Raw genomic sequence first — 143407 nt, 5'->3', positions numbered from 1 at the left:
TGCCATAACATCACATGGCCTCCACTTGGCTCCACGCAATTGTAAACACACATGCAAATTTGGGTATTTGGTTATAAGGTGGTTGATCTAGAATATGCTTCCACGAAATTTTTTAAATTGTTGTTGAAATGAAAACACAAAATTTAGAAATTCTTGTAGAGAACTGGAGGGCACCTTCTACGATGTGGAGTTAATGATTTTAATCAATTGTTCTTTCTAGAGTGTCTCTGTTTGGCATCACTTGCCGCTGAAAGTGCAGGGATCCAACTAGAAGTAAAAACTTGAGCAAATGGACATTGTCTTGGACTACTTACAGGCTTAAGAAGTCAAACAACTTATTCTGCTCTACTAATCATAGGATATTAAGACAGTTGTAGTCATGCCAACTATGCCCCACAGTTGGAAACTATAATGATCAGCTCAAAGCTCCATCTCTGGCACAGAGCATGTGACCTGCTGCCGCTGTAAGTAATGAACTTTGCCATGAAGTTGCTGATTATATTAGTATCTGTATACCTCTAAGACACTGATTTTTTGAAGAATTTCAAAGTCAGGATGTAAAATGCTCCCTCTTATGGATCTTCTAATCAACATGAGCAAGTATCTTTTTCCCCCCTCGTCCCCTTGGAAATAATGATGCTTTGTATGGTAGGGTGATAGAATTTTTTTTTTTTTTAAAGCAAAAGAACAAGATGAAAGAAACCTACTAAAAGATAAAGGAATTTATAGAGAAATTAAATATCTTAAATAAGTGCTTAAAATGAAGACAGCACAAAGGCTTTTTACATTTCTGACTGAAAGTTTGAAAGGGAACTTGGATGAAACTTGCATCTCAGTTCCTGGCTGCAAATTCAGTCTGGTGGTGGGGTCCTGCACTCAGTTCAGCTATCTGCCCCACATCACCTGAAATCCATGGCCTCAATCTCATGTCTGCTCTGACTAGTATACTCTTTCAGGTGTCAAACCAAGCTGGCTTTTAAAAACATACCTGGAAGTATTAGGCTCTTATTAGATCCTCAGTTGAAGACGTGAGTTTATTGACAGAAGACACCCTGTCACCTTATCTCCTGGCTCCTTTTCCCTGCCCAGTGTGCTGTAGCTCCTTCCTGGTTTTGTGGACTGGTTAATGAGATTTTATATAAAGCTCAACTTAATTGTACAGTATTTATAATTTTCCAGCAAGCTAGAGTGCCCTCTTGTGGGAATATCCAGTAGTTATCCAGGTACTACCAACTATCTGAATTCATGAGTCCACATTTCCCAGGTGTGGTAAGCTGAACATGCTCCCTCACTGTATTTTATTTTTATTCAGCTCATCTTCTTCATGGGTGTCATGGCCATAGGTAAACGGGAAGGTGTAGAAATATGGTAGGCGGTAGCCAGTGATATAAGAATATATTTTCCAAAACAATATTGATTTTCTTTCTTTCTTTTTCTTTTTAAATATAGTGGTGTTAGAAGGTGAGGAAAGTACAGAGTAAGTCAGAATGAAGGTCCCAAGTTCAAGGAATTACTAGATGTCTTTAACTCTACTCACCAAAGAAACATTTATGTGGGTTGTCAAATGCCTCATTGAGGATCTATATCCTTCCTGGAATGAGTAAGCACTCATGGATTTACTGTCACTTGACTATCAGTTGTTTGCATCTCATCAGAACAGAGCTGAGAGCTCTAGCCTAAGAAGGATGATGAATTTTCGTCTAAAATATAGCTATTATAAGATAGATTGAGGATTGATAATAGCTTAAATGCATAGTTTTCCTACTACTTCAAGGCATACATCTTGAAAAACTTTTTATTTGGAAGAACTTCAAACATACACAAAATAGTATATGAGAGGAGTATAATCCCCTGCTTTTACCTATCAGACAGCATCAACAATTACCAACTCATTACTAATCTTATTTCCTTCAAACCTCTTTCCTCCCTCTCCAATTATTTAGAAGTAAATTCCAGGCATTGTACCCTCCCATCCATAAATATTTCAGAGGGTATTTCTAAGAGATAAGAACTCCTCTTTAAAAATATTACCCCAATATCATCATGTAAAAAATAACAATTATTCCTCAATATCATAAAAGATCAAGGTAGTGTTCAAATTTCCCTCATTGTCTCTCATTTTAAAAAGACCTGATTGCTTTAGTTTTAGGTTTACAATAGTACCGAGAAAAAGGTACAGAGATTTTCCACATACCCCCTGCTCTCTCTCACACATGCATAGCCTCCTCCATTATCAACATCCCTCACCAGAATAGTACTTTATTTTATTTATTTTTATTATTATTATTATATATATTTTTTTTTTACCAAGGATGAACCTACATTGACACACCATAATCACCCGAAGTCCATAGTTTACCTTAGGGTTCAGTCTTGGTGTACATTCAATGGGTTTGGGCAAATGTATAATAACATATATCCATCATTAAAATATCACACAGGAATATTTTCACTGCCCTAAAAATCCTCTGTGTTCTGCCTATTCATACACCACTCCCTGCCCCCCTGGCCCGACAACCACTGATCTTTTCATTGCCTCCCTAGTTTTGGCTTTTCCAGAATGTCATATAGTGTGAGTCATACAGTATGCAACCTTCTCAGATTGGCTTCTTTCCTAATAATATGGATTTAGGGCTCTTTCATGTCTTTTCATTGGTTGGTATCTCATTTCTTTTTTAGTGCTGAATAATATTCTATTGTCTGGAGATACCACAGTTTATCCATTCACCTACAGAAGGACATCTTGGTTGCTTCCAAATTTGGGCAGTTATGAATAAAGCTGCTATAAACATCCGTATATGGGTTCTGTGTGGAGATGAGTTTTCAACTCCTTTACTTAAATACCAAGAAGTGTGATTGCTGGATCATATAGGAAGGGTATGTTTAGTTTTGTAAGAAACTGCCAAACAGTCTTCCAAAGTGACTGTAATATTTTGCATTCCCATCAACAATGTATGAGAGTTTCTGTTGCTCCACATTCTCATCAGCATTTGGTCTTGTCAGGGTCCCAGATTTTGGCCCTTCTAATGGTTGTATAATGGTATCTCATTGTTCTAATTTGCATTTCCCTGATGACATATGATCTGGAGCACGTTTTCATATGCTTACTGGCCACCTGTATAACTTCTTTGTTTAAAGATTTTATTTATTTATTTGAGAGAGAGCACGAGCAGGGGGAGAGGCAGAGAGGCAAGCCGACACCCTGCTGAATGGGGACCCTGACCTGTGGCCCCATCCCAGGACCCTGAGATCATGACCTGAGCCAAAGGCAGATAGATGCTTAACCGGCTGACCCACCCAGGTGCTCCTGTTTATCTTCTTTAGTGAGGTGTCTGTTAAGATCTTTGACCCATTTGTTACATTGCTTGTTCATTTTCTTACTGTTGAGTTATCATCTCTTTTAATCTATGAGTTCTCTTTCTCTCCCTCTCTCATTTTGTCTTTCCCTTCAATATATTTTTGTTCAAGAAACAGAGTCACTTGTCTACAGTTTCGATGATAAGGATTTTTCTGAATGTATCATTTTGGTGTTGTATAGGAGTTAGAGCAGTCTGTCCCTGTATTTCCTTTAAATGAGTAGTTAGATCTAGAAACTTGATCAGATTCAGTTCGATTTTTTGTTTGGCAAGGACACTTTACAGGCAGTGAGGCTGTCTTCCACCAGGAGGCGCACATGTTCTCTTTGGGACATAAGGAGCTTTTTTTTTTTTTTTTGTAAGTAGGCTCCATGTCCAAATGTAGAATTTGAACTCACGACCCTGAAATTGAGAGTCCCATGCTCTACCCACTGAGACGTGAGCAGCTTTTGGTGATCACTGTATTGATTCATTAACAAAATAATGGTTGCAGAATAGTGATATTCTACTTCAGCCATCCCTTCTTTTTTTACTGTTTTTATGCTTCTTTGATTAAATTTTCCTTCACCAACTATCTTGTTACTCGAAGATGCAATTTATATAGAGATGCCAGAAAAATGCTTGTTTTTTTCCCCTTCACTTAATAGTTTTCAAAATAATGAGTTGGTTCCCTAACACCATCCAAAAATGACCAATGAGTTTTTTTTAAATCATTATGAACTCATGTATGTGAATCTCTTTTTTTTTCAGATTTTATTTATTTATTTGAGAGAGAGTGGGAGAGAGCATGAACAGTGGGGAGGGGCAGAGGGAGAGGGAAAAGCAGACTCCCTGCCAAGCAGGGAGCCATATGCGGGGCTCAATCCCAGGATTCTGGAGCCGAAGGCAGACTCTCAACCGACTGAACCACCCAGGCACCCCTATTCGGTATTTTGAATCTATTTGTGAATCTATTTGATATTTTTCATTCCACTGAAGTCATTATATTTATTGATGCTCAAATTCTTTTATCTTTGACCAAAGGAAGTCTATTTAAGTTGGCTTCTGAATCCTTTTGACATGAGCCTGTCTTTAGAAATTTACCTGCTTCCTACTAAGACAAGATGTTCCTGGTTTCTTTTACATTTCTTCACTCAGACCTGGGATTAGCTATTTCTCTAAGGCAATTGTTCTCAAAGTGTGATCGGGGGATCCCTGGGAGTCCCTGTGATGCATTCATGGGGTCTGTGAGGCCAAAATGATTTTCATACTAATACTAAGATGCTATTTCCCCTTTTTAATTTGCAGTCTCTCACAAATGTATATAGAGTTTCCCAAGGGCTACCTGGTGTAGGATATTATGACTAAATGTAGAAGAGGTTTTAAAAAATATGCTGTCATTTATTAGGCCAGATGTTAAAGAGATTTACAAAACCGTAAAACAATGGCACTCTTCTCATTAAATAATTTTTGTTAATGGATATTTTGTTATTTTAAAATCTCTTTTAATTTATAATGCAGTAAACATCAATAGGTATAACCCATACACACAAAAGCTCCTTGGGGTCCTCAACAGTTTTTAAGAGTTTTTATTTATTTTTTATTTTATTTTTAAAAGATTTTATTTATTTGACAGAGAGAGACACAGCAAGAGAGGGAGAAGCAGGCTTCCCGTGGAGCGGGGAGTCCAATGTGGGGCTCCATGTGGGGCTCCATGTGGGGCTCGATCCCAGGACCCTGGGATCATGACCTGAACCGAAGGCAGAGGCTTAATGACTGAGCCACCCAGCAGCCACAGTTTTTAAGAGTTTGAAGAAATTTGAGAAGCAAAATGTTTGAGAACTGCTGTTCCCAGGAGTCTTGGCTTCTTCTAATGGAAAATGGTATTTAGAAGTCACAATCTAAGAGCTAGAGATGTTCATGGTTACTGGATTGGCAATTATTTTTAGGCCATTTCAATGGGCAGAGCTAAGATAAAATGATAAATATATTTAAAGATAAAATACATCATGAGTTTTTACTGAGTCTTTTGATTCAAATTCAGAACTTCAGAGTTTTTACTTAAACTCATACAATTTACATTTGTATCTTTCTCCCATTACAAAAATTCCAGCATAAATGCTTATTTTCAGTGTCAGATTAATATTACCACCATTTCCAACAATATAATTACCTAAAACAGTTTAAAAAAATTTCTTTTGGCAGTTTCCTTTGTCTTCGAGGTATCTCTTTCTATATAGATGAACAATAATTTGATGGATTAAACTTACTTGAAATGGTGTGTGGGGGGTTATGCCACTTAGCAGATCAGTTAGATTCATGTGTTTTTACTTTTGATTTTTAGAGGAGATTTTGTAAACTTAATTTTGTTTTATAATAATATAAAATGTTTACATGGTTCTAGAGTAAAATCTGTTACACAGGATATATTCAGAGATGCCTAGCTTCTATCCCTGTTTCCTCTTATTCCCTCCCCCCCCCCCCCCGTTGGTAACATTTTAAAACAAAGCAATAGTTTCCCTCCTTTTATTTTTAAAATTTAAGCAAACGTGTATATATTTAGTATTACTACCACTCTTCTCTTTTTGGATAAAAGGTAGCATACTATATGCACTTCATTTGGTTTTTTTTCACTTAACAATATAGAGATCATTCCACGGTTGTAATATAGAGCACTTCATTGCGTTATTGTACCATAATTTATTCAACCAGTCCACTATTGAGGAATTTGGGGCTAATTTCCAGTTTTTTTTATTGTACGGCAGTGAATACTCATGCACATTCTTTTCATATTTTTAGCACTACATCTTTTGGATATAATCCTCGACGTGGGATTGCTGGGTCACAAAGCATGAATGTGTCCAATTCTGTTAGCTATTAAGCTACTCTTTTAGCCTCCGCAGTACAGATGAAGGAACAGACTGAGACTGCCCAAGGTCACTTTATCAGTCACTGACACAGCTGGGATTTAAACTTGGAAGTAACGTTCTCCACACTCTCTAGGTCATGGGAAGACGAGTACCCAGGCGGGAGAGGGAGGTGAAGAATTTGCATTGGACATCACATTCATTGGATCACATATTCTCATCCTTCCAGGTCCCAGAACACCACTCCAACCCTCTGCCCTCTCCGGTTTTCTTCTTTCCGTCCCTTTCCCCCGCTTCTCCCACAACTAAAACGCGGCCCCACCCGCTCCCGGCTAATCTGGGCGGATGAAGACTGCGCAAGCCCAGCCTTAACGCGGCGATTGCAGCCGGTGCGGAGGCAGGACCTGAATGACGTCCTAACGGCGCGCCGCTCCCGGGCGTCCTCGCAAGGTCGCCTCGGAAGCGGGGAGCGCGCGTAAGTGACAAGACCCTGATCAGGGACGCGCCGTGTCCGGCCTTGGTACCAGCGGCAGCATGTCGGGGTACACGCCAGACGAGAAACTGCGGCTGCAGCAGCTCCAACAGCTGAGAAGGCGATGGCTAAAAGACCAGGAGCTGAGCTCCCGGGAGCCGGTGCTGCCCCCGCAGCGGGTATGGCCTATGGAGAGATTCTGGAATCACTTTTTGCGGGACCAGACCCCGTGGAAGAACGTGGTGAGTGACGGGCCTCCCTCGCCCTGATGCCCACACCCCGTCACAACCCCCGGCGTGGATGCTGGATGCCTGCTAATTGTAGTCACACCAAGGACTGACATCACTGGGCCTGCAAGTCCCGGTAGTTCCCTGAGGGAGAACCGGGTTCAGCCGAGACTTAGGTTTAGAAGGGACGCTATCTTGTCCCAAGAGAGCTCTGGAGTTCAGGAACAAGTATGGCTTTGGGAGAGTCTACCCTGTTGCTGTCAGGTGTGATGAGAAGGAGGCGAATCTTTGCTTAGGTTTTACAGAATGATAGAAAGATTCACTTGAGTGAAAAATCTGTGATTTTAGTATTTAAGGACACCTGTCTGCTTTTTTAAGGTTGAGGTTACAGAGAATAACACTACACCCACCTACCGTAAGACACGGGGAGTCTCTGATTGGTTGTACAGCCCCATGTGATCACCATGAAAAAGATAGGGTCTTGCTGCTTTCCGTAATGAGTTATATTCAAGAGCCACCTTTCTGAACTACCACAATGTTCTTTTAACACAGTTTAGTTTAAAAGTGCATTTCTAGACTTTACACTACAGAAAATCACTCATTTATTGAATATTATTAAGATCACCCTTTATTTTCAGGGTCTCTGGACATTTTCTTGAGGTCATTAAATTACATCAATTTAACTGATGAACACTATATCTCAGAATTGTTTTCAATAAGCTATGACATTGGCTAATAATAATCGTAATAATACTATTAAGTAACACTTGAGTACTTATTTTCTGCCTGGCATTTTGCTGAGGGTTTGACATGTGTTACTTTATTTAATTCTTTACTTCTGTAAGGTAGAAACTACTCCTAATCCTTAGTTTAAATGTGTGGAAAATGAGACCTACAAAAATTGAGTGATTTATCCGTGGTCACAGAGCTAGGAATTGAAGGAGTTCACACTGAGATCCAAGTGTACCTACTTTCTGACTGTGCTACCAAGTCTTGTGCAAAATTTTCTGAGAAAGTGGTATTGGATACTTATTTAAAGTGGTAAAATTACACTCTAATTCAACCCTAGTCTCACCTTTTGTATCCCTGACATTACTTGTTGATTTTGGCAGCTTCTGGTTGAAAGTTGACATCCCAGCCATCAGCCAGTGATGTAAGGAAGTAAATAAGTATTTTAGTCTGTTGTTCCTTACTTTGAGTTAATTTTTCTTCCATAATCATATATACTATAACACCTAGAATCTAGTTATCGTTGGTAAGATGGTTGTATTTCATTCAGATTGGCTGCCACGGAAAAGTTCCATTTTCATTTCTATTTTGCCTTTCTCTTTTAAAATAGTGTGCTTTGGGGCGCCTGGGTGTCTCAGTCGTTAAGCGTCTGCCTTCGGCTCAGGTCATGATCCCAGGGTCCTGGGATTGAGCCCCACATCGGGCTCCCTGCTCGGCTGGAAGCCTGCTTCTCCCTCTCCCACTTCCCCTGCTTGTGTTCCCTCTCTCACTGTGTCTCTCTGTCAAATAAAATCTTAAAAAAATAAATAAAATAAAATAATGTGCCTGAAAGCATCTCAAAGTAATCTTGGAACACCCCTATCCCAGTATGTAAAACATTCTTTTTCGAGCTTTGGAGAGCTCAAGGTTGTCTGCCTTATACCTAGATATTGATTGTGGGTATTGAAATTGATAAATTAGGGGGTTGACTGTTCCTGAAAAATTTTGTAGGTTTGATTATGCTAATTAAATTGATTAAAATTATTCTTTCATTATTTATGCCATGTTTATCTTTAGTAAACTTAAAATAAGGATATTTTTAGAAGTCTTTAAAATATTTATATATATCTATGAATACCTTACTGTAGCTTTGCAAAATGTTACTTGTCTTAAACCTCGTTTGCTCTGAACTCAAGATGTTATTTATTTATTTGACGGAGAGAGACACAGCGAGAGAGGGAACACAAACAGGGGGAGCAGGAGAGGGAGAAGCAGACTCCCTGCCGAACAGGGAGCCCGATGCAGGGCTCAGTCCCAGAACCCTGGGATCATGACCTGAGCCGAAGACAGATGCTTAACCCAGGTGCCACAGGTCCTATGTTTAATAAAAATATTTGAATGGGTGGGATTAGTTAAAGACTGTAAGGAAGTATGTAGCAGGTAGACATTTTAAAATAATCATGACATTATTATATCATTGATGCTTTTTTTTCTGCCACAAACATAAAAAAAAAGGGATATCTTGTTTATGTTTCTTTCCCCCCAGATTTATAAGGCATACCGACACAGTATCTTTGCTTTTACTCATGTACTTATACCTGCCTGGATTATTCATTATTATATCAAATATCACGTGAATGTAAGTATGTTTTAAGTATGTATTTTTCAGAATTTATTTTTAATATTGTACAAAATTATTTCCTATGTGGGCATGCCTTACCCTGCGTTATTTAGTAGAAATAATCTGCCACTTATAACTGATTTTGAAGTACTTTGAATAAAGTAGTCAAGGAAAAGATTTAATGAAACTTAAGTAAAGTGCAGTTTTTCATTAATCTTTATATTAGTTGATTACAACTTGAAATACATTTTCTCCTAAAAACAATGTTTAAATGATCAGAATGAAGTTGACCTAATAATACTAGTGTAAACTTGGGGTTCTAAATAGGAATGGAGCAAAGAATTTCTGCTCCTTTCTTTGAGTGGAGATACAAGATAAATTCAAATTAGACAAAGGTTGTCTTTGTCATCATCCCATTTCCCTTTCCTTCATTCTGTCTGATTTTTCACCATTTTCTTTCTTTAGAATCCAGGATGTCCAAAAGCTTGAACTTTGTCATGGAAAGATCTTGCGTGTGGTGATTGAACTGAGGCAGTTGCCATATTTTAAAGCCAAGGGATAGTCTGGTGTTGGATCGAAGGCAATATGAGGAAGGAGTGCATTTGAGGGAATGGTATAGAAGGGAGAACAGTGGCAGCTGCCCAGCATGGAGTGTCATAACCCAAACAGATGGAAGAGGGCATTCTGGTACCCAGGGAGGATATTAGGTCTCAGGGAGAGGGGGACGTTGGGGTGGAGGGGAGTTGGTGAGTATACCTGTGTGGAGAACAGCAGTGGTAGTAACCTGGTGTAGAATATTGGAACCTGAGCAAGGGGAGGAGGACATCCGCAAGAAGGGTGGTTTGGGGCAATGATGGAGGTGGCTATCTATAGTAAGATACCAGGACCTGAATGAGGTGAGGTTATTTATACTGGCGTGTGATGGTAGTGACAGGAGATTGGTTACATATAGGAAGACTGATCAAGTAAGTACATGTATCGATGATAGCAGAACCCAGAATTCTCATTGTCAGAAAAGAGAGTTGCACACATGGAAAGAGAAAACCTTGTGGTACTGGAATGGAATTGGAATTATTGGTATGAACTCATGGTTTTTAATATGTATTGATACAGAATTCTATATAGATGTAAATGTGGATAGTCTACGTCTGTCCACCGACAGACCTGGGAGCAGTGCCACTGCATGGTAATTAGCATATCTAGCAGCCTAGTCTTACCCAATTCTCCACTGAAAGGATCCAGAGCTCTCTGGAGAAATGGCCAGTTCTAGGGCTGGAGCTGGGAAAGTACATGATGAGCTTATTGTGCCAGAAAGTAAAGAAGTGTTCAAAGAATGTTGGAGATCTACCAAAAGGACACAGTTAGCTTGAGAGGACTCCCCCGGGACAATTTAAGCATCAAAATAACTAGTGATAGTTATAGATTATAGCCAACTGAATAAAATGCAAATCCACAAGTCCATATGGATATAAACAATTAATAAATGGTTAGAAGAGACAGCGCTTTTTTGTACAACGGATTGCTAAATAATAGACAAGGACTGATAAAATTAGAAAAACTACCACTTGAGAATCATCAAAGTAAGATTTTTTTTAGTCAAGGAATATCAAAAGTTGCTAAAATTAATCTCAAAATACCGAACTTCGCATACTTACTTGATACAAAGGGAAAAGCAGTAATTGTAGTGGAGAAACCTGGTAGACACCATCAAGAAATCTAAATTAACATAAAATACATACTTAAATACATACCAATAATGGGACAAACAAATTGTGTACTACTTGATAGGTACAGTAAGAAAACAGCATCAATTTTGCGTTATTCCCTTCCAAAAATGCATAACCTGAATCTAATCATAAGGAAGCATAAGACAAACCAAACAAGGGACTTTTCTGCATAGTAAATGGCTTGTTACCTTCAGAAGTGTCAAGATCATGAAAGTTAAGGAATGACTGAAAATTTGTTCTAGATTGAAGAGGACTTAAAGAGGCATGTCAACTAAATGTAATTCTTGATTAATGGCATTATCTGTTTAGTTAAAAGAACAAAGATGGCATTGGCATTCAGAATTTTAGAGCCTACACAATGAGGAACAAGTCATGTAAGGGGATTTTCTGAGAATTCCAGACAATTATTGAGACACTTGGTAACATTTGAATGGGTTCTTTAGCTAGAAGGTAGTAATGTATCAGTAATGAAACAGATCAATTTCCTGATCTTGATGGCTGTATTGTGATTATTTTAAGAATATTGTTCTTGTTTGTAGGAAATACTAAAGTAATAAACCAGTCTGCATTTTCCTGAAGTGATTCAGTAAAAAAATTATTTTTATAATTCTTGCAACTTTTTGTAAGTTTAAAATTATTTCAAGATAAAACAAAAGTTAGGGACTCCCCAAACAAATTGTAGATAATCCAATTGAGGTTTGCTTTCTGTTAGCTTGTTGAAAGGAGTGTGAAATAAATAATTGGTGTTTTCAGAAAATTCCCTTTAACATAACTTGTTCTTTCTTTATTGCATGGTCTTTTTAAAATTCTGGCTGCTGACATCATTTTTGTTCTTCACTAAGCAGATTATGTTTGTTCATCAATAAATTATGGAGTGGCTAGTATGTCATCTTCCTTTATTGCTCTGGAAAGAATACGCAAGATAAAATTCCTGGAGTTTGTAGTAAAGTTGGAAGATGGGTATGATTTGGAGTTTGTAGTAAAGTTGGAAGATGCTTATGATTTGGGTAAGAGTATGGAGGAGAAAAGTTATTCCAGCTAGGAGGAAAGGTAAGGAGTCAGTAATGTTCATGTCATATCTACCCAAGACTGAGGAGGTGACTGGAATTGCAGGTCTGTTGGCCCAGTGGGCTGGGACCATTTAATGGAAGGTCTTGAAAGCTAGGCAGAGGAGGTTGAACCTTATCTGTTAGGCAATGGAAAGCTTTCCATTTTTCAGTAGGTGAGTGAGTTGATAAAAGTGCTGTATTTAGGAAAACATAAACATTCATATGATGGGGTAATTGGAGGGAGTAAAGTACTGACATCAGGTAGGTAGATCAGCTAGAGGCTGTTGGAGTTTAGTAGATGTTAGCTGATGAGAATCTGGTTAGGATGAAGGTAGCAGGAATGGAAAAGAAAAGTGAAGACAGAAGACATTAAGGAAGACATAGCTCAAGTTGGGGATGAAACCAAAATTCAGAGGTATTTATGACTAAAATTTCTAGCCTTGGAAGTTGTAAGTAGGGTTTTGGAAAGGTCAATTTGTGTAGGAGCGTGTGCTGTCAACATGTTTTGGGGATGTCCAAGTGGACATGGCTTGTCTTATGTGTTAGAAATATGAAATTAGTGGAGGCTAGTAGGAATTAGAATTGAAGTGTAGTGTTTTCATTTCATAAACAAACAAAATCTTTCTGCAACCATTAAAAGGGGCTAATAATTTATATGTCTAAGGGTCAGAGTATAGTGTGTTTCTCTTGTTGATAGGCTTAAACCAAATTTTATATTTATGTTCACCTGCGAGTCCACAGGCCATTTCATATCATCATATGTCTGTTATTTTTTTACTGTCTTAACATGCAAGACTCTAGAGGAGAAAAATATATTACTACTGTCAGTGCAAGTTTTTTTAACAGCCAAGAGTGGTTTTTACATGCAGAAAGAACTGTTCACAGTTACCTGGAATATAAATTTAAATTCATTTTGTTAGTTTCAATTTTAAAAACCTCCTTTTTTCCTAATTCTTTATATTCAGTTTTAAAATTCTGTTAAACTACTTACACATCTAGTAAAATATGAACAGTCTCCTTTGTTCTTATTATCTTTGGATTAATTCAAGTTGAACTCTCTGAAAACAATTGCACTTACAAACATAATCATATTCTCTCATGTTTTAAGCTGCATTTATACATTTTATATTTATATGTTGAATTTTATTTTTAAGTATTTATAGGGCAAATTAATGACCCTAAGAAGCAAAATCTTTTTAAACTTAAAATCACAAGCCTAAATCAATTATGCATTGTAACTAGAATCCTAAAACTAATCTTTTAGAACCTCTAATAGCCAGATTGATTACCTTAAACATCACAAATGCTCTAAATAACAATATATGGATCATCCCAGTGTTTTAAGAACTTATTAAATTTGACATTTATGTATTCTCTACGTTTAATCTTTGTTATATCTGTATTTAACTAAATTTTTCTAGGATTGAAAAGACACTTACCTTCTAAGAGAAGCAGATTTAATAAGGTGCAGTTACTGGTTTGACAATTCAAGACTTTAATATAGTTGTTTATCTGAGGAAGTCATACTTCCAGGTGATTTTTCCTAAGCCACAGTTGGATGTAATTAAAGGTTTGTGTCAATAGAGGTTCCAAAACCTCTCCCTTATTTTTTCTCTGGTTTTGGGTAGGTCTGCATCCTCATTAATGTTGTAGCCAGTTTGCTTCAGCTAACACCTTTACTGACCAATTGAATTTTACAGTCTTTCTAAGGACATTTCAGTGTCTTCTTGCCATTGGTCCCAGTCCTGAGAGACATTTTAATGTATTTACATTGTATTCTGGCTCTATCTCCTGCTTTTGGCTCCAGTTCGTGTCTTACAGAATGCCAATCTCTCTCTTTCTCTCTTTTTTTTTTTTTTTAAAGAGGATGGGGCTCCTGGAGGGGGCACAGCAGCCCTGCCCCATACCTCGCCTTGGGCCTCTCTCCCACCTTGCCAATCTCTTTTAATAAAATTTTGTTCATTTGGTATCTTGTGCAGATGTATATGCTTAATAAATACATTTATTTAACAAACATTTTTAGCACCTCTTGTGTGCAAGGCACTGTTCTAAACACAGGGATATAGCAGTAAGCAAAGCAGATTGAGTCTCTGCTCTCATGAGGTGTTTATTTTAGTCTTGGAGACTGGCAGTAAATGAAGAGGCATGTAGTGTTACAGGAAGTGATAATCTATGGAAGGGAAACTAAACAGGGTAAAAGACTAGGTCTCTCTGGAGAAGGGCTGTTTGAAGAGAAACATAAATGAAATGATGATATGGATCAAGCAGATATCTATAAGAGCATTTCAGGTAGAGGAACCATTACATATAAGGGCCCTGAGGCCCAAGCTGGCCCAACTGATTAGACTAATAGTGAAGGAACCACTGTGGCTACAATAGAGAGAGGGAAAGAGAGAAGATCAGAGAGGTGGCCAAGGGCCAGATTGTGTAGGGTCTTAGAGATCATAGCAAGGACTTTGGCCTTTGCTCTTAAGAGTTATGAAACTTTGAGTAGAGGAGTGGTCCATGTTAAAAGAATCACTCACCTCTGCTGTGTGGAGAATAGACTAAGAAGGCATGTGTGGATGCCAGGACACTAACAGGTAAAAAAAAAAAAAAAAAAAAAAAAAAAAGGATAGAAGCTTGAACAAGGGTAGTAATACTAGGTGGTGAGAAACGGTTGGATTCATGATACAATCTCAAGAAGGAACAACAGGATCTGCTGAGGAATCAAGGTTTTTGGCCTTTGTAACTAGGAGAATGAAAGTGCCATTTGCTACAGTAGGGAACCATTTGGGGCTGGGGGATGTTATAAGTTGGACCTGGTTAAGTTTGAGGTGACTAGTAGAGATAGCCAAGTAAAGATCTTGAGTTAAATGTTTCAGTCTGGAATTTGGTGAAAGTTTGGGGCTTAGTTAAAAATTTGGGATATGATCTATTTTATTTTAGAAGAAACTCTAAAACCATAATTAACAGAGCATTACTTTTATTGCAGGCAAAACCATATGCCATTGTTGAAAGGAAGCCCAGAATATTCCCAGTAAGTCTTAATATATGTGATTTTTCTTTTATTAGTTTTCTCCCTCCTTTACCTCCCTAAGTGATCATTATAGTGCTCCTTTCTCCTCACTGTCATTGTAAGTGCGTTTTGTATATTCTTATAAAAAAATTAGGAAATTTTGTGAGGCAGCAGCTACAGTTGAAAATGGGAGGTGGGCATACTTCTTTTGAAGCTGGCTGTAAAACTTGTATAACCTTTGTAGTCCTAAAGTGAATTGAAGAAACCATCAGTTTTTCACTGGTACCCTGTTTCATCTAGGGTCAAGGACTTAGGGCACTAGCCTGAGCAGACACTTGAGCATAGTAACAGCAACTGAATTCCTGTTATTAATTCCAAACTGCCATTTCTTATGGCAGTTTGACCTTAACCTCTCCACCTGTGAATTTAAAATCCTGTTAATGTGTTCTTTAAGTTTTGTAGTGTGACTATGTAAGCTATTATCCTAATTTAAAATTGAGTCTTTAGAGCATTAAAAGATTACTTAGTCATCAGTTGGTATTTTTACTGGTTTTGTAAGGTTATTGTTTAAAGCATAGCAAAATGCAGATTATGTTCTTGTCCTATTTCTAGTCATAGATAATGAACTACCATCAATCTCTAAGTTCTGTAATTTTAAAAAACAGAACTCAGTGTTGGTTCTTGCTTCAATCAAATGACATAGTCACAATAATCCATAATCGTCTGCAACAGAAGGGAATTTAAGGGTGAACCACCAAAATTAACTAATCCTTCAGTTGAAACTCAGCTTTAGGAAAGAGGAGATTTCTTCTGTTATTTTGTTGTGTATAATTAATGTGTGTCAGGGCCTACGTAGTCTCAGAATAGGAAATTATGTTACTGGTTTCACCAGCTGGGTAATTTATTTAATCTTCCATTGACATATTTGTTTATCACTTTATTTTGCCATTGCTGTTCAAAGGAAAAGAAGGGTGAGGCTCTCTTTAGAAGACCATGGTGATTCCATAACATTTCGCCTAGTTCTGTATTTTATTTTACTTTTTTGCCATTGTGGTTCTGTTTCTGTGACATTGACCCTTTAAGAAGCTTCCCCTATGAGGACCTGAAGAATGCTCATTTGTACATATATTAGAAGAGGATAGGCAGTAACAAACCCTCAGGCCTCAGTGGCTTAACAAAACAAAGGTCTGTTTCTTATTGACATCATAGACTGATATAAATCAGGCATTCTCCACAATCTTACAGTTACACCATCTGGAATATGAGGCTTCCAAAGATCATGTTAAGAGAAAGAGGGGGATGGACATCTCAGGAGGATTTTAAGGTCTAAGCTTGGAACTAGCTTACATCACTTCTTTTCAGATCCTGTTGGCCAGAACTCATTATCATTGTCCCACATATCTATGTGCTTTTTTATATTTCCCAGCCTACCATGCCTGGAGTCTGTGCCACAGTCCATCCTTCTAATTACCAGATAGCTCTTTGCTTCCTTCTCCCAACACATATAACACAGTTCCTTCCCTAGGGATAAATCCCAGAGTCCCATCCTTCACTGCAACCAGCCCCAAATGTAGGACCTCCAGATATTGTACAGTAGTGTGGCTGCTGTACAATGATGTGACTTCTCTTGGGATCTGAGGATCAGTGAATTAAGAAGGCCAGTTAACTGCATGCCTTGTCTCCCCCAAACCACCCCCAAACACACCCATTGCTCAGTGGTGGAATTCAGTTATTAGTTCTTGGCAATTCTTAAATCCCAGTGGTCAGATATAAAGATTCCTAACCCCCGTGTGCAGTAAGCGACCTGCATGGGCACTGATTTTGTTTTCTGGAATACCTTTGTTCATTGTTCTTCCTGGCCCCTGGCTTTGTCCACAGTTTTTGGGTTTTTTTGTTTTTGTTCTTTTCCATTTTCAACCTAGACCACTTCTAAAATGGGTATGGGAAGCATGCCCTTCTTAGGGTTGTATAGCCTTTAAAATTTGCCTCCTTCTCATAGGTTGAGTGCCAGAGGTTGTTTTTTATTTTTTTAATTTTTATTTTTTTAAAAAGATTTTATTTATTTTTTGAGAGAGAGAGAGACACAGTGAGAGAGGGAAAACAAGCAGGGGGAGTGGGAGAGGGAGAAGCAGGCTTCCCACCGAGCAAGGAGCCTGACGCGGGGCTCGATCCCAGGACCCTGGGATCGTGACCTGAGCCAGAGGCAGACGCTTAATGACTGAGCCACCTGGGTGCCCGAGTGCCAGAGGTTGTTTTAAGCTCAGACATTCACAGGCTTTTGTTGCATATATGTTTGGTTTCTTTGACCATCTATTTTCCACAACAGTTGGTAGTTAGGAAAGAAAAATACTTGATGGGAGTCTTTTTGCTTCTAGTCAGCCCCATATGCATCTATGCTTTGTGTAGTTACCAGGTTCCCTCATTTCTTTGTACTCAAGCAACTGCCTCTAACTCCGTGGCAGTTAGGTGAAAGACATTAGAAAAACTGGCTCAAGATAAGTCTGATCTTTGCCATGGGACAGAGTCCCTCTGAGTTTTATTGGGCTTCTGTATCTCAGGATCTCTTCGTTGTTAACTCTTAGTATTTAGAGAACCAGAAGCAACGTGATTTTCCAATACTGTAAGGTCCTGCATTTTTTTATTCTTTCCATTTTTATTTCTCCTCTTAAATCAGCCTCTTCCTACCTGAGCTTATGTTTCTTAAAGTACATTCCCAAGGCAGCTAGTAGTAGTCAAACAGATACTACAATTTTTTTTCAGCTACTTCTCCTAGAACCTCAATGCATTAGACACTGTTTCCAAGTTACTACTGCCCCATCTTTTAGCCTCCAATGCCAGTTACCTTGTCTCCACTGTTAAGCCAGTGCCATTGGTTCGATTTTTATTACAGCAGCATTAGTACCACTTTATAGAGTACTAATTGCTATGTTACGGTAATGCCAACTGAGTAACGAATTACCCCCCAAATGTATAATGGCTTAAACATAATAAAAGCTTATTTCTTCATCAGATAATAGTCCTGAACACTATTGGGGTCAGGGAATGGCAAGTGTGGGGATGGGGATAATTCTACTTTACCCAGTCATTCATGGACTGTTAGGCTCACAAAATCTGCTATCTTAAACACAAAGATGAAACTAAAGCTAAGTAATTTGCCTAAAATAATAACAGCTTCTTAGTGAAGGTTCTAGGATTCTCACCTCTTGGTTCTGGCTCCAAAGCCCATGCCCTTTCTACCACACATATTGTATCTAGGTTTGAAAAGATAACCTAAATCAGCTACCCAAAGTTTGCATTCTGTCTCTCACATCTGAGCCAAGTGGTAAACGTTGCCTAACACATTCAGTTGCTGGGAGTACATTACCTCTTGATATTGGACTGAAGATGTTTCCCTGTAACTTTTTTTAGGGCCTTTCCTATTTCTTGGGGCCATGCAAAATAAACATTATCTTTTTATCACTTTATGAAAACCACTTTCATGCCCTTTCTGGACATTTTGTTTGAGTGAAACTTCCCCTTATACTTCCTTCACTTATACCTTTAGATTCTGAATATTGCTCATCTTTAGACAGCTTCTACTTTGTCTAAGTCCCTTTCAAAATGTGAATGCCAGAACTGAACTAGATTTTCCATGTGAGATCTGATCAAGTGGAACTATCATCATTGCAGACAGAGATTCTTCTACTAATGCATCTTTGTTTTTTTAGGGTGATACAATTCTGGAGACTGGAGAAGTAATTCCACCAATGAAAGAATTTCCTGATCAACATCATTGAAGATTACTTTAAAATTTCAAAGGCGTATGAGGCCAACTTTGTTGCTGTATTACTGTATTTACTGAATATATTTTCTGGAAAAGTAACTTTAATAAAGTTTACTTTGAGATATGTGTTGTCTGTTTCTTCACAAATATTGTACAATTTGCAACTCTTTGAATTATTTAACAGTAAGTAAAAATTGGATAAGCTAAAGAAATATGAGTGATCACCTTTTTCTGGCCATTCTTAACTTGAAAAACAGGATAGAAAAGTAGTCACGTGGTAGTTTTTTTCCTTACACAGTATACTTAATCTAATCTTATGTGAAAGTATGCAACAGAATGAAATGTTGCAATAAGCAAATATAAGAACAGCAATTCCACACACTTTTAGAGAAGACTGAGGCATTTTAAGAGGTTATTTAGAAACTCTAGGTTGAAAAGCATGTCATTCCACCTATGATCCAGTACTCACATGTTGTCAGATCTAGGTTGATTTGTTTTATATAAGAATGTAGAAGACACACCTCTGTGAAAATTAGCAGATTAGTAGCTATTATAAAGGACTGCAAAAATAAATTTGAGAAACTTTGCATAATGGATTTTACTTTAAATCTAGACACGTGCCAGATAAGCATCAGGTAAAGAACTGTGTGCACAGAATTAAATCCAGAGAAACTACAAATTTTCATTCATCCCCGAGATTTCTGTCTGGGTATTCCTTGCTTAGCTGTCGTCGTGCGGCCACTGTTGATGCATAGATGACATATCCCCAGGAGAGCAACACGATTGAGAGGAGCAACTAAAAAAAAGCAAGAGGGGAAATTAAAAAAAAAAATTACTGTAAGTGATACTTCCCTCCCTCCCCTCGCCCCAACAGGCTGCCGCGTACGTTGCTTAGGTGGGAATTACAGTGAAAAACTCGAATAAATGGGGTTCCGGAGGCGAGTACTCCCAGCCGCCCTTACGTAAGAAGCGGAAGAGCGTGTCTTCCAGGAAGAGGCGGAGTCGAGGTGAGAGAGTGAAAGCCTTAATACAGGAATGGATTTTGGAGTTTCTGGCCGCTGAAGAAATAGGGGGCCTTCCGCCTGCGGGCCTACGGAGTCGACACCGTGGAGCCTCGCCAGACCAGGGACCTACCACTGAATAAATCCAATCCAGGGTGCGGCGACTCACTGGCTTCATGGTAAGTTGGCGGCGGCGGCCCGCGGTAACGAAGGGAAACTGCAGGCCCTAGAGTAACCTCCGGGGCGGCGGCTGCCGAGCGGCGGCAGCCATCTTTCAGCCGGGCACAAGCGCCCGCCCCTTGCCTCCGGGAGCATTTCCCATCAGCCGGGCCGGCCTCTTCCGCCCGGAGCCGGGGGCGGGCTCACGTGATACGGGGGCCTAGCTTGCGGTGGAGAGAGGGGATGAGATAAAGGAGAAAACATGTTAAAAACGACCTTTTTTGCTACTTAGATGGGCGTGCCTTGCGATCCGGTCTTCTTTCAGTTGCAGTGCGGTAGTCACGCAAGATGTACCGTCGTAAGCATTTAAAAATTTATTTGAAAAAATCTTCATTTTAAATATTACACGGGCTTCTAACGCTGGAGGGATTAACGTTTCCTCCCGCATTTGTTTCCACATAATACAGAGAGACGTTCGTATAGTCATCGACTTAAACAGGTACCACCCACTTTTATATAACAGCGACGAATCGTTGTGGGAGTGCCTGTTAATTGAGCCCTTCCCAGAAACAAGTCTTTGAGAACGCAGTTGCTTGTGGATGTAAATGGTACTTCTAAGAAGAAATAACGTAGCACGAATTACTTGGCCTAATGTACCTGCCAATCAACAAGTGTGTTTTGAGCGTTTATGATGTGCTTAGAACGGTAGCACGTATCAGATAATAAGCCAGAGACAGCATTTTGTACGTGGGCGGTTTCTACCTAGTTTAGCTGTAGAATGTTTGGGACGCTCCCGTCTGAGGCCTGTGGGTAGGGTGGAGCAATGGGCTGCTTTAGGCTCAGACGTTGTCACTATACATCTCAGATATCACCTAAAGAGGTTTTTAATCCAGATTCCGGGGAATGGGGAAGGGGAAAAGTATTCCTTTGAGAGAAAAATGTCTGTCTTGGGAAGATTTTAAGGCCCTGTTCTCTTAGGTAATCCCTGTTTATCCCTAGACTGGAGTAGATTTCTTTATGAAGACTGGGTAGGACACTGGTTGGGCTCTGGCTTTGGATTCCATTCGAATCCCCGTGTTATGAGCTAGCTGTGCAACCGGAGGCGGTCACTTCACCTTCAAATAACTCATTTCTTCATACACTAAAGATAATTTTAGTAACTTCTCGCAGAGTTTGGTGAGGTTTAAATGAGACCAACCTAGTTATCGTGTTTTCCGCGTAATTTAGGAGCGAACATGAAGTATTACGCCTGTAACCCCCAGCAACTACTGGTAACAAGAATGATAGTGATGGCAGTGATTTGTGCCCGAGAGGGTCTCTCGTAGTTCTTCTTCCAGGAATGGAGGGGACGGTGGGGGAAGGGCGCGGCGGGCTTGGCCGAGCACTCTAGGCTCCGCCCTCAGTGCCGGCGGCCTTCTGCCGCGCATGCGTTACGCACGCGGGTGTTGTGTTTTGACGCGCGGGGGGCTGCGGAGTGGGTCTCGCTTTCTGCTGCCGTCCCCCAAGCTGCCATTGGTGATGAGCGCTTTACGTCACAGGGGTCGCAGCAGCCGCCAGGGTCTCCGCTGTCTCGCGAGGAGGGTGAAGCGCCCCCGCCTGCTCCCGCTCCTGAAGGCCGGCGGAGAAGTCGCCGGGTACGCCTTCGCGGATCCTGCCGTCACCGACCTAGCTTTCTGGGCCGCCGGGAGCTTGGCACAAGCGCCCCGGCCGGGACTGCGCCGGTATCCTCCGAGGTGGGTGAGATCCCGAACAATGGGGCGCCGGGGTCGGAAGGGCTGGGTGGGCTGGCACTCCCGGCCTGGAATAAGGCCCAGGGACCTGGGACCTGCGGTCTGGGCCTCAGGGGCCGTCTGGGCCTCGGCGGGGCGGGGCCCCCAGCGGGCGGGCCGGCGGCTCCGGTGGCGCACCTGTGGATTTGTGCGGGTGGGCGGGGGAGGGTTGCGTTTCCTAGAACCTTTCCCGAGGGGCACGAGCGTAGCGGTGTACTGGAAAGAGCTTGGTCTCTGGGAGGAAAAAAAAAAAAAAAAAACCCATAAAACAAAACGTTCGTGTCTCATTCGTGGCATCGCCTCTCTCAGAGGTGTGCCAGAGGTTAGGTTAGGTGCCCTAATCTCACTGTCTGCCTGTCCAATGGGAGTAGCAGTGTTTTAGTTGGTTCTGATTATGTAATGCACGTGGGGCTTATCTGCGATCTTGGCCGGTGGCCGTTCTTGACCCAAGGAAGCCAGTATCACCGTGACTCTTAGAGTTGTCTATGCTGTGTTACTCGTTGTGGGCTGGGCTCACTTGCCTGTGGTTTCTCCATCCATCCAGTTCAGCTTTCCTCGTGGGCTGCTGATTCCTAGACTGGAAGGGGGCAGTACTGAGATGGAGCAAACAGTGTTTTAAGAGCAAAAGTGAACAGAATTTTTGATAGGTAATTTTCAAGAATATTAAGTTAAATTAAGAGTTACCCGACATTTAAGTTAATGGTGAGGGTTGGGTTCTTTTTGTTTTATTTTGTTTTAAGTCAATGAAATTCAAAGCTGTAGTCAGCCAAAAACAATCAAGGCTTAGCTGGAATGAGTGGCTTTAGCAAGGAATGGCTCCCAAGCAGTTCTTTTTATGGTTGGAGTTGGAATTAATATTTATAGGATCTGGTTAATAGATCCTGTAAGATCTGTATGATCTTTAGGAACTGGTGATTAAATTGCAGTAATTTAATGTTCTCAAAGGTCATGAGAGATAGGACCCAGATTATTTTTAATACTTGAAGTTTATTCTAGTTCATCTACTTGCGAACCCTTTTTAGCCACTTTGCCTGGATATATTAAATACAGTAATAACATTAAAAGAATTGTTATAGGCTGTCAACTTTCTGGGTCTTTATAATCAGTTATAGGTGATGGAAAGGACTAAAATTAACTTTATTTTCAGATAACATGGGGAAACAGTATTAAATTCTTACTGCATGCTAATCGCTGTGCTAAGAATTTACATAGACTATATGCCTTCACACAACCACCTTTTCAGGTGGGAACTGGTACTTAACCCAATTTAGAATTGAGAAAATTTAATTTGAGAAATTAAATGATTTCCTCCAGATCGGACCATTGATAAGTGGTTTTTGATTTTCAACCCTGGCTCTGCATTAGAATAAATGTCACTTCCCTGTATGTAATCAACACCATTTTTAAATGTCCAGTCTATAATTTAGACTCCAGCCTCTTGATTCTTTACTCCCTCTCATCCTTTTCCCTAGGTAAGTATGATCGTTAATTATCTGAAATTCCCCCAAAACGTGACGGGAAGGATTCTTATCTCTGTTAAAGCCAGTAGATTTGAAAATTTTGGGAAGGTTTGGCTTAATCATTGTATCTTAAAGATAGAGTAAACTTTATTTATAATTTGGGAGGTGGTTAAGGAAATAGGATCAGAAGAATTGATTTCATCTTTATGCCTATGGAGAAATTAACTTAAAGTCCCAATTCCTAGAGTGTTAAGATAGAGAAACCTTTATTGCAGGCTTCTAGAACCTGAGCACTAAATCCACCATCAGGTCCACCTCTACTATCTAAACCCAGAATTTATAAACCTACGAATCTTAATCTGTCTCCTAGCCATTCTTATTTTATGTCTTAATCTGTATTTTTAAAACAGCTTTGTTGAGATATAATTTATATTCCATCTGTAAAGTTCACCAGTGTAAAGTATATAATCCAGTGGGTTTTAGTATATTTAAAGAGTTGTGCAACTATAATTGAACATTTTCTTCATTCCAGAAATAAACTTTGTAATCCCTCTCCCTCTCCCAGCAACCACCAATCTGTTTCCAGTGTTAGATTTGCCTATTCTAGACATTTTCATCATATAACATGTGGTCTTTGTGACTTTTTTTTTTCCATTTAGCCTAATGAAAAGTTTCATCCTTAATGTAGCATGTATCAGTGTTTCATCCTTTTTTATTGCCCAGTAATATTCCATTGTATGGATATACCACATTTTATTTATCTTTTCATCAGTTGTTAGGATTGTTTACATTTTTGAGCTCTTACAACAAATGCTGCTGTGAATATTCACGTGTAAGTTTTTATGTGGGACAAGTTTTTCATTTCTTTTGGATAGGTGTTGATTTCTTGAGTCATATGGTAATGCTACTTCATTTGTATCTCAGCAAATATTTGAGCAAATTTTTTTAAAATGTAATCTCCATACCCAGTGTGGGGCTTGAACTCATGACCCTGAGATCAAGAGTCAGTCACGAGCTCTACTGACTGAGCCAGCCTGATGCCCCATTAGCAAATGCTTTAATTTTAGCATTAGTGATGCTTTTGAAGGAGTAAATCTCTTATTTGATGATGTACATTCATTGCTGTTGTTTGATGTTTCTGATGAATACCATTCTTTATATCTAAAGATACTACTGTGAGAAATACAACTCTATTCTTTTTATCTATTATGGATGACATTACTGATCATTCTTTAGCTTTATGCTGTGCTGTCAAAGTGGTTAACAGGCTTATAAAACTAGGGAAGGGAAGACTAAGATTCCTTTTTTTTTTTTTTAAGATTTTATTTATTTGGGAGAGAGCAAGAGTAGTGCACGAGCAGAGGGAGAGGGAGAAGCAGACTCCTTGCTGAGCAGGGAACCTGATGTGAGGCTCGATGCAGGGCTCGATCCCAAGACCATGGGATTATGACCTGAGCCGAAGGCAGATGCTTAACTGAACTCAGGTGCCCATAAGATTCCATTTTTTTAAAAAAATTCTTAGTTGAGATTTTGTTTTATTTGAACTTCAAGTTTACTACCTACTAATTTCCTTTAATAAAGTTCATTCAGGGTTATAATTTTTATGTGAAATGTTCAGTAAGCACTAAAATTCTGTATTTCCAAGACAAATTGAGATACAATGTATTAACTTTAAATTCACCAGTCTTTTGAAAAAGTCTAAAAATTCCTTTATTATATAGAGGGGCAAACTGAAATCTAGATCTAATTGGATGTTTCCAGTTTATAGAGTTAGTTTTAGGGGAAACCTCTTCTTCAATCCAGGTTCTCCGATAACCTATCCAGTTTCCTCTCCATTCTTCCTTCCCCTAATGTACAGACTGTGATCCTAAAAATTTTTATTTTTAGGCTTTTTTTTTTTTTCCATCAGAGGGAGAATAAAAGTGTTAGAAGTAGGGGGAAATGCTGAGAAATTTATGTAATATTAGGGTTTAAATATATTAACAATTAGTATTGTATATAGTTCAGTATATTAATAAAAGCAGTTTATAATTATATGCTGTTTAAGAACAGTGGTGATTTCTGTATTTCTAGTCTAGAAAATGGAAGACTAGAAACACTTGGATGCCTGAAGAAGCATTCGTTCAGCATTAACTGATTTCCAGTTAAGTTATGTCTCTGAGAAAGTTAGGATGCCCTAGATGAGCTAAGTTTAATATGAAAACCATGATGAAATAGTTAACATTTCACAGTCATGAATTTTTGTTGTGGATTTTGTTTTTGTTAGAGTTCGGTATGGCCAGCGTTTAGAAAGTTATAATTCTATTATTTGACTAACCTGATAGCAGTTGACCACTGATGGAACTTCCTGTGATAGAAGAGGAGGAGACAGATGAATAATAGGCCCAGGAAACATAAAGGAAGAAGCAAATACTTAATATATACTCAGTGATTAGTATAGAATGCAGCTAAAGAGTGATTTTATAAGATAAGGCCACAAATGTGATGCACACCAAATTTCAGCTCTGGCAAATTATTTTGAAAGTTATGGGTCAACATAAACTGATAAATTTAAAGAAAACAAAACTAATCGTTAACATCTTAGCAATCCTTTTAGGAAAAAATAAGGGAAGGGCCCTGGAAGCATTATTTCAAGAAACTTTGTGGCTGATTTTGGATTTAAATAAAAAAGCTAAGCAAGGCTTTTTAGGGATGCTGTTAAGGAATCAGTGAGGAATTGAATATGGTAGTGTAACAGTAGTATAGTAATAATAACAGCAGCTAACATGTACACAGTAGTTGCTAGGAGTTAGGAACTATCTTTGAATGCTTTTACAATTATTTAATTTAGTCTTCACTAAAAGATAATTTTTTTGTGTGTGAAAGAATCTTCCACTAAAAACTAACTAAACTAAACTAAAACAGAATTTGTTTAAACGGGTGAACTTTTTGGTACGCAAATTATCTCACTACAGTTATTTTTAAAGGTGCATATACAGTGCTTTCCACAAATAAAACAAGTCAATAGTCTATATTTTTCAGGGTATATGTATGAAAGATCAAAACCATACATAGAAATAACACCTGCTGAGGACTGTGGTGTTTTGGGTTTTTGTTTTCTAGAGAAGGATAGGAGGACATTTAAAAAAAATTGGAATAACCATGAGAAAATGTTAAGTTGTTAAATCTGAGTGGTGGATACATGGGTAGTTGGTGGATTTTCTTTTCTCAGTTATTTTCAGTTAAATATTTCTCCATTAAATTCTCTTTTAAAAGAATAGAATGCTACAGAATATTTGAGAGCTTACTATGTACCAGGCACCTTTTCTAAGGGCTTTTTATATCTTCATAAACCCTGTGATGCAGGTTCTGTTATTGCTGATGTGCATAGTCACACTGCTGGTATAGAACCAGGATTCAAACCCAGGAAATATCTAACTTTAGAGTTTGTGTTTTAAGTACTGTATTACTGTGCTACACTGCCCCTTCGTATTACAAGGATAATGAGCTACTCAACTATTTTCACCAAAGTATGTTTCACAGTCATTATTTGCACTTTTTTTTTTTTCAGATTTATTATTTTTTTATCCGGTTACTGATGTATTTTTTTCCCTTTTACAGATAATGGCATCAGCTGCTAAGGAATTTAAAATGGACAACTTTTCACCTAAAGCTGGTACTAGCAAATTGCAACAGACAGTACCAGCTGATGCATCTCCTGATTCTAAGTGTCCTATATGTTTGGATAGATTTGATAACGTGTCTTACTTAGATCGCTGTTTACATAAGTTTTGTTTTCGCTGTGTACAGGAGTGGTCAAAAAACAAAGCTGAATGTCCACTATGTAAACAGCCCTTTGATTCTATTTTCCATTCTGTGAGGGCAGAAGATGACTTCAAGGAGTATGTCCTAAGGCCTTCATATAATGGTTCCTTTGCAACCCCTGATGTTCCACGATTTCGCTATCGTACAACTATGACAAGGGATCGAAGTGCTTCTGTTTATTCACCTAATAATACCATGAATAGAAGAACAACAACTCCACCAGATAGTGGAGTACTATTTGAAGGGTTAGGCATTTCAACAAGACCTAGAAATGGTGAAATTCCTCAACTTATGAGACAGATTGCAATTAGGAGGCCAACTACTGCAGATGAAAGATCTTTGCGGAAAATTCAAGAACAGGACATTATTAATTTTAGGCGAACTCTGTACCGTGCCGGTGCCCGTGTTAGAAATATTGAAGATGGTGGTCGCTGCAGGGATATTTCAGCTGAATTTTTCCGTAGAAATCCAGCTTGCCTTCACAGATTAGTCCCCTGGTTAAAACGTGAACTTACAGTTCTTTTTGGAGCTCATGGATCTTTAGTGAATATCGTCCAGCACATCATCATGAGTAATGTTACTCGCTATGACTTGGAGAGTCGGGAATTTGTGTCTGACTTAAGACCGTTTCTCCTTAATCGGACTGAGCATTTTATACATGAATTTATCAGTTTTGCTCGATCTCCTTTTAACATGGCAGCTTTTGACCAGCATGCTAATTATGATTGCCCTGCTCCTTCATATGAAGAAGGTAGCCATTCTGATTCTTCAGTCATAACAATATCTCCTGATGAAGCTGAGACCCAAGAGTTGGATATCAATGTAACCACTGTTAGTCAGGCACCATGGGATGATGAAACTCCAGGGCCATCTTACTCAAGCTCAGAGCAGGTGCACGCTGCTATGTCTTCCCTTTTAAATACTTCTGATAGTTCAGATGAAGAACTTGGAACAGGAAGAGCCACATCTCAGATACAAGGAGTACAAACTAATGAAGACCTAAATAATGACAGTGATTCTTCTTCAGATAATTGTGTCATTGTTGGGTTTGTTAAACCACTAGCTGAGAGGACCCCAGAACTTGTTGAACTGTCCTCTGATTCTGAGGAGTTAGGCTCTTATGAGAAAATGGAGACTGTGAAGACACAAGAACAGTCTTACAGTTCTGATGATAGTGATGTTAGTAGATGTTCATCTCCACGCTCTGTCCTTGGAAAGGATGAGCAAATGAATAAAGGTCATTGCGGTTCTGGTAAAAGAATCAAGTCAAAAAAGGAAGAGAAACATTCTTCGTCCTTGTCATCTCCCAGAGACCTGAGCTCATCTATCAGAGGAGACAGAGTATATTCCCCATATAACCGCAGACACAGGAGGAGGGGAAGATCAAGAAGTTCAGATTCCCGTTCCCAGAGTAGAAGTGGGCATGATCAGAAGAATCGTAGAAAGCATCATGGAAAGAAAAGGATGAAAAGCAAAAGATCCAGAAGCAGGGAGAGTAGCAGACCTAGAGGTAGAAGAGACAAGAAGAGATCTAGAACTAGAGATAGCAGTTGGTCAAGAAGAAGCCAAACTCTCTCTCTCAGTAGTGAAAGTACCAGCAGATCAAGATCTCGTAGCAGTGATCATGGTAAAAGAAGATCACGGAGCAGAAATAGAGATCGTTATTATTTAAGAAATAATTATGGAAGCAGATATAAGTGGGAGTATACTTACTATAGTAGAAACAAGGACAGGGATGGCTATGAATCATCTTACAGGAGGAGGACTCTGTCCAGAGCTCATTATTCCAGACAATCTTCAAGTCCAGAATTTAGAATTCAGTCCTTTTCTGAAAGAACAAATGCTAGGAAGAAAAATAATCACAGCGAAAGAAAGTATTACTACTATGAAAGGCACAGATCAAGGAGCCTATCCAGTAATAGATCAAAGACTGCATCTACAGGCCCTGACTGGGTAAGAAATGAAAAGCCCGGAGGGAAACGAAAATACAAGACACGGCATTTGGAGGGTACTAATGAAGTGGCTCAACCTTCTCGTGAATTTGCTTCTAAAGTAAAGGAAAGTCATTACCAAAAATCCTCATCAAAATTGGATGGCAACCACAAAAATGAGAGCGACAGCTTCTCAGACAGCCGATCATCAGACAGAGAGACAAAACACAAGAGGAAGAAAAGGAGGACCCGGAGCCTCAGTGTAGAGATAGTTTATGAAGGGAAAGCTACTGATACAACTAGACATCATAAAAAGAAAAAGAAGAAGCACAAGAAGAAACATAAGAAACACCATGGGGACAATCTTTCACGTTCGCCAGTTGTAATTACCATTGATAGTGATAGTGATAAGGATTCAGAAGTAAAGGAGGATACAGAATGTGACAATAGTGGTCCTCAGGACTCTCTACAAAATGAGTTTTTGCCTCCTCCCTTGGAACCATTTGAAGCTAAAGAGGTAGTTACAATAGAAGATGAATTTGGCATCCTGGACAAGGAGTGTAGTATTACCACACTTAATAACAACTTGAATAATGCCAACAAAACTATGGATAATATTCCACCCCAGGCAGCTTCAGTTGAACAAACTCTTGATGTAAGAGAAGAGAGTACTTTTGCCTCCGATTTGGAGAATCAGCCCAGTAATGTCTCTTTTCAAACTGAGTCATCAAGGCAATTGCCATCTCCACGGACATCATTAATGTCAGTGTCTCTTGGTAGAGACCATGATACGTCTTAAAACTGCCAAAGCATCTCTTTGAGAATTCTGATGGTATTAAAAAAAAAGAAAAAAGACCAGTGTCATCTACTGCAGTCTATTTAAAGATGACTTTTGGTGAAAACTCTTTTCCCTCTTAAAAATATTTTAAGTGATTTTTTTTGTGTGTGTTATAAATTTGTAAAAATCATTATTCAAAAAGTATGTATGTCCTACCCTCAGAGATATGCACTTTTAAGTGAGGAAAATGATACTGCTAGCAGTTTATTTAAAACTTGGGATCCTTTTTAAATAAAAAAATATAAATTTTAGAAGTTATTTCATAAAGCCATATGGTATTGACATATTTTTAAAGTAGTCAATGAGTATTTTTGAATTTTTTTTTGAGAGTTATTCTGGAAATGTGTTATAAGCTAGGAGAATCCCTTTGGACAGTCTTTATTTTTCTTCTTAAAAATTTGTATGATTCAAAACCATTTCTTCAGGTTAAATTGAGGCATTTTAATCTGCACAGTTTATCTTGACATCTACCAAAAGAAAAATTTAAATATTTCCTTTATATTCTTGTTTATCTGGACTGCCAGTGAAACAAATGTGTATTCAACAAAATAAAAAATAAAATAGTAACACTTTAAAACAAGAATCCAGAAATTTTCCTATGCAGTATTGCCTTTAAAAGAAAAACTATTTTAGAGGAGCTAAAATCTTGAAAATAGTTCAGGATATACTTGTGAATACTAAATTGCAGGTGATCTGCATTTAACTGCACAGCTTTAATTTAGTTCTTTAATCTGATTATGAGGAATATCTGTCTTCAACAAAATGCAGCTATGTAGTGTTTAGCTTACTAAAAACAAAAAACCCTTGCCAAACTTCTTTTACATTGGTAGTTCTTGTACACAAAGTGGTTATGTTTATGTTTCATCCTGTTTTAGAGATGACAAAGTGCTTTCCATCTAGCCTAAAGTAAGATTGCCAGGGGAGAACAGAACTTGGATTAAGTCTAATTCAGCCTTCAGTTTGCCTTGCTACCATATTCATTCGTTGTTCGACAGAAGTTGGAATGCCTGCAGTGTGACAGGTTCTATACTATGTGTTTAGGATTTCAGTGATAGAACAAAGCAGATCTTCTCGCCTTCATGGGACATAGATAAATATTACAAACCATAAATTCTCTGAAGAGAAAGTATAATTTCCTATAAGAACATACAATGGGGGCCTAGTCTCATGTGGAAGTAATGGCTGAATTGAAATTCAGAAAACAAGTAGATGTTAGCTAGGAGTAGAGGTGTTCTTAGCAAAGGAAAAGATGTCGAAAGATCCAAAAGCAGAAGAGTAGCCTAGCATAGTCCAAGAACTAAAAGAAGGCAAAGTTAACCAAAAGGCAAAGAGTGTGGGACCAAGCTTTGTAGGTCGTGTTTGTATTTGTCCTCATGACAGTAGGAAACTTTTAAAATGAAAAATGACAATCTAAATTGATATCAGCAATTTTTAGTAAGCTCAGACACAAATTACGGGAAGGCTATAGTTAGTTGATCAAGGAATGTACTTTGAAATTATGACATGATTCTGTTTTTTCTTAAGTTTAAAAAACAATGCTCTTTCATTTTCTGATTTTCCATGGTATTTTTAGTTAAACATTTAGTGAAAACCTATCTTAATGTTTTCAGTTGAACCCATGAAACTCATCTTAATACAGGCACCATCACATCAATCTCTTAGGTGTTCAGGCCAAAAATTTCCCAGTCTTTGATTCTCCTCCTTCAGCCCTCTCATTGAATCCCCAGATCCTGGTCACTAGATATTTCTAATGTGTTTCTAATGTGTCTGTACCATCCAATCCAAGCAGCCATGAGCTCTCACCTGTGCTCTTATAATGGGTCTGCCTGCATCCACTGTTGCTCTACACCTACCTGTTTGCCTCCAACCATTCTTGATGTAGCGTTCAAAAGATACTTTAAAAAAATTTTTTGTCTTTTCATTCCCCTATTTAAAATCCTTCAGTAACTTTCTGTTTTTAGGATACTTAATAAAAGCAAACAAAAATCCAGCATAATATGGTTTACATACCTCTGCCTAATCAGGTTCTGGTTCATCTTCAGCTTTTCTCTCACCTCACTTGTGCTCTGGCCATCCTAACCTGCTTCAGGTCTATGGAGGTGCTGCTCCCTGCTAGTGCAGAGCCTTCATATGTGGATTTGTCTTCTGCTGGGAACTGAATTCCATCCTAGCTAAAGGAGGTTTCTGGTAAAGTGTGCCCCTCTTCCACTATTTCCCCTCAATTACTTGCTCCCTTAATAATCCTGGACTCCTTCTGTAGTAAATTGATTATTAAATGTTCTCTCACCAGTCTGCAGTTCTTTGGCAACTGCATGTATGTGTACTGGTAAATCCCTTCTGTTTTCTTTCACATAACAAGTGCTTGAAGCACATACTGGATGGATGACCAGGTGGTAGGGATTTTAAAAATTGGCCAAGACCTGCTTTCTGCTTTCAGAGGGCTCCACTCTCTGTCAGCTTTTAGCCTGATACTGTTCTGTTCATCTGAATTCAGTGTCTATAAGACATTTTATCTTACCTCAGGTTTTGTGTTTTTGTGACTTTTGCAACTTTTTTTTTTAGAATATAGTATTTTTTTTAAAGATTTTATTTATTTGAGAGAGAGAATGTTGCCAATATCCAAACCAGATAAACTCAGGATAAAGAGAAGTCTGCTTTGTCCCCTGAATTGATGGTTCTTGGAACAAACAGATCCTCAGCAGCTGTTCCCTTTCCTTCGGACTCTAACCTCATCCTTAGGCAGCTTATCTTTTTTTTTTTCCCTTAAATCACATGAGCTCAATTTAATGGTTTGGTGTCAAAAGGGAAAAATTAAAAATTCATACACAAAATGTTATTCTATTTGAGAATAAGGATATTTCCTAACACCCCACTTCAGAAGTTATAAAAGTAGCCTCACAAAATCAGGGGCAACTTTATGTTTTTTGGAGATTCTCACTGGTGTTGATGATTTACCTTTATTTCACTGCCTGGAAGGTGAAAGGACTGGTGGGGACAGAATTGAATTTTTTTTTTAAGATTTTATTTATTTGAGAGAGAGAGTGAGATAGCATGAGAGGGGAGAGGGTCAGAGGGAGAAGCAGACTCCCTGCTGAGCAGGGAGCCCAATGTGGGACTCAATCCCGGGGTTCCAGGATCATGACCTGAGCCGAAGGCAGTCGCTTAACCAACTGAGCCACCCAGGCGCCCTGCAACTTTTTTGTTAAAGGAAATGCAGCCAAGCATTTTCACTTGCTCCTTCATGAATCCTCAGATTGACGAGGGGAAACTTTTTACTTTCACTTCCCATTCTCAGGAAGCTCTGTGGGAGCTCCAAGGGCCTCCCCAACCCATTTAATGTGTAATAATGATGGGCTGTGTGTATAAAGGGGCAACAACTTACTCAAGGTAAGCTGATGGCCCATTCTTACTGGGAGTTCTTCCATCATGAATAATTGCAATCCTCTGCTAGTGGGTATGGATGCCATGAGCCAGTCAGCACATCCCTAGACTCAGAAAATTTTTCAGAAAGTTCTTTAGGATACCAGAAACCATGTGTAACCTCGTTTGGGTTGTCGCCAGCCCTGGTGTTCCCACCAATGGGGGCAGGGGATGGGAAGTAGAGGAGAAGCGTTCCTCTTCACAAACCAGATTTCATCAGAATTTTGAGCATGGGTCCATTTCTAATATTAAGTTCATAAAACTATGTGCAATTGAAAGTTAACATTATATTACTATAATGTGCTATCACTGAGACCAGAACTTAGTACCCCCTTACTTGGAAGGGGTAAGTTCCAAGATCCTCCCAGTGAATGCCTGCAACTAGATAGTACCCAGCCCTGTCGTATTTTCCGTACATAGATAACTATGATACAAAGTTTAACTTATAAATTAGGCACAATAAGAGATTAACAATAAGAATTGGACAGTTATAACAATATGCCGTAATAAAAGTTACGTGAATGTGGTCTCAAAATAACTTGTACTCTTCTTGTGATGTAAGATGGTAGTATGCCTACATAATGAGGTGAATGACCTAGGCATTGTAGCATTTGGCTACTATTGATTGACCTCAAGAGGCTTCAAAAGGCTTCCGAATCATAGTTGACTGCAGATAACTGAAACATGAGAAGCAAAACGGCAGATGGGGGCAGGGGGCACTACTATATAGACCTGTCCAGGGATTGATGCCTTTAGAAAAACCTACATGGGAAGCTAAATCATGATCATTGTGTATGTTGCCTACTCTCAAATGGTTCAGAAAAAAATTTACATATGTAGATGGAGACAGTGATAAAGTGAATTGTGGCAAAATGTTGAAAGTTGAGGGTAAAAATGAAGTCTATTTTTGTAGTTTCTCTAAGTTTGAAATTTCAAAACAAGCTAATAAAATTGCCTCTGTGGGCCTGCAAGGTTACCTGATGTGTCAATCAGTTTTCAGTTATGTATACTCAGCAAAAGGAAAAAAAGTCACAAAGGCAAACATGCAGTAATTATTAAAGCCACTTTGTGAGAAAGAGCCAGAGTCACTAGAGAGGTGTTCTCATCCCATTTATAAGGCCTGGCCTGTTGAGATCTTAACCTGAGATACACAGTTACAACTGCTCTTGGTTCCATGCTCAGAAGCAAGCTTGTGAGGGGTATAAAATCAAAGGAGAGTTTTTTTCTTAAATTTAGGATGGAGGGAAGACAAGCTTTCTGGGAAGGAGACCTTGGAGCAGGAAAAGTTGAAGGCAAAGGAGAGTGGTAATGGATGCAGCAGGGTTCCTGAATGGCAAAGCAAAGAACACAGGTAAGTGAATTGGTAATGGATAGAAGCAGAGGCAAATCTTACTCTCAAGTGGCAGAAGAAGTTAATGCCCGAAGAAACGTGAGTAGGTACATCTGAGATGAGGTGGTTCACGCTGTAAAGCTTGTCTTTTCTCCATGAAATAGGAAGCAGTGCCAACTTCTGAGAAAGGTGGGTCATAAGTAAGATTGGGCTTGAGGAGAGGAATGAGAAAATGGCCACTGAGGGGCATGGAGAGAGGGTTAGCTAAGAATTACTGATGAGTGCTGAGGCCTGAGGCTTCCCCTTAAGACATGGCATATTGTATGGGTAACCAAGATTTGTGATTTTGTCCTGGTAGCATTCAGCACTATGGGAGTAGAAGCAGAAACTAATGGACATTTAGTATGTGTTCAGTATTTATACAGTGAATGAATACATGGATGGCTTACGGTTGGAGTTCTGCTGAATGTGACTAGTGAAACAACAGGGGCAAGGGAAATTGAGATACTGGTGAGTATGGTTGAATTGATGCATTCTGGTATCTGGGCTGTGTAGGGAAGGAGGTGAAGCTATGAGGTGACCATTATACTTAAAGAACAGGGAGATACCAAAGCATTTGTTTTCCAGTGAGGTTCAAGTAGGTATAGTGCAGGTAGGTGTAAGAAGACTGAAGAAATACTTTAAAGAGTGTAATTCTAGGCATGATTGGAAGTAAGTAGAATGGGTAGAGGTGGAGGTGAAGGTGATTGGAATTGATAGTGATCAGTGAGGCTGGAAGTGTACATGGAAGATGCTGTGGGTGATGGCAGCAGATAAAGGATGGAGAAGAAAAGGGTATTTTGGCTATTCATGGGTATTACAACTGTGCTTGTGTTCCACTGGAGCGGCTGGCACATGTACAGAGGCGGTAATAAAAACTTGGTAAAGAATTGATTATTTTGTCATTCTGAGTTTTTAGTCAATGCCTGGACCACTTAGGTATTAGAAAACCACACAGTAGGACCATTTCAGAAAGTACAGTAAGATCGGTTGTTACAGTGTCATGAAAATTAGGAAATTCTTACTTTACCTGCAAAGATATTGGGGGATGGTAAATCCACTGGATCTGTGCCTGAGAAAAGCAAGAGGTAAGGGAAGTCCAGTTAGGCCAAGGTCTGAGTCGATACATTTATCCCCATAGAAGCTGCAGCTGTGATGTTTGCCACAACATTAGATGATGGACTTTTATATAGACACGAGGGGGCAGAATTAGGTATCTAGTATTTGCCTGGAGTCAGCTGCTTCTCTGACCATCTGCAGTTTAGATAGGTAAACAGTTCTCTCCTAGGGAAAAGGGTATCTCTGTGCTTTTCTGTCTGTAAAATTCATTTATTCATCAAACACCAAGTACATGTGGCTCAAGTCTGTGCTAAATGCTAGGGGTATAACAATGAATTGGGTAGGAACCAACAGGAATTCTAAAGAAGGTGGGAATGGAACGATGAGATTTGTTCTTAAACAGTAATGTAGAAGAAAGTTTGGAGTGGGAAAGCCTCGGTGAGACTGCTTAAGAAGCTCTGCAGTAGCTCAAGCCAGAAATCAGAAGGGCCTGCAGAAGAATAGGGATCCAGTGAAGAGGCTGGATTCAGTAAATTTCTGTGGTAGAGTAGACACAGTTTGGGTACCATGTAGAGGAGGTTGGGCTGTAAGGAAGAGGGAAAAGTCTGGTATGAGATTTTTCTTAACCCCATGTGCGAGTTAGATGCCTGGTGATAATATCCAAGGTAGGAAATAGAGGAACAGGGATAGTTTGGGGAGGACAGTGAGTTCAGGTTGAGAGAGAGCTGCCTACAGCTGCACTGTCCAACGTAGTAGCTACCAAGCACACGTGGATATTACTTGAAATGTGGCTAGTAAAACTGAGGAACTGAAGTTTAAATTTTGTTTAAGGGGCTTATGGCTGCCATATTGGCCAATACTGGTAGAGAGCATTTCTATCATCACAGAAAATTCTGTTGGACAGCATGGAGGACATCTAGGGAGATGAATTCCAGTGGGTAGCTGGAAATGGGAGTATGAATCTTGGAGGAGAGATTGGGACTAGGGAGGTGATTTGGAAGTCACTGGGAAACTAGGAAGTGCTAGTGAGGTTGTAGAAGTGGATGAGCTCTCCCAGAGAGTAGAAGAGTAGAACAAGAAGAGCAGGCGGAAGTGAAGATTGTAGAGAAACAAGATTAAGGAGGCTGGCAAAAGAAGGAAAGCTTTCGAAGGAGACCAAGAAGTGTTCCCTCTAGTCCCATACTCTTTCTTGCCTTTTCAGTTTTATGTTCTATCTACTAAATATCAAATGCAGTGCCCTGCATGCAGTAGGACATAAACAGAATTTCTAAGAGGTTAATGTTCATTTTAAATTCTTGGAGCATGTCACTGTTACCTTCATGTGGTCATTGAATCAGGGAATTCTGCTCTGGGTGAAGCAGATTAGGCTACCTACAAGAATATCTAATACCATTTTTAGAATACAGGATCAGGAAGTAGAATCTTTTGACCCTACCCTATCAATTACCCTCCTCCTCTATACTTTCCTTCATGCTCAGCTGTGATTTTCCAGATTATGTTTAAATCACTCCCTTGCAGTACCCTACAACTCTCTTGCCCTTATGTCTCTCCTTGTTCACTTAGTTTAGGGGTCAGCAGCCTTTTCCTGCAAAGGCCATATAGTAAGTATTTTAGGCTTTATGGGCCATATGTAGTCTCTGTTGTATAGTCGTTTTTTTGTTTGTTTTTGCCACACTTTAAAAATGTTAAAACAATTTTTAGCTTTGGCCTGTTTAAAAATAAGTCACATGCCAGATTCCGCAGCAATAGTTGGCCTAGCATGACCTCAGTCTGGATCGACCCAACTCTTCAGTTGTGCCTCCATGCATCCTGCTGAGTGTTTTTGAAGGAAATTAGTAACTGCAGATTGGTGTCACCATGGAAACATAATCCCCAGCCTCAACTTCATACAATATGTTAGTGGAATATTTCCTTTAGTGTTCTTGCTCATTGGTGTGATGGGTCTATTTCATACCTTTTTCCTCCTCAAACCTCCCACTTGTCTCTACCACATGCTTTCCATATTGGCAGGGCAGTTCTGGCCAGTGCCAGAACGTAAACATACATAAACCCTATTTACCAAAAAGTTACCTTTGTAGCAAAGGTGTAAATATTGGGAAAAGTGAGGAATTGTAATTTTTGCATTCAACGTACCATAGTGTCCATCTTCACCCCATCAGTGGATGAAGCTCTCTTCCTCTAGGCCTTTAGTTCTCACACTTTTGCATGCATCAGTATCACTTGGAAGGCTTGTTAAAACCGATTGCTGAGGCCTACACCCACAGTTTCTGATTCAGAACATCTAGGATGCCAAGAATTTGCTTTTCTAACAAGTTTCCAGGTGTTTCTGATGCGATCGGCCTACAAACCAGAGTTTGAGAACCACTGTTCTAGGACATTCCTTCCACATGTGCTCAGGATTTCACTTACCCCCCACTTTAGTAGGAATGTTGATTTTTAAATTATCCTCCCTTTTCCTTTATCTCATGCTTTTTAGTTACTTTGGTACTTAGAACGAGGTCTGTGGACCAGAAACATCAGTATCACCAATGTCAGCTTGTAAGAAATGCAGTCTCAGACCTACGAGGTCAGAATCTGTATTTTAATAAGACCTGTGTGGGCATTCATGTTTGGGAAGCACTGCCTGTGGATCATTCTTATCAGCAGGCAGGCAAGCAAGCATGTTCTTGATTTCCTCCTCCAAGCCTGCCCATCTTCCAGTGTCCTGTGTTAGTGGATGGCACCACCATTCATGCAGCTGCTGAGGCTAAACAGGAATTCTCCTTGACTTCTCAGATGACCTACATCCAGTTCATCACCACATTGTGATTTTAGGATTATATATCCTGCAACTTTACCACTTCCACAGCTTTGATCTTGATCCAAGATGCCATCATCTCTCACTTGGACTAGTGCTGGTACCAGCTTCTTACCTGGTTACTTGGCTTCTACCCTGTCCGCCAGCAGCTTGTTTTCTTCCAGTCAACCACAGTGATCCTTTAAAAACAGATCTTATATTCCCTTTCAAAATCCTACCATGGTTCCCCATATTTAAAATCAAAACCAAAGCCGAAGTCCTTTTTGTGGTCTGCCAGGCTGCATGTGAACTGCCTTGGCCACCTCTCTCTCTCTTTCCCCCAGCCCACTTCACTCTAGCGAGATCGCTCACCTCCTTTTTCTTTTGCAGGCCTGATTCACTCCTGTTTTTTTGTGCTTTTTCTTTTTTTCTCTTGCATTTTGCTTGCTTGTTTAGTACAATGCTCTTCACCCAAATGACGTTCTCTCTCACTTCCTTTAGGTCTTCCCTGATTTAGCTCATCTTATATAAGTAACCCTCATTACTCTATTCCCTTATCTTGCTTTATTTCTCCTTCCTGAACTTACTGTTACTTACTTTCTTGCCTGTCTTCCACACTAGGATATAATAAGCTGTAAACCTGTCTTCTCCATTTTAGTCATGGTGCTGCTGTCTCCTTGTTGCTCAAACCAGACACCTGGAATGTAGCCTTGATATTTTTTTTTTCTTTCTTCCTTTCCACTGCCATTCACTCAGTTCTCTATATCTGAAACATTTCATTTCTTATTCTCCACCGCCACTGTCTTATCTGTGCTTTCGTCATCTCTTACTTGAGTCACCGCTCATCGATCTACTTGTTCTGCATAGGAGCCAGAGAGAAAGTCTTTAAATTAAAAAAAAAAAAATCATCAAATTATGTTACTCCTTGCTTAAAATCCTGCAATGTGTTTCTTTATTCCTTGCCTTACAAGGCCCTCTTTACCAATTCAGCAGCCCTGTCTGCCATTTATCCCTTGTTCAAGAAGGGATATCTCTTGTTCACGTTTTTTCATTTGTGCTTTCTGTCCCCCTGCATGGAATCCCTCTCTTCTTACTTTTTTGGTTTTTGTTTTTTTAAAAGATTTTATTTAGTTATTTGACAGAGACACAGCGAGAGAGGGAACACAAGCAGGAGTGGGAGAGGGAGAAGCAGGCTTCCTACTGAGCAGGGAGCCTGATGCAGCTCTGTCCCAGGACCCTGAGATCATAACGACTGAGCCACCCAGGCACCCCTCTTCTTTTTTCAATAGCTCATTCCTTCTCATTCCTAAGGACTCAGCTGAAATGTGACCGACCCAGAGAGATATGCCCTTACCACCATATTGAAATAGTTTTTTCCAACGTCCATTATTTTGTCACATGACTCCATTTGCTTTCTTTGTGTCATTTCACGTTTGCTTGAAAGACACTTTTCAGAAAATGAAATGTAAGTCAGACTGGGAAGAGATATTTAGAATACGTATATTTGACAGTGGGCTCATATCCAGAATAAATAACTTGTAAATCCGTAATACAAAGAAAACTCAATCAGGCAAAAGATGGGAACAATACCTCACTAAAGAAGATAGATGAATGAATGCAATAAATACATGCAAATGTGCTCACATCATTAACCGTTTGAGGAGTTAAAACCACAATGAAACACCATTTCACACTGACCAAAATGGCAAATTGACCAATGTGTATCTACTGGAGCTCTTACTCTACCAGTGGGGATGCAAAACTGTACATCTATTTTGGAAAACGGGGGGCAGGCTTCTGTGACGTTAAACATGCACTTACCATAGGACCTACACGACCAGGAGGAAGCAGTTACACCCACACACATTTTTCAAAACTCATGGAATTACACACTTAAAATCTGCATTTTATTGAGTCCAAACTTTCCTGATATAAAAGCAAAATGAAAAAAACGGCCTCTCTGGGTGAGCGAACGCCCACAGGTTGGCAAACCAGGCAGCCAGAGGACGCGAAAGCTCGGAAAAATGCGGTCAGGGAGGCGGGGACCTGCGGCAGTCCAGCTGCTGTGGCATGCCCCGGCAGGATGCTAGTTGCAGTTTCGATTTCCTGTCTGCTCTTGAGGTTCCCGGGCGGCTCCGCCCCTCAGCACTGGATCTGGGTCCTCTTGTCGGAAGATCCGTGGAAGCCCGCCGCCGCCAGGCTTTCAAGGGAGTGGGACGCGGGCGAGGCGGGGACCTCACCCGGAGCCAAGCCGCCAGCATGTCGGCCGAGGATCGGCGGAATCTGCACGCCTTCCGGGACTATGTCACGAAGACTCTGGACCCTACCTACATCCTGAGCTACATGGCCCCCTGGTTTAAGGACGGTGAGTGGTCCCCAGTGACGCCTGCCCCTTGGAGCAAGGAAACAACTCGGGACTTCATTTTCCCTGCCTTTTAATCCAGCGCTAAGTAGCCCGCTAGAAACGCGGGTGTTGAGGCAAGATCCTCACAACATTTTAAGACTGGAGATTGCCAGGAGAATTTGAGGAGACTTTGGAGGTCCAGATGGAGAAACAGTCCCAGAGAAGTGAAATGACTTGTGTAGGATTGCACATCTATTTAAGTTCAAAGCTGGGGAAACAAACCATTGTCCATTTCATTTATTTTCTCTAATGGTTATGTGTCCGGTGTCTTCGGCTTTGTACTGACAGAGATTCAGGAGTAAGATATAGGCCTTTTTTTTTTTTGGCTCTTCTTTCTTTCTTTCTTTCTCTCTCTTTCTTTCTTTCTCTTTCTTTCTTTCTTTCTTTCTTTCTTTCTTTCTTTCTTTCTTTCTTTCTTTCTTTCTTTCTTTCTTTCTTTCTTTTTCTTTCTTTCTTCCTTCCTTCCTTCCTTCCTTCCTTCCTTCCTTCCTTCCTTCCTTCTTCTTTCTTTCTTCCTTCCTTCCTTCCTTCCTCTTTCTTCCTTCCTTCCTTCCTTCCTTTCTTTCTTTCTTTCTTAAGATTTTATTTATTTATTTGACAGAGAGAGACACAGCAAGAGAGGGAACACAAGCAGAGGGAGTAGGAGAGGGAGAAGCAGGCTTCCCGCTGAGCAGGGAACCCGATGCGGGGCTCGATCCCAGGACCCTGGGATCTTGACCTGAGCTGAAGGCAGATGCTTAACCATCTGAGCCACCCAGGCGCCCCTTGGCTCTTCTTTAAAATACTTTGCAGTGGGCAAAGATTTTGGGGGCAGGATACTGGTGAGGACAGATGTACATAAATGATTACAAAATGCTGTCAGAGCTACAAGGTAATTGACAGTTAACTCTTGCCAGGTCTTATTTGCACTTAAGAATAACAAGCTTGAGAGGGCAAGACTGTCTGGACTGAATGGCTGCAGGCTTCACTTCCGGTGTTTCTGTCTAGCTTGTGAGACACCTGATGGATGAATGCCACTTTGTAAATTTGAATCCAGGTGCACTATGCTGGAGATGCACAGAGGCTTTGAGGAAAGAGGAAAAGGGAGGTGGTGCCTCGAAGGAGTTGAAATGAGAGAGGGCATCTGGCAACTCCTTTTCAGGTCCAAGTGCCTAAATATCTTTCCTGATGTGAAGCAGTTTTGGGAAATTGTGTGAAAGCAGACAGGTAATTTGAGTGCTCATTGCTCTGCAAAAACCACAGGTTGTGGAGTGAGGAGTGAAAGAATACCACCAACAAAAGTGGGCTTCTGCTTTCTATCTGTGCTCAGAGAGAGGTAACTAACATCCTTATGACCACAGAGTAGCTTGGGCCCCAGAAGAGTGTAAGCCCCTTCGGGACATCTTTTAGAAATCTTGTCATAAACGAAACACTAAAAACTGGTGTGAATCCCATTCTTTCTTGCACTCATGTGTTGATTCAAGCAACTCATATGTGTTAGGCATTGTGTTAGCATTGGACAGAATTGACACATATAACTACACATATAATCTAATAAGAAGTGTCCTATTAGGAACTGAGAAATCCATGGTGAGTGTGATAGAAATGGCCCGTATTAGAGGTCAGAGTGCATATGTGAAGGCAGGTTACTAAATAAACCATAGATGACAAAACGGAAGTGCTCTGCCAGAAAACTATAGTGTGCTATGGGAGCGCAAATGTGGCATACTTTTTAATATATATATTAGTTTTAATTTGTAGTTATAATGCAATCACAATAAAAATACCAAAAGATAAATAGAGACAGCAAGCTGAAGAACACTATATGTAATACTGTCTTATTTCTGAATGTTAAAGACACCATAGAGGTTTTATTTCTAGCTCCTTCTCAGAGGAAGCTGTTGTCATTTAGTTGGCTTAAATCTTTCCTGTTCATTTCTTTATACTTTATCATGTGCACATGTATCCATAAACTTTTTTCTTCCCATCTTTTTCTGTTTTCTGTTAGATTGATAAAGTTTCTCCATCGCCCAATTTTTTCTTGGATGCTTTGGAATCTCTGGATTCTATTAGTTAACCTTAATTGTGGCAAGTATATTCTGTCAGTCAGGATTCAGTCAGGGAGCTGAGACATGAGTGTTATGGCTGGATATAAACATTTTGACTCATTTTTTTGCCCTTATAAGTGGGAGCTTCTCCACACTCTCCTTATGCCCATACATTCCCCCATGCACACACAAGTATACCAATATGTTTAAATCACACCAGCAATATCCAATATGTCTTTTACCATAATCCTGCTTTCCACATTTTGGATATTGTGCACTAGTTGAATCTTGGGGAAGGAGAATCGAAGCCATGTTTCTTCTGGAGAGCTTGCATGGTGACTAGGGTACTGCAGGGCTTTGCTTATTCATGTATTATCTAGGATGTTTGAAGGTAGACCAGATTGTGGGCTACAAATTTTTGGTAGTATCCCTTTGGAGTCAAAAGCTAACCCTTATCCTGGAGGGGCCCTGGGTAGTATTCTGGAAGGGAGCAGAATTCTGAGTATTTATCCATTCCTTCAGTAACATTCTCTGGACACATGCATAAGCCAGGCACTTTGTTGATGATTAGAATGCAAAGATGAAGACAAAAATGAATACAACATGTCCATGATCACAGTCAATGGGAAAAGGTAGACTCTCACACAGTTAACTATATACTATGCAGTGTCAGTGCTCTAGTCAGAGGCATGTAAAAAGACCAAGAAAGCACAGAAAAGAGATCAAGAAATTCCATCTTGGGAAGCTGAGGACGGCATCACAGAGTGGCCAGCATGGCAAAGGTAATACTGACAGCCAAAAATAGAATTTTCCCTGCACTGGACTCCCAGTGCTTTTGAGGAAAGTAGCACTACTTAGAAGCAGTTATTGGGGCCAGGTAGCAGCAGGATGGGCCTGACCATGTGCAGAGTAAAGCTAAACTGCCCCTGATACAGCAAGACAGTTTAACTGGGAAGGGCTCAGCTGTGCATGGGATATATCTGGACCTCCATGTGGAGTGTCATTAATGGCTGGTAGCATGTCTAAGGAAAGAACAAACAGCAGGGAGGCCTGGGAGTAACAACCCAGCTCTAAGGATGGGGTTTAGGAACAGGATTAACTCTCTTAAAGGAATAGAGTTAAATTGTGTGCCCAGAAAAGTTGGGATAGGTGATAAGATAGGTTGCTATTATGGGTTGAATTGTGTCCTCCCCCAAAAAGATATGTTGAAGTCCTAAGCCCCAGGACCTCAGAATGTGACCTTATTTGGAAATAGGATCTTTATAGAGGTAATTTGTTAAGATGAGATCATACTGGAATAGGGTGGGATCCTAATCAATGTGATTGGTGTCTTTATAAGAAGTAGTCATGAGAAGACACAGAGAGACAAAGGGAATGTCATGTGAAGACAAAGGCAGAGATCATAGTGATGCCGCCACAAGACAGACAGACAGAGGAGAAAATAATGTGAAGAAAGAGGCAAAGATTTGTTGTGGCCACAAATCAAGGCCAATGGCCACTAGGAGCTATAAGGGTTGTATTGTCCCTTAGAGCCTTCAAAGGAAGTGTAGCCCTGCCAACATCTTGATTTCAGACTTCTGGTCTCTAGAACTGTGAGAGAATAAGTTTCTATTGTTTTAAGGCCACCAGTTAGTGCTAATTTGTTACTGCAGCCACAGAAAACTAATATAGATAGCTCAAATAAAAGAAAAAAAACCCAGAAGTGTTGGCAAGGATGTGTGGAAATCAAAATCCTCATTAATTGCTGGTGGGAATGTAAAATGGTGCAGCTCCTCTGGACAGCAGTTTGATAATTCCTTACAGTGTTAAATGGAGTTACCATATGACCCAGCAATCTCACAGTTAGGCATAAGTTCAAGAGAAGTGAATACATATGTCCACATAAACACTTGTACATAACTGTTCATAGCATTGCTATTCATAATAGCCCAAATGTGGAAACAACCTAAATGCTCATTAACTAATGACTAGATAGATAACATGTAGTGTACCCATACAATGGAGTATTACTCAGCAATAAAAAAGGAATGAATGCTCTAAGCTACAACATGGATGAACCTTGCAAACATTATGCTAAGTGAAAGAACCCAGTTACAAAGACCACATATTGTATGATTTCATTCAGATGAAATGTCCAAAGTAGGCAAATCTGTAGAGACCCAAGTGGATTAATGGTTGCCTGGGTTTAAGGGGAAGGGAGACAGGAGTGACTGCTAAGGGCTACAAGATTTCTTTTTACAGTAATGACAGTGTACTAAAATTAGATAGTGGTGATAGATCCACAACTCTAGAAACCATTGGGTTTTACACATTAAAATGATTAATTTTATTGTTCCCAAGACAGAGACCGTGGCAGAGAAGGAAGCTATCCCTTCCTTTCTTCATTCATTCAGTATACCTTTGTCGAGTGTCTATTTTGTGCTAGAAGGTCCTCTTCTAATCTCTGAGGATACAACGGTTAACCAGACAACTGGCTTATTCCTTGGAATTTACATTCCACTGACAATAAGGGGGGAAAAGGGAACACTATCAAATGTCAGGTCATGTGTAGGCAACCATTTGATCATCACCGCCCCAGACATGGAGATAGTGTACAAAGTCGTGTGACCACCAACAGTTTGGTGGATAGCATTCTGCTCCCTGGCCTCATGTTCTGTTTAACTCCTCTTGCTTTTTCTTTTCTCCCATATTTCGTACTGTCTAAGCAAAAACCTGGAAAGAGGACCACGAAAGCATCTTTTTTATTTCTAACTCTGCTTTCTGAGTCTGGTGTAATTAAGGATGCCATGGAGTAGTCCTATCCTCACACTTGTGTAGTCCTGCAATTAATTCAGACTTTTGAAGAAGGGAGTATCCAGATGTTGGAGGAAGGCTTTGTTCCTCCACCTAATTCAGTGTTACGGTGGTTTCTCCTTTGTTATGGGGATACTTTTTCACACATCATTAAGAGACTCCCTTTTTAAAGGATTGCTGTGGAGTATGTTCCCAGACTCCACACCAAACTAGGAGAAGTTTCTAGAGAGGATGGGAGGTGGGAGGGAAGGTCGGTTGATGAAGAATGGGCATCATCTGCCTGAATAAAGAATTTGCTGCTTTCTTGCAGTTCCTTCCATTGCTGGGATTTGTTACAGTCGCCATCCCCGTTTGAGAAAATCTGACAACCCTTTTCAGGTTTTTCTTCCAGTGATTAGTGGTTGTGCAGTTTGATGAGCCACTCTTGCTTCTGTTTGTAGATGAGGTACAGCATATACAGGCTGAGAAAAACAACAAGGGCACAATGGAGGCTGCCTCACTTTTTCTTAAGTTCCTATTGGAGCTCCAGGAAGAAGGCTGGTTCCGTGGCTTTTTGGATGCCCTTGTTCATGCAGGTTAGTTCATTCTTCTTACTCATGAATCAGAGGATGTTATTTGACTGTTTCAGAATGCTGTAAAAGTGAAATGCTATTAATTTTGAGCTATCCTCATGTGTCTCATGTCTCTTAATTGGATGCAACGTAAAGATTATTTTCAGTCACATAATATAATTGCCTACCTGAAATAGCCAAAGGAATCTGCAGAGAGATTATTGGGAGAGTTTAACAAGTTCATTGGATATAAGATTAGTATACAAAAATTAGTTGCATTTCTGCACCATACCCAAAAATAAACTCAGAATGGATTAAAAAACTTTAAGACCAGAAGCCATAAAGTTCCTAGAAGAAAACATAGGCAGTAATACCTTTGACATCAGTCATAGAAACATTTTTCTAGATTTATCTCCTTTGGCAAGGGAAATAAAACCAAAATTAAACTATTGGAACTACACCAAATAAAAAGCTTTTGCCCAGCAAAGGAAACCATCAATAAAACAAACAACCTGCTGAATGGGAGAAAATATTTGCAAATGACATATCCAGTAAGGGGTTAATATCCAAAATACATAAAGAACTTCTGCAATTCAACACCAAAAAATCAAACGATCTGGTTAAAAAATGGGCAGAAGACATGAACAGACATTTCTCCTAAGAAGACATACAGATGGCCAACAGACACACAGAAAGATGCTCAACGTCACTAATCATCAGGAAAATGCAAATCAGAACCACAATGAGATACTGAGATATCACAGTGATATAACACCTCACACCTGTCAGAATGGCCAACACGAACTAATACGTGTTGGTGAGGATGTGGAGAAAAAAGAAGGCTCGTGCACTGTTGGTGGAAATGCAAACTGCTACAGCCACTGTGGAAAACAGTATGGAGGTTCCCCAAATATTAAAAATAGAATTACCATATGATCCACTATTGGGTATTTACCCAAAGAGAACGAAAATACTAATTCAACGGGATGCAGGCGCCTCTATGTTTATTGCAATATTATTTACAATAGCCAAGATATGGAAGCAACCCCAATGTCCATCCATAAATGAATGAATAAAGAGGTGGTATACATACAATGGAATACTACTCAGCTGTAAAAAAAGAACGAAATCTTGCCATTTGCAACAACATGGATGGCTCTAGGGGGTATAATGCTAAGTGAAATAAATCAGTCAGAGAAAGATAAAGACCATTATGATTTCACTTATATGGGGAATTTAAGAAACAAAGTGAACAAAATAAAAAAGAGACAAATTAAAAATAGACTCCTAGATATAGGGAACAAACTGGTGGTTGCCAGAAGGGAAGTAGGTAGGGAGGTGGGTGAAACAGATAAAGGGAATCAAGAGTACGTTTATCAAAATAAGCACTGAGCAATGTATGGAATTGTTCAAGCATTATGTTGCACGCCTGAAACTAATACAACACTGTATGTTAATTATACTGTAATAAAAATAAAGCACAAAAACTAGCTGCATTTCTAGCCACTGGAAGTAAATAGAAAATGTAGTCCAAAAGGAATACCACTTAGAATAGTTACAAAAGTTGTAATATATTTAGGAAAAATGTAGCAAACAATGTGTAAAGTCCAAATGGAGAAAATGATAAAATGTTATTGAAAGATATTAAAGAAGTCCTATCTAAGTGGAGATAGATACCCACACACAGGGAAAGACTTGATGCCATAAAAATCTGCTCTTTCAACACTGATTTCTGTATTCAATACAATTTTAATAATCCTACATGCTTTTTCATGTGCTTGACAAATTTCTAAATGATTTTAAAATGTAAGTGGAAGAATTATGATCCAAGAATAGTCAGGACATTCCTAAAGAAGAAGACTTAAGTAGGCTGGGGTTTCCCCCTCTAAATAGCAAAATCTATGCTAGGCATTGAGACAGCATAACGTTGGTTCTGGCATCGACCAACTGACCAATGAAATAGAATGGAGAGCCTTCAATTAAACTCATATATTTATGAAAACCTGATATATTTGAGATCACTGGGAAAGGAGGATCATTAGGAACAGAGGGGCTTTTAATAAATTGCAGTGGGCCATTATAAACAGGATAATGTTAAAAACCAAACAAACCCTGAATTACATATCCATGTAAAATAAATTTGTTTTCCTTAGCTCATTCCATTCACACATACGCACAAAATCAATTCATAAGAATTAAAGACTTAATTCTAAAAGGCAAAATTTTAACAATTTTAGAAAAGAATATAGAATAATATCTTATGACCTTGGCGTATGGCAGGGTTTCTGAAACAAACATTAAAGCATTATCCATAAAAGACAAATTGATATATTTGATGACATTAAAATTAAAAACATCTGTTTGTCAAACACAAAGTGAAAAAAACAAGGCACAAACTGGGAGAGGATCTTTGCAAAATATGTAATCACCAAAAAGATTAATATCTATAATATATTAAAAAGGCTTTAAAATCTTTTCAAAAAAGAAAACATCTACAGGGCAAAAGTGTGAACTGACGTTATAAAGAATAGGGAGTAAGAAAGGTTGATAAACATATGAAAAGATTCTCAGCCCAAATGGCAATTAGGGGATTGTGAATTAGGAACTCAATGAGATAGCATTTTATTAACTACTAGATAGCAAAACTTAGGAAGTCCAACAATGCTAAGGCTTGAAGAGGATATTTAATCATGGGAAATCTTAAGTGTCACTATACAGAGTGTGAATCAATACAATTATTTTGAAAAACAATTTGGCATCATCTAATATAGTTTAACTCTCTTGTATCCCCCTGTCCAACAGTTTCACTCTTTTTTTTATTATGTTAATCACCATACAGTACATCATTAGTTTTTGATGTAGTGTTCCATGATTCATTGTTTGTGCATAACACCCAGTGCTCCACGCAGAACGTGCCCTCCTCAATACCCATCACCAGGCTAACCCATCCCTCCACCCCCTCCCCTCTAGAACCCTCAGTTTGTTTCTCAGAGTCCATAGTCTCTCATGGTTCGTCTCCCCCTCCGATTCCCCCCCTTCGTTCTTCCCCTCCTGCTACCTTCTTTTTTTTTTTTTTTTTAACATATAATGTATTATTTGTTTCAGAGCCACAGGTCTGTGATTCATCAGTCTTGCACAATTCACAGCGCTCACCATAGCACATACCCTCCCCAATGTCTATCACCCAGCCACCCCATTGTTCCCACCCCCCACCACTCCAGCAACCCTCAGTTTCCAACAGTTTCACTCTTAAGCATGTGCCCTAGAAAAACTCTTGCACATATATTGCAGCGTACACATACAAGAATGTTCATAGAATAATTGTCATAACAAAAGCAAGCAACCAACCAAACAAAACTGGAAGCGACCCAGTGTCCTTCAAAAAGAAAATGGATGATAAAATTCTGTAATAGTCACATGATGGGTCCACTGTACTGCAGTGAAAATGTATGAACGCAGCTACAGATGGCAACACAGCTGAAGCTTTGAAATGTAATATTAAACTTTCTAAAAAGCAGAGAAAATTACATTCAGTAGGATGTAATTATGAAGTTCCAAACAAGCCAAACTAAACATGTATTTTTTTAAAGCCTTTATTATTTTTAAAAAATGTTTAGATGCTTTGTTTATTTGAAAGAGGGAGAGTGCACATATGCACATAAACAGGGGGAAGGGGCAGGGGCAGAGGGAGAAGCAGGCTCCCCACTGAGCAGGGAGCCCCATGTGGGACTCAATCCCAGGACCCCGGGATCATGACCTGAGCAGAAGGCAGATGCTTTCTAAGATGGTAGTCTCTTTAAAGGGAGGTGAAAAGGTGGGGGTAAAGAAGGCACACTCCCACAAAAGTATTGGGAAATTGTAGTTAAGTTGGGTAGTGGCTTCCCATGTGTTCATTTTTTTTTTTTAAGATTTTATTTATTTATTTGACAGAGAGATAGCAAGAGCAGGAACACAAGCAGGGGCAGTGGGAAAGGGAGAAGCAGGCTCCCCGCCGAGCAGGGAGCCCGATGTGGGGCTCCATCCCAGGACCCTGGGATCATGACCTGAGCCGAAGGCAGACGCTTAACGACTGAGCTACCCAGGCGCTCCCATGTGTTCATTTTGTTGTTAGGCTCTTTATAGCCAAATGAGAAGAATGTGGGCTGTATAGTCAGACAAATCTGGTGATTTTATTTGAGAAACTTAGATTGAAGCATTCTTGAATTATTATAGTTGGAAATAATTTTTTTTCTCCTCATATTTCCCATTATACTTAATATTCTTTTCTGGGAGTAATGTAGAAGTTTAATTTCCTAAGGGGCAGAAATTAAGACTTACATTTCCTTTTACCCACTTTGCTACTTTGCACTGGGAAGATAATAATTTCATGATGATTTGACTCACTGGAAGATAAGTCAGAGGTTCTAGGTGAAGTCCATGGGGCACTTGGAAGGAAAGTTTTATACTAAGACCAAATGTAAGACTTCACATTATCCTAAGCGCTTTTTCCTAAGAGATGATAAACTTTGTTAGAGGACCTAAAATGTTGGGTGCCTATAATAAATATTGAGTTTTCTTTTTGAAAGATCATTAATTACTGAGGTGATTTACAGATATCTTCTGAGTTCTCTTACTATACGTTCAAACATGATTCCTATGATAACAATCTTAAAATATCTTTTAGTTGGTTTCATAAAAGCCCCCGTTTTCTTCTTTCTTTCCAGGTTATTCTGGACTTTATGAAGCCATTGAAACTTGGGATTTCCAAAAAATTGAAAGTCTAGAGGAATATAGAGTGCTTTTAAAGCGTTTACAACCAGAATTTAAAACCACGGTTAATCCAAAAGATATCCTTCCTAAAATATCTGAATGTTTAATTAGTCAGGAATGTGAAGAAATTATACAGGTAATTTAATTAATTTATTTAGCAAAATTAAGTATAATTAATTTAATATAAAATGCTAAATTGGGGGGAGGTAATTTGAACATGGGAAATGTCTTCTATTTTCTCCACTGATTTAGACCTGAGAAAGATCATTGAAATCCACAAAAGTCCTTAAATCTAAGGCATAATTACCTAGAATAGTATTTTTAGTTGTGAATTGAGTAATTTTTAATGTCACGAGTTTTTTTCAGGTTTGCCCTATTTTCAGTTAAAATTATTGTTACTTTTGTGAATAATGTTTTATGCAAATTTTAAGTTGAACACTTTAGCAAATAAAAAGAACAAAAGCTATAGACTCTCATGGTTGAGCATTCAGGCTCTGCACACAAATTTTGTTAGAATCCTAGTTCAGCCATTTACTAGTAGTATGATCTTAGGCAGGTTAGTTTCTCTAAACCTGTTTCTTCATGTAAAATGGAAATAATAATAGTACCTTATTAACATGATATTTTTAGAGGGATTAAATGAGATAATATATGTAAAGTGGTTACATATGCCTGGCACATAATAACAAGTGCTCAATAATTTTTAGTTATGATGAATAATAAAAACCACATAGGTCCCATTATCCTGAATATTTTTGTTAATATTTTGTTAATATTTTGTTACATTCTTCCAAATATCTCTCCATGCCAATATATCCATATTATGAATGGTTGTCAAATGGATTGTTTCCTAATATTGCTGAGGATGATACATATAAGGTCTCAGAGGATGTGAAAACACCTGGCTTGACATAGCAATGCCATGTGTAAAGACAAAGGAAAGGGTGTCTTAAAAGACAGTGTTGGATGGGGCAAAAATGGTCATGAATAAGACCCATTGAACCATAGTATACAATTATTTTAAATCAGTGCTTGAATTGATATTTCTTCAATAAAAACTCATAAAAGGAAGACTTTTAAAATGATTGATTGATCAACTGCAGTTGTCTTGCTTAGGTTTGTTCCAACAAGGGGCTGATGGCAGGTGCGGAGAAAATGGTTGAATGCCTTCTCAGATCAGACAAGGAAAACTGGCCCAAAACTTTGAAACTTGCTTTGGAGATAGACGAGAACAAGTTCAGTCAACTGTGGATTGTGGACAAAGGTAGGATATTCCAGGGAAGAGCTCTGAAATGTTGGGAGGGTCTGAAAACATGTTCTACCTTTCTCATAGTTCTACTTAGGGCCTCTTTCATTCCTACCTGTCCTTCACTCACTGTTAGAGACATTTTGCCCTTCAGAGACCCATGGCCCCATCTCTAGTGAGAGGGCAGTATGAAACTGAGTTCTGGGAAGCAAGTGGCTACTTGCCTACAGAAGTAATTCGGTTGTGTGTAACCCCTAAAATGGACCAGGGCAAACTGTTCTCATCCAGAATTAGCCCATCTGGTCCAAAGGATTTGGGGAAGGCAGAATCTGAGCTCACTCTCTGGGTTTGGATTATCAGAGAAATAGCTTTAAAATTCTAGAGTGAAAGGTTCAAACTCCAGGACTTGCCCCCTTTTCAGAGTAGAATCATAATAGACATAGCCTACTTCTCTTGCCTGAACCATCGGGAACTAAGCCAGAGCAGGATTGAAAAAGGAATATCTGTGCCATCATGTGATTTCCTGAAGCTAACCTCTGCTCAGAGCATTGTTTTAAAGTCTGAGTTTGGTAAACTAACTGCATGGTCTTCACTTGTCCTAGGCTTCTTTACATCACAAGTTGTTCTAGAAAATGTCTATATAAATACCCATCTGATTTCCTGGGTTAAGTCAGGAATGGAAGCCATAAATGTCTGCTAAGTGGTGCTTCTCTTCTTTACTGAGTGTGAGAATCACCTGGGGATTTTGTTAAAATGCAGATTCTGACTTAGTAGGGACACAGCCTGCATTTCTAACAAGCTCTGGAAGTTGCTGGCCCATGTGCCACACTTGAATAATAAAGTCCTAAATGACATTGAAGTTCAGACTCCAAATTGAGACATCACACTCAAAAAGATTCTTTTCATTGTTTTAGAAGGTGAAGGGAGTGGTTGTGAGAAATCTTAATGGAGTTGAAAATTTTAGGATTATGACCTCTTTGTAGGACTTGTGCTGTTGAGACAATCATCAGATTAGATCAAGATTCTAAGATGTTTTTTGGTCTCATACAGATGCAAAAAATGCTGAACCGAAAGTTCTTGAGGATGATGAAATAGAAACTTCTGACATACAGATTTTCTATAAGGAAGAACCAGAATGCCAGAATCTTAGTCAGAACTCATCTCCACCTTCAGGTACCCAGCACTGTTCTTTTCCATAATGGTATTCTTTGGGTATTTTGTGTGGGGACATGGCCTGCAGTGCCTGAAGTCATAGTGTTATGAAAGGGTTTTAAAGGAAATGTAAGAAAAGGTCATTTATCTTTTTTAAAGAAAAGATAATTTATATTAAAATAGATACTTTTTCTATAATTAAAACATATTATTCTCTCTCTTCCAAAGCTATCATCATCAGCCTCTTTTATTTTCTTTTGTCACTAAGAACATATGTGCATGTCTACATTGAAAATGCACATAGGGTCCTCCCAGAAACTTAGTGTCTATGAAATCTAAAATCAGCTCTGCTCTCTAAAGAAACACTAATATTTATGAGTCACTTGCTCACTTTCCTTTTACTATCCCAGGGCTGCAGTGTAAGTTGATGAAGTTTGTGCACTGCACAAATGTACCCAGCTGAGTTTGAGTGAGGACCGAGATCCTGCCTGTGCTATTTGCCAAACAGTGGGCTGTATCCTTCCAGAGGGTCTCCTTTTTCTAATTTCACACAAAGGCACTGTATAACTTAGTTATAAGGCCCACCTTGTCTTTCTAGAAGCATGTTTTCATGAGGGGACCAGAAAGTTTCATAATGAGCCACAGTAAAAAGTTTTTTACAAAAGAACATCAGGGAAGACATTCTGATTAATACTGGGTAGTGTGCGAAGAAAGGTGTGATTTGGGGATAACACCACAAGAAGATTTACAGATTACTTCTGCGACCAAATGATACAAGTTTTCTTGTCATTTCAGAGTAAAATTACTGAATGTAAATTGCTTTAAACTTTTCTGACATGTAAGGGACTTTAGTGAGCTCACTTAACCTTTTAGAGATGTTCCTGTTCTTTAAAATAGTTTGGAGTCAATAGATGACTTCTAAGGTCTTTTCTAGCAGTAACATTCTATATGCTTATCTGTTGTGGAAAAACAGCCTCTGGTTATTTTTTGAAACTTCTGGTCCTATTGAGAGAAGATACCATGGGAGAGCCTGCAGAATTATAAAGCATGGTTGCTCTTCAATAAGAGATTGTTCTGGGAATTCATTGTTTATAGTTTGTTGCTTCTCAGAGATCTAGGAGGGATTTGTTGTTTTGTTCCATATAGCATTTCCTTTTAACCAGTGGCCATCTGTCTTGCCCTGAATTAGGCCATCCTTGCTTTAGTTTCTCCTTACTAAACTTCCAAGGTTATTTAAGAAAGAAATCTTTGTGGCTTTTTCAAAGGATTCTTGCCATTGGGACTTTGTCACTGAGGGAGAATTTTGTTCTTCACATCAGTGCTGAGGCTGGAATGGTTAACAAGAGTCAAGGATTCTAAATTTTCTTAAATGAGGCCCTTTTTTTTGCTAAAGTCAGAATTCCTGTCTACTTGATGACAGATAGCTCTTTTCTTGATTCCTCAGAGCTGTAACTACTTGGTAATTTTGTTCCTTTTGTATTACATAAGCCTCTCCTACTTGCACCCCACTGAAGCCAAGAAATTACCAACTAGAGCTGGCTTTCCCTGCTAAGGAAGGAAAAAACACAATAATATGTGCTCCTACTGGTAAGTTGATTGTCACTACTTACATGGTTTGTTTCTGTGTTTGTTTCCTTTTTTTTCTTGTATTGAACACTGGGACAAAATGGGCAAGTTTCCATTTTTTCCTTGTTCCATATATCTTTTGAGAAAACTTTCCCATTAATATAGTCTCCAGGTATTTTAAGGAACCTGAGGAGGGAAAGAAAAATGCCCTGTTTTATCTTGCTTTATGCCTTGACTATTTTATTTGCATGTTACCTAGGAAGTAACTTGATATTTTTCTGTCCTGGTATAAATTCTGTCGACATTCCTAGTTTATTAGTTGGTGCAGTGGTTTTAGGGGAGCCAAAAATAATTACCTTTCTATAGAAATATTTTAGTATAATATCAATTACATGTTTTCTTTTTCTTTGTATGTTAAAAGGTTGTGGAAAAACCCTTGTTTCCCTTCTTATATGTGAACATCATCTTAAAAAATTTCCACAAGGACAAAAGGGGAAAGTTGTCTTTTTTGCTAATCAACTCCCAGTGTATGAACAGCAGAAATCCGTGTTCTCCAAATATTTTGAAAAACTTGGGTAGGTATAACAGTTGGTTCCATTTCTTTTTCTCTAGCTTCATGTAACTGGTGTGTATTCAGCTTAGCTTAATTTTGGAAAGCTAGGATTCAAAAATTTATAATAGATATAGCTTTTATATAATCTAGATGTAATTAATTTTTCATGGATGCAAGTCTGTTTTGTTAGGTATGCTTGAAATACTAAACTCCTTTGGTTAGCTCTTGCAGAGTAAGTAAATGACTTGAGATCAATTTTACATTTAAATGACACATTTAACTTTTTAATGATTTATAACTTCTTTAATATTACTCTTTCCTTTAAGTACTATTTTCTTTCTTAAGACTTGAAGGAATTAACATACTCTGCTAGCAGTTATAGCTGGCTTGCAGTTATTGACCATTTACTATGTGTATGGTGCTAAGCACTTGTCTCCCATATATTCCTTTTGGAGTTAGGGAGACCTTAACCAGTTAAGAGTTAAGTTCTCAGTTGCTCTGACCTAGTGTTTCATGTCTTTATGGTTCCTCATTCACATCATGGTTGGTAATAGGGAATTTCTGTCATTTCCCAGGTACAAAGTTGCAGGTGTTTCTGGAGCAACATCTGAGAATATCTTAGTGGAACAGATTGTTGAGAACAATGACATCATCATTTTCACTCCACAGATTCTTGTGAATAACCTTAGAAATGGGACTCTTCCATCACTCTCTGTCTTTACTTTGATGATATTTGATGAATGTCACAACACCAGTAAACACCATCCTTACAATATGATCATGTTTAATTATCTAGATCAGAAACTTGGAGGATCTTCAGACCTACTGCCTCAGGTATCTCCAGAGTCAGGTGGATTCCTCAGAAGAGCTATAACCTTCTTAAATCCTATTTACTTACTCTACTGACCACACTGAGGATGTTCTTTTCCGGTCCTAAGTCCATATTGTATAGGTTCATTGATTAATTTTTATTTGTTCATTCACTTATTCACTTAACAAATATGCATTAGGTGCCCCCCTGTGTTATCCACTGTGCTAGGCACTGGGGATACAAATATAAAAAGACATAAACCTCAAACAGTTGAAGTTTCATGGGGAGCCAGACATGTAAGAATTATGTCATAATATATGGTGATGGCACACTATGGAGACGGGTACAAGGCGTAGTCAGAACAGAAGTGAAAACTCGTAAGTGTGCTGTGAAAGTAAGCCAAAACCCAACAGAAGTTAGGTAAAAACTAACAAGAATGTACAAGGTAGATAACTGGGTGGTTTTCAGGGACCGCTACTGTGTGTCCAGAGGCACAGAGGTATGAGAGAACATGGTGTGCCCGAGAGTCCTGAAGGTCTTCCATAGCATTTGAGTGTAGAATGTGAAGTGGTAAATAGCAGTAGGTGAGGCAGAGTGGGATAGAGGGAATGGTCGATAGAACAAGATGCTAGGAGAGACCAGAGGGTATGGGATAAGTAGGCAGGAATTTGCATTAGTAGAGGAGAGCAGATGGGACACCAGTTTTGGTGTCATCAGAGGTGAGGGTGTGAGAAGAGTCAAGACAGAGAGTAGTTCTTAGATGGGGACAGGAAAGGTAGGGAATCCCTGGCATTTAATCTCTCTCTTCTCTTATGTGCAGGAGAGGAAGATAGATTATTTGCTGAGAATAATCAAGATAGGAATGGGGGATGGAGCTCAAGATACATGGAGAGAATTTGAAATGAGAGAACTAAGGAATATATAGAAGAATTTCTTGGTTACATTAAGGATCCAGATGAGGTTGGAAACCATGAATTTATGGTATACCAATATCACAGTACCTAAAGTTCTCTAGCCCTACTAACTACCTGTTTAGGAAGCATAGGTTAGAAGAAATGCAGTATGGTACCCATAGACAAAATTCAGTAGCAGTCACATTTCTTACAGCTTCTTCTTCTAGAAAAAAAATTGGTGGTTGATTAGATTCCTTGCTAATGAGTCAATTATTCAGTTTACTGAATGGCTATTCAAGTAAGACATAAATTATTAGGTGACCATTAAGCTAATTTTTTTTTTTTACAAATGTTATCTTACTGAATTCACACACCTACCATTTTAAATAGCTATTGTTTCCCAACTTTAAAGAGAGCTGAAGATACTTGTCCAAGAATCCACAGCCAGTGTGACATGGTTGCATTTAGAATGGAGTTGTGTCTGATTTGGTCCCTTTCCTTTTAGTATGTTGCTCTGCACATCATGGGGGACACAAGGGTAGAGAAGAAAGAAGTCCTGCCTTGAAAGGGTTTTTGCTCTTGGTTTCTTTGCTAATTCGTGTTCATTTGATAAGTTGTGACTCCTGCATCTATTCATTGCTTTGCCTAATGGGGACATTTCCATTTGCAATGTCATAGAGAATATCAGGGAAAAAAATTAGTTTTCTTACTCTTTAATTAGTAAAACAAACAAACAAACAAACAAACACCCCTACTTTAGCAGGAAAGGGTTGCATGGGGAATTGTGGAAATGGCATGCTGTTTTCCAGATGTCTGACAATTTGGAATGCTCCTCACAGGTCATTGGGCTGACTGCCTCGGTTGGCATTGGGGATGCCAAAAACACAATGGAAGCCATGGAATATATCTGCAAACTGTGTGCTTCTCTTGACACATCAGTGATAGCAACAGTCAAAGACAACTTGGAGGAATTGGAAGAAATTGTTTATAAGCCCCAGAAGTGTAAGTGGAATCCAGTAAACAAGCCCTTTAGAATTTCGTTACCTTCTGCTTTTCCTAGTTCAGAGACATTTGGGTGAATACTGAATTTTTACCTTTTCTGTTTAGTAGAAAATATTTAACCCCAAACTTGGGAAGTAATTACATTTCATGCCTCTTTCCTCAATCAAACCCTGTCCTCAGGCAATGGGTGAACCTCAAGAGTGTGGACTGTTGAAAGCAAACATTCTTAATCTTCAGTTCAATAAAGTTCTTTTTTTGTTTTTGATAAAGTTCTTATAAGGATACTAACAATGAGAGAGACGTGATGAGAAAATCAAAGCATGTAAATGGCCAAGAGCTGGGCTCAGTCCTTTCCTGAGTTGCATGCCTGAGGAGGATACTGTGTGATCATTCATTATTCGAATAATGTATCTGATGATACAGGTTGAAATGAAATTAATCTGAGTTCATATTTTTCCTCAGCAGATCAGAATATGATTTTTTAAAAAGATTGACCAGGAAATGTTTACTAAATTCCAATGCTATACTAACCCAGCAAGAGACAGCAGAAGAGGAGACATATATGCCTTCATCCTTGCTCTGGGGATAGTGTATGACTGTATAATGCATAGCAAACACACATTAAATAGCCAGGGAGAGGCAGTTCAGTTCCTTCCTGGGAGTTGCCTGTAAGGAGTTTAGGGAAGGTACCCAATCTAAACTTTAGTATCAAGTACAAACTTCTTTGGAATCCAGTCCCCTCTGCCCTCTGTACCTCATCGCCCCCTCCTATAAGTCTAATCGTGCTGCATTCCTCTGGGCTCCTCAAGTGCATCTTTGCTTCCTCCATTCCTCTCCCCCTAGTTACCCCCAGCATTTCCTCCTTTGGAAGAATTAGAGATTTTCTTCCTTGTGCCCCGTGACACCTGGCACATACTTACGTTATGGCACTTTACTATGGTTATTTGGCTGATGTACCTTTCTCTCCCCTGAGAACACAGACCTCTCTGGAGCACAGACTGTGTTCTTTTCAACTGTTTATCACCAGAACGTGCCACGTGGTAGACAGTTATTAAGTTTCTGCAGAAACAATGCAATAATGAATTTTAGGAACAGTGTGAGTACTTCTGGGGGTTGGGTGGGAAAGGAGAAAATCAAAGAAGAGAGGGTTAAAAAGTGTTGTACTTGCAGAGATAAGATGGATACCAGTCTTGTCAGAGTAGAGGCTCCATGCTGAGTCACAGGAAAACCAGAATGAGAAGTTGGATTAGAACCAGACCGTGAAACCCAGAGATGTTAGAATCTGTGCATTAAGCACTCGGGAGCTCTTGCAAGGTTTTTGAGCATTTGATACATCATCTAGACTACCAGCCTGTGAGCTTGGGGCCTCAGGTCTTGCAGAAGTAACAGAGGCAGAGAAAGGTGTGCAGATGCCTGCTTTGAACTATGATGTGTTCTTCCTGAAAAATACTCACTTTGTTTTGATGGCTTTAGTTTTCAGGAAAGTGGAATCACGGACTACTGACAGATTTAAATGCATCATATCACAGCTGATGAGGGAGACAGAGAGTCTGGCAAAGAATATCTTTGACGAACTCGGTACCGTAACTCTGGGTGAGATAAATCTCATTTTGTATTCTCTCCATTTAGGAATAACCATATATTGTTCACTAGTGTCTTTTTGCATTCTCTGCAGTTCAGACAGGGTCAAGACCGTATCAAGAAGTTAACCTTCCTGATTATAGGTTATTCAGGAAACCTGTAAGTCCTCCTTTAGTCTCTTTTCCTTTTTTTTTTTTCTTTTTAAATTCAAAGTAAATCTCTGGACATACATACCTGAACAATACCATATTTAAATCAGTTCATGGCTTTCAAATTAGCTTTCTAATTTGAAAAGTTCTAAGTTCTAACTTCCCCGTTTATATGAATGAAACCACCATTTCCCTGATGGCTCAGATTGAAACGGGCAGTGATCTTCGATTCTTTCTTCTTTTGAGACTCTCTCATGAAGTTTCCAAGTTCTGTTCTCTCTTTTGTTCTTTCATTCATTCACCAGATACTCATTGTGCCAGCTAATGGAAAGGACAAGGTTAAAGACATAGTCCCAACCTCAGGGAACTCACAGTCAATAATGAGAATCAGATGTGAGTAGCTTCCACACAGCAGGGCAGAGGTACGGCCTGGATGCCTTGAGAGCACGTGGGAACTTTGGCCTGGAATGAGCTGCAGGGAAGCTTCCTGGGGTGGGGTGGTGCCTGAGGCAGTCTTGAAGTCAGCCAAGCTAAGGAGAGACAACCATGGTGAGTTGAAAAGGCATCAGGCATTGACGGAAGAAAAGGTTTTAGGAATTGCAAGCATTTCGTGGTATTCCCAATGCATGAGTAGTAGAGAGGAGTGACGCTAGAGAGGCAGGGCCCAGACCAGGAAGGGCTTTGTCCTAAAAGCAGGGGGAAGCATCTGAAGATTTTAAACTGATTCGCGATGTGATAAGGTTACTAGTGAACAAAGAGGGCCAGAGGCAGTCAAGACAGGCTGATGGAGGGAGGAGGCTCGTGCTGAGCGCTGCAAACAGGAAGTGTTCAGATTTCATGGCCAGCAGGCTTTGGGTGGAAGTGAGGGTGACTTGCACCAGCTTCTGGCTTGCACACTTGTTGATTTACCAGTGGGGAGTGCTGGTTCCTGAACTAGGAGCAGCTTTGGAGATGTTGAATTTGTGAATTCACCTTTCCTCACGCTTATTTTGCTTTTTCTCTTCTCCTCTTCTTTCACAGCTTGATTTAGGACTTAGGCTGACTGCTGTCTGGCTGGTTTGCCCACCCCCACTCACTTTTCCATTTGGCCCCCTGTTACCTGGTTGGTCTTTCTGAAATACCAGTTTTATCATGTCAGTATCCTGCTTGAATCTGCCTTACAAGCAAAGCTCTCTAAGCCTCTAACCTGCCAGTCTGGGCCCTACCTGCACAATCTGGTTCTACTTTTCTTTCCAGTTTTACCTTCCACTCCTTCCCTACTCGAATCCTTTGATTTAGGGTTCCTTGAACATGTTCATTCACTTGTCAACCACTTGGTGCTCGGCAGTGTGCTAGCTGATGGGGCAATAGCATGGACCCTGAGATACAGCTCCTGCCCTTGCGGCATTTCCAGAACAACAATAAAGCCAAAGTTAGATAAGGAATAATAAAACAACGGGATAAGGGTACGTGGGTGGTGGTGATCCGGTGTGTTTCAGGCAGAGGGAACACCATGTGCAAAGGCCAGGAAAGCAGAGAGGGTATGAGGACTTCCATTAGTCCTGTCAAATGCAGGAAGCAGAGCAGCTGGAGATGAGAATCAGAAGCTAGATCACAGAGGATCCTGAGAGCTGGGTAGGATTTTGGCTAGAGGAATCCACTGAAGGCGTTTAAGTGGTGGGGTAGCAAAGTATTTCATCTGCAATTTTGGAAACTCTCTCTCTAGTGGCTGAGTGGGCAGTGGATTGGAGGGACCAAGGCAAGAAGTAGGGAGACCAGTTAGGAGGCCGTCATATTTTCCAGGAACATTATAATGTAGTCTGAACTAGGGAGGTAGCAGAAGGGTGGAGAGACATGAATTTCTACCTTCTTATTCCTCCCACTTCTAATTCCCTACCTCCACCTTTTCCCCAGTCTACATCCTGTCAGCTGTTCATTTCCAGATTGCTTAGCTCATTTTTATACCTACTCACATTCAAGAAATACTTGTTAATTCATCTGGTTTACTGCTGACCACCTTGTTTGTAGTTGGAGCTGGAAAAGAAGCATGTCAATGCTACTTGTCTGAATAGCCTCCTTTGTTCCTCCAGCTAAACATGAATGGGTGAGAGGAGCAATTTAACCCAGAAATATAGCTCTTGCCTGTGAGTTTTACTAAACTGTGCTCTTCCCAGGGAACCCTGGAGATCTGAGCTGCTTGAGAATAGGCTTATTCTGTCTTCTGCATCCTTTTACTGCCAGCACCCTGCACACAGCCTGGACCACAGCTGATGCTCAATTTTTGGACCGAGCAACTGAGGCGTAGCTTAGAAGATGCACACAAACAGAAGCATCCACGACGAGCATCTTTTGAGTGCCTGTTTTTTGCTCGGCCCTGCAAATGGTGCTGTGGAGATCAGACAGCTTAAGTTCGTAGCAAGGTAGAAGAGAGTGTGTTGAGTTCTCTCTCTCTTGCTTTTAAATATCTTCCTGATGAAGCTCATGAGACCTATTATTTTTATTCACTGCTTTATTGTTAGAGGCAAAGTTAGATATTTTCATGTCCATCATTTTGCCTCTGGGCTGCTTTGGCCGTCAGCTCACAGAGCTGGCAAAGCCTTCAGTATCAGACACTCCTGGATCCGCATTCCTGCACTCCCCCCACATGCTAGCTCTGTCACTTTGGGTAAATTACTTTGCTTTTCTGAGCTTTGGTTTCCTCACCTGTAAAATATAACATCCACCTCAGAGGTCTGTGAAAATGAAATGAATTTGAGTGTAAGACACTTTGATTCTTGGTGCAAAGTATTCAGTAAGGAATCACGTGCCGACACAGATTCACTACTGCTGCAAACCGACTGTTTTAGGAGGAATACTCTGCTTACAGAGAGTAAGAAAGAAAATTTGAGGGTGAGGCATGCTTAGAACTTTAAATGACTGATCTATAGCACAATGAAAAACTTTTTTTTCTCCCCCCAGAAAGTGTATCTCAAATTCAAAATAGGAATTTTGGAACACAGAAATATGAACAATGGATCGTTTCTGTTCAGAAAGCATGCATGGTGTTTCTGTTGCCCGACAAAGATGAAGAGAGCAGGATTTGTAAAGCCCTGTATTTGTACACTTCCCATTTGCGGGTATGTGGCTTCTTTGCAGCGACATATTTTAGTTGTAGTACCTGTTGGGAGCTTTGCTCTGGGAGCCAAGAGAACATCAACTTTTCACCTTGTTCCAGGAGCTCACTTAGGAACTTTCCGAGGGGTTCCTATGAAGCAAACTTTAAAGTTATCCCATTCAGCATCTTCTCTGTCAGCTTACTGAAACGTCATAGTAGCAGCCACAGGATAGAAACAGATGCTGGTGTTCTATATCATGTGCCTCTAGCATTCCCATGATTGACACAATCAGAAAAATTTGGGGGATGATGAACATGATTGTAGATATGTGATTGGTGACAGTCATCTTGAAAATTCAGTAAGTGACTTCTGTTGCCTTATCTTGAAGCATGTGTTTTCTTACCTTTGGCAAAGCCACACACTCAGAAACCTAGGGTCTTTGGTTGTTTTCTGATTAACCAAGAAGTTAAGAAACAACAACCATCACCTCCGCTTATCATGCTGTTGAAAGTATTTAAAAATGCACTCAGTCAGCATGGATTTATAGAATTTTAATGAACTTAGGGCGCCTGGGTAGCTCAGTTGGTTAAGCGACTGCCTTCGGCTAAGGTCATGATCCTGGAGTCCCAAGATGGAGTCCCAGGATCGAGTCCCGCGTTGGGTTTCCTGCTCAGCGGGGAGTCTGCTTCTCCCTCTGACCTTCTTCCCTCTCATGCTCTCCATCTCTCATTCTCTCTTTCTCAAATAAATAAATAAAATCTTTAAAAAAAAGAATTTTAATGAACTTAGTTGCATATTTGGGGTAGGTGGTCAGTGCCATCATTCTGAACAGGTGCCACTGCAATTCACTGATGGCTCTGGATGTATGAGGAGATTAAGTCGAATGTCTGAATCACGAGGCAAGTTGATGCGGATGTTGATTTGCTTTTGTTTTTTGCTTTTTAATCTTTGACATGCATTTTTCTTGTAATTTTCTCTTTCTCTTCTGAGGTGTAATTCTAGACTCCAAAATGATCCTAATTAATTAATGATTCTAGCTAATTAAGATTTTTTAAATAGTATTTAGTTCAAAGGTTTTATTGCAGTACCATTAGAAACCACTCATCTTAAAAAACTAAGTTGGGATAGATTTAAGAAGAGCTTATTTTAAAAATTAATTCCATGCTATGTACAGCTAGTTGAATTTCAGTACAGCAGGTGCATTAGACCTTGGAAACACTGAAACTCAGTTTTCATTCTAAACAGAAATATAATGATGCCCTCATTATCAATGAGCATGCACGGATGAAAGATGCTCTGGATTACTTGAAAGACTTCTTCACTGATGTCCGAGCTGCAGGATTTGATGAGATTGAGCAGCATCTCACTCAGAGATTCGAAGGTGGGTGGTGTTTCTAGAGGAAGAAGCCACTGGAGCCCTGGTGACTCCAGTGGCAGGAGACTCATATTATATTTAGTGTACGGTGATGCTCAGGGAGTTGTCATGGGCTTAAGAAGATAATTATAGACAGCAGGACTATTAAGCTTCAGTGAAATCTGGTACTTATGGAAAAAATATGCTATTTACACTATTTCTTATTTTGAAAAAGGAAAAACAAGATTTGCAAAGGATACATCCCATAGAAATTATAATAGGTAGTGGCATTTTTTTTTAATCTATAAGAGACTTTTTAAAGTTCAGTTAGCCAACATATAGTACATCATTAGTTTTTGATTCATTAGTTGCGTATAACACCCAGTGCTCATCAGATCATGTGCCCTCCTTAATGCCCATCACTCAGTTACCCTGCCCCCCTCCTCGCCCCCCTGTATCCCTTCTGCAACCCTCAGTTTGTTTCCCGAAGTCCGGAGTCTCTCATGGTTGAGAGCTAGTGGCATTTTTTTTGGTTCAACTTTTAGTAATTTTCCCATGCTTTAAAGGTATAAAAAAAGTGTTTTAATGATTTAGAGAGATTATAATTTATATATACTATATATAAATTTATATATAGAAGAAAACCAAGTTGGCCCATAATCCTACTGCTCTTGTATCAAGAAGTATATAGGAAGATTTGAAATAAAAAGTAAGTCCTTCTACCTCTCTCAAAATTCTTTTCCCAAAGGTAATTACTGCTAATAAATTGATTTGGCCTATATCAAAGTATTTAGTATACATAAATGTAGCCCAGTGGTGTGCTGCTATGCATTGAGCACCCAACTGTTTGGGGAAAAATAAGTATGCATTTATTGCTGCATTTAATGTATGCATTAAAGCAGTGGTTATTACTCTTGGAATTCTGGTCAAAGATTGAGAGATTAACTGAAGTATAGCTAAAGGTCACAGTGTGTTCTAAATTTGTAGAATTTATAAGCCATTTATAGAATGTTCCTCTTTTGCAGAAAGGCTGGAGGAACTGGAAAGTGTTTCCATGGATCCCAGCAATGAGAACCCTAAACTCCAAGATCTCTCCTTCATCTTGCAAGAGGAGTACCACTTAAACCCAGAGAGTAGAACCATCCTCTTTGTGAAAACCAGAGCACTTGTGGATGTAAGCTTCTTCCTTCTTGTGGATACCAAATCGACCCAGTACCATTTTACTGAAAAGACTGCCCTTTCCTCACTGCTCTGCAGTCAGGCACCAACCCAAATATGTGTGGGTCTATTTCTAGGCTGTTTATTCTGTTCTGATTATCTCTTGGTTTATCTTTATACAAATACTTCACTGTTTTCATCACTCTGGTTTATAGCAAGTCTTTGTACCTGTAGAACAAGGACTTCATACTTTTAAAATTTTTTTGTCAATTGAAAAAAATTTTAGCCATTCTCTGAGCAAGTAATGGTATCTCCCTAGGGTTTGAAAATTCATTTTACTATATTTGCATTTCAGCTAGTGCAGTTGAGCATTTTTCATAAACTTAGTAGCCATCCATATATCTTCTTTGGTGAAGTGTCCGTTCACATCTTTTGCCCATTTTAAAATAGGATTTGATTGAGTTGTTTACCATGTTATTGTTGAGTGTTTAAAAAGTTTTTTATATAGTCTGACAAAAGTCCTCTGTCCGAAATGTGACTTGTAAATATTTTCTTCTGGTTTTTTAATTCTCTGAACAGTATCTTTTACTGATTAAAAATTTTAACTTTTCATAAAGTCTATTTTAACAATTTTTTCTTTTGGGGGATTGTGCTTTTGGTATTGTATATAAGAACCCTTTGCTTACCCAAGATCACCAAGATTTTCTTTGTTATCTTCTCGAAGTTTTATAGTTCTGCAATTTATAATTAGGTCTACAATCCATTTTGAGTTACGAATTAAGATGCTTTTTTTTCTTTTTGTATGTGGATATCCAGTTGCTGCAGGACTATATGTTGAAAAGAATGTCCTTTCTCCATTGAATTGCCTTTGTAACTTTTTGAAAAATCAGTTGGCTCTATTTATGGAGGTCTATTTCTGGATTCTCTCTTCTGTTCTATTCATCTCTATCCATCCACCCTTTCACCCTTCCCATACTGTCTTGATTAGCTTTATGGTGTGAGTCCTCTAACTTTTTTCCTTTTTTCAAAATTATTTTAGCTATCCTCCTTTGCCTTTCCATTTATATTTTAGAATCAGCTCACTCACATATATGAAAAATTCTGCTGGGATTTTGTTTGGGATTGCATTGAATCAATAGATAAAACTGGGGAAAAGTGACATCTTAACAATATGGAGTCTTCCAATCCATGACCATAGTATATCTCTCTCTTTTCATTTACATAGTTTCTGTATAAGTTACCTATTGCTGATAACAAATTACCTCAAAACTTAGTGGCTGGAAACAACAAACTCTTCTCTTGCAATATCTCTGGATCAGGAATCTGGAAACAACTTAGCTGGATGTTTCTGACTCAGGATCTCTCCCCAGGCTCTAGTCATCTCGGACTCTACTTGAAAGGTTTAACTTCCAACCATACCTCCCTGGCTATTTGCAGGCCTCAGAAGATGTGCTTCTGAGCTCACTCATGTGGGCCTCTTCACAGGGCTGCCTCAGAGCATGGCAGCCGGCCTCCTCTAGAGTGAGTGATCCAAGAGAGATTGAGAGAGTATGCCTAATATAGAGGTCAAAGTCATTTCGTAACTTCGACTTGGAAGTGAGCATGTCTTCCATTTTTTATTCATTAGAAGCAGGTCACACTTGAAGGGAGGGGATTACACAGGGATCTGAAGACCAGCAGGTGGAGATTACTGGGAGCCAACCGAGAGGCCACCTAACAATCTTTGGTTTCTTTTATCACTGTTTTGTCGTTTTGGCGTACAGATTCTGCACATATTTTATTAGGCTTATACCTAAGTGTCAATTTTTTAATGCTATTATAAATTGTACTTGCAGTTGCTTGTTGCTGGTGAATAGAAATACAATTGATTTCTGTATATTGATCTTATGTCCTGAGATCTTGCTAAAACTCACTTATTAGTTCTATACACTCACTATTCCGAACGTTGCTTTTTTCATTTAAATAATGTCTTAGAGATTAAATTGTATCAGATCACAAAGATCTGAACCATTATAGTTAATTATTGCATAGAATTCAATTCCAAAAAGCTTTTATTCTCAGGTTTGTCAGTCAGACAACTCACTGAACTGTTTACTAACTTAAAGTTTTTTTTTCTTCTTGCAATATATCAGCATTGAATTAATAGTTACACAAATGTGTTCTACAGATAGTGTCCAACTGATAATTGCTTTTGACTTTCAGGCTTTGAAGAAATGGATTGAAGAAAGTTCTGAACTCAGCTTTCTAAAACCTGGCATATTGACTGGACGTGGCAAAACAAGTCACAACACAGGTACTATATATAGTGAATTAGAGTTAGGATACTGTATCTATAAGAATATTTATAATATATTCAAACTCTTTTTTAATGCTTGTGTCAGTCAGGCTCAACTAGAGAAGTAAAACCAGTAAGAGATTATACACACATACATATATACCTATATGTTGTTTATGTGTGTGTGTACACAAACACACACAAACTCATAGGGATTTGGGAATTAGCATGCACAACTGGACTGGCAAAGTGAATCTGAAATCCATAGGGCAGGTGGTCAGGAGCAGGCCTGAACCTCACAGGCATGAGCTGTTTGGAGTCTCTGAGCTCGGGGACTAATGCCTAAGCCTTCTTTCAGAGGGTCAATTGATTATGTCAGGTCACCTGAGGATGAAATCCCTTTTGTAACTTAAATGTTTAGTGATTAGGAACTTCAATTACATCTGCGAATTCCCTTCACAGAAGCACCTAGATCAATAACTGGGTACTGTAGTTCAGCCTAGCCACATTGACACATCCGAAAGCCATCACAATGTTCGAAGACAAAAACTTGTAGACATCTCTTCCCATAGGTCCTACAGACAAAACCAAAGTTATTTTTAAAAATATTGTTTGAGCACGTCACTCTTTTTCTCCAATTCTCAATCAGTAGATTAAGATTAGCTGGAAATAAAACTGTTCTGTTTCCATTTTATTTTTTTTTAAGTTATAGATGCTTTTATGTGTAATATATATATTTTTAATTAAAAAAAAAGTTCAAGCACACAGTCCTGAAATCCAGCTACAGCGGCTGAAGCATGAAGGGCTGTCTCTGTAATCCTCCAGCAGGACCCCTGGGTGGCCGGCCCCCAGCTGACATTCTCAGAGCTGTGCCCCCCACCCCTCAGGGACCAGCCGGGACAGATCCTCACTCTGCTCCTCCTGTTTAGTTTTGTGTAGAATAAGCAGTCTCCATCCTGTCAGTCCTCAGTCATCACTCTTGCACTTTCCCCTTATGCAAATTTTAAACTTCATGAATCTAAAAGGTATATTCAGATTTCGAAAATTTAGCTTACCAAATGAAGTCCAATGCCACATTATTGTAGTTGGGATTCAAAGTTCTCTGCAGTCTGACTCTAACATGAGTTGATTTTCAAACTTTGTTATTTCTTTACAACTCAGCACTCAAGACATTTTCTTGTTTGTTCATTTATCCATCCATCCATCCATCACCTATCCATCCATCATCCATCCATCCATCCACATTTATTTAGAAACTTACCAGTTATTGAGTTTCTGCAAAAGAGCCTTCCCCAACCTCCCAAGACTGGTAGAGGTGTCTCTCCTCCCTGTCCCATAGATGCAATTCTGCCTCCATCCCATTGCTCATCACCTTGAATTATAGCTTCCTATTGATATCCTTCTTCCATGAGATCCTTGTAGATAAAAATGGACCTTTTAACCATGTATTTTTATCTGACAAACTATAATTGCTGAATAAATGTTTGATGAACAAGTGGATGAGTAAGTTTAGAAATTCATGAAGTATGGTGTCTGTCTTGGGCATGCCATCGTTCAGTTGAAGAGGATGGTAAAAAGAAATTGTTTTGGCCTTAACAAAATATACCTGAAGATTTTGGCTGCCAGTGTACTGTAAAAAATTAGAACTTTTATAAAGTCTATTAACTTGGAGGTGGAGACCACTGAAATTCTTTTCTCTTCTCAGTGTATCACTGGCTGAGAACTGCACACTGTTAGGGTCTCAGACTTAAATTCAAGGCCTGGTTCTCCCACTAACTAGCCTGTCAGTTTATCATACTTTCAAAACCTCAAGTTCTTCATCTGTAAAGGGGGACTATAACACTTGCCACATCAGCCTAAAAGGGCTTTGTGAAGTTCCAGTAAGTAGTTGTGAAACTGTTTTGCCAGCTATAAAGTCCTATACACATGCAAAGGCATTGTGATGAATAGTTTTGCAAAAAAACTATTAATTGTTGATAGTTGTTGATAGTTTTTTTTTTTAAAAATCAGTATCTGTTTTGAGATAACATGACTGAAGTCACACAGCTGGTTAGTACCACAGCTGGGATTTGAACTCAGGTAGTCTTGTGGCAGAGTCCAAATTGTTGAACACCATCATAATGTCCTCTCTAAAACAAGGCTAGGAATAGGCCTTACTGCCTAGGGTTGTTTTGACGTCATGAATATAAAGCACTTATCACGGTATTGGGCACATAGTAAGCATTCCATAATTATTGGTTATTTTTCGAGGGCAAAGTTCCGTCTTTGGTGAGTTGTATAATGAATGCCCTCCAACTCTGATACAGGAATGACGCTCCCAGCACAGAAGTGTGCACTGGATGCGTTCAGAACCGATGGAGATAAAAAGATCCTGATTGCCACCTCAGTTGCTGATGAAGGCATCGACATTGCTCAGTGTAATTTGGTCATCCTGTATGAGTATGTGGGCAATGTCATCAGAATGATCCAAACCAGAGGTGAGAAAAGCTTTGATGCCATGACGAAATGGCTGCCAATTTGTCTGATACGTGAGCGTGTCTGTCATTTAGAAACGTACTCTGTCCCAGTCATTGTGCTTCTGGCCTTGACCGAGCAATAGTGGCTGTATGACCGTTGGCATAGGGGACTCTGGTGTCCTTGGCCCTGACGGTGGCCTATTTGATCAGGATTGTGTCGGTACAGTTTTGCCCACTAATATATACCCTATTTTGATTCTTGTTTATGATGAATACTGTTCACTTGACCAACACTGATGGACATATTTATGGAAAGATAATTCCCACTTGCATTGAGACTCTGGCAGCCAAGGTGTGGCCCTTTCATGGTTGTGCTTGTGGTAATGATGGGCCCCCTGTATTCGAGAAGAGATACTCCATGGAATTCTCCTGTCTCACTTGAACTAGGTGATCTCCTAACTAGCCTCTCTTACTTTTTCCAATTTCCATAACAACAGCCCCCATTTTACTTCCTGAAAAACAGCTGTGGGCATGTCACTTCCCTATATAGAGTCTCTAGTCATTCCCAATTTATGTGGTGGTAAAAAGCTCACAGTCCAGCACCAACTTATCTTTCCAACCTATTTCTCATTCTTCCTCTTTATTCATTATCCACTTCTGCCGACCTGACTTCATCATTTTCTCCTTGTTGAAGAAAGCGCTCATGTACTGCTACTGATAATCCTTGTTTTACTTCTTCCCTCTCATCCCCACCTGTCCCTGACTCCCTCAGCTGGCAAAAAATTCTCCAATGCCCATAGTCCTTCACATTTATCTTCCTTATCGCACTTGTTATTTCCACCTATATTCTGGTGGCTGTGAACATATCTATTTCCCCACCTCCTTGAAGGCTCTTGAGGGAAGATCTGTTCATTATTCATCTTACAGTGCTCACAGTGTCCTCCTGAGTATTCATGTTGGATTGTCTTTAAGGCAGTCTCTCTGATAATGTAGCTGTTCAGTTATACCGTCTGGAGACCGACCCGCCAAGGAAGCCAGTCTAAGGTGGGCTCCTAGTTTAACATGTAGTTTAATATGGAGGTGCACACTTGCATTGGAGTCCATGCTCTAACAGCTCAGCTTTCTTATGAAAGTTGAATTTTAGGAGTACTCCTTTGTTTACCTCTTCTCAGATTTATCAGTTTTAAGTCAAAGACACCAAATAAGGTATTTATTTTCTGATAGGCAGAGGAAGAGCAAGAGGTAGCAAGTGCTTCCTTCTGACCAGCAATGCTGATGTAATTGAAAAAGAAAAAATAAATATATACAAAGAAAACATGATGAATGATTCCATTTTAAGGCTTCAGACGTGGGATGAAGCAGTATTTAAAGAAAAGGTAAGTCTTTTAATCTGTGTCACTGACGCAGAATCTGACCATGAGTAACAAACAGAATATGAGGATAGCTGGTGCCTTTTATCATATTGCTGAGTGTTGCATGAGAACAATAAGTTTATGCTTAAAATTTTGTCCTGCAGTGAACATCAGATTCATTCTGCTTTAGGTCTCAATGAGATTAAAATATATGTTATTAGTGCTAATACTTGAAGTGAGGTTTTTAGTTATAAAAGGGCAAACTGAGTTAGATGACCCTCAAGTCGGCAGCTCATCTTGACGACTGCACCCTAACATGGCAAAACACAGCCCTTCTCGGTCTCTCCCTCAAATCTGTCTCTCTCTAACACCCAGAGTCCTCAGAGAAAAGCTCCCCGTGCACGGCGCATGTGTTAGAATGCCTGCTTGTAGGTATTGGTATGAATGCATGCTGTGGGGTGGTGTATCTGTTCAGTTCAGCCTCTTGGTAGTGACCTTCATTTTACTGTAATTTCCTTTATAACACAGAAGCTTGGAACCAGATTGGGGAAAGTCAAGAAACACAAACACGCACCTACATGCACACACAGGCGCACATGCACCGCATACCTTCTCCAGACCTTCTCCAGACCCTCTGCAGAGACTTTCGTCTTGGGATCTCTGCCACTTGGAAGATGTATGACCTTGGGTACTTAACACTGACTGTTAAATCATCCGTCTCCTCATTAGTAAAGTTGGGAAAGTAATGGTATTTAATTCACAGGGCAATTTTGAGGATAAAATGGGGTATATACATTGCTCAGCACAGTGCCTGGAATAAAGTAAGTGCTCAAAAAATGAGTATTGTGATGGACAGAGGCATGAGGCAGACTTTAACTTCACAAAGATGAACCTTACAATTCACTAGACCAACTCCATAGTGTCCATAATTTTAAAAAGTCATAATCTCTTTGCTCCAAAAAGTTTTGAGAAACAGTGGTCTAAAGCAAATTAACACTTATTTTAGGACATAAAATGACAACTTTATGTCAGTATTTACTCGTTTTTAGAAACATTTCTTCCTAAAGTTTAGAGACTAAAATATTTAAAAATACTTCCACATTTTCATTGAGAAGAACCGCAGGGAAATTTTTTAGTTCCTCTTAATTTTCCTCCTGAATTTTACTGAGAACAGAGGTTTTTCACAGAGTCATCTTCCCGTTTTGTAGCGTATGTTGATGTTGGCAGTAAAGTCTTTAAAACCATGATAGCTTTAATATCCATGCCATAATTTTTGTCTCTTCCACTGGGTGACCAACTACGTAGACTCGTGTGGCAGGATAAAAAGAGTAAAAGCCTTTTGAGGGAGACAGAGGCTCAGCCAGACACAGACTCTCTTGTAGCCAGCTCACCAGGACAAGGAGTGGAAAACACAGGTTAAACATCTGTTGAATAGCATCTGGTACTCCCCTAACAGCCATAGAAAATGGGCAGAGGTGGTAAAGGATGGGCGGGAGCCCAGAACCAGTGTAGCCGGGACCTGTTGGCTGGTCATTCCGTGGGTGGGGGTGGGCAGTCTTGCTCCCTGCAGGATCTCCACTGACATCACAGGCAAGGGCCGCTACCGTGTGGCAGGGCTGAGAGCATGGCTCCCTGCTTGGCCTTCTCTGACACCATTAGGTGGGAGTGTTGAGATGCTTCGTTAAGGTGGAAATCTAGGTACCCCTTCAGTCTTTGCTGGCATGGGTTGGAGTTAGGCCACAGTTGTTTTTTTTATTCTGTGATGTTTGGCAGGAGTAGAACAGCTATTGTCTAAAAGTTTCTTGTCTTGCTAGGCTGCCCCTTTCCTGGTCCTATGACTAGAGAGAGTAGTAGGCTTCTGTTGAGACACTTATTTTATCTGTGTCCGTAGACATTTCTGGTTGCCAGTTCCTTCAGCCCTAAATCTGGGATATATGAGGAAAAGAAAACCCAGGTTGCTCACCACCATTTTGTTCTTAAGGGTTTTGTGTTTTCTAGCTCTCTGCCTTCCTCTCTTCACCCTTCTGAATCTTCTTAGGTTTATTTTATCTATAATGTCCAGGTTCTTTTTTTTTTATATTTTATTTATTTATTTGAAAGAAAGAGTGAGCGAGAGAGAGAGAGAGCACAAGTGGGGTGAGGGGCAGAGGGAGAGGGAGAAGCAGACTCCCTGTTGAGCAGGGAGCCCATTGTGGGGCTTGATCCCAGGACCCTGGGAGCATGACCTGAGCTGAAACCAAGAGCCAGCTGCTTAACAGACTGAGCCACCCAGGCACTCCCTTTATGGGCATCTTTGATTCAAAAATTAAAAAGGCTCATTGGAGGTCACAGGTAAACACTGACTAACAAAGAATTAGGAGAACCCAATAAAATTACCTATGGGATTTTTATAAACAAAGCCAGGCACTGTATGTTCATGGAAGCTGTACATGAATGAATGATAACATACATGTGTGTGTATGTGCGTGTGTGTAAATACCTCCTAGTTATCCCGTTATACTGACGAAGTGGATTTTGTTTTTGGTTTTTGGGTTTTTGCATGTAGGTTCTCCAGATACAGATTCAAGAAAAATTAATCAGGGATAGTCAAGGAAAAGTAGAACCTGTACCCGATAAGGAAAATAAGAAGCTGCTCTGCAGAAAGTGCAAGGGCTTTGCATGTTATACATCTGACATCAGAGTGGTGGAGGTAAGCAGCCTTTGAACAAAGAGCACTGGGTCATTTTTTAGCACTAATCAAAGCTTACTCTCTATCGGTGAGATATTTACAGTAAGAATATTATTATTTTTGTTATCATGGCCATGATATTTTAAAAAGCCAAAAAATTTCTGAAAGGAAACCCTTAACAATGAAGAAGAAAAAAGAAGCTACTTAATTAAATATTATGTAGCCACTAAAAATAATGGTCATGCTAAATGAATAGGGTACCTGTTAGATCCTAGAACAGATAAAGAATATTAATTAGAAAAAGTGGTAAAAATCTGCAGTTAACAGTAAGGTTCCAATCCTAATTTCTTAGTTTTGACAAACACACTGTGGTATGTTAGATGTTAGCATTCAGGGAAGCTGGGTGAAGGGGATACAGGAAATGTCTGGACAATTTTGCACTTTATCTATAAATCTAAAGTGATGCCAAAGTAAAGTTTATTAAACGAAATGATCATGAAGCTTATGTATAATGAAAAACTTCTTACAAACGATGGTGAAGTAGAAAAAATAACAAGGGTACAAGGTTGTAAATATGCTGGGACTTTAGGAGTGTGAAATAATAGCGACAAAACCACCATCACCATCAACAACAAAAACATCAAAAAACTATCTTTGTTCAGAAAAAAAGACTAGAGGAAATATATTAAAATGTATTACTATTTTACAGTGAGTCTCCATGATTTTCTCTATTTTATGTTTTCTAAACTTTCCTTTTGGGATATGGATCACTTTTATTAATAAAACAAAATATCTCCCCTTATTTTAAAAACATCCGCTGGTTAGTTTTCTCTATTTTTTTTTTCCTTAAAAATTTTGGATAGAAAAATCTGCAGAGACAAAAATGGGCTATAACTCCATTGCTGCTGATAGAGGGGAGGCTGGTTCAGATGATGAGTTACTAGGATTCTCCTTGGTCTTTGGAAAGCTGAAGTCTCTAATCAGTCCATCTGTTTGAGCGAGACGTGGAATATTAAGGGTGGACTAGCAAATTCCCATGCCTTTATGAATCTGCTTATCTAGAAAAGGTCCTTTCAGCTCCAATTTGAGTGATTTTTCTACTGAAATGGCCCTCTGTGACTGTTTTCCTGAGGGGCTGGTACGTTGGGTCTGCATTTGTTCTGTACAGAGTGGCCTTTCTCGGGACTCTAAAGTTGGCTGTAGGTGGAGTTTCTGGGCACATTAGTCTGTGACCCTCTGCAGATCCACATTGACCCTTCATTGTTCTCTGTATCCTTTGGATTGTGTCTGTCAGGTGAACTGAGGCTTTGGAGATCTTCAACAAATACCTCCTTTTGTTTCTGAATTAATAAAGAGTATCTACTTTCAGAAGCTCAGTTGCCTGTAAACTTTAGTCCTCCTCTTCACGAGACGGCCCCTATCACCTCACTTGCATCCTCACCCCCACCCTTGTAACCGGGAGTCCGGTTGTATGGATTCTAGTCTGGCCTTCAGGTGAATGCATTATTTCCTTCCTACCCCATCTGTAAAATAAGTGGGATCCTACCTGCTCTGGATCTCAGATTGTGGTGGAGTTTTTTAAAATCACAGTTCTGTCCTAGTTCTAATGTTGTGTTTTGTGTGTTATTCAATCCCTTCATCTGTAGGACTGCCATTACACTGTGGTGGGAGATGCTTTCAGGAAGTGCTATGTGAGTAAATTACACCCCAAACCAAAGAGCTTTGGGCATTTTGAGAAGAGAGCAAAGATCTTCTGTGCCAGACAGAACTGCAGCCATGACTGGGGAATCCATGTGAAGTATAAGACATTTGAAATTCCAGTTATAAAAATAGAAGGCTTTGTGGTGGAGGATATTACAACTGGAGCTCAGAAACTATATGCCAAGTGGAGGGATTTTCCTTTTGAGAAGAGATCCTTTGATGCTACAGAAATGTCCAAAGGACCTCAGGACCTCAGTCTTTAGCTACAGGGAATGGATGACCTTGACTGAAGAAATTAGCCCCAGTGGGTACAGTCATGGATTGTATGTACCCCTGTGAAGATACTTTACGCAAGCTTGTATCAAACTGAGTATGTCACTTAACTTCACCCTCTGTTTATTGTTTTCAGCAGTTTGAACTGTATCACATATGTAAAGCACAAGTGAATCAAAGCACTAATACTCTGTAAGCCAGTGGAGCTCTAAGTACTTGGGAGAAATTAAAAAGCCTTAACTTCTTTTCCTATCCTTCATTTCACAACTGACTGCCAGTGTACACCCAGTAGCCATTCAGTACACACTGGAATACTGGAATGAATGAATGAATGAACGAATGAAATGTTGAAAGTGTTTCCACCATAAACTGACTTTTGCCCTTAATATACTGAAATTGTTCTTAAGTCCTGTAAGACTGCCCCACCCCGTCCCACTTCAGGCATCAGTTGCAGATCCAGGTAATCACCTGTGCCTCTCACTGACAGGCTGTAGGTCAGAGGTTCCCATGACCTCCTCCTTGAATTTGATTAATCTGCTAGAGTAGCTCACAGAACTCAGAGAAACATTGTATTTTCTTAATCACCGGTTTATTAGAAAAGGATATAACTAAGGAACAGCCAGATGGAAGACATGCATAGGGCAAGGTGTGGGGAAGGACAAGGAGTTCCCACAGCCTCTCCAAATCTCCACCTGTTCACCAGGTAGAAGCTCTCCAAACCCTGTCCTTTGGGTTTTTATGGTGGCTTTATTATATAAGCATGACTGATCAAATCATTGGCCATTGGTGATTGATTCAACCTCCAGCTCCACTCCCCAGTTGTCAGGGGGTGGGACTGAGAGTACCAGCCCTAGAATCAGAGTTGGTTGTTCTGGCAACCAGCCCCATCCTTAGGTGCCCTCCAAAAGTCATGTCATTAGCGTAACAAGAGATACCTTTGTCCCTTGTGTCACTTAGGAAATTCCAAGGGTTGTAGGAGCCCAGTGCCAGAAATGGGGATGAAAGGCAAATATGTATTTATTATATAAATCACAATCTCACAAGTATCTCTTTTTATCTATGATTGCCTTTTTTGGATGCTGTTGTTTAAGAACTCTAATAGGATGTTTAAAACACCTACTGGAGATTCGAGAAAAGTTCTTTCAAGTATCTAAATGGTCCAGTTTGGATGAAGGTGAATAGTCCTCTCTTCAACCAACAGAAGGCAGACTGAAGGTGAAACAAAAAAAATCTTGGAATTTCCTTATTGGATTTTTTGCCCCGAGTCAAGCCACTGCCAGGCATAGAGCCTGGAACAGAGTTAGGCACTCGGTTACTATTTACGGAATGAAAAAAACCTGGTAGGTAGCGTTTTAAGAATGGCAGACTCTTGACTGATGCCTAAATGCTGGTCATTGGATTTCTCGGTCAAAAGCTGTATGTCAGAACCAAGTGGGGAGCCTTTTTCATGGGCACATGCCCCACCTCCATTAGGACATCCTGGCAGGTGTCCAGACATGGGTACTTTGTGAGGTTTCTCAGGTGGTTCAGATACAACCAATCACACACACCCGCAGGACCTTGTTTCTCTATGGTTCCTGCCAGGGCTGACATGGTGATGGGTTTTTGACCGGAAATGAGAAGTTGCCTTCGGTCAAATGCCTGATTGTGTAATAAGGGCTGTAAACTCTGATTCCTGTCCTTACAACTGATATTACTACTTTATTTAAAAAAATTAAAAATTTTTTTTAAATTTAAATTCAATTTGGTTAACCTGTAGTGTATTATTAGTTTCGGAGGGTAAAACTGACATTATTACTTGAGTTTAAAAGACAAACCGTCAGGTCAGCATTTCCTCAAGCAAGTCCTGTGGAACACACACGCTGTGAGATGCTCTGACGAAAATGCTCTCTGGTCAGGAGAGGCTCCTGAATCAAACGCTGCCAGCCCGCCCCTCAAATGAGTGAGTGATTTACACTATAACTGTCATTGTGTGGCAATGTGTCAGTTCTGTGCTAACAAGACCCCCTGAACTCAGTGGTTCCCAAATACACTGACCCTGGAACCCTGTTATTCCCGGGACACCGCTCCCATCCTGTGGAAGCGCCACAACAGGCATGCAGCCCTGACGCAGCCAGCCAGCCAGCCAGCCAGAGCCAAACCGGAGTGATGTTAATTTCAGGACTGTACCAGGTACTCTTTTATCATACCACGTACTAGAAGTACGCATTTCACTCAGCAAATCTGCACTTAATATGCAGGACTCCGTTCCTGGGGCGCAAATTATTAAAACTATTAAAACTCTCAGCTATAATTATATAATCTTTGTGATAATTAGGCTGGGTGAACAAAAACTACTTGGGTGTTAAATTCTCTTTGTGGTCATGACATTTGACAGCTTCCTCAGAAAGCAGCCAGGGAACCTTACTGTTTTTCCGGACGGAAGTCTACATTGCTTCTACATAACCCTGCTGGGTACTCTACTGTCCTCACATAACCCTGAAAGGGAAACTGGGCCCAAAATATGGTTCTTCACTTTGGTGACTGGAAACTCCCAACTTTAGCTTACAGAATACTGGGAGATAAATCTCTTAAGATCACAACTACTAACTCTTACCCCAGAGCTGCTGGTGACCATATGCCCAGGCATGCGGAGCAGCCCGAAAGAATGAGGTAAGACGAGTGGAGGAGTGATAGGGAGGGAACCTGAGTTTGAGTCACTAGATCCAGTCAAGGCTATGGCTGTGGCTACCTCTGTTCTTCAAGTTCTATGAGCCAGTTATTATTAACATTTGTGCTTAACCAGTTTGAGTTGTGCTTCTAATAACACTATGAGTCATGACTGCTACACCCTTCCCCGAGCTCACTCTCACCAACTAATGGCTGTCCCGGAGCCGAAGACACATGTGCTAAAACAAGTCTGTGGGTTAGCACAGTGTGCACACCAAGGAATGCTTGGTTTCTTAGGAGGCGTAATGGATTTAGAAAACTGTTGACAAAGGAGCTGAGACCCCCACGGAGAGGAAGAGGGCCGGCAGGCACCTTGAGCAAGGAGCACACATCTCGTCTGGAGTGAGAGGACTAGTGCCTTCTCGAGAAACTAGGCCTAAGGAGTTCATTTGTTCAGTCTTGTTGTGGGCCAGGCTGTGACACTGGGCAAGACATTTTATTAATGAACAGGATCGAGGGTGCATTTGGAGGTAGAGAAGTTCGGAAGCGTACCAGAAGTTATAGCCACAAGAACCTGTCTCCACATAACCACTCAATGTGAGGAGCTAGACGGCCCCCCAGAAGCGAGGTAATGAAGAGCTAAGGCAGTAGAGGTCTGTTTTCTCAGCCCTTCTTTGTATTTTTGTGTTAGGACTGATCCTTATTTGAAGGTCATAGGCTTTTTTATACAACAAGGTTCTGTTTGTAATCTTTTTTTATGAACACAAGCTAGTTCCCAGGAACCTCAGGGGCAGGGATGCTCACTAACCTGTCTTGTCCCTCATCTTTGAAGAGGTAGAAACAGGACTCAGTCCTCGGTGTTCTAATGGCCAGGCCATACTCCCTGAGTGCCAAATTTGAGATTTTTAAAATTCATTACAAGGAGATCAACCTGTGAGCTCTAATTATGAACTGCATGTTTTTTGTGTTCTCCCAAAATTCGTGTTGAAGCCCTAACCCCCAGTGTCTCTCTTTGGAGATGGGACCTCTAAGGAAGTGTTTCAGGTTAAATAAGGTCGTAAGGTGGGGCCCTGATTTGATAAAATCAGTGTCCTTACATGGCACCAGAGAGCCAGCTCCTTATCTCCTCACACACGCATTAAGGAAAGACATGTAAGGGCACAGCAAGGAGGTGGCTGTCTGCAAACCAGGAAAAAAGTTCTCACCAGAAAAGGAAGTGGCTAGACACTGGATCTTGGGCTTCTGGCCTCCAGAACTAGGAGAAAATATATTTTTGATGTTTGAGCTACCCAGTCCATGGTTATTTTGTTATGGTAGCCGGAGCAGACTAAGACATGCGCCCCCAAAATGATGTCAGTGATGAATATAAGCAGATTAACTATAGGACACAAAAATAAAAAAATGATGACCTGCTCACCATACTTACATTATTGCTACTGCTACCTTCTTGTCTGCTCCCAACCGGGGCAGAGAAATCCTCTTCCTCAGCTCTTCCACATCCCCCTGTATGGTACAGCTGCGGTTGTAAAAGCAGAACTTGAAGGTCACCTGATGCTGCAGTCTGAGACTCACTCTGCTCGAAATATCCCCAGACTAGAGCCTCACACACATTACACAATTCAATTCCAAAGTCAACAAGCTTTCCTTGAAAATAGATTTAATCTTCCTCAAATTACAAATGTTCTAAGTCTCTCTCCAAAACCACCACCAAAGTTCTCCTCTTGACAAATGAATTTTCTGGGGAAAAATTTTGAGGAGAGTAAAAGAAAACATCACATTTTTTTTTTTTTAATGTTGATCCATCTAAAGGCACATAATCAAAAAATGTCAGTGTCTGACCTGCCCACGAGGTGTCTGGATCACTCCTTCCGAAGGAAGAAGGCAGACAGGAGAATCACAATCACCGCTGTGATTTGAGAACATTTTCATCTACCGTGTCAGTTAACACTGGCATAATATGCAAAGGCCAGTGGCGCTCAAGGGAAGGTTTCATGGAGCAGAGGATAACAGAGGAACAGAAATGGGGACAGGGGATGCCTTCTGAGAAGACTTATTTGTGTCCAGCTGAACATTAACAGGCCAAGAGTGAAAAATCGACATTCTGTGATCAGTGACTTCACACACAAGCTCAAGTTCTCTCTTTCTGGCACTACTGACATTCCCACCATTCTAGCTCCAAATTCTAGAAAAAGAGAAAAAGATCCACAAAAATAGAGAATGTCAGAACTGCGCATTCTGAGCCCGGAGGAATGGCACCAGTTACGTCAGTGCTTACGCGCTTCCGTGCAGGGAGGCCGCCATGCGCTGGGGATGCTCTGCACCAAGGGCCCTGTGGGCTAGTGGCGCTTCGCTTCCCCCGGCGCAGCTCCAAGCGCAGGGCTCCGAGTGCAGCTGACCTACTTGGCCATCTTGCGGATCATGTAGTTGAGGATGCCCCCGTTGTGGAAATAAGCGAGCTCCACGTCCGTGTCGAACCTCATGATGGCCTGGAAGGTCTTCCCGGTATCCAGCTGTGACGACAAAGAAGCAGAGGAGAACCAGTGGGGGAGGAGGCCAGGTAGCTGTGTCAGGAGGGATGCCCCCCCCACCCTCAGAGCTGCCCCTCAAAATATGGTCCACACACCAGCGGAGCCAGCAGCACTGGGGGGCGCGTGCCGTCCCTCGCTCCAGCCCAGACCCAGTGAATCCGGGGCTGCATTTGGACAAGATCCCCAGTCGACTCCTCTGCACAGTAAAGCACCGTGGGGTACAAATGATGGAGGTGACGGACACATGAGGACCAGGTCTCTTGGGGCAGCAGCTACTAGTGACGCAAGGGATGGTATTTTCTAGACCCTCTCCGGGAGCTGCGGGTTGGCAGAAGTCTCATTAAGGTTGTCCCGTAGGCAGCTGGTCCAGTTGCTGACCCTGGGGCCTCGGCACTGGGTACCTGCCTTGCCGCCCCTCACCTCGGGAGCTGTCGCCTTTACCTTTAGGCTAATCAAAACCTGGGGTGAGGCTCAGGAATGGGTGTGTCTGTTCACATTTTGATAATAAAAGGTGTTTTTTTAAGATCATGTGAAAATGTCCTGTCTCCGAACTTCTAACACTCTTTTCTGGGCTAAAGAGAGACTGGGAGTCAGAGGAGATAGTGGGGCTGGCTGGGGTTGGGGAGTAAGAAAGGAACTGATGGTAACTCCATGAGTAAAGAGAAATAAGTAATCCATCAACAGGTGCAGGGGGGGCACCGGTTGTGTTGTGAAGGCAGAGCAGGTGCCAGCAGAACTCCTAGGTCTAACGCACTCCTACTGACTGCCTGTTTTCCTTCCAAAGCCCACTCATTCCCTTCTCGCGGGTTTGATGATGAATGCACGGTCCCGTTTACTTGGACCTGGCACAGGGAGGCTCCAGCTTACCTTGACCTGCACTTTCATTCGTGGTGTGAGGTTTTCTGGAATGATGATGGAGTATCGTTCCCGCCCTGTGAGTCCCAGGGTGTCTGCGGTCTCCCCAGGGAGATATTCGAGGGGAATCACCCCCATTCCCACCAAGTTACTGCGGTGAATGCGCTCATAACTTTCAGCCAGGACAGCTTTGATTCCCTGAGGAGCCAAGACAGTACTTTGGACATAGTTCCAATTTTCTTTAGATACACAAAACTTTACAAAAGGCTTCTTCAGTCAAAACTCCTCTCACACCTAAATTCTTTTTAAGTACCAATGAGTTGTTTACATAAACAGTTACTCTAGTTATAAATAACACAGCAGCTGGTCTGAACTGACTGCCTACAATGTACAGGCAGCATAATAAAGTGGCTTCTCTCATCCCACCTTCCACCAACCCTCGGAGGGAGATGCTACCATTGTGCCCTCTTCACCCACACGGTCAGTGGTGGTATCTGGTAATTGAACCCATGCAGTTTGACCACACATTTAGCTGCTTTGTGATACAACATCTCTTAACACACTTCCATTGTATCTGGAATCCACACCGCAAAACAACATAAATTTTTCTTTTCTCTCCCTTGAATAGGTGCAGACACAAAAGACTTAACCGACAAAGCAACTTTCAGAACATACTACAGAGATAGGAAATGATGTGCTGCTTTTGCAATTCCTGTTTCAAGAACAGGAGATACTCTATATGGATCCGTGTGCACATGTGTTCACTCTGAGGGGGAGTGGAGGCTTTGTAAACACGTCCGATGCACGTCCCTATGCTGGGTAAGGGCTGCTTGCGGCTGCGAACCAGTCGTCCAGCCCCCTCTGCTGTGAGGAGAGCCCAGCACTGCTGCGCGGCCCAGCCCGGGGCAGCTGGAACTCTCGGGGCCGTTCCGTACGGAAGCCTCGGGCCTAGGGGGCCCCTCGCACGCCAGTTCTCTTGGCCTCCTTCAGCTCTTACAGTCTCCACCGGCTGCATTTCTACTGCCAGCCCCATCCCTAAAACCCTTTCCTCCTCTGTAATTTCTCTGGTTCTTTTCCGCAGCTTCTAGAAAAGGCAGGCTTTTGACATATTACCAAGTAATCAAAGAACATCTTTTGTTCCCCCCACAAAGCAATATGATTGATAAAAAACAAAACAAAGCAATAGGTGTGATGTTCAAAGAGATTTATCGAAGCCTGGACATCCGGAGGGCTGCCTGCCAGACCCCGCCTTCTTTACTGGACGTGTGGATATCACCGTATGCGGTGTTTCCCAAGGTTTAATTTGCTCGAGCCATAAATCCCTGAGATTGGCACCAGCTAAGTCATCTTCCCCTACCCTGAGAATGCAGGCTGAGCAGCAGGACTCCTCCCTGCTTTCGGGGCCAGGAGATGCTCCAGAGGTAAGAAACATCTGCTCCCTGCACGGCCCCTCCATGGGGACGCCTCCATGGGGACGCCTGAAGCGGCTCAGGCCCTGAAATGGCCACAGGTTCTCAAGAGCTGTCTGTCTACATCCAGAGAGAGCGTCCTTCACTCTTGAGAGTCCATAAGCCGACTCAGAGGCAGTGAAAGGCCACTGTAAGAAGTGCACTCCCCAAGTCTGTCCAAAGCACCGGTTCCTTACTTTTACCCTTCCCTGAACCTCCTGAGGGACAACACGGGAGCAGCATCTGGGCTTACAGCTCGCCTGGGACAATGGCCTGAAATACTTGGCCCGTCCTCGGCCTGAATATTAGGAAAACCATGCCATTTTTCCCCACAAAAAGAAGACATACATACACACATTTGAAAATAATTTCAGAGACTTCACAGACCCTCCTCCCAACTGCTCCATAGACACGCCCAAAGGTCCATGGTTCCCAGAATAGGAGTATCTGATCTATGGGACCGGTTCAACTCTGGATTAGCCTTCACTGAGTGAGGTAAAGGCAAATCCGTGAAGAAGCAGGAGCTGAACAAACATCACATGCTTTCCTGAGCTAGCCTGCTGGGGTCCCTCCACGTCACACTCACCAGGAGGAAAGGGCCCTTGGCTGCCCAGTCTCGGGAGCTGCCTGAGCCGTATTCTTTCCCGGCCAGAACGATCAGGGGAAGGCCTGCCTGCTGGTACTGCTCAGCAGCATCGAACACGTCAAGCTGAGGAAGAGAAAAGCAAGGTTTACAGATGCAGCAGAGTGTGGACACAGGCCAGGGGGACCTGGTGAGAAGCACAGGGTCTTCAGTGGCCCAGTCAACACAAAGCCAACAGAAAACTCAACCAATCAGTGGCCTGCGTTACAAATCTCCAATTCACCCCTACCAATGAATTTTATGTTCTTTTAACTAAAATGCCTAGTTTTTGTCCTGGTTTTAGAAAAACATTCAAATCCTACGGCATCAAGGGAAAAAAAAGAAAGTCGATCAGATTTTTCCCCCTCTTCCATTGATTAAACTATTTTAAAGCTTAGGAAACGGAGAATCCCACCTAAACCTGGGTTTTGACTCAGTCTAGAGACTCAGTTATGGTCACCTGTAAAGGGCAGCAACCACAAAGAAGGTGACGTGTTCTGAAATTATATAAAATGCAAACATACATACACTTATTTATTTTAGATAGAGAGCGAGTGCAGGGAGAGGTAGAGGGAGAGAGAGAAGCCTCAAGAAGACTCCCCACTAAGTGCAGAGCCTGGTGGAGGCCTCGATTCCAGGACCCTGAGATCATGACCTGAGCCAAAATTAAGAGTCTGCCACTTAACACTCTGGGTCACCCAGGCACCCCAAAATGCAAACGTGTATCAGTCACCCTTCTCTACAAGGATGTCAAGGCAGAGACAGCAGAAACACGGGTGGAAGCAGAGATCAATAAGGGACAGGAGAGGATTAACTAATATTTTGGTATATATGAGAAACATCTTCCACAAACAGCTTCATTTGTTTCTCACAAAAATTCTGAATATTCTGCTGTGCCAAGACTTCACAAAGACATTTGATATCATTGCTGGTGATATGAAACAATTGTTCTTCCTGGCTACTTAAGTAAAAAAAAAAAAAAGAAAGAAAGGAAAAAAAAATCCCTCAAGAGAGGGTTTCCTTCAAAAGAAGCTCTAGAAAGGTGTGTAATCAACCTCTCAAGTAAGCTTTCCCAAACTACTATTTCGGTGGGCTGATGGAGCCTGTGGTTAGCTCCACATGACGTTACCCAAATCTGGGGAGCTTATAAAGCAACGGCTCCCTACACATTCCCTCTCTTCTAAAGATGAGGACAGGGGCGCCTGGGTGGCTCAGTCGGTTAAGCGACTGCCTTCAGCTCAGGTCATGATCCCAGGGTTTTGGGACCGAGTCCCGCATTGGGCTCCTTGCTCACCAGGGAGCCTGCTTCTCCCTTTCCCTCTGCCTGTCTCCCCTGCTTGTGCTCTCCTGCTCTCTATCAAATAAATAAAAATCTTTAAAAAAAAAAAGAGGACATAAAATGTCCGTTATTGTTCCTTTCTATCTCCAGTATTATATTTAAACTACCAGTTCTCTATTTCTCCATTTTCGTTATCAATTTCCTGCTTTGATGAGGATTTAGTTCTCCCTCTCTTTTTAAAAAGATTTTATTTATTTAATTGAGAGAGAGTGCATGTGTGAGTGGAAGGAGGGACAGAAGAAAAGGGAGAGAATCCTGAAGCAGATTCCCCAACTGAGTGCAGAGCCCAATGCAGGGCTCGATCCCAGGACCCCGAGATCATGATCTGAGCTGAAATCAAGAGTCAGACGCTTAACTGACTGGGCCACCCAGGCACCCCGGGGATTTAGTTCTCTCCCCAGCCTCCCGATATAATTATGTCATACGTTTTGAGTAAGTCAATATTTGGTGTTTGCACTACACTGACTTATGTGGATGTTATTTATAGCTGAGTCAGATAATGTACTCTGAATTCCTTTTCTTGGTAATCAAAAAAATTTCCACTGGAATTAATAATTTTCTTTTTGTGTGTGTACTCACCTGTTTCTATGTCACTACCCATCAATTAATCCCCAAACACTCTGCCTAAAGTACACATCTTCTCTAAAGACATTCAAATGTATCAGGCAGTCTGTCATTTAAAAATCTCTTCCGTAGAGATCTCTCTCCAGGAGCTTCAGTCCTGTTCTAATTTGGACTGATTCTTCTCTAGATGGTGCATTCCTGTGATGGAAGAATCTTCCTTCACCAACATCCTGGGAATTGCCTGCATTTCCTTTTCCTGGATCCTACAACTTCCCCTTTTTTGGCTTATTCCCTCATTTTGGTAAAACGCATTTACCAAGTAGCTTCCTGAGACAGGGATTGAGGAGTATTTTTAAAGTTTTTGAACCTGAATGTGTTATTACTTTAACATGGGACATGGAATTTGGGGGTGCAAGCCAGTCTAAGTTTCCAGTGTTGGTTTGAGCACTTCTGATCTCCAGCACATTGCACAGAAGCTGTTTTCCCCCCTTTGGAAGTTTCTAGATCTTCTCCTTTTCTCTGCTGTTCCTAACTTCATACCGATGCAATTTGGAGCTGGTCTTCCATAATCATGTGGGTATTCAGTGGATGTCATGTTGGAGTTGGATCTTGAAGTCGGGGAATTCTCCTTGTGTTACTTCCCGGGTAATTTCCTTTCTTCTCTTCTTAGCATCTCTGTTTAGTCAGATGCTGGGCCTCCTCATTTCAGTCTAATTTTCTTATATTTTTTCTCTAATTTTTCCTTTGTCTTTCTGTTCTATATTCTGAGAGATTTTCTCAACGAATCAACTTTTCCTGTGAAATTTTTTTAGGGGCTTTTTTTTGTTAATAGCCTTTTCTTTCTTTTTTAATTACTATTTTTTATCAAGAGCCCTTTCTCGTCCTTTGATTACTTTATGCCAACAGGAAATCATTTCATCACTCTGAGAAGATAATCTTTTCTTCGTTTTCTTCTACACTTTGCATTATCTCTGTTTTCTTTCCCTTCCCCACCGTTCTTTGTCTAGGTCTGTCTTTCAAGTTCAAGGCTTCGCTCAAATGTCTGTATCTCTGATTCTGTCTCCTTATTTAAGATGAGGCTCTGAACATCTGACCAGAAATTCTATGTCATGGCAGGGCTTGTAAATTCGTGAGGTTCACTGTGACAGTCAGTATACTGGAGGCCCCCCAGTGTCTATACTGCACATCTTTCCCCTTGTCTCTTGGGCATTCTACCAGCTAACTATCTTTAATAGTTTGTTTAACATCCCTGCTCTTCACTGAACACCTACCTACTGGGTGCTGACTTTGTGTTGGGTCCTGGTGATCAGTGATTACTTATAAACAGTTTGCTTTACCAAAATATAATCTGTTACAAGTGAGGTGGTATGGGTGGTGATCAACCGCACTGATGTTGGAGCCAGACTCCCTGGGTTTTGCTTTGAAGATTGATTGATTGATTGATTGGGGGGGAGGGGCAGAGGAAGAGAGAGAAACTTATGCAGACTCCGGGCCTAGCACGGAGACTGTTGCGGGGCTCGATCTCACGACTCTGAGATCTCGGCCTAAGTTGAAACCAAGAGTCGGATGCTCCACCGACTGAGCCACCCAGGTGTCCCCAGACTCCCTGGGTTTTAATCTCCATTTTTATTATCTTAAAAGATGGACAATTATGGTACCTCCCTCAAAGGGTTGTTATGAGGATTAAATAAGTCAATATAGGCAAAGAGTTTAGAACAGTACACGGGATGTAGTAAATTCCATATAAATACTAGCTGTTATTATTTTTAAGTAAGTCAGGAGGGTGATTTCTCAAGTAACTTAAACAGTTCTCAAGCAGCTCTGCAGCGTCTGCAAAGGGAAGGGAAGCAACACCGAGGACCCATGACACGCACCAGATACTCTGCTCTGTGTTGTATACACGTCTTTCCATTTAAGCTTAAGCCTCAGAGCCTTACAGGGTGGATATCCTATTTCGCAGGTCAGAAAAATGAGGCTCAGAGAGGGCAATAACTTGCTGAAGGCTCCACAGCCAGTATGTAGGACTCAAAGCACAGGCTCTCCCTCCCATCTGGGAATGAAGAGTTCCAGCTGTAACAGGCCAACTGCAAAGGGCTCCCGTCAGGACCCAGGCAGGCCTCCGCGGGCCTCTATGTTCCTCCTCCTCCTCGTGGAATGGGGACTTAAATGCTAATAAAGTCATACAATAGCACCTGTTGATAAATGTCCTCTATCTTAACCTGGAAGTTCCCCCTTAAATACTCTGAACTGACCACATTTCACTCAGAGGCTTTGTAAATTCAACTCCCAGGAAACCACGAAGCAGAATCTCTAAGCAGGAAGAGAAAGTTGTAGAACTTAAAAGGGCATCTCTGTCCGTGATGAACTCTCTCAAAACAAGAGGTAGCATGGGGCTATGAAGAAAAAATGAGACCCAAAGGAAAGTGACTGTGTAAATATCCAACCTCCCAGAGCCTGACAAAGACACAGTACTCACAATTTCTCCAGAAGGCAGATGTATAGTCTGTGGTGCCTGCTTGTTCAAAAATTTGTTTAATAAGCGAATGTTGGCAAACGTCCCCCGTGCCATGATGGCATCATTACCTCGGCGGGAGCCATAGGAGTTGAATTCTCGTGGAGTCAAGCTAATAATGTAAGCAGGAGAGGGGCTAGGTTAGTGAACGGAGCAAAGATAAAACTTAGCTTCCATTAAAAAAAAAGAGAAAAACCATAGACCCAGATATCCCTCTAAGTCTACTAAGCATCGCTTCTCCAAGGCAGCAAAGCTGTTTCTGTATCTTCTGCTGAGGGGAGAGTCAGAGGTCAGAGGTGGGGCAGTGAAAGGGGGAAATCAGCATTCTCCCAGGATCAACTTCTAGTCTTATAAATCTGGGTAGAAAAACCAGGAGGAACTCTAATGAGTATTTATTTTACTGATTCAGTAGGATAGCCTAGAAAACTTCACAAGAGATAAAATATTCAAAATGGGTAAGAAAAAGGAAACCAAAAGAGTAATCAGTGTGGGCCAGTCAGGTGGAGTCAAGAATGAGGGAAACACAAAATACATTCTGTAAACTACCTGGAAGGGGGTATAAATTTGTCCCCAAGTCATCAAGAACTCAATGTATTGGGCAGACACACAACTGGCAACATGATTTACATTTCTCATAAGATAAAAATCAGAGTAGTGCCAAAGAGACAGAACAGCTCTTCCTGGTCTTGAAATCAAGGAAAAATCTTGTCTGCGGGCTCCAGTTAAAGGCCACTTTGTGATAGCAGGAACATCTTACAATTAACACAGCGGCCAGCTCACCGAGCTGTTTCTTAAAATGCTAGGATGTATGCGTGAGTGGTAATCTGATCTCACGGTGAGATGTGATCTGAAGATTGAGAGTTTAGGCTTCAGGAGCAGGTGAGCATGTCTATAAACTCCTGAAATTATATCCAGAATGTTGGGGATACGTGCACTTTTCTGGGAAGGTATGATATTTCTTTTCATTCAATTCCCTATACAGTCCATGTCTCCAAAGTGTCAACAATCAGCAATCAAAAAAATCACTGCTTGTTTCCTTAGTTTCTTTCTCCAGCCTCAACCTCTTTGTTTCGCTGTTTGCTGGTGAATCCTTTTCTCCCATTCATTCATTCATTCATTCATTCAACAACTCTTTATTGAGCCCCAGCTATGTGCCAAGAGCTGTTCTCAGGGCTTGAGGTAGATCACGGAACGACACAGATGAAGATCCCTGCCTTTGCAGGGCTTACATTCTAAAAGGTGGAGACAAAGAAATAATCAAAATAAGAAAATGAGTATCTTACACAAGTGTTACTAGATTGTGGTTAATAACTGAGGGGGGGGGAAAGTAGATTAAGGTGAGGAGAACAGGAGTCCAGTGGGGGTGACCTCATGGAGGAAGACTTGAACTGGCAAGGGAGTTAGCCAGACAGCTATTCTGGGGAAGAGCATCCAAGAGGAAAAAACAGCCCGCTCAACCAAAGGCTCTCAGGCATAAGGGTATTTGGCCTTGCCTGGAACATTCAACAAATGAGGCTGCCACCGGTGTAGCCAGAGCGGCGTGGGGGAGGGGGAAGAGCAGGGATTCGCCGACCCCTCTCGAATATCACCTGCCCTTCTCCGCTCGATGACTCCCACTCAAAGTACAATCATATCCCTTTAGAATCTTACCATATGCGTCTGTGTGTAAGAAGTCCCTGTACATTTAATACAGTAGTTGCCCCATGTTAAAAAAAATCTTGAGATGGACTCCTGTGCATCCCCTGCTCCAGAGGTGGGCTAGCTTCTGAAACTTCCAGCACTCCTATCTCTGGGGAACGTGGAATACTTTTGCTCTGAACACGACTGTCCCATAGGATGCACCAGGAGGAGGCAGGGACTGAGTGGGGCTCAGTAGGGCGGGGAGGCATGAAGAAAACACCTCAGCCACCAGGAAAGCGAGATGGGGCCAAGGCCGTTTTCTTCTCCCACTGACAAAAAAAAAAAGGAAAGAAGGAAAGAAAGAACGAAAAAGGTGTTGGATTTTGTTCTTAGATTAGCTCTGGGCCCATCCCTGAAGACACTGATTCGGGAGGTGCAGACGGGAGCCAGGAATGTTGATCTCCCCAGATGATTCTCATGGAAAGTCAGATCTGGGACGGACTCCGATCACTCTTGGCGTATTAGCGGACAGTAGGTAATACTGGGAGAGTACCCATTGAAGTCAGTCTGTGACTGAAGGATCGGCCGATGAATGTGGCAGCGGCAAATCTGTAGTCAGTCACTACGTGTCTCAGGCAGGAGGCGGCATCGCAGGGCAAGGGACACCCCTGCCGAGTGCGCCGCAGGCTGAGAGCAGAGCCTGGACTCTAATGGGGGCACTTGCGCAGAAGGAAGATCCCCTCTGCTGGGGTTTCCTTGCTGACAAATCTCCCAAGGAAGCTGGGAAGCAGTAAACAGATAGGGTGACTGGTTTTCAAGCCTCAGGGTTCACTGAAAAATCAGTCTGATTGAAAAGAGAACATGTGAAAAGAAATACTGGCCTCATTCACTCCATTTCTGCCTTTTAGTCTTTCTTCCCCTCACTCACACTTACCCTCTGTTAGTTAAGTACCGAGCAGCAGGGCTGTTTCTTGCAATATTTCCAGCCGGAGAGATGTGGTCCGTTGTTACGGAATCCCCCAAGTTTAACAGCACGTAGGCATCCACTATAGATTTAGGGGGCTGGATATCCAAAGTCTAGCAAAAAACACAGCAAGTTAGTGCTGGCTCAGGTTTTCTCCAGCAAGTCACCAGGGAGTCTGAACAGTTTCCACAATGCACCGTGGACCCAAACCGGATGACAGCTGTACATCGCTGCACAGAAAATTCTAGGTTTTTTGGTTTTATCAGGGGTGCTTAGAAAAGTAAGGTGAATTTACTCAAAACATTTACATCCCACCCCTGAAGGGAGGCAAAGTATTGAGACTATTCCCTCAAAAGCAATAGCGATACAGCTGCAAATGACCTTCTCTGTCTCCACATCCAGGGAACTCAGATGCTGAGGACAACCAGAATCCTGACTTCCACTCCCCCCTTCCCACCCAGGAGAGCACAGACTCCTTGATCGTCAGTTATATGTAAGATTTCCCTTATTTTTTTGAGTATAAGGTTTAAATATAGCAGGCCCGGGGATGTTGTGCGGGGACAGTCGATCCCTCAGACTTTTCTATGTCCAGGTGGTACAGGATGGCCAGGGTGTCTCCACACAGCCACACAGAACCCCTGGACAGAGACACTGTAGGCCCATTAGAACCAAACACCCCAGCTTCTCAGTATTGTCTGCTCGGGTTTGTAAAGGTTTCAGTGGAATGAGTAGTCAAATCAAGGACAGAGGGTAATCAAGTAGATTCTATAAGGAAAGAAACATTTTGAAAAACTTATTTTGTTAAAAATAAAATCATACCAGGTTTTCAAAGAACGGTGGTGACTTAATGTATGTAGATTTGGGATTCCAGCAATATAGCTTGTCCGATGGGGCTGCTAAGGCATTCCAGCTTTCATTCACGGTCTTACAAACAAAAAGATAAAAGAAAGAAAAGCAAATCTAATCACATTCCACTCTAAGGAAAGTTTGACATGCAAGAAGAAACTATATATTCTAAGAGTACAATAAAAACCATTCTTAGTGTAAGACCCTCCAGGTACGCCAAGTGAAACAGTCAGACAAAGACAGATACCATGACTTCCTTGATATGTGGAATCTCAAAAACAAAACGAACAAACAAAGCAGAAACAGATCCATAAACACAGAGAACTAACTGATGGTTGCCAGAGGGGAGGGGAGGTGCGAGGATGGGCAAAAAGGGGTACAGGGGAGGGGGAGGTACAGACTTCCAGTTACGGAATGAGTAAGTCACGGGGATGAAAGGTACAGTGTAGGGAATTCAGTCAATGCTATTGTAACAGAGTTGAACGGTGACAGATGGTAGCTACACCTGGGTGATGCACAGTTGTCCGATCACTACGCTGTCCACCTGAAACCAATGTAACATTGTGTGTCAACTATACTTCAGTAACACCAAAACCAAAACAGTTCTGATTCTAGTCACACACAAGAGCTCCTTTACACTAAGACAATCTCATGCCCAATGACTTAAAAATACATATACACTGTGATAGGCAGCCTTGAAGATGGCCCCAAGGACCTACCCCCCACCTCCCTGGCATGCACACCCTTAAGCAGTCACCTTCTGCTGAGTGTGGGCTGAACCTAGTGACTCATTTCAAAGATCAGGTTATAAAGAGACTGCCTTCTGTCTCTCTCACCCTTTCCTGCTTGCTCTGATGGAAGCCAGGACCATGCTGTGAGCTGTGAAGAGACCCCCGAGCAAGGCAATGAGGGAGGCCTCTAGCGAACTGTCAGCAGGGAACTGAGGCCCTCAGTCTGAAAGCCTATAAGGCGTATTATCCTGCCAACAACCATACAAATGGCCTTGGAAGTGATCCTCCCCCAGCTGAGCCTTCAGATGAGCTGCAGCACCAAAGGACACCTTGGTTGGAGCCTGAAGGCAGAGGCACCCAGGTAAGCCACACATGGATTTCTGAACCACAGGAACCATGAGATAATAAATGGTGTTTCTAAGTTTTGGGATAATTTGTTGTACAGCAATAGATAACTAATCCATACACATAATATAACTTAGAAAACAATAATTCAGATAGTACCAAAGGGGAAATTATTTACTCTCTGAAGACTGGCGGAAGTAGACGTCCAGGTCATGTGGACACTGGATAGCAAATGACCGCTGCTATGCATTAAAGTCAGCTTGAACTGTCTCCACAGGGCCATGACCCCGGCCTTTGGAGAAATGCATTTAACCCAACGCCCAACAAGCTTGCTCCGACCACTTCCTGATGAGCAACTTGTGGGAGGGCATGGTGCATGAATCTATCCCCATTTGACCCTCTTCCCCAGAGAGTCTGCTCTCTTATTTCAAACCCAAGCCCCAGTCAGCATTCCTTGGGTCAGCCTAACACAGATGGCAGAGAAAGGAATAACATCTAAGGGTCTCAGAAAATGATACTGAGCCCCCCCCCACATTTTCTCTCTATTTGTCAAATGCTCAGAAAGGTTGGTTTATTTATTTATTTATTTATTTATTTATTTATTTATTTATTTCAATAGTTTGGTGCTCTCTCCTCAGTGGCTTTTTAAGCATCCAAATAGTTCTGAGAGGTATATCCAACCAATGAACTCTACCTCAGTGACACTTGGGGCTGGGGCGGGGGGGGGGGGGTGCTGGCTAGGAATCACACACAACCTAAGGCCTCTCTTTTTGAGGCTGCTGCCAAATCTGGGAACCTTGTCCAGATCTGGGAACATCTGGGGAATGTAGAGTGTGTAAAAATGTAAGTCACAGGAGAAAATGACCGAGAACCACTTCCTTGGTTATCTGAAGAAAGAAATGTGACTTTCTCTAGTTTCCACCGCCATCAGCCTCGGGGTTTGCAGAGATGCCACAAAGGAACGGCTATCCCCTGGAAGAATGAGGGCAGAGCGGGTGGGGACCTCACCTCTATCTTCTGGTAGACCTCCTTAAACATGCCAGGGATCACGTACTGACGCTCCACCGCCTGGATCTCGTCTCTGGTTGGCCAGATGTCTTTCAGAAATACCTGTTGTCCCTTTGCATTGACCCCTGAGGAAAACAGGTTTATTAAGGAGAAGAACTGCATTTAATCCCCCATTTTCATGATCCCATCCAGTCAAATCCCGTTCTCTGTGGTAGAAATGTTCTGTGAAGTCCATGCAAACACTGTGTAGTGAAGCATGAATTGCTGGCGCCGTGGGATGTGGGTTAGGCTCCTGACAGCCTCTCGTCACAATGTTTTCGGCACCCAGTCAATACGTAATCTTGCTTCATGTGTGCTTCGGCTTAAAAACACCTTACCTAGTACATCCTGCTGATGCGTTAATGCCGAAGTCCCAGCCAACAGCACTACAACTCATGCCTGAACAAAGTCTGCCTCCCACAAGGCACCCCACAGCCTTTCTGGGCTTCCGTGCGCTAGGCAGCACTTGGGCACTACGCTTGGGGGCTATTTTAAAAAGTGAAATCACCAAAACCACAAAAATGTGGAAAGACATGGCACTACACAGAGCACGAACAGGATATGTATTTACAGTGTGAGAGCTGAGGGGAGAAGCAGAGCCCTGCCTCGTTTGGCTGCAGCTGAGAACGCACACGTTGAGTGACACAAAGCCTGTACCCCTCTGTGCGTGTCTGCAAATGACCATGGAGGCAAGACGAGTCTTGATTTGGGGGTTAAACTACATTTTAGTGAAGAGGCAAATCTGCAAATATCGAATCCACACATAATGGGATCAACTATAGCTCTAGTGGGGCTTTCCTAAAAGTGAATTGAAGGGGCGCTGTGTCATAGTATTGAATCTACTGAGAACGGACTGAGGAGGACACAGCAAGACCTCCAGAGGGAAGGAAACAAAGCATCATTTCTCCAGATTTGGGGAAGTTGAACTATCTGGGATGTGTTCCTACAGAGGATACGTTAAAACAGTGCCTCGCATTAGATAAAAGCAGGAGCTAGAAAGAGAAGAACTGGGGAAGAAGCCAGAATAGCATGCTCTCTCTGACTTTGCAGATTAATTTCCTTTTGTCGTCCCTTGTCCTTGGTTGCTTCTAGTCTGTTCCAGTTCTGTCTTCGCCATGTATGGGGGAGAAAAGAAAAGACTCTCCTCACCTTTGTTAGTTCTAGTAATCGTTATTTATTAAGGAAGGTGGTCACTTTTCCTCCAGTGATATTTTCAAATTCACCGGAAAACAAACAAGGGCAGCCACACAAACGACATCTTACCCAGTGGCTCTTTCTCAAAGTTGATCCTGACAGTCCCAGCAATTGCATAGGCTATCACCAAGGGTGGAGAGGCTAAATAGTTGGCCCGGGTATTGGGGTGGACTCGACCTTCAAAATTCCTGTTCCCAGAGAGTACTCCGACAGCGACCAGGTCTCCCTGAGTCCGGCAAGAGAAAGATCAGGTCACAACGGAGAAGGGGCCCAGGCTTCTTGTCTTAGACCACCTGCTGAACTCTCCCATCACGGGGGGAGTTCTTTAACCTCCCTTTCAACCTGGTCCTCTGCCTGCAGGGAGAAGAGCACACATGGGTGTCCCTGGGGAGACACTCTGGGTCAAAGGACACCGAGAGACATGGTTTCTGCTCCCGAGGAAATCCCAGGTGTGTCAGAAGGCAGCATCCTGGTGACTTCGCCACCCGGGGCCTGAGAACAGTTGAAAGCTAAAGGAAGCCACTCTGACCTCCATCGGTTCTGTAATTCAGGCAAACCAAATCGTGCTTCTCAACGCTACAGAATTTGCGGCCAAAAATCAAGGCCATGCAGTGTAGTTTTGATTCCACTGTTTGCGTGGAGATGTGTCTGACTTGGAGCCAGGTTTCCGGTGACCAGGCACACAGAGGCCTGGAGCTGTCTGTAGTGCAAGAGCCCGTGTGTGCCAGGCACTGCTACAAGTCCTTCACGTCCATCTCCGTGCTCACAACTCTGTGAAACAGGTCCTATCATCGCCAATTTACAGCTGGGAAAACTGAGGCACAAGGTAGACCGCTAGTCAGGTTAGCTTGACTCCAGAGACTGTATGTCTAAACACATTCCCTGCTGCCCTGGGCCTTCCTGAGGCGACCAGCCTTCTGGGCACACATCATATGAAAAGAGCCAACAGCTCCGAAGCCCCACAGGCTCCTCGGCCATTACCTGCGTGATGGCTTCGACCACAGGTTCAGGTAAGGGCCCGCTGTTGCCGATGCAGGTCATGCAACCGTAGCCCACGACATCAAACCTAGGCGCAGGAAGAGAAGCAAGGTGGAGAGTGAGTCTCAATGAGCTGCTCTGCCGAGGACAGTTCTAGAGACCGCTGACTTAAAGAGACCGGCAGCACGTGGAATAATTGTAGTACTGTTCCTATAAAGCTTTCACTCTCAGGAGGGTTGTAAAAAAAACAATCCTTCTCATCCAAATTAGGAATAGTGTGGAAACTGGAGAAATTGTATTTGGTAACAAATGACTCATTTATGCCAAGGAATTAAAACATTTTTAGCCATGGTAAGTGATTATTTTCATACCAAACAGCAGCCTCTCAGTTGCCGAGTCAACGCTAGCCCATCGCATAACCTCCGTCAACTGAGAAAATGCACCCCGTCCTCCAGAAGGGTGCAGCACGACACCATAGCACAGGCTTGATTTCAGCCCTGCTTTGCCCTTCAAGGGCACCCTTGTCTGATGAACAATGAGCACAACCGTCCACAGGAGGGCCTGACTCTGTGGGGACGTAAGGGCTGAAGTCTCCTCACTGGCTGACAAGACTCATTAGATACCATCAGATGAGCTGATGTGTGTTACATGGTGACGCGGCGAGACACATGTGGAATGAAATACAACCCGAGCGCCGGTGTAAAAGAAAATTCCTCCTCACCCAAGCTGGGACAGGTACGGCATGACCCCACTCTCTCGCAGGTAGTAGGTGACCACACCACTTCCAGGAGACAGGCTGGTTTTGATGTAAGGCTTCACGTTCAGGCCAGCATTCACAGCTTTCTTGGCTAACAGTCCTGTGAAATGGTCAACACCAACACAGTGTGGGGTGGCTGTCCACTCTAGGTGCCAGGGCGGGTTCAGGAAAGAGACCGACCCCTCGGTCTGCGTCGCCCGCCACTGCCTGACAGAGCCCCCATTCGTGGTGCTTTCTGCTCTTTCTGCTGCCGAGCACCAACCAACAGCTCACTGGCCCAAAGTCATTTACACGGACGCAGTAAACTCAGAATTAGTCAAGGAAATGGAGAGAGATCGGCTTTTTTTTTTTCTCAAGAGATAAACTTAAAAACATTGAGGAATATATTATAGAATAAATTTTAACTTTTGGAGGGAAAGCAGTCTTTCTAATTACGTTTTATTTGGATGAAAATTATAATTGGTAGGGCCCTTTCTTAAAGGATATGAACTGTGTACTGGTTGGTGAGGAATGCAGTCAGTCTAGAGTAAAATTCTAGTCCCCAGGTATTCTTTTAAAGTAGAAAATCAAGAGCTCTAGGCCACTGGAATTTTGGCAGATACAGAGACTAGTACAGAAACACTGGGTGCTCTCTTAACAACGTATCATAGAATTTGGAAAGAAATGAGGAGTGGGGGTAAAAAGGCACAAAAAGCTATAGACAAGCTGGTGACTTGTCTTGAGGAAACTTGTTTGCTCCAGACAAGAAAAGCTTAGGGGTCAACAGATGAATTCTTGGACAAAGAAGGTTTTCCTTATGTACTTGGGCACTTTATAAAGAAAGAACTCTTCAATGATCTTTGGTCTGTGGACACAACAGGAACTCTTGGGAATGATAAAAAAAAAATATCTGGACACTAAAGAGACTTCTATTAATAAAACTCGGTATGTAAATATTAACTATTTGACCAGAACTGCGTAACAGCCAAGTAAGTTTTATCAGCCAGTGCCCCGTGCCCTAATTCAGATGCACTTACAATACTTCTAAGAGACTGAAGTCCAGTGTACAAAAAGGCCTATCAGGGGTTTTAAAGAGACTAATCTGTGATATGAAAACAGTTTTCTTTTTTTCTACAGTCTGACACAAGATTCTAAGCTTTACCAGAAATTCATCTTTTTTTTTTTTTTTTTTGCTTTCTTCTACTTATTTTCTGCTTTAATTCTAAAGATTAGTATGTATTAGGTATTCTACGTTACATACTTTGCTTTGAACACTCATTATTGTGTAAACACTTCTGGACCAATAAATCTCTGCATCTGGCAAAGACAAGGTTCGGGGAACTACACGTAGATTCAGGTAAGCCCCAGGGTTGTGTCTTGAGAGATTCTCACCCACATGTCCACATGACCACGGGGAGGAATTCAAATGCACTCACCTGCTCCTAACATCACAGACGGGTTACTGGTGTTTGTACAGCTAGTAATAGCAGCGATGACCACCGACCCATGAGTGAGGGTGAATTCGCTATTATTATAGATAAACGTCTTCTGGTCATTATGATGGTCCAGAGCAACCTGGAATCCTTTAAACCCTTGCTACGGGAAGAAAAAAAAAATGGAAGAAAAAAACCACAGTGAAATGGTCTCACTTTAGAAGGAAAAGCAATACCTTGGTAACTATAATTTTAAAAGCCAATTTTTAGCAAAATATAAACATCTCATCTGAAATGCTACAGAAAACTGAAAGTCCTCTTTATTGTTTTTAAACCTTTATAAAAGGCAGTCATAATTTCTGACTCTTCCTCTGCTTTGAAGTCCTATTAACAGTGACTTGCTTCTCATCTCAAAAATGGAAACGCTATAACTACAAATTTAGTTCCAAATTAGTCTAATTACACCCGATGACATTATTGTAGAGCTTCATGGATATGAACCAAGGCCACTGATTCTAACATGATGGAAACTTAGAAAAAGGTGTCCTTTTGGCCAGATTCAACTAATCATGGTCAATAAGGCAAATTAAGTACAGCTGAACATTTGGTGTCATGCTGGTGGCCCCAGGATAAAACTTATCAAGTATCTTAATCATCATTTGGGGAGATGTTCATCGAAAATCTGCATAAAAGATGCTAGGTACTTTGTGGAGTATAAAGGTGATTCTGACACACATCATCTACTCAAACATACAGTCCAATAAGGGAAATCAGACCTGCAAATAATATAAAGGACCAGCAATGTAAGTTCAAGAACATGGATGCCATCCAAGGGTTTCAGACCAAGTGTCATCAAGGTTCAAACGAGGGACCGATGACTTTCTATGAGATGTGAGGCCATGCTGTGGAGTCTGAGAGACACCGACATGCAGGGAGGGGGAGGGGCCATCCAGGTGGGTGGAGGAGGGGCATGAGCGAAAGTACAATGGCCAGGAAAGCTGGGGCAAGTCTAGTACACAGTGTGATGAGAGTTATAGGAAAAGCAGATGTGTGGGCTGAGTTGTGTTCACAGATGGTAAAGGGCTCTAAGGAAGCTGTGTGGCCCTCGGCTAACGGGAGAGGCACCGAGGACTTCAGGATGGAGAAGAAACGCCCTCAGCGTCAGGCTTCGGGAAGCTGCGGGGTGGTGGTGGAAAGCAGCGTGGGCTCTAAGACACGGGGCGCAGGGCTGGGTTGGGAGGGGGGACTTCCACCTGCCTCTCCCCGGCCCCTACCTTGGCTCCGAGGCAGTTCTCAAAGTCCTTTTTCATGTCGGTTACAGCGACTTTGTCCTGAGGCCTTTTTGGTCCACTGCAGCAAGGCACGACCGTTCTCAAATTTAATTCCACAACCTGTCCACCCAAAAGAGAAGGAACTCAAGAAGTGACATCGTACCTTCGGAGAAAAAAAACGCAAGCTGGGCCACAGAGCCGAAAACACCACAACCACAAAAACAAACTAAACCATCACATTCATAAACAAGGACTCAATGTTCTTTTTAATGCTTAAGGAATGAATTTCCAAAGATCAGGACGGGCATGTAAGTGGCGTGGGACAGGCAGGAAGCCTTGTCACCTCCCAGAAAGACCAGGGTGTGCACCCAGCTGCTGGCCAGCGTCTTCTATGCATCCGTCTTTGCAAAGCAGCTGATGCATCCTTTTTAATGGTGAGCTTAGTTTGAGATGGGTTTTCTACTAAGATGATACATAAACCATTGTCCTTTTTTCTAAAATGACTTGGTAGGATGCCGCCATTCAGGCATCAATGCCAGGCAACGGGCCTGGGTCTGATTGCATATTTCCGTCCCTCAAGTATACTATGAAACAAAACCAGGATCCCACATCTAGGTGACCCTCTGGGCTTGCCTGTCCAGAAAAATGTGGAATCAGTTTGCCCCCTAGAAAATGAATGAAGGTAAATCACTGGATAAACCGGAACTAATTGCCATGCTCTACCCCTATTTCTTTTTCTTCTGCAATGATGAGATGAGCCTTTAAACAGCCCTACTCCCTCTGGCGAAGCCATCTTCAAAGGTCTTCCACATTAGGGGAGTCAGTCAGTAGGTCAGAAATGGGGTGCCCACTCAACTTAATGGCCAGGAGAAAAGGAAGAAGTTATTTTATGTTTACAATCCCTTATCCTCTTAATTGTTTCAGTCTTTTAAAACCTTGTTCTTCTGTGATGACTTGGCGGTGACTTATTTCCTACAAGTACACCCCCTCAGAAAAAAACATACACAACTATGGGGCGCCTGGGTGGCTCAGTTGGTTAAGCGACTGCCTTCGGCTCAGATCATGATCCTGGGGTCCCACAATCGAGTCCCACATTGGGTTTCCTGCTCAGCAGGAAGTCTGCTTCTCCCTCTGACCCTCTTCCCTCTCTCATGCTCTCTATCTCTCATTCTCTCTCTCTCTCAAATAAATAAAATCTTTAAAAAACAAACAGACAAACAAACAAACAAAAAACATACACAACTAAAATCACTGCCTCCAGGAAAAGGAAACACTCTCTCATACCTGGGCAAAGTCTGGGTCTTGAGAGGGGTCACTGAAATCCCGAAACATTCCTACAGCTTGAAGATACTTTTTCATCTGCTTTACTTTTTCTTCATCACGACCTAAATGGGTATTTTAAGAAATAACAAGTAACAGAGGTTAAGATTTCCCGGTGAGACGAATGCCTCCACCAGCAATTACACAAGGAAGGTGCATTTCGCTTACACACACACCTCAAGTTTTGCTGATATTTCACCTTTCTGTCTAATATTCTGACTCTCTGGCTCATGCTGCTATTTACTGGGGATCATTCACTGATCTGGACTATTTTCTGAAGCAGATTCTGGTCCTACCTGTAAAAACTCCCCCTCTTTGGTCCTCATCCTCCATTCAGAGGACCTCAGGCTTAGCACATCGTCAGAGCACACCTTCATCACTAAGATCACTTGCTTCCCATCAAAGAACCAGTAGTAGAATACCAGCACAGACATCTAGGTTTCCAGAATACCTGAGCTCTTTCTACTGGCCACACCACGTCTATGTTATATTTCTGAAATCCCGACAACCATTTTGATTCCATAGAGAAAAGGAAAAAAAAAAAAAAAACAATAAATGTGACCATGTGCACTCCAAGGGGCAGAGGCAGAAGGCAGGGCTCTGATCCTCAGAGTTCCAGGAAGCCTGACCCAGGGCCTTCCGCTCTCACGGGTCTGCACTTACCCGTCTGCACCAGGTACTTGATGCTAACGTCATCAACCGGGAAGAAGGCAGCAGTTGCTCCATACTCTGGACACATGTTTGCAATTGTAGCTCGGTCAGCAATGGACAACTGGGGTACGCCTGGCCCGAAAAACTCCACAAATTTGCCCACTACCCCCACCTGGCGCAGGTGCTGAGCAGCAGAACAAGAAAAAAGCTTGAGACTCAACAGCCCATCTTTAAAATGCAGAGCTAGCACTTTGTAATTCTTACAAACTAGCCTGGTGAGTAAACATAAAAAATAAATTTTTTTATTTTTGATTACTTTTGATTTTTTTGATTTTTGATTTTTGATTACTTTTTGATATTTTGATTACTTTTGATTACTTTAACCCAACATATTTTTGATTACTTTAAAAAATAAAATTTAAGAAGTAATGTTAACTAAATATGGGGAATCTTGGATTGGATTGGATCCTGGAACAGAAAAGGGTCATTATTGAAAAAACTGGAGAAGTTTCTAGTTTAGTTAATAGTGTTGTACCAATGTTCTTAATTTTGATTAATATACCATGGTTACGTGGGATGTAAACATTTGCGGAAGTTGGGAGTTTTATCTGTAAATATCTGTATTTACACATAAAACTCTCCTGTAAATCTAAAACTATGTCAAAACAATTATTACAAAAAAAAAGGAAAGGAAAAGTAATGCCCAAAACACAGATAACATTAATAAAAGTTTTCCAAAGTGAGAAGGATTTTTTCTCTCTAATGAGATCACTGGAAGCGCCTAGAAGTGCTAAAAATTAAATAAATTCTTTCACCCTAAACAGTCTTGCACTAGTAAATAAGGAAGAGGGTATAACGAACAAATTTCCTGAACACAAGTAAAAGTTCATTGTAACCGAAAGATCTAGCCAGTCTGACTCCCATCTCTTTTCCAGACATGCCATCAGCCAGGGCTGGGGCCTCCGCGGCTCACCTGGCCCTGCACAAAGCCAATCTCACCCGCAGTGTGGACAGCGACACCGACAGGCTCTTCAGGTTACGGAGGCTTCCGCTAAATTCTATGGGCAAGTCCTACATCATTCTACATTTGAAGAACAATGCACAGACCTCTGTGATAAGCTACAGTATTCAAATAAATGCCATTCCAAATTCCATAGGGATTAAATCAAAGAGAAACATTTTTTGGACTTTAACAGGATAGTAGTTATCCCTAACACTCCAGGCCTCCTAACTTTACAACCAGAAAAAACTATGGTTGTGATAATAAAAAAATATCACTTTTCTAATAATCTTGCAAAATGAAACTGCTCTCCTTTTGCAGAGCAAGCAAATCACACACACACAAAGAAAAGATTATTTCTTGCAAAAGCTAAAGAAAAAGGAAAAAAAAAGTACTATTTCCAGCTTGGAGAAACATCTGTTACAATAATGTAACTTTGAATACAGAGAAGGGAATTTAAAAAGTCAGACATTAAAGTCATAGAAACAGTTTGTTATTTACACATAAAGAAGAACCATGTGGAAAAATGTAGTCAAAGTATAAACACGCTTGGGAATGAGTCTTACAACCTTGGGATAGCGCTTATTTCTAGGAATGCGGAGGATGGCCTTAGCCATAAATATTTCATTTTATTTCTTAAAAAACATACCCACAGGGAGAGCTCTGAAGCAAATGTGGCAAAATGTTACCATCTGTTAAGTCTAGGTGGTGGTGCATATGAATGCCATTTTAACTTCTGTGTATTTGAACTCTTTCACACTTTCAGAATATTTTTTTGAAGAAAAGGAACCATGCAGCCGAGGAAGAGTAAAATGGACATTAATTGTCTAAAACTTAACCACAGAACTCTCCCCTTATCTCATCTCTTTTTAATAATCATCAACATCCTATTTCCTAGAGCACATGGAAACCAAGAGGGACTCCATCGTGCATTTGCTCCCTGTCCTTTGTCCCAGAGACCATCCAAGACCACGGAAGAGGCAGCATATCGTTACCTTGGTAATGGTGAGCACGATGTCAGTGGACGTCACCAGAGGGTGGGGATTTCCCACCAGCTTGTAGCCAATCACCTGCGGAAGCACCATGCTGATGGGCTGGCCCAGCATGACCGCTTCTGCTTCGATTCCGCCCACTCCTGCAAGGAAGGCATGACGGAAGAACGCTTTCAGTGTGCCTCACTATGTCCCTCAAGCATAACCCAACCCGCTACAGTGCTGTGCTAGTGTAGTAAAGTGCTTTACTAGTGTAGATCTGGGGTCTGTAAAGAACAGCTATCTTTTCTGGATTTCCCTCCACAGAATTTTTAACAAGTATTTCTCAGAATGTGGTCCCCAGAACACCTGTATCAAAATCCCCTTGATTCTACACCAAGTGGAGGATGGGGTTTGGGAGTCTCCATTTTTTAACAAACAGCTCAGGTGATTTGCATTTATTCTAAATGTCCCTAACCTTTATTCCAGTTCATTCTTCCAAACATTATTACTGAGTGCCTACTAGGCATCAGGTACTTTTCTAGGCACTGGAAATCCAGCAGTAAACAAAGGCATGCAAAGTCACGCTCCCGGGATGTCACGGGATCAGTGGAAATCAAGCTACACACTATAGAACAGCATATATGGAATAGGAACCCCGGAACGATACTCACCCCAGCCGAGGACACCCAAGCCATCAATCATGGTAGTGTGCGAGTCCGTGCCCACGAGGCTGTCCGGGTAGTAAGAGCCATCGTGCTCGAATACCACTCTTGCCAAATACTCCAGATTCACCTGGTGGATGATTCCGGAGCCGGGGGGGATAATCCGCATGTTGCGAAAAGCCTGAGAACCCCACTAGAATCGAGAACGCAAAGCACACCATGAATACCCGCTGCGTTTCTCCGCAGCCCATCTCCTTGGCACCTCTCCTTGTACCCAGGTATATAAAGAAACAACCAATGGAACCAAACTCCGCCCGTACCTTTAAAAATTCAAATCGTTCTCTATTTCTTTCAAATTCCAGGTCTTGATTCTTCTGTAAACTGTCTGTCCTGTTCAGAGAGAAAAGCTAAATGTATAAATTTTAAGGCTTCAAATGTTACTAGTCGAACTTATAGGTGATAAACACACTGGCAATTTCGTCCACAGGCTTGCTGGGTGGTACTGATGCATTCATTCACATGGGAAAGGAGAGGCAATCGGCAAAAGTAAAAAGAATAATCATTATTTGCTTCAAGTGATCCCTACCACACCTTTAAACATGGTGAGTAGCAAACATTAAGTGAATTTAAGTTGAAACTAATCTAATCACAAAGCCTGACTTTTAGGAACAGATTCTAGACATCTGACATGTGGAGACGGCCAGACAAAGACAGGTAGGTGCTCCTTGGGCAAAAAAGGACTAGAAGCACTTAGCATTTACTCGACAAAGACCACATTCAGTTACCACACTGATTGTTTTCTCTAGGTGTGAACAGTCTCCAAGGTAAGTGTCAGTTGCTTTAATGGAATCAACTCCTGAGGGTGCCTTAGAGCAGGGGGCCACAGATTCTACCTCCACAGGCCAAGTCCAGCCCAGTATTTATACACGTTTGGCCCTGAAGCAAGCCAATAGTTTTACATTTTTAAAAGTTGTTAAAAAAAAAAAAAAAAAAGGATACGTGGGCAGACACAGTATGTAGGCAGCAAAACCTAAAATATTTACTCTTGGTCCTTAAAAAAAAATGTGCTGATCCCTGATGTAGAGTATGGATGTCTGTGAGTGTGTGTATGTGTTAGCAAAAAGCAAAAGGTAGAGAGAAAGGAGATGCCAACACAGGGGAACGAGGTAGGATAAGAATGCTGCCCCCGAACAGCAGAGCCTCTGGACCCTCTAGACCAGGTGCGGCTACTCCTGAAGGTACTCATCTCCTTCTCACTAGTACACTGAGGCCTCCATCCACATCCCCATTTCCAATGTCTCTGGGGCACCTGCATCAGGCATACCTCGGACACCACACAGTCAACGGGTCAAACCCTAATGCATGAGCTTCCTTCCCAAATCTCATCCCCATCCCCATCTGTCCGTATCATCTAATGACCTCCCCTCCCACCACTTAGTTTTTTACAACTATCAAAGCATTTATTCCAGAAATAGCCTAACTGGCTCCTGTCAGTCTATTCAGCCTACCTTTGTACCGTCACCAGAATCCATTCTCTAAAACACAGATCATGACCCATCTGGAACCTGCCGATGGCTTCCCATTTTCTACATGAAGTATGAATCCCTTGCCTTAAAAAACAAAGTCCTTCCATGTGACCCAAGCTTCCTTTATAAGTCCTCTGCTATCTCCTGGTCCAAACTTTCTTCAACTTCAGCCACACCGAAGCCCTCAAACTCTCCCAAACCTCACATCCCTCACGCTCCATTCTCTCCGTGTAGAGTGCCTTTTCCAGTGCTTCCCTCTTTGTAAACCCCCTTTGGGACCTGGAGCAAGTGATGCTCTCGGCAGAACCCTCTAGACTCCCCGGGTCAGGATGATTTGCTCCCTTCTCCGTGGTTACTACATTTACCAACCGCACTGTGTTCTTTACTTTCTCTCTTCTAAGCTAACCTGTTTCTTCAACAAATACTCGCACACAGTAGGTCTGTTACATGGATTTAATTTTTAAAAAGGAAGGAAGGCATCTTTGGGACACTGCTCTTAATCATATGGGGCCTCCCCTAGCTCTTCTGCTTGGAACACTTGTGGACGACCAGTCGGGGTCCCTTTCCCTCTTGCCTCCAACACTAGAAGGACATCAGAGCTTCTCCCAGCAGAAAAGCAGGGTTGGAAGGGCAACATTCACCCCGGAGAACGCTGGCAAAGTCAGTCTGACGTAAACAATGTGTCCACAGGACAAGCAGAAGCCAGAAATGCTGAGGCTGTTTTAAGACAGGTTAATTCCGGGTAAAAACCCATTTACGCATTAAAACAAAACATCTTTTTTGGCTCAAATTAACAGTTCTAGTTCCTGGAATGAATAAATGGACCTAGAATTCGGATTCTTCTACCACTCAGAACTTCCCTAAATTCACCAATCGACTGAGCTTTAAATAAGGTCTCTGAATATCAATGGCCTCACAGACTAAAGAGGAAATTTCTCCTTAGTTACATAATTTGAATTCAGATTTGGACGTATGCCAAAGTTTCTGAGTATTACATTTAATGGTACTCTAGAAATTCACAAACAGTATTTACAGAGGAGACAGTTTCCATACCCATGAACTCCAGTCAGAAATTGTTATGATATTCTTATTGGGACTTTTTTTTAAAAGATTTTATTTATTTAAATAAAATAAGGAGAGAGACAGCGAGAGAGGGAACACAAGCAGGGAGTGTGGGAAAGGGAGAAGCAGGCTTCCCGTTGAGCAGGGAGCCCGATGTGGGGCTCGATCCCAGGACCCTGGGATCATGACCCGAGCCGAAGGCAGACGCTTAACCGACTGAGCCACCCAGGCGCCCCCTGTTGGGATTTATTTTAAAAAAAAGGTTATTTTAAAGAAAACTTTGAAAACCTTAAATGAGTTAGGTAGACTTTCCATTCCTCAAAATGGTGAAGCCAATTATTATTATTCAAATCAGGCAAACAGCTCAGAAATACTTAAATGAGAATATTTATCATCCGAGCACCCCTTCACAGTTTTTCTAGCTCATTTCTGGAAATAGCTGGAAATCAGCACAAAGCACACAGTTCCACAAAAGTTGAGACATATCACATTTAATTCCTTGCAAAAACGAAGAGCGAGCCTGGGAGGTCAAATTGCAAAACCAAACTCGAGCAATAAAAACAAAACACCACCAGTGAAAACACTTCTAATAGAAATGTTGTCTTTAATTTAAAAAAAAAAAGTGTTTGCTAGATTTGGATATCAGTTTGGATCAAAGTCCTCCTCCCCTCCCCCCACCCCCAGAATTTGCTGTTTTCATAATAATGTTTTCAGTAGTGCAGTATAAATGAAAAGGGTCCATAAAAAATTGAAACCAGAGTTGATGGATTTCAAGGTTTAAAGAGGAAAAACAAATTACAGTGAACTTCGTGATGACCCAGATTCCTACTGCTTAATAAACAGTCAGGAGCTCTTTAAATTTTGAGTCAAAAGACTTCAGACTTTAAAACAATTCAATTCTGGGGCACCTGGCTGGCTCAGTTGGTTAAGCGACTGCCTTCGGCTCAGGTCATGATCCTGGAGTCCCGGGATTGGGTCCCGCATCGGGCTCCCTGCTCTTCAGGGAGTCTGCTTCTCCCTCTGACCCTCTCCCCTCTCATGCCCTCTATCTCATTCTCTCTCTCAAATAAATAAATAAAATCTTTAAAAAAAAAATTCAATTCTGTCCCCACCAGTCCTTTCACCTTCCAGGCAGTGAAATAAAGGTAAATCATCAACACCAGTGAGAATCTCCAAAAAACATAAAGTTGCCCCTGATTTTGTGAGGCTACTTTTATAACTTCTGAAGTGGGGTGTTAGGAAATATCCTTATTCTCAAATAGAATAACATTTTGTGTATGAATTTTTAATTTTTCCCTTTTGACACCAAACCATTAAATTGAGCTCATGTGATTTAAGGGAAAAAAAAAGATAAGCTGCCTAAGGATGAGGTTAGAGTCCGAAGGAAAGGGAACAGCTGCTGAGGATCTGTTTGTTCCAAGAACCATCAATTCAGGGGACAAGGCAGATTTCTCTTTGTCCTGAGTTTATCTGGTTTGGATATTGGCAACATTCATCTGAGAACAGCCAGTTACCACAATTCTCTTGAGGCTGAATGGAGCCCACTTAAATCCACAAGGAAAGCAAGTATTTTTTTTTTCTTTGAATGGTTTGTTTCATACTCTTAAATGACTTTTTATTATAAAAAACATAGCTTCTTATCGTCAAAATAAAGAACAGTTACAATCCCACAGATAAATCATTTAGCAGCTTGTCACCTCTTTTTCTAATCTTTTAATCTCTGTATAACTTTTCATCTAGCTGAGATCATGCTATACACACAATTTATATCTGGCTCATTGAGCTACGACACGAGCATGCTCCAAGTGTTATTAAACACTTTATAATTATAACGGTAAATGTTACCTAATAATTCACTTTAAGGACAGACCATAATTTAATACATCATTCTCCTTTGTTGGACATTAAGAACGTTTCTAGGTTTCCATTATTATAAATAATACTTTAATGCATACTATTTAGTCATTAAGCGACTCCTGAATTTCCAGATTATCTATGAAGGGGTAATGCTCAGAAGTGGAAATTCTAGGACAAAGGATATGACAATTTCTAATAATCTTCACACATACTGCTTTCATCGTTCCTAATTTATAATATTATTAGCAGTGTATAAAAGTGTCTCCCTCATGACACCTTTATAATTAAATGTTTATTTTCTAATCTTAACTATATTGATAAGAGAAAATGGTATCTCAAGAATTTAATCTACTTTTTTATTACTTCTGAAGTTGAAAAGGTTTTATATAGTGTTTACTGTTGCTTTTCCTTTTATTGTGAAATCTCCACTTTCCTTTGCCCATTTATCTGTTGGGTTTTACTATTTTTTCATGGATTATACACACTTTATATATTAAGGATATTAACTGTCATTTGTGGCAAATATTTTTTTTAAGATATTTACTGTTAACTTTGAAGTCATTAAAACTATAGTTCTTTGTTCTTTTATGCTTCATTATTGCTTTTAAATTTAGAAACGTCTTTCTCCTCAAGACATTTGATACATACATACTTAAATTCTAAATTTTTTGATGATTTAATTTAAAAAATAGTAATGCTTTAATTCTCTAGCAAATAATTAATTTCCCCAGCACTGAATGTGGTATAGTTCTTTCTTTCCCCACTCACAGTTGATAATAACTATTTAGTTATTCTTCTAGCAGTACCTGGTTGCCCTCCCTGTGTAATCCTGCAGTTACTTCTGCAACAGATGGAGTGTATTCCCCACCCCTAACTGAGGGCTGGACTGTGAGACTTGCTTTGATTTATGTCACTGGAGGAGAAGTGATTCTATGCCTGCCTGATCTAAGCCTCATGAGATATTGTGGGTTCCCACTGTGATCACCAGATAGCTGCTTTCTCCTTCAACCTGGGCTCCAGAAGAAGTAAAAAGAAAAAACCCCATACATTTAAAAAAACAAACAAACAAACAAACAACCTACCCACCCCCCCACCAAATCTTCACTGGAAAATCTATAGTAAGTTTGAGTTTTTCTGAATACATCTTTTAAAGACTTTCTTCTTTTGTTTACCTACATACACACACAAAGAAGACTTGAACTGCAAGATTTTGCACAAAACAGAAAACCCAAGTATTCATTCTAATCTCTCACCTTCTGTTGAAATCCACCTGGATGGAATGATCAATTACAAGATCGGCAGGACAGATGGGGTTTATTTTCTCTGGATCTCCTCCTAACTTCTTCACGGCATCGCGCATGGCCGCAAAATCAACCACGGCTGGCACCCCCCTAAGAAAAGAAAGCATTAAGCAGAAGACAAAATCGTTGAACAAGCATCCTTGGATTTGTCAGCTTTGGCCTCCACTAACAACACTGGCCATGAGACAGTTTCATCAGTGGGGCGAACAATGGATGACTCAGAATAGTGGAAGCTTCTAAACACCTTTCCTTGAGCAGACTTTGGTTTTAAATGCCAAGACTGAGTGGTACCTCTACATGCAGTTTTGTCATTGCATTAAAGTTAACAACAAACAGGGTCTAAATAGGGACCTTGGCAAAGCAGGCACTTAAAAACTCGGGACTGTTATTGCCATGGCTGATTCCCATTCATGTGGTGGGGTGACAAAGGCCTAGAGAAGATGCATGGATCAGACCTCCATCTTCAGACCAAATTTAAAGAAATGGATGTAATTCAGAGAATATGCTATGAATCAAATTTAGACTAGGTGAATCTTTCCTTTTTATTATTTTCGAGGATAAAATTTGCCCTCTAGACTGGTCTTCTAGAAAAATGAAATTTGGTCTCTAGAAGGAATAAAATAACATCATTTAAAAATGGAAAGGTATAGTGTCTAAAAAAACCAGACCATGATGGGGAGTAAAGACTCCTGGGAATAGCAGCATGTGAACTGGGGCTTGTGACCTACAAGTCTCCCCTAAGGGGACAGCACATCACTGTTCTAAGGGCAGCTGTTTTGAAACTGGCTATGTGGGTGATGGGGTGAGAGGGACAGAAGGTTCCAAGATCGCTCTACTCCATGCTTTCTTCCGCCTTCTGCTAGTATACTCAACACCGGGATCTCCAAGACCAAAGATGATGACCTTTGCCATTGGAAAAGGTGGAGTGACTATACATCCCAATGTGTCCAAGACAATGTCTTGCTGTCCAGGATAACACACCCCTTACGTTTTCAAAAGTGTCTGGATATTGGGTGATAAATTATACAGGCACTGTGTGTGTGTGCATGTGTGTGCGTGCACGTGTGTGTGCGCGCACGTGTGTGTGTGCACGTGTGTGTGTGTGTGTAAAGCTTTCTCTAAAGGCTGACAAAGGAGGCAGTGAAGAGCAGAGTGAAGTGACATCAGGCTCACGTGAAGTCCTGCAGTATGACGCGGGCAGGCTTAAAGGGCACTTCTATGTTCTTATGCTGCATGACATTCCAATTTAGGATATTTTCAATGTCATTTTTCTTCACCAAAAATTGATCACAGTTCCGAATGGCTGCCTCCAGGAGAACTCTGATAGAAAATGGTAAGCGTTCTAGGGAAAAAAGGAGAAAGCATAACAAAACCAACAAAAGCCATGAGACACCTTCTCATAAGAGCTATTTAAAGCCAATCTCTATATAAACTTGATACAAGGCCTCAGACTACTCTTCCAATAGGGAAAGAGGGGACGTTTAAACTGATTTCCACAGCTTAAAATGTAAGCAGATCGAATGGATTTAAAAGACATTTGGTACTAGAAAATATCCACAGACTAGGTAAAAATAAATATTACAGTTAATTCTTTCATAATAAATTGTTGCCTTACCTTGGATTCCAAAAACAGTTTCCCTTAAGTTATCATCAAAGAAGTCAATCTAGATATTTACTGTATTATGTGTTGGCAAGTAACACACACAAAGTAATATTTCTTATGAAAACTAGTGTTTAAGAAATGAGAAAGTAACTCCTTTACAACTATTGTAATTAAGACCAAAGACAGCCCCATGCACCTTTCAAAGGAAACACAAGCCTAAACACCATGTAGGATGGCCCCTGGTGATGGGTCTGAGGATAAGACAATGATAATTCATAAGAAAAACTATTTTGTTTATTTATAAAAGAAATGTTCTATCCTGATCTATGAAAATTATTCACGAATATTATTTGGAAAAGATCAGAGTGCCAAGGTAGAAAAGCAGAGGGTTTGGAATAAAAAAGACCTGTTTTTGTCCAATTCTACTACTCACATAGTTGTTTTTTGATCATGTCACTGACCGTCTGGGCCTTAGCTTCCTCAGGACTTCTTACATTTTATAAACATGGCCTATAGGTCATGTTATACAGATTAAATAATATATATGTACAAACACTCTATATACTATAAATGTTACATAAGTGTCACATGTATATAATCATTATTACTTAAAAATGGGCAATGTAAGAAAGATGTGTGTGTGTGATTTTGTGTGCTTAACTCAAGACCATTCGGCCATTTCTGCTACTCCCTCTCTCAACTCTCCTAAAGGCTAATTAATTACATAGCAAAGAAGATTCTTAACTGCTGTGAGAACAGTTACATCAGAGAGCCATGTACCTACCATATCTTGAATCCTTCAATTTATTCAAATTGAAGAATTTCTTTCCTGGTTGTGCAGGATCCAAAGGCTCAACAAGGTGTGCAAAGGGGTTGCTCATGATTCTTGATGGCCACGTGTCCCTGGAAAAATAAAAAAGAGAGAACATTTAATGTCTACTCTCAAAGCTGGATTTCACTTATTCTGAGGCGTGTTTGCCTTCTTTAACAATTATGGTACATGTTCACTTTAAGACATCACTTATCTTTTCAAAGTAGAAGGGCGTGGCATACATGACTACAAGAACGATATCTCAGCAAATAAAATGGGCTTCTGTGAAGCTATTGTGAAAGCTAGCATTTGCCTCTCAAGAGAGTATAAAATCCCGAACGTCTTTTGTCTTATGCCTACAACTGTCCAACTTTCTTCCACTGATAAGATATGCTCTGTCTCACGATAAATCCTGATACATGAGCAGACTTCTGAGCTGGACTCCTGTCTTTCTTAACAGGAGGTAAAAGGTCCATAGCAGACGACATGCAATTGTCCAAAACTTGAACTTTGGAAGTGGGGGCTCGGAAGCAGCTATCTTCTGTTATAACAGTCTCTGCAGCATTTGGAAATAAATGTGTTAATACAAAGTCTTCCTGGTTCACTTTTGCACATGGTGGCAACAGAGTGTTGACATCAGGGAATCTGTTACCACAGTGGGCATAAAGGCCCAAACTTCACAGATATGTTTGGAGGAGACCCTCTACCCCAGCTTCAGGCAGGACTTAAGTTTATCTTTGTATAAATTATAAGCAGCAAACAAGGGAGGACACTGTTCCTAGCCTCTACCACACAGATAAACAGCAATTTCAAATAACTGTACAACTCAGAGCAAAACACACTGGAGTAGGAGTTGGAAGACTTGCTTTCCAGTCCTACCTGTTGGGCAAAAATCCTCCAACCGATCCATTCCCCAACAGTCTTAATTTTGAGTTAAGAATAGTAATGTTTCTGGGGTGACTGGCTGGCTCGGTCGGTGGAGTGTGTGGCTCTTGATCTCGGAGTTGTGGGTTCAAGCCCCGCACTGGATGTAGAGATTACTTAAAAAGAAAATCTTAAAAAAAAAAAAAAAGTAACATTTCCCCAATTAACCCAGGAGTTTTATGAATACTTAAATATTCAACATATTTTGGGGATGACTGATATGGAATGATCAATATATTACCATAAAATGAAAAAACACATGCGGGCATAAGTTGAGTGATATCGCGGGTTCCGTTCTGGACCACCACAATACAGCAAATACTGCAATAAAGTGAGTCCACTGAAATTTTTGGCTTCCCAGTGCATATAAAAGTTTATACTGTATTCTATCAAGTGTTCAACAGTATTATATCTAAAAAATAATGTATGGACTTTAATTACAAAAAAACCTTTATTGCTAAAAAACGCTAACCATCATCTGAGGTTTCAGCGAGTCATCACCTCTGACCATAGATCAGCATACCAAATGCAATAATGAATAAGTTGGACATATTATGAACATTATCACAATGTGACACAAAGACACGACGTGAACAAATGCTGTTGGGAACATGGTGCCAAGAGACTTGCTCTTTGCAGGGTTGCCGCAAACTCTCAATCTGTCAAAACCGCAGTGTTTGCAAAGCACAATAAGATGAGGTCGGCCTGTACAGGAAAGACTGTTTGTGGGGGGATGGAAAGGGACAAGTGGTTCTTGTCTCCACAGACAGGCCCCTTTCTTCATTAAAACACAGAAGGGACTGGCTGTTGGGACAGGGGCCGGGAAGTCAAGACTGGGAATAAGACTCAGTTTCCACTGTACATCCTTTGATATTGTGTGCCTTTTTACCCATGTGCACATATCACTTTTTGAAAACTAGTTCCAAGTTTTAGAGAAATAGCTATTTGTGCATGTACTAAGTCCAGTGCTAGGTGATTCTGGGGAAAGGCGCTGATCGAGAAGCAGTCCCTGCCTGCCTGGAGCCCGCCGTGCTGGAGGCGAGGACAAGCCAGACGTCTGTCATGGGCACCAGAGAACGCAGGAGAGAGTGTCTTCCTGCAAGTGTCTGTGCTAGGAATTACTTCTTGCTCCTAGTAATTCCTCCAGAATCATCCCTCTCTCTGTGTCAAACCCTAGAGGGGGCCAGGCGCCTGAAATCTGCCAAAATTCTATGGTGAAACCAATTGCTAAGTTGTACCCATATTGGCCTGGAAGCAGTGAGGCTGAAATGTGTCCATTTACTTCCCCGGAGCTTACAAATGCCCTGGGCAGAACTTCAGAAGCCTCACTCCATTCCCGCTCCTCCCACCACCCTGCGGAGCCTGCCAGTATTTCAGGACACAGCGACCGATGCGGCTTCCATGGAAAATGGCTTGTGTAAAGTGCTCTGCCGTCTGCTTCCCTTTTTCCTTAGAAACTAGATAACTGTCTAATTTCACTATGTTAATGAACCAAATTCTCCTTGCAGGAGCTAAAAGAGAAAGGAACCAGTCCCTGGTTACTCAGTAGCAGCACATTAAGTACCTGGGTACCGGTGCATAAATACCCAGGGCGTTACACCATCTTCTTTAATTTTGGTGACATCTCTGTAAGTGAAAGCATATCATTATTTCCATTTTACAGCTGAGGAAACTGCAGCTCAGAGAGATGGAAGAACTTGCCTAAGGACATACATCTAGGAAGAGGCAGAGCTAGGTTTTAAATCCTGGCTCCTCCCCCCGGGCAACAACAACTATTCTAAAGGTGGTGCTGGATAGAGCTCACCAACCAGCCCCACAGCTAGGAAAAAAAAAAAAAAGCCAGAAGAGGCTCATGGGCCTGGGAAATCCTCCTCCTGGAACTCAGAACTCAGTTTGGAATCCTGGAGTTGCCTTTCCTCCTTCCCAGGGTCACCCAGCACGTCGGTCTGAGCTCGGCATCATCACATGTCCCTTGCACGTTTTACTGAGCCACAGGTCAGTGGAAAGCAATAGCAGCTGTGTTGTGGCAACCAAAAACTGGTTTTGCTTCCAAGTTGGGAAACAGTCCTTTCACACCACCTGGAGGGCTCTGGAAATCCCTCCCCGTTTCACTCACGCTATCACTCCTGTCTTAAATTGCTTTATAGGAGCTCCCCATGTTTCAGCAATCCCAAGAGAAAGCCAAAAACAACCATGTTCCAAGGAGGGTGGGAGGGAGAGATCTTTGGCTTGGGAACAGTCCAGACCCAAAGTAGAATCTAGGCATCATAAACGCTTCCTAGGTCTGCCTTCCCCTGGCCATCCTCCAGCCTCAAGTAGTACTGCAAAGCCTGCAGACTCCAAAACCACCCTTGGTCTGGGTTTCATCTGGAAACCCCGCCAAGTGGCCAAGGAGCCCTTCCTACTTCCCACATCCACATAAAGGGCACACACCATTGTTTCAACTCCTTTCTTTTCTTATCCTCCATCCTGCCTTCCCTCTGCTTTGTTCCTGTCCTTTTTCTGTTTTACCTAATCCCCATTCTATACTCCTAAAAGGGAGGCCTGAACAAACAGAGACAGTTCATTGTGGATTTTTTTGGGAGAGGGTGGAGTGTTAGCCTAGTTTTTTTTTTTTTTTTCTTTTTTTGGGGGAAGGGTTTGTGTGCATGGAAATCTGCTTGGGTGCTACCTTTTCTGTTCCACAGAAAAAGACAGGATTGCATGGAGGCAAAGGAAAAAAAAAGAGGAAAAGACAAAAGAAATTAAAAAAAAAAAAGAAAGTTAAGAAGGGAAATGTTATCTTTTAAGCAGTGATGTTGGAGAACATTTGGAGCTTGTGCCTCACGAACACTTGTGTTCAGAACCGTCAGACGGCTGAGCATTATTCGCCCCGGCCTGTGAATCAAGTAGGACACACGATCGGTGCTTATATAAAAGGAATTTAAAAAGAGACACTGCACTGTATTTGAAACCCTTCACTACACCTAGCTCACACTCTAAAATCAGGAAAATTATTTGGTTAAGAAACAGTGTCTTTCGAAGCTAACCCACCCTGAAATACCAGCTGGGTGACTTGTCCAGTGTCATGATGCCCTCAGGTACATCTTGTGCACGGATGCAAGGAAGAGTGGGCGTGGGAAGAGAGTATTGAACACCAGAGTTTTAAAGTAAATTACTAAAAATACTAAACATTAGGCACAGGCGGACAGATCTGAGACATTTAACAAATGAACCATGCTGCTGGTAAAAAAGGTACAGGGAGTTCAGAGCCATCGTTCCTCCCCAATCACAGTCTTGCTGCCAACCAGCCTTTGGTCTCAATTCTGGACATGTGCAAGTGACTCGGAGAGGCACCATCATTTGTGCTTATGTCACATGGCATTAACACCCCCCCACAATGCCCTCGGAAGTCCTTGTCCTAGGTGCTATGGAGGTGATGGGACAGAATCAGAGAATGCTGAGCCTTCTGGAAAGAACCTTAGAGATGTCATAGCATTTTCCTGACCAGGAAACAGAGGCCCCCAGAAAGAAAGTGGGGTCACTGGATTTATGAGTGGTAGACCTAGAAGAAAATACAGCTGATTTTTCTCTCCAGTGAAATGCAAATTTCTGGCAGGGGGAAAAAAGAATGCTTAAAATCCTTCAAAAGTAAAGTTGAAAAAAGTACCACTTAGGCACTTTCACATATCACAATCTTCTGGCGCTTCTGTGAGCTAGTTCTCTAAGCATTGACTGAGCCTTCCATGTGGTTCAAAATTCCAGAGAACTGAGTGACAGCTACACTTTGGGAAAGCAACTTAGGGCTAGGTTTTTAACAATCTGCCCTGGGTGACTGAGTTTATTCTGAGAGGCAGAAGAGTAAGGGCAAATAAATTTTACTGATATAAATATCAAACATACAATTCCTTACTAAGATTCAACATAAGAAATGTGAGCAAAGACTCACATTAATATAAGTGGAATAGAAAAAGTTGCAGAATAACATATATACTAGAATCTAATTTAAGTTAAAAACTTCAAGACTATTAGTATATATTCATTCATGTACACACATACCATCATATATGTAAATGATACAGAAAGATCTAGAATAAAGTTAACATTGATTATCCCTAAATAGAAGAAAGAATACATTGTGTAAAGGGCAGAGTGGGGTGGGGTGGGGAGGACTTTTAACCTCTGAATAGAATCCAAGTTTTGTTTTCCATAAGTATGCTTTCATTTGTCACTTACTTTAAAAAAGCTGGAGCAGTCGTTTTCAATTTTCGGATAAATACCTATAGAGGATATTTCATACAGGAAGAAACGGTGTCTCTATAAAACGAAAACTTGACCTCCTGGGCAGTATCTTTCCGAAAGGAAGATAGAACAGTTCCTAAAGTTCCTGGAACCACAGTACACAGTTCTTTCTTTAATAATGTCTGATGAGGATTTATGTAAAAGTAGATATGTGACTACTACTCTTTAGAGAAATCTGTTCTGTTCCCCAAACTATGTCCTTCATCACCACTGACGCGGTGCAATGGTTCCGAGAGAATCCAGGAATGGTTCATATTTAACTTTAGATGGACCAGGTGCATACTGCATACAGGTCAGCCATGATCAATGCAAGCGGGACCCCTTCCTATTCACCACCGTCTCCAGCCCTCTCTCCTCTCCCCCCTCCCCCAACAATCCCAGTAGGAGACCGAACTTGCTGCACTTATCAAAAATATTACACTAAGAAATAGATGATCATTGCAGAAACATTAGAAAGTGCAAATAAACAAAAAGAAGAAAATAAAAGTCACCATTGGAGTTTGGAGTTTGACTTAACATGACTTTTAAATGGATTAGCCATCACATTGTTTTGTGATGTTTTGCTTTTTTTTTTTTCACTCAGCAATACATCTTTATCAGGCCATCGTGTGATATTTTATATCACTTTTAACTGCACTATAAAAATCTTACAGATATACAAAAATTTACTTACATCCCTTGTTATTAAAATACTTAGTTTGTTTCCAAGTATTAACATTCAAACAATGCTGCAACCTTTGGACACTCTTCTTTGAGTAGGTCCTCAATCCATTTCCTCAATATAAATTCCTAGCTTTTGGTTCCTGGAAGTAGGGCAGCTGGGAGAAAGGATTTGCATGTCTCCATTCTGTTAAACATTACCACGCGGCCTGGGAAAGGCTGTGCCTATTCAGGACCCTTCTCTGAGGGCAGCGAATGCAAGTGCCTCAACCAGACAACGTAATTCTTTATTACTTTTTGCCAAATTGAGAGATTAAAAAATTAATCTTGGGCATTTCTTTAATTGCTAGTGAGGGTGGATACTTTTTCATCTGTCTCTTTGCCAGGTGAATCTCTTCTTTTGTGAAATGTCTGCCCAAGATGGCCTCCGGTGACCAAATGTTCTCATCTCTGAGGGGGACTTGACTGAGCTATTAATGTGGCTAAGACATGTAACCCTGGAGAGGCAAGACAGCCATGCAGGGAGCCCGAAACTCTGATGGGGCCCTAAATTTTACTCCACGCTGAGATACACCATGAACCAGGTTGGTTATAGCAAGGTAAGCGGCCCCTTTAGCTTAAATCATCGGCAAAATTCCCATTTGGTTCAGCGAGCTCTGCTGTTACTCAGACTGAACTTCCAAGCCCAGACAGCAATTGTGCAGATGGGTTTTGATGTGGGAAACAAAGGCAGAATAAAAATTATTAAATTTCCTTACTGTCTACAGCCCATTGACAAGTCTTTGAAACAGGCAGAGTGACATTCTTCCAGGGACTCAGCTCCCTTGATGTTGACACTTTGATAAGGGCAAGAGGCAATCTTAGCCCAACCCTCAGGATCCTGTAAGTCTACTTTAACATACAAAAATTCCTTTGGGAACTTCCTTTATCTCTACCTGCCTCCCCCCAGATACATGTTGGAAATCATCCTCCAAGCATATGACCCACCGATATACATCTGAAAGGTCTCATGACTGAGTTTTTACTAAACAATATTAAATGACCTTTCTCAGCAATAGGTAAGCCCCCTCAGGATCCTAGGAACCTTGTTTCCAAAATACCCGAGAGGCTTACACTATCCCTACCCCACTCCCAACTTGCAAGTTTATAATGGGCTGCTCCTCATGGCCCCAGTGTAGCTCTTTCTGCCCACGGGCCCTGCCCCCCCCCCCCCGTGCTTTAATAAAACCACCTTTTTGCAAGGTGCAAAGCCGTCTCAAGAATTCTTTCTTGGACGTCAGCTTCGAACCCTAACCAGGTGTGGGAGACTGAGTTCCGAGTCTGGGCAGCGCAGCGCAGCGCTAACCCATCACTCTTGCTAGAACATCTCGGACCGCACACCTGGCTGGCAGTGAATGCTACACCATGATGCACAGCCAGATTTGTAGAAATGCATGGAAAAGTCGACTGACTTAAGCTAAATGCCAGTGATCAGATACAGTAAGATTTGTCTCTTTGAGTCACTTTCCAGCCTTTGGAGTTTATCAATCCAAGATTTAGCTGCTTCTGTTGTCAGAGTTGAATCCTCTTAGGTTACCTTATGATACAGAAAGAGGCACAGGTATGAATGGGCTCTGCAACCAACCTCAGGATGTCCAGGCACCAGCAGGAATGGGCGGAGAAGAGTAATCCTGAGCGGCAAAACTCCTGCCAGTGGTGGGGTGTGGAGGACAGAGGTTTTGTGTATTTTGGGGAGTGGTGGGGAGTGTGTGTATCAGTTTCCAGGAGAGCTTGTACAGTTTGAAAGAGTTTGTAGGTGATTAGTCGAGAATGGTCTAAAGTACAATCAAGACATCCTCCGAACAGTTTCTTTATTTAGGATATCCAAAGACACACGAGAGTGGATTTTTAAAATCTATGCCAACAACAGAAAGAGGTTTTCTTTTCTATTTCGTGTGGTTACCCAACTCTCTTCCTCTCATATTTTCCTAAATATACCCATCCTGAATTTTCATGGTTTCCAACTCTAAAGTTAAGGTCACTGCATCTCTAGAGTTCACTTCAGTTCACTATAAGGAGTAGCTGTGCTTCATTTCTTTTCTATTTAAAGAGAAATTAATTGGTCCCACTTCCCAAACTGACTGTTGTGTATCTAAACATCATTCTACTTATAAACAACTTTTTGTCAAAAGTGAGATTCCAAGGATGTCTGTGTCAGCATAAGGAAGACTGAGGTCAGAACCATGCAGGCTGGCAAACCACCATGACTTGTCAACTGGATTTTTTCCACAAAGTGGGGAACTAGAAAGATTAGTTCTTTGCTTAACTTGACGTAGCTGCATCTGGAAACCTGGAATAACTAAGTATCTCTGGATTTTCCCAGAGACCAGGTCACGTCTTTGATCCTGCTAGCTATTCGTAGATTAAACACACACACACACACACACACACACACACACAGAGAGAGAGATCTCTTAAATGGGACACTTGTAACCAAAAGAATTTTGAATGAGAAGCCGTAAGAACAATTGTCTATTTGGGGAGAGAATAAAAAAAAGAAAAAGAGTAGTGCAGAAAGACGGTCTTGCAGAAAGGAATAGCTCTATAACAATATAACCAAATCCATTAACACGTCTCTCTTGAGCACTAACTATAGGCAAGGTGCACTCTATGCTGTAGAACACGAATAAGACTGTACCTTCTGTATCAGAAAGTTTTGCCATTATACGATGACTAGTCTTATGTTTGCTAAATTTTTAAATTATCAGTTTATTTTCACTTATTCTTCTTCTCATCCTGGACAACTGCTCAGAAGGCTGTACATATATTCCTAGATTTTTAAAAAGAGCCGTTAAAACAGTTTTGAAATGATTGAGCTCCATTCTGAATGAGCCATATAACCTTTCTGTGCCTCAGTTTCCCAATCTGTAACATAAGTTTAGCCAATGATCCTAAAAAATGTCCCTTTATTTTATTTTATTATGTTCTGTTAATCACCATACATCATTAGTTTTTGATGTAGTGTTCCATGATTCATTGTTCACGTATAACACCCAGTGCTCCATTCAATACGTGCCCTCCTTAATACCCATCACCAGGCTAACCCATCCCCCCACCCCCTCCCCTCTAGAACCCTCAGCTTATTTCTCGGAGTCCATAGTCTCTCATGGTTCGTCTCCCCCTCTGATTACCCCCCTTCATTTTTCCCTTCCTACTATCTTTTTTTTTAACCTATAATGTATTATTTGTTTCAGAGGTACAGGACTGTGATTCAACAGTCTTACACAATTCACAGCGCTCACCATAGCACATACCCTCCCCAATGTCCATCCCCCAGCCACCCCATCCCTCCCACCCCCCACCACTCCAGCCACCCTCAGTTTGTTTCCTGAGATTAAGAATTCCTCATATCAGTGAGGTCATATGATACATGTCCTCCTCTGACTGACTTACTTCACTTAGGGTAATACTCTCTAGTTCCCATCCACGTTGCAAATGGAAAGATTTTGTTGTTTTTTTTGATGGCTGCATAATATTCCATTGTGTATATATACCACCTCTTCTTTATCCATTCATCTGTCGATGGACATCTTGGCTGTTTCCACAGTTTGCCTATTGTGGACATTGCTGCTATAAACATTGGGGTGCACGTGCCCCTTCGGATCCCTACATTTGTATCTTTGGGGTAAATACCCAGTAGTGCAATTGCTGGGTTGTACGGTAGCTCTATCTTCAACTAAAAAAGTCCCTTCTAAGTGAAAAAAATTCTATGATTCATTCACTCATATTCAACACATTGCTATTAACCATCCAATATGTGCCAGGAACTGTTTTAGGCCCTGGGGAAATACCCAGGAACAAAAGTGACAAAGTCCCTGCCCTTGTGATGCTTCCATGAGGAAGGGGGGAGTAGGGGAGGGAGAAAGACCATACAACTAAAAAAATACACGAACAGAATGTCAGAGGGCGACGAGCTCTGTCGATAAGCAGGATGAGGCCATTATGGAGTGTTGGGCCACAGAGGGTACTAGGAGATCACAGGAGGTCTCACTGCTACGGAGCCACTGAGCAGAGCCTTGAAGGAAGTGAGGGGACGAGCTACCGACGATCTGGAGGAGGGGTGAGATCATGTGCAAAGGCCCTGAGGTGGGTCTGAGGGAAGGCACGAAACCAGACTCAGGTGAGTGAGGGCAGAAAAGGAGAGAAGGTGTAGAGGCAGCAGAATTGGCCACTGTAGGAACTGTGACTAAAGACAAACTAAAGACAGAAGGAGCACTGTCCTAGTTTTACACTTGGTTTAAACTGGAGATTTCCAACATCAGAATTTGTTAAAGTCTGATACGAAATTAAGTCATAACATGAAAATACGAGATGGCATTTAAAAAGTAGCTACTTCCTGAAATCTAACCCTTCTGTTTCCTTGAACTTCATTATTAAGTAACCCTGGAAATTTTTAACGATGTACCATAAAAATGATCATGACTCACTCGGCAGATGTATACAGCCACCACTGCCAAAGGCAACAGTGAGGATGTGGGGACACGGGCCATGGCCACCGCACTGTCTGATCCAACAGCCCCTGTCTCATGAAGACTCCCGGTTCTCGGCTTGCCGGCTACGCCAGCACATCATGTCTGATTCCCAAAGGAGAAAGGCTTCCCTGACACATCCTTCAAGCTTATTTTAAACTAACTGCAATAGCACAAACTCGAAAGAACAGAAATAGTTTTAATTTCTGATATCACTGTGGTTTCACAAGGTTTTCACAAAAAGTTTCACAAGTACAAGCAGTTTCACAAAAAGTCTTGTGAACTTCAGAATTCATATTCCAGAGATGCACTGAGAAGAGAAAGTCATCATGGGGTCATAAAACATTTGGCCAGAAAGGAAAGGAAGAAGTAGGGCAGGGCCCGCCCCCCACCCAGGCCTCCTGACCCAGGCCTCTGCCTCTGACCTCATCCTGTCCTCATTAAGGTCAGTCCTCAGCTCCTTCTCGGAATGTGGGTCCCCTACCCGGTATCAGCCCACAGTGCTCAGTGGGGCTTCAAAAATGACACCTGCAGACACCCCAAAAATGACATTTGCAGAACCATGTCCTATTGCATCTGACTTCTGAGAGCAGGAGGAGTGGGGTAGGCAGACAACTGTGTTTTTAAAAGCATGACAGAGCAGGCCTGGTTGACAGCCATTCTTTAAGAAAGCTGCCTGATTTCCTTGAGCTCCTGAGCTAATTTTGTAGATGTTTGGTAATGAACTTTTCTAACCCAAATTTTAGGAAATAGAAACAGTGTCAGTGCAAAAGGTAGGGTGTCAGGCTGCCAGGGTCTCATAGGGCGGCCTTGATCTCCATGAATTCGCCCGGTTTCTGAGGTCGTCTATCCCCACCCACCTCAGAATTGCTTGGACTCAAGAAGGATGACTCACGCTAGTAGAGCTCCCAGAAGCGTGAGTTATAAACCCATTATTTGCTGATTTTCCAGAAGAAAGGCAATTGCCGGAGGGACCCGATGCTCCTGTTTTTGGACCATCACGTTCTTCCCCCATTGGCAGTACAGCGATGTGGTCAGGAGCTGGAACTCTGAAGCTCAACTGCAGGCTTGTTGAGAGGCGGAACTGAAACTCAAAATCAAGTACGCCAGACTCTGGAGCCCATCTGTTAGGCAGCTCTGCCCTAGTTCCATCAGTGGCCCACACAGCGACATGGCATCTGTCTGCAATTGCCACCTCACTGCGTCAAAGATGTGACAAGTAATAAGACAGCATCAGACGTGGCTGGTACCTGAGCCTCTCTGGGTTGAGAAGGGATGTAAGTTCACTCATACACGTGACTTTCACGGACCACTGGGATAAACAGATAAAAGTCCCCACTGCTCTCGAGTCACACACAGACTGCTGAGGAGTTAATGGCAGCTACAGCAGGGGTGAATGGTGATACAGAAGCCTCTAGGGAGAGCAGCTAATTCAGCCTGGGAACAGGGGCACAGGGAGGCCTCCAGGCACAAGCAACACCATCCACGAGCCTCCCAGAACTACACGGACGGTGGGAGTCACTGAAAGAATATTCTGGGCAGAGAAAACAGGACTTGTGAAGGCATGGAAGTGTGACCCTGTGGGAGTCAGGAAGTCCCAGGCAGACGAGGTACAGGGTGCGTGCAGGCGGAGCTAAGACAGGCGGAAAAGAGAAGGGCAGGGTCTACATCTTGGGGAGCCTCACCAAAAGGCTCAGATTCATCCTGAAGACAGGGGGCACCATTAAAGGATTCTAGGCTGGACTCCTGAAGACCTGATTTGATTGTCCAAGATCACTCGGTAGTCACAGGGACTGCCTCAGGGGAAGGATGCTGACTGGTGCTGGGGAGGCAGGTTTCAGCGCTGTGACAGTCACCAGGTCAGAAAATGAGGTCAGAGGCAACAGATGCCAGCGAGAGTTAAGCAAGCAGAATGGACTGAGGATGAGAGATGAAGAAGAGATCTAGGACAGCTCCCATGTGCCTCATTTGGGCAAACTGGCAGAGCCAGTGACGGAGACCGGAGCCAACATATCAGTTTTAGCTATGGTGACTTGGGGATGAAGACATCCAGCAGGGAGCTGCCTAGGTGGGTCTGGAGCTCAGGAGCTCTGGGCTGGGACAAAAGTGCAGAAGAACGGCAGCAGGTGTAGGCATTACGTCATGAGTGCTCCAACAATCCATAAGCACTGCAGCTGGGGACATGTGCTGGGCGCCTGTGGGGTGCCAGGCACCTCGGCCACGTTGTCTAATGTGGTCCGTTAGCGATCCTGTGAGAAAGGCATCACCATCCTGTTGTACCAGCAGGAAGACTGAGGATTAGAGGGGTTAAGTAAGCTGCCAAGGCCTTGTGCTGTTAAGTGGCCAAGCCTGGAGTCAAACCAGGCCCCGGGATGCCGGGGCTGACTCTTGCACCATGTTGCCTCAAGTCGGCAGCACAAGTGATAGAACTTATGGTCACTCCTCATACAAAAACCCAAATTAACCAAATGGATTTAAAAAATGAAATCTCATATTAAAACAATCTTCACACTCCAAGGTACATTTGTCAAGACTAGAAAGTCAACCTCTCTTTCCCCTAAGATATCCTTGATTTTGACAAAATCGGCATGATAGGTAACTTTGAAAGGATGAGTTGATGTCAGTAATACAGATAATGCCAGCATTTAAAATGCAACTGATGGGGTGCCTGGGTGGCTCAGTGGGTTAGGCATCTGACTCTTGATCTTAGCTCAGATCTTGATTTCAGGGTTGTGGGTTCAAGCCCCACATTGAGTTCCACGCTGGGTGTGGAGCTTACTTAAAAAAAAAAAAATGCAACTGATTCCTTCACTGAGCAAATAAAGCTTTTATGCAACATACCACCCTTAAAACCAATCCTGAGCCTCGTCCTTCTGCCACCACTATTACTTTCTATATGCCTCTCCTAGTCTAGCTCTTGCATATAACAGACCGTCAGCAATGATTTATTCACCTCTCCTCTTCTCAACCAAAAATTCAAACCTGGTGATCATGTAGGAGGATACTCTTAGACTGACACACCTTCTTCATGAACTACACTACAGTGTATACTTTGCTTTGTAATTTTATAATAATGGTCATAAAAGGATGATGAGGATAAGGAATTAACTAAGTCTTCCATACAAATCTGTTTGAGCAAGAGCCCAGGCAAGTCACACTATCCAAAGATGGGCTTGCCCAGAGTGCTCCTTAAATCAAGAAAGGACAATGAGAGAGAACCACACCAGTACGTATGCACAACAGCCTTGCTAATTCATCAGAAGGTGAATTGATTCTTACAACAAAAGACTAAGGCAGAACATGAGGGATCTGAGAAACGACTCGTTCAGAAAGTACGAGATCACTTCGGTGGTTCTACAGCATTAAGGGATACATAACTTACCTCGACAACCTGGTCTGTCTCCCAAAGACATATAATATTGAAAAAGACAGTTTCCTATCTTTGCCCATTTGCAACATCTAATCCCAAAGCCCTTTTGGTTTCCAATCCACGCTTAAACCGAAATCTTGCCTCAGGCAAGATGCACTCCATCTCCCTAAACCTAAGTTTGCGTATTTGCAGATTTAAGGCAACAATACTTGCCCTGCACTCCTCTGCCCCGCTCCCGAGGGCTGCCGTGATAGCAGGGGATAGGTGAAAGCACAGAGTACACAGGGAACTCCATACCTGTGAGCCACCGTTATTCACGAGACTGGTATCAACTGACTTCATGGGGCATGTGGGTCCTACATGTAGCCTGTTTCTTTTACTGAAAATTTAAATCTACATTTTAAAACACAATGGATATTCTAAAATATAGTCAGGGTCACTCTTACCTAACTGGGGTAAAAAAGCATTCTAAAAGGAGAGAAGAGCTACGGGCTCCAGGTATATATGTGAAAAAGGGACAACAGACCATAAAGAAAAATTATTATTTTCCTCAAAAAAAGTTGCCTTTCTATATTGGCCCAAATTGAAAATTCTTTTCATCACAATTCTTTAAAGTCTTTTAAAGTCCTTGCAGGCGAGGGGTGCCTGGGTGGCTCAGTCGGTTAGGCCTCCGACTTTTGATTTCGGTTCAGGTCACGGTCTCAGGGTCCTGGGGTAGAGCCCCCCTTGGGCTTCATGCTCAGTGCAGTCTGCTTATCCCTTTCCCTCTGCTCACCCCCCCATAATTAAATAAATCTTTTAAAAAATAAAATAAAATAAAATCCTTGCAGGTGAGATAAAATGCTCTTGGTCCTAAGCTATATCTGAACATTTTCCGTTTAATGTGATGCGTTTCTTTTATAATTGAAAATTTTCCTCAACGAACTTAATCAAGTCAAATTAATTTAGCGGATATTTCTGAGCCTCTTCCCTGCATTAAGCACTGTTAAATACCACCGGAGAGAGGGAGGTCAGGAAAATACTCATTGTTTCATAAGAACAGTACAATCTAACAAGGAGATAAGCACACAACTAACTATAATATGTTACGGGTCATAAGAAAGTGCAGGAAAGAGGCAGCTATGGTCGGGGGAATTGAGAAAGGCTTTACCGAGCACTGGGAGAAGGAATGAGGGCAGACTGATCTAGACTGGTAGGTATAGATGAACCAAGACTGGCTAAACGTTCCTAATTGTTGAGGCTGGGTTTATACTCTCTCTACTTCTTCGTATATCTGAAATTTTCCATTAAAAATAGCTAAAAAAGAGGGGCTCCTGGGTGGCTAAGTCAGTTGTGTCCAACTTTTGATGTCAAGGTCCTGAGGTCAGCCCCACATTGGACTCCACACTGGGCATGGAGCCTACTTAAAAAAAAAAAAAAAAAAAGAAACAAGGCCATTTATTCTAGGAAGATGGTCAGCTGATAGCTCCTCAGGTAATGGCATGAATCCTATGAACTTTCTAATCTCTGGGTCACCTGGAGGGAGAGGGAGGGGCTGAGGTTGTAGCCGACTCCACAGGGAAGGGGACAAGCACAATGTGACTGAGGTTGGTCAGGGGGCCCGTTTTTGGTTCCCCAAGCCTCTTGCTCCATACTTGTTTCTCTACTTCCTACCGGGAGCAAGGGATTAAGCAGGCTCTGCCCCAGGGCAAGTCAGGAGTAACTGAGTCTAAGAAAAATGAAGGCAACTGTGTTGTCCCCATTATACAGGTAACTGGGTGGTTACTTTTGGTCCTATCAAATTTAATAGTTGTTCAAATTTAATGCTTCTATCAAACGTAATACTTGTTTAATACATGCTAGAAAATACTGATTAGCAAAGTGAAGAAAATTAAAAAATCAACTGTATCCCACCAGTAAGAAAAAAACCACTCAGCATCTGGCATATCCTTTGCCTTTGTGCATGTGTGTGCATGCCCGTATACCCATGCACATGCTTTCTCTCCTCTAAGAACAGGAAGGACCACAGGAAAATATTCCTGGGTAACACGGTTTTAAGTGTAAAAACTATACTTCATGACAGCTCATGAAACAACATTTTACAACACTAGTTTAAGGGCTGCATAGTAGTCCATTAAAGAACACTCGTCTGGTACTTGTGGTCTTGGACAGGGGCTTAAGTCGTCTAATAAAATGTTTTGATCTGAGAGGCCTCTCTTCCAATATTATTTTGAATCAATATATATAGTAGTATATATACTAGTGAACTGTGATGTGACAGTTAAAATAATTTGTTTTCTTAGGGGAGAAGAGGTGGTGGTAATATTCTTACCACAGAAATAATCTTATTTTCCTTTAAAAAGTATAGGTTGTTGGGATTTTAGTTTTTTGTTTTATTTTTAGGTTATAAAAGCAATACATGAATGGTGCAGGGTAGGCAAACACACAGTATTACAAAGAGTAGTAAGTAAAAATTCCCATTTTTTTTCTACCCCATTTCACTGCCCAGAACTGGCTCCTGGTAAGAGCTTGGCATGTCTGTCTTCCAAACATTCATAAGGCTATTTTAAACACATGGAACAATAATCGCACAGCCACATATCCTAGGTACATATATAAATATACAAATATGCATGTATACATATGCATACACACAATGTACATATACAGTGTATGTAACATAAACACATACAATGACAATTTTCCTTCCTTTTTTTTAAACACTTCTTTTGTCCCTCTCCTTGGAATCAGAATAGCTATTAGAGGCACTACTGGTTTTTGCATAAGAACACCCCAAATTCACATGCTGGCTTAGATTGCAGGTCTATCAATCCCAGCATCTGCCGCGGCTCCTGAGAGAGAGGCAGTTGGGAATAAAGACACCCTCCCCTCCTCATCGTCCATCGCTGTGTCCTCAAAACGTGAACATACTTGGCCTTTATTTAAACAACCTACTATGGATGCTTTTTCAATCGATTCCAAATCCTTTGCGGTTGCCACTTCTAGCTATACCTGTCTTCGAGCACCAAATCTGTGGTATTCACGGATAAAGCCCTAAAGAATGTACTTTTCCATGAAATTATCTCCTCGAAGGCGTGGCTCCTGTTCTGACATTCTAAGATGGGACTGCAAACTATGGCCCAGCCCCTGTTTTTGTAAATAAAGTTTTATTGGAACCCAGCTGTGCCCATTCATTTGCATATTGCCTAGGGTTGTTTTCTTCACACGGGAGCAGAGCTGAACAGCGGCAGCGACTGTGACAGACTGTAGAGCCCAGGGGGCCTAAAGAAAAGTCTGCTGATTCATGTTCTAGGATATGGTAAAAACAGACTTTTTTTCCCTATCAAAAGTTCTGGAGGAATTGAATCACATACCTCATACTCGGTGTCTCTGTCTAGGTTAAAGAGTTTATTTTATTATTATAATTATTTTTAAAGATTTTATTTATTTAAGAGAAAGAGAGAGAACACAAGTGGGAGGCCGGGGGAGGCAGAGGGAGAAGGAGAAGCAGGCTCCCCGCTGACACAGGGCTCCATCCTCGGACCCTGAGACCAAGACCTGAGCCAAAGTCAGATGCTTAACTGACTGGGCCACCCAGGCGCCCTTAAAGAGTCTCTTTTTTAAAAAATACAGGTGACCCTTGAACAACAAGGGTTTGAAGCGCATGGGTCCACTGATCCACAAATTGTTGTCAATAAATAAAGTACAGTAAAGTAGATGTATTTTCCTTATGATTTTCTTCACATTTTATTTTCTGTAGCTTTATTGTAAGAATGCAGCATATCATACATGTAACATACAAACTGTTCATTAATTGTTTATATCATTGGTAAGACTTCCGATCAGCAGTAGGCTATTCGTAGTGAAGTTTTTCGGGAACCAGAAGTCTTACCTGGATCTTCTACTGCGCAGCGGCTCAGTACCCTTGACCTCCATGTTGTTCAAGGGTCAACCGTACAAACAAAAAAGCCCACTGGCTCTGACAGCAGCAATGCTGTGCTGGTAAACCTTTAACCACTTGCTCTCTGCGGTGGGGGAGCTCTGGATTACACCATTTGCTGATTTCCATGGTGTGGACAGTCCCATAAAGGCTAACTTCAAGCTAAAAAAATATGTGACGCCCTTGAACATGGAGTTGGGAGGAGATGCATACAAATGCTAATGCAAACTAGCTCCTGCAAACCCCTGGTTCCTCGGACATCAGTGGTCCCACCGCCCACTTTAAAGATGTAGACACTGAGGCCCAGAGAGAGTGTCTTGCTCAAGGCTGCCCCAGTGACTGGAACCCCACTAGAGCCTCATTTCCCAGTACAGGGTCTGGCGGCCCCCAGGGAATCACTTCCCCTGTAAAAGGAAGAACAGAGGAAAGAAGGCAAAGGAAGTTCTTCACCAGGCACATTGTAATAAATGCTGGATTTATCATTATCTTTGCAGCTTGCGACTCTGGCTTTCTCAGCATGTACTCTGAAGCACACAGCGGGTAGGGGTAGTGTTCGTCACGCAGGGCCAGGTTTCTTGCGAACACTCGACAGTGGCCTGTCTCCGTTAACCAGCACTTACCTAAGCTACCAGACTGTGAACTCCAGAAAGACAGGGGCTGCATCTGTTTGTGCTCACTGCTTCCCCCCCCGCCCAGTGTCCAGGACAGAACTGGGCACTTGGTAAAGTGGATAGTCAATAAATTAAGTACTGAAGGGATAAAGGCATGAGACCCCCACCATCAAAGTGGTGCTTTATTCCAAGAACACAGCAGGTGCACAGAGATCCCATTCCCTTCTCCCTTCTGTGGCCAGGGCAACAACATGCAATATGCTCATGTACTTTAACATCTCTCAACTATCAGTTGCAGTATCCAAGCTGCTTCATCAGAGCAGGAGAGGCTCTGTGGATGGAGGAGCAACAGGGAGGACAGAGTTAGAGAATCATTTTCCTTTGGTGAATATACGTATGTAATTTCTATCTGGAACTTGTTTTGACAGAGCATAAAGCCAAGGAAATAAACCCATGAGGGATCCCACCTACCACAGAGCAGGGCGCAGAACATGGCTTTCTGGTAGGGGCTGAGGCAGGGCCGCTCCAGGTGGTACACCTCTAAAAGTGGAAAGTGAAAGAGCAGCAAGACTGGGGAATCCTAATATTCCAACGAGCTCAAGGCTACACAAGTACAAACAGCAATGAACGTGGAGGAAAGGAAGGCAATGTTCTTTTGGAAATGACTTTTTGACTACTTGGTGACTCTCACACCAACCCCTAACACACTTGGCATGGGCTCCCCGTGGCCACTTCTCTGAACCCACAGGTCCTGTTTGCCACATCACTGCTGTGATCTGGGCACACAGACAGATCAGCTCTGTGGGCACAGAAACAACCAAAGCCATCTGTGAGCCTTGCTGAGTTTTCAGGAGGCCACTCACTGGGGCTCATCTCTTATGTGAAGACCTAGTACTTAGTTTCCAAAGCGAGATCAAGCTTGGTCCCAAATTCTAGAGGTTAACATTGTTCATGCATGGGGTTTAGAGCAAGCATCCCAAACAAGAAGCAAGACCAATGACTGAAGCCTCCAAAGAATTTCCTACACCAGTGGTTCTCAAAGTGTGGCGCAGGAACTCTAGGTATCCACAAGATCAAAACAACTTTCATTATAATACCAAGAAGCAATTTGTCTTTTTCACTGTCACATGTTCAGGAGTATAGGTAGAGTTTTCCAGAGGCTACATGATGTGATATTGCAAGACTGAATGAAGAAGCATATATTAAGAATCCAGCTGCCTTCTATTAAACCTGACATAAAGACATTTGCAAAAATATAAAACAACACCACTCTTCTCAGTAACATTTTGTTTTGGAAAATATGGATATTTTCATAAAATGCTATGTTAATATATAATAGGCCCACTATTTTAAAAGATGGATTATTAAATATGGTAAATTTTGTTTTGTATATATGGTAAATATAAAAAATATAACTCACATAAACAAAAGGTAGAGGAATTTTTATGTGTAAAGGGGTTTTGAGGTCCCCCAAAAGTTTGAGAACTGCTGTCCTAGAGGCTGTGTCTCCCTGCCCCCAACCCTGTGAGGAGGGTTATGTGTGTTGCAGGAATGATGTGCCATTCTGATGTCTGGCTGGATTAGGAAAGGCAGCTCATTTTCCTTCCTGGATCTCTGAATCTATGAGGGTAGGCTCTGTGCCCAACTCTTCCACCTCACCCCATTTGCCCCTCACCACTTGGTGTGGATTCCCCGATCTGCCGGCTCTGTGAGGATTTCCCTATTCTGCAAGCCCGGGAGCGGTGGTGGGAACTCCCTCGTGAGGCCCGCACACCCTCCTGGGGTCAGGACACCCCAGCGAGGCCCGCACACCCTCCTCTGGGTTAGGATCCGCCAGTTCGGCCGGCCTGCAGAGCCTGGACGAGGACTCCCAGTGAGGCCCGCACAACCTCGGCGAGGACTCTCCGGCGGCATGCCCAGTCAAGGCAAAAGAGGGACGAGGAAAGCCATTTCCAGTCCCCGAACCCTGTCCCCAGCGCGGCACAGGCTGGAGACAAGGCGGAGAGGTCAGTCCCCAGGAGCTAGTCCCCTCCCCGATTCTCCCCGGGGCCTTCCCCGGCTTTTCTCCAGCCCCGGGCCGCTCTGCGCACCTCAGTCCCGCTCAGGGAAGGAGCCTCGGGCGCCGCGGCAGAGGCTCGCGCCGACTGCCCCGGGGACAGGGCGGCCGGCGCTCCCGCCCCGGGACATCCGTCGGGCCGGACCGGTACTCACCGCTGAAAGCCCAGCCGGGATCTGACGGGCTGGCGGGCACCAAGTGCGGGGCTAGTTCCAGTACGCTGCGCGGTTCCAGCGGCCGCCGCCTCCGCGCCCCTCCCCCTGCCTCCCCCGGGGCCACCGGCCGGTGGGCGGAGCAGGGGCGGGGCGCGGGGCGCCGGCCTCGGGCGCCGCTGGGCCGCGGCCGGAGGGGCGGGGCGGGGCGGAGTCTGTCCCGGCCCCCCGCCCGGCCCGGATGGAGCTACTTGGCCCTGGGCGGGAAGGGGGCGGTGGCTAAGGGCTCAGCGGGAGGAAGCGTGCCGACGCGTGCTCGGTCGGCTTCACCTCTGCGGGCCCACGGCCTGGGACGCGGGGGACTTTCGCTGACTCTGAGGTATAGGGTGGGACTGCCCGGCTCCCGCTAGGAAGTGAGCCGAAGGAGTGGGGAAGAAATGTCGTTTTTCTTTTTTGCTTTTAAAAAATGACTTGGCTATAAAGGTAGAGGCTTCATTCTTTGACAGCTCCCGTACGTATAATCACGTTACCCCTCTCCCCACCGCCTCGCCCCCTTTCACCCCCTTGTGTCCACCCCCTACCCCTACTCCCGCCTTAATGCCTTGCAAAACGTACCAAATGGGCATCGGAATCACGCTGACATAATAGGACTTCGACGTTCCCATGGTTATGAATGCAAAGTTTCTAGTGTAAAAAAATTTTTTTAACGTGTGACAACACTTTATAATGCAGGCTGTTCACCAGTCGGATATCAGGGGAATGGCTGAGAGTTGACCCTGAGTGGGCCTTCTTCCCAAGATCTGCTTTTGATTGATAGGTTGGTTGGAGTTGCACCCTTTCAAACAAATGTGAGTAGAAATAACTGATTAGATCTTTCTAGATCAAAAGTGGTGAGGTTTTCCTGCCAACTTATATGGAAAATTACTGTAGTTTTCTATCTTGAACATCTGAATAAACAGCTTATAGGACGAATAGCTAATAACTAATACTAATTCCCACTGCTACTAGTTAGTTACCATTCTGCTTCTCTGTGCAGGGTCCTATGGTTGGATCTTCACATATCTTATTTAATTCAACTCCTCCATCTGTCCTATGAAGTAAGGAATATTACCCCATTTTGCAGATATGAAATGCCCCATAGCTGGGATTCAGTTCTCATGCCTGTTTGTCTTCTAAGCCCATACTTTTCTCACCATGCTATACTAGGGTACAGCTGTCCCCTAATTATATCTAATTTTTAAATATAAAGGGTTATATTTAACTTTGAAAAATGAGATATTTACTGTATTTCCAATATGGAAGAAAACTTTCTTCCCACATGCTTCCTAAATTCACATTCACCCATTCTTCTTATGCACATTCATTGAACGAACTTTCCTTGAGTGTCTACCATATGCCAGAGGTTCACCACAAACTCTGAAAAATAATAATAGAGTTCCCTTGGAAGTTAGGGTGATAATGTTCAATGATAACAGACATCTAGTATGTCTAGTACATCATTTCTTGACAGAAAATGATAAAATCCAAACTCTAAAGGGAATTGGAATTTATTAGTAAACACTGGCCCAAACCATGAAGGAAATCCAGATATCCTTTACTTTTTAAGAGTCAGTGTTCCACACTTCAGTTTTATGAAAGACTTACAGTCCTACCTGTTTCGCTAACTGAAAGAAATCTGAAAAGGATTTTCACTTTTACGAGAAAGATGAAAAGTGAAAATAGCATTCAGTGTTTGTTTTGCAGCAAGCTGTTAGATGGGGAGAGTGGCCCCGCCAAGCTCCTCCCAGAACTACACTCAGCAACACAGCATCGAGCCACCATAGCTTTGGACCGTCTGTGAGCATCTGTGCTTTATCTCGATTGGTTTTGTGCATCCCTTAGCAAGATGTGTCCTAAGGTATCAGAAAAGCCTAAAATAAGTTATTTTGTGGATCTGGGAATGCTCAAAAAATTTTCCACAGAAGGTAATGGTGATTGCTTCTTTGCTTTTCGCCATTTCGGTTTCCTAGGAATGCTCCACTTTCGGAGAGCAGGAGAAACCTGTAATACCCACATCACCGGGCTCTGTTGCTCTCAGGAAGGTCACCAGTGACATGCAGATTGCAAATCCACTGGCCTGTCTTCTGTTCTTGTCCTCACTGACTGCTCTGTGTTATTTGACACTGGTGACTAGTCTTTCCTTGTCTTCTCTAACCATCAGTCTGCTCCCTCCTTCCTGTCGAGTTTCTTCCGCATTCTGAATCTTACTTCTGGAATTTGGATCTCATGGTGCATTGAGAAAGCTAAACATTTAAGGGGTTTAGAACCATATTACTAGGCTTATATAGGGTCCGCCTGATAAATATTTCAGTCGTGGCACAAAAGACTCTGCAAGTGGCCTAGAGGAGTATATATACTTTATGGACCTTCTGAGAAGAAGTCATCCAGGTGTGGAGCTTGTCAGGCACCGCAGATGACTCCAGGGGCTAGTGGCAGAAGGGCCTTCAGTTGAAGCCATTGCACTGTTCTAGCAGTCTCACCTGCCAGAAGCTTCTGCTGCCATAAGAACCATGAGGATGTGGTCAGAGACCTGTTATGCTCTGAGGAATGTCTCATCATACTCCATACTGACTTCAGTTACTTGTATAAACTGGACTTCCTCAGTTTATAGAAAGGTCCTGAAAACTGTACCCAACTAACTTTATATCATGTTTTTCAATTTATAATGCACTTGCACACATATCATTTGATAAAAAGGAATTGGTGTCAGAGAAAGGCAGTCTGAGAGCACATTTCTCCTATCTCCTGGTGCCATTGAAAATATACGTTCACATGCTGTTCTCTTGGAGAGACTGAGCTTGAGAGTCGGACCACCTTCTGAAAAACACCAGTGGTGGTTCCCAAACTGTTTCTTGGAATCACCAGAGGGCACTTATTAAGAATACTGCCTCCTTGGGACACCTGGGTGGCTCAGTCGGTTAAGTGTCTGACCCTTGATTTCAGCTCAGATCATGATCTCAGGGTTGTGAAATTGAGCCCTGCGTGAGGCTCCATGCTGGACGTGGAGCCTACTTAAGAGTCTCTCTCTCTGTGTCTCCTTCTGCCCCCTCCCCCCCAAAAAGAAAGAAAAGAACACTGCCTCCTGTGTCCCCCACCACCTAGAATGTTGATTCATGAGGTAAGGGATGGGATCTGTGCTCAGAGTCTGAGGAATCTAAACACTGCGGGTGATCTGGCATGTCCACAGATTGGCACCAGGGAGCAGCTGCCTGAAATATACGCCATGAGGGTGAGACCATGTCAGTTTGTTCATCACCCCTAACACAGAGCCTGGAACACAGTAGGTGTTCAATATAAGTTTGTTGACTCTTACTTACTGTCAGTTTCTTCCTGCCCCCTACTGTATTACACTTTGTTCCATGTTCTCTAGCATGGCCCAGAGGGGGAAACATCAGCAATGCATGAAGTATAAGGTGGTCCTTTCTGAAATTCTTTTTTTTTTTTTAAGATTTTATTTATTTATTTGACACACAGAGAGAGATAGCGAGAGGAGGAACACAAGCAGGGGGAGTGGGAGAGGGAGAAGTAGACTCCCTGCTGAGCAAGGAGCCCGATGCAGGGCTCCATCCCAGGACCCTGGGATCAGGACCTGAGCCGAAGGCAGACGCTTAACGAACAACTGAGCCACCCAGGCGCCCCGGTCCTTCCTGAAATTCTTGTTTGAGGGAACTCTAGAATACCCATGTTCATCACTCAATGTATGTCTTCCTCATACTAGAGGAAGTTTGAAATAAATGTTTTCCGTTCCTTTAAAAAATGCTTATTCATAATAGAGAAAGGCAGTGATTAGCCTCGTCTTGGCCCCCCCCAAATATCCAACTGCCACCCCCTTCCACAGCCATCATCTACTTAATTTTTGTGCTCCCTTTCTTACTGCCTCAGTGCCTGAGTCCTTGAGCTGCTTTCCCAAGGAACTAGGAACTCCTGGCCATCTGCTTTAAACACCATTCCCCTCCACATAACTAGTGATAAAAGCCAAATGTGGTCAAATGTCCCACTGAATCTTCACAACAGCCCTTTGAGGCTCGGTGACATTGTCACCATTTCACCAATAAGGAAACAGATTCAGAGTGATTTTATAACTTACTTGAGGTCACATTACTGGCATCACATAACTGTGATTGCTGGGGTTTGAACAAATGCTGATTTAACTCCAGAGCTTGTGCTTTTAACCTCTATGCGATGAGGTATAATTTTATTTAAGTGAAATCATCAGATGCTCTGAGGTTATAAATGATTCTTTGCAGGAAAGAAGAGGAATGTGACTGCTCTAGGAGGGAACTTTGGTCCAACACCACACAGTCCAGAATTCCTTATTCATTTATTTTCAGGGCTTCTTCTCCCTGGTTATAGTACAAAGATCCCTGATGCAGCCCTACAATTTAGGTGCACACAGGTGAAAATGCTCCTCGTCCTGGGGTTTGGAGATGTTAGACGTCAGGAGCAGTAATATCATTATTCTGAGGCTGCAGCTACTGACTTTTTCATTTTTTTTTCAAGAAAATTATTTGCTAACATCGACAAGTGAGAGAAAAATAGCAAAATTGGCACTAATTGGACTCATTTTCATTTCCAGTTTATGAGGAGACTGTTTTCGTGTATTAGATTAACCACTTTTAAAAAATCTTACTACAGACTCTGTGCTCTTGCTCTTATATTCTCTTCATTCTTTTCCACCCTCTATTCTCTTTGTACTTCATTCTGGGTATTTCTTTCTGACTTGTCTTGCAGTTACTACAAAAGCACTGGGTTCCCCAAACTCATTTTTCCTAAGCAACAAAGCAGACACCCTGTATGCATAGCATCCACCTGGGTCCTCTACTCAGTCCCCACGGGGAACTGATGTGACATTATTTTCATGCTACTTGCTGTGTATCAGTAATAAAGTACTTTATCTCTGACCCAAGGACGAGGGTCTTCTGCCAACATCCATGACACAGTAACAGCCTAAATTATTAACACGCGTAGGGTAAAATCTTAGTTTCTGACAGTTTTGGTGACAAGATGGGATGCTGGCAGAGACATGCCTTTCTGGAAGACCCTATGGGCTGTGTTAGTGGGCAAGAGAAGACTCTCCAGGATCCAGAAGCAAATGCTTTTATCCAAGTGGTGAGCAAGGTGCAGAGTAGGCACCTTCTGCTCCCCCAGTGTACATTTAGAGGATAAGTGATACAAAGAGGGATTGAAAGAATTTACCCAAATGTTGTTTTGATTGTACACTCTCCTCAAGAGTAGGAAGAGAAAGGGATGTTATATGACAGTGGGGCAGCCAAAAGTGGCTGTAGCCGCTGGGTCAGGGGTTCCCCAAATTTAGATAAATGATGTCAGCAGTATGGAGATAGAAACTTAGGTGGATCAGAAACGGGCACTGGTTTGGATGAGCCCTGCTGGCAGCTACTTGAAACTGAAAGTTGATACAAAGCCTTGCTTACTGGCAAGGGACTGCTCTGTTCCTCTGCACCTCCCAATTCCTCCCTTCCCCCACACCCCAACTTCAGCTGCTTTAAGGAGAAAGCTGAGTATGCTTGAGGAACCTCAAGAAGGGAGAAACTCAAATATTTTTAGCTTTTTTGATTGCAAGTGCCCAGGCTACAATCCCACCCAGTTAGTGGGGGGTTGGGGTGCTAGATGCCAGGGTAGCTGGAGGCACTGAGGACTGTGGAGAAAGCTGCAAGAATATGTGCAAGGAAATTGGTGTGGAGCCTGGCTTGAAGAGACAAAGGATTAAAAAAAAAAAAAAGCCATCCTCCGAAGCTTATCTTCCTCCCCCTCTGTCTGTATCCCGCCACCTTCTAGACTTCCAGCAGCTGTAGCCCTTTATATGCCTATTAGACTTCTTGGTCTATTGGTCCATGTTCCATGGGGCAGTGGTTCTCAACCAGGTGATTTAGTGCCCCCTTCCAAACCTGTGGCATTTGACAATGTCTAGAGATATCTTTGGTTGTCACAACTAAAGGAAGGAGGGGATGTTCTACTGGCATGTAGTGCGTAGATGCAGGAATGCTGCTAAACATCTTATAGTGCACAGGACATCTCCCCAAACAGATAATTATCCAACCCAAAACGTTAGTAATGCCAAGGATGGGATCCTTGCTAGGGGTGGAGGGTGAGGGGAGGCATCCAAAAATCAACTGATGGGGTTTGGGCAACGTTTTCTGTGAAGAAGGAAAATTAAAGTGACCTGGTAGGGAGGGCTTTTTGTGCTGAATCAATGTACTACTGTCTTTCACTGCCGAATGTATAATTGATATTCATGTTATACGTGCTTGTTATACGTGAATACTCATGAAGTCCAGAAAGGATTCTTTCATTCAAGGACTGTGGCATGTAGAGAGGTAATCTCTGTCCTCTTATCGGTGGTCTAGCAAAAGGAATATAAAATCTGAGAAGAAATGGAAATCATAGCTTTAAAGACAACTATTGCAAAATTCAGAGAAGCAATTCCCTAGTACAACATCGCCACCTGCTGATTCAGGCACCAAGTGTACCTCTTTTAAAAAAAAACGGGGTGCAGCAGGGGAATGGGGGGTTGGGGGAGGGGGTAGGAGGCGTGACTATTGACCTGTTGCTGAGCTCTTGTTGAAAAAGAAAACCTGACCTGTGACTTCGCAAAATGTCCCCATTTGGGCATGGGTTAGATCAGGCTTGACAACGAATAAGGAAAAGGCCCAGTATACCTCACCTGTCAAATTGGAAATTGTTTCCACACTTGGAAATTGGATATTCAAGGACCTAGTAGCCTGGCTCCAGCAGCATCTCGGTTTACATGGAAAAGCAGCAGCTACTGCTGTGGGGAAACTAGATTCACATTATAGCACCTGAAATAAAGCCACAGGCTCAATGGGGCCCTCAGTTCCCAGAGGCTCACCTTAATGCTGGGGCCTGGTTCACTGATGGTTTGGCTAAGCTCAAACCTGTTAGTATCCACTGGGGGCCTCTAGCTGTTTAACTACTGCTCCATATATGCTGTACTAAAAATTGGCATTGTTGTTCACTCACTGCACAGACCCCAAGGCCATTTTTTTACAACTCTGATCAGTACTCCCTATGATGAAACGTATTTTTTACTGACTCTTGGGATAGTACCAATGACTTAGCTGTCTGGTCTCTTATCTGGTCCACCCCTTGGAAGACCATAGACTTCAGGATTAAACAGCCCTGGCAGCTTTGGTAGGAACACCTAAGACTCCAGATGTACAAGCGTGGGGGCAATAAATATTCTCTTTGTCGCCTAGACCCAACACCATCACTCAAGGCGAACAGCAGGTGCAGCAGAGAGTCTGTGGACATGGCTGATAGTCAGATATACTGCTGTGCCTGAGCAACCTTCAGTTGCACCTCTCAACATGGAGCCCCTTTAAACAGGTACAAACACATGGACTGGCACCACCTCCCCCCATTCTGTTACAAATTCACATGCTTCTCTGATGCCTGAGAGGGATGTGCCATAGATAGGACAGGAAGTTACAACCATTCAGGGACACTGCCCATGTGACTTAATTGAACCGACATGATGCTGATCCAAATCAAGTTTAATGACAAATCCTGGTAGGAGTTACCTGTGCCTACCTGGGTTATATGCTTGTATATGGCTGGAATGGGCCATGAAATCGCTCTCCGTCAGGGATAGAGGTGGGTTTTTTTGTCCATCCATTGCCTCTTGTAATTATTGGTGAGGACACTAAAGATCAGCAGGTTAGTGAAATGGATAATGAATGGGTCTTAGACTAGATCAAATCCCGACTGTCTGAAATAGTCCTCTGGTCTCCCCTGGGACAGTTGCATGGGTCCAGGACCCTGGAAGGCATATTTGAGGTCAATAACCCTACAGGTTAGGGCGCCTGGGTGGCTCAGTTGGTTAAGCGACTGCCTTCGGCTCAGGTCATGATCCTGGAGTCCCGGGATCGAGTCCCACATCAGGCTCTCTGCTCGGCAGGGAGTCTGCTTCTCCCTCTGACCCTCTGCCCTCTCGTGCTCTCTATCTCTCTCATTCTCTCTCTCTCAAATAAATAAATAAATAAATCTTTAAAAAAATACTACAGGTTAACGTCATCTCATTGTTTGGAGTCCTGATGACAGTAGCCTTAATTAAGTGCCGTGTGAGACCAACTGAACAGATTTAGTTCTAGCCTCTGTTGGTTAAATTAATCAGAGTGGCCAACAGAGTGAAATACTTTGGTGGTGACAGTTTGCCAGGATCCAAGACAGGTAGGAACAAAGGTGGATTGATGGGGAAAGCACTATTCTATAGGCCCTGAACATCCCTGCACCTGTTTGTTGGGTATGCCAAGAATGCAAGTTCCTTCCTGACTCTTGTTTCCTAATGTCATTTCTCAGGGTTGTGTTTATAACGAATAACCCTGCGGGTTGAAATTATATGTAGGTCAGATATTCGCTTCAAAATGATTGGGTCGGGGGAAGAACTGAGTAAGAGTGTAGAACCATATCATCTAAAAGTTTGTCATTGTTGAATCTGGGTCACAGATACATGTGGGTTAAAAGTATAGGCTTTCTTACCACTTACTATAAAAACAGTGGATTCCCAAGCTGTGTTCCTCATCAGCAATCCAAACCCGTTGTATGTAGTACATCTTTCCGGGTCCCTCCACATTAGCCCATGGGATCTGGGACAATGCTCATGCTGCTCACTGTGCCATGGGTAATAAAGTCCTTTTCTGTGACTTAGGAGTCTTGTGTCTTTTTCCAGTATTTACAAAATGGTAACAGGATCTTATGAGCTTGTAAGTAGAATAAACCCCCAGACCCTGATGGTATCTATATGGTTTTGTGGGGAGTGGGGGATGCTATGATGTCTGGTTGAAATCACCAGGCACAAATTGAGTTGTACAATTTTGCTTTCTCATTGAGAAAAAAAAAATCAATTTGTTAAACTTGTCTTGTGACTGCCCCAAATTTTGCCAAGCTGGAAATCTGGAACATTTTTATTTAGTCACTTTTTAAGCTTTATTTTAAAAATTTTAAATTATGAATAATGTCATCCAGTTACAAAATTACTGAGACATGTATGATGAGCTCTCATATAGACATCACTGCTTCAACAATTATCAACTCGTGGCTGACCTTGTTACTTCTACATCTGCCTCCCATCCCCAATGACTTTGCAGCACATTTATAAAATTATATGATTGCATTCGTAATATGTTCTGTTTTAATCATTGACTGGAATTTGCTTTGTTTTATATTGTAGTGTATTTGTTTTATATTATAGTATATTTGTTTTATTTGTATTTCTAAAGAGGTATTTTGTGAACAGAGAACATATTGTTCCATTAATAATTTTTTGAAAAGAATCACAATTCTCTCTCTCCCCCACCCTGAAATATTTTGGATGTAACCAAAGGCTATATAGAGTGGCAAATATATAACCTTAAGTTCTGTAGTTATTAAAACAAAAAAAGAAATTAGTGAAGTTAGAAAAAAACTAAAGAAAATATAAATGAGTAACAGAATATTAATGAATTATATAATATATAGCATTGACTACTTGGGAGAACTGCATCTTTGAAAAAATAAATAAAATATACGAATCTCTGACCAATTAAAAAATGAGAAAATATGCAAACATTTATTGAGATACAGAACTACAAATATAGATGTTAAAATACTTTAATACAATACTGTAAAATATTCTATGCAAATAATTTTGAAACTCATAAAGAGAAAGAAAATTTCTGACCAATATATACAAAATCTGTATCAGCTGCAGCTTCCACCTCTCAGAGATTTGGTTGACTTTGGTTCAAATGCCACTTCTATTTGCTTGTGACAATCCAAAAACCTGCTCATGCTTTGGGATTTTGTTACTGCTCCATAGTTTGCTAAGCATTCACACTCCTGCATCCATGTAGGCTGTACTTATTTTCCCAGCATCATCTAAACATGAGCCGATCTGACGCTTTTCAATTTTCCACACGGAAACCACTCAGATCACAGAAAGGGTTGGTCAGTTTTTCTGTAATGGGCTAGAGAGCAAATATTTTAGTCTTCGTGGGCGCATGTATTACTCCTTCTCCACGTCCTTCTTCCTCTTCTTGGTTTACAACCGTTTTAAAAGCCGCAAAACTTTTCTGAGCTCTCAGGATGTATGGGGGGCTGGCTTATTGCTGCCCTGGGGGACGAGATGCTGGATGGTCACCTGTACCCAGCGTGCGCCCCCTACTCAGACCCAGGCCTTACCTGCCCGGCGCCTAGGGCAAGGGTGCGGTGGGCGGGGCGGCAGGCGGCACAGGGCGGGGCTTACGTTCCCGCTTCCTCCTCCTGGTGCTCCCTGGCAGTG

General features: G+C 41.7%; 5 protein-coding genes and 1 long non-coding RNA gene across 9 annotated transcripts; 4 read left to right on the top strand and 2 right to left on the bottom strand.

Moving 5' to 3' along the window:
* Positions 1 to 6613: 6613 nt before the first annotated feature.
* On the top strand, positions 6614 to 18891 carry NDUFB6 (NADH:ubiquinone oxidoreductase subunit B6). 2 transcript variants are annotated; one of them, XM_028115141.2, is made up of 4 exons: positions 6617 to 6916; positions 9156 to 9248; positions 14981 to 15025; positions 18712 to 18891. In XM_028115141.2, the coding sequence occupies exons 1-4, from the start codon at positions 6737 to 6739 to the stop codon at positions 18778 to 18780; spliced, it is 387 nt and encodes a 128-aa protein (XP_027970942.1). In that variant the 5' UTR covers positions 6617 to 6736; the 3' UTR covers positions 18781 to 18891. The 2 variants fall into 2 exon arrangements, with proteins under 2 accessions (XP_027970943.1, XP_027970942.1); XM_028115142.1 differs by lacking the exon at positions 9156 to 9248 and having other exon boundaries at positions 6614 to 6916.
* Positions 18892 to 19340: 449 nt separating this feature from the next.
* Positions 19341 to 20085, bottom strand: TZMP1 (transition zone microprotein 1). Its single transcript, XM_028115143.2, is given in 3 exon segments — positions 19341 to 19466; positions 19468 to 19563; positions 19902 to 20085. Coding segments are annotated over 3 exon segments (168 nt in total). The 5' UTR covers positions 19947 to 20085; the 3' UTR covers positions 19341 to 19439.
* Positions 19760 to 30284, top strand: TOPORS (TOP1 binding arginine/serine rich protein, E3 ubiquitin ligase). Of its 2 annotated transcripts, none has more exons than XM_028115139.2 (3): positions 19760 to 19947; positions 21466 to 21660; positions 26757 to 30284. In XM_028115139.2, the coding sequence occupies exons 1-3, from the start codon at positions 19945 to 19947 to the stop codon at positions 29688 to 29690; spliced, it is 3132 nt and encodes a 1043-aa protein (XP_027970940.2). In that variant the 5' UTR covers positions 19760 to 19944; the 3' UTR covers positions 29691 to 30284. The 2 variants fall into 2 exon arrangements, with proteins under 2 accessions (XP_027970940.2, XP_027970939.2); XM_028115138.2 differs by lacking the exon at positions 19760 to 19947 and adding an exon at positions 20210 to 20285.
* Positions 30285 to 40414: 10130 nt separating this feature from the next.
* RIGI (RNA sensor RIG-I) lies at positions 40415 to 77879 on the top strand. Its single transcript, XM_028115147.2, has 18 exons — positions 40415 to 40718; positions 46018 to 46152; positions 50832 to 51013; positions 51994 to 52141; positions 53174 to 53296; positions 54764 to 54862; positions 55263 to 55416; positions 55970 to 56228; positions 57938 to 58100; positions 59574 to 59693; positions 62768 to 62925; positions 64150 to 64285; positions 65284 to 65432; positions 67619 to 67709; positions 69998 to 70168; positions 71372 to 71523; positions 74045 to 74188; positions 75814 to 77879. Exons 1-18 carry the CDS (start codon positions 40424 to 40426, stop codon positions 76129 to 76131), a joined length of 2997 nt encoding a protein of 998 aa, XP_027970948.1. The 5' UTR covers positions 40415 to 40423; the 3' UTR covers positions 76132 to 77879.
* A 2551-nt stretch (positions 77880 to 80430) lies between these two features.
* On the bottom strand, positions 80431 to 133173 carry ACO1 (aconitase 1). 2 transcript variants are annotated; one of them, XM_028115150.2, is made up of 21 exons: positions 133075 to 133173; positions 112564 to 112682; positions 111350 to 111518; positions 110129 to 110266; positions 104751 to 104820; positions 104440 to 104623; positions 103790 to 103929; positions 101807 to 101978; positions 101108 to 101208; positions 99827 to 99943; positions 98556 to 98715; positions 97105 to 97240; positions 96387 to 96471; positions 95475 to 95631; positions 94173 to 94297; positions 92062 to 92166; positions 91213 to 91355; positions 88623 to 88770; positions 84208 to 84330; positions 82186 to 82371; positions 80431 to 81300 (listed from the first exon to the last, which is right to left on the bottom strand). In XM_028115150.2, exons 2-21 carry the CDS (start codon positions 112658 to 112660, stop codon positions 81187 to 81189), a joined length of 2670 nt encoding a protein of 889 aa, XP_027970951.2. In that variant the 5' UTR covers positions 112661 to 112682; positions 133075 to 133173; the 3' UTR covers positions 80431 to 81186. The 2 variants fall into 2 exon arrangements, with proteins under 2 accessions (XP_027970951.2, XP_027970952.2); XM_028115151.2 differs by lacking the exon at positions 133075 to 133173 and adding an exon at positions 113470 to 113609.
* Positions 104046 to 129492, top strand: LOC114218169 (uncharacterized). Its single transcript, XR_015766881.1, has 5 exons — positions 104046 to 104708; positions 104918 to 105032; positions 115178 to 115509; positions 118842 to 119054; positions 129128 to 129492. It is a non-coding gene; the product is annotated as an uncharacterized LOC114218169 (long non-coding RNA).
* Positions 133174 to 143407: the final 10234 nt, after the last annotated feature.

This window comes from Eumetopias jubatus, unplaced genomic scaffold (assembly GCF_037043125.1).
Source record: "Eumetopias jubatus isolate StellerSeaLion01/CBP00866 unplaced genomic scaffold, mEumJub1_p1.0 scaffold_15, whole genome shotgun sequence".
In the NCBI taxonomy this organism is placed as follows: Eukaryota; Metazoa; Chordata; class Mammalia; order Carnivora; family Otariidae; genus Eumetopias; species Eumetopias jubatus.
Note: the sequence above shows the minus strand (reverse complement) of the source record. Positions and strands in the feature narration are given on the sequence as shown.

What these genes read in the sequence shown, in the direction of transcription:
- NDUFB6 (XM_028115141.2), top strand. Translation starts at nt 6,737, where the DNA reads ATGTCGGGGTACACGCCAGACGAGAAACTGCGGCTGCAGCAGCTCCAA. An exon ending in AGACCCCGTGGAAGAACGTG is followed by an intron (nt 6,917 to 9,155) that starts GTGAGTGACGGG and finishes CTTTCCCCCCAG; the next exon opens with ATTTATAAGGCATACCGACA. An exon ending in GGAAGCCCAGAATATTCCCA is followed by an intron (nt 15,026 to 18,711) that starts GTAAGTCTTAAT and finishes TTGTTTTTTTAG; the next exon opens with GGTGATACAATTCTGGAGAC.
- ACO1 (XM_028115150.2), bottom strand. Translation starts at nt 112,660, where the DNA reads ATGAGCAACCCCTTTGCACACCTTGTTGAGCCTTTGGATCCTGCACAA. An exon ending in CTTTGAGAAAGAGCCACTGG is followed by an intron (nt 94,298 to 95,474) that starts GTAAGATGTCGT and finishes TGTTTTCCTCAG; the next exon opens with GGGTCAATGCAAAGGGACAA. An exon ending in CACCGTTCTTTGAAAACCTG is followed by an intron (nt 91,356 to 92,061) that starts GTATGATTTTAT and finishes GTTTTTTGCTAG; the next exon opens with ACTTTGGATATCCAGCCCCC.
- RIGI (XM_028115147.2), top strand. Translation starts at nt 40,424, where the DNA reads ATGCCCCGGCAGGATGCTAGTTGCAGTTTCGATTTCCTGTCTGCTCTT. An exon ending in ACTGTGGATTGTGGACAAAG is followed by an intron (nt 52,142 to 53,173) that starts GTAGGATATTCC and finishes GGTCTCATACAG; the next exon opens with ATGCAAAAAATGCTGAACCG. An exon ending in AAACCAGAGCACTTGTGGAT is followed by an intron (nt 65,433 to 67,618) that starts GTAAGCTTCTTC and finishes TTTGACTTTCAG; the next exon opens with GCTTTGAAGAAATGGATTGA.
- TOPORS (XM_028115138.2), top strand. Translation starts at nt 20,220, where the DNA reads ATGGGCGTGCCTTGCGATCCGGTCTTCTTTCAGTTGCAGTGCGGTAGT. An exon ending in GTCACGCAAGATGTACCGTC is followed by an intron (nt 20,286 to 21,465) that starts GTAAGCATTTAA and finishes TTTACGTCACAG; the next exon opens with GGGTCGCAGCAGCCGCCAGG. An exon ending in CTGCGCCGGTATCCTCCGAG is followed by an intron (nt 21,661 to 26,756) that starts GTGGGTGAGATC and finishes TCCCTTTTACAG; the next exon opens with ATAATGGCATCAGCTGCTAA.